This window comes from Sceloporus occidentalis, unplaced genomic scaffold, assembly GCF_023333645.1.
Source record: "Sceloporus occidentalis isolate IW3139 unplaced genomic scaffold, rSceOcc1.0.p SCAF_152, whole genome shotgun sequence".
In the NCBI taxonomy this organism is placed as follows: domain Eukaryota; kingdom Metazoa; phylum Chordata; class Lepidosauria; order Squamata; family Phrynosomatidae; genus Sceloporus; species Sceloporus occidentalis.
Genome location: NW_028317132.1, coordinates 2,226,528 through 2,350,206, shown reverse-complemented (window position 1 = coordinate 2,350,206; position 123,679 = coordinate 2,226,528). Strand labels below are relative to the sequence as shown.

At 42.7% G+C, this 123,679-nt stretch overlaps 1 protein-coding gene across 1 annotated transcript; it reads left to right on the top strand.

The window, feature by feature from the left end:
• The first annotated feature begins 22,341 nt into the window (after positions 1–22,341).
• LOC149280607 (anthrax toxin receptor 1-like) lies at positions 22,342–84,961 on the top strand. Its single transcript, XM_089500363.1, has 18 exons — positions 22,342–22,460; positions 28,310–28,381; positions 32,933–33,004; positions 35,358–35,439; positions 42,765–42,792; positions 43,593–43,672; positions 44,171–44,239; positions 45,047–45,127; positions 57,963–58,023; positions 59,884–59,982; positions 63,686–63,755; positions 65,053–65,131; positions 66,839–66,934; positions 68,518–68,556; positions 77,163–77,261; positions 79,109–79,276; positions 79,360–79,440; positions 84,770–84,961. Exons 1-18 carry the CDS (start codon positions 22,342–22,344, stop codon positions 84,959–84,961), a joined length of 1,587 nt encoding a protein of 528 aa, XP_089356489.1.
• The last annotated feature ends 38,718 nt before the right edge of the window (positions 84,962–123,679 follow it).

The following is a 123,679-nucleotide window of genomic DNA, read 5'->3' as shown; positions in this document are numbered from 1 at the left end:
AGGGGCATGTGTTTGAGATATCTGCAGTGTAACTGTATTGGTCCAATGGGGAAATTTTTTTTAACCCTCTGTAGAATGCTGAAAAATGCCAGTTGCTGTCTCCTGGGATGATATTTGGGGCGCTATAGCTTTAAATTTCCACAGTAAAAATGCACCATATTCTCAGAAATAATAGAGGGGGTTGTGTTTGAGATATCTGCAGTGTAACTGTATTGGTCCAATGGGGAATTTTTTTTAACCCTCTGTAGAATGCTGAAAAATGCCAGTTGCTGTCTACTGGGATGATATTTGGGGCGCTATAGCTTTAAATTTCCACAGTAAAAATGCACCATATTCTCAGAAATAATAGAGGGGCATGTGTTTGAGATATCTGCAGTGTAACTGTCATGGTCCAATGGGGGAATTTTTTTTAACCCTCTGTAGAATGCTGAAAAATGCCAGTTGCTGTCTACTGGGATGATATTTGGGGCGCTATAGCTTTAAATTTCCACAGTAAAAATGCACCATATTCTCAGAAATAATAGAGGGGCATGTGTTTGAGATATCTGCAGTGTTAACTGTATTGGTCCAATGGGGGAATTTTTTTTAACCCTCTGTAGAATCCTGAAAAATGCCAGTTGCTGTCTACTGGGATGATATTTGGGGCACTATAGCTTTAAATTTCCAGAGTAAAAATGCACCATATTCTCAGAAATAATAGAGGGGGTTGTGTTTGAGATATGTGCAGTGTAACTGTGTTGGTCCAATGGGGAATTTTTTTTTAACCCTCTGTAGAATGCTGAAAAATGCCAGTTGCTGTCTACTGGGATGATATTTGGGGCGCTATAGCTTTAAATTTCCACAGTAAAAATGCACCATACTCTCAGAAATAATAGAGGGGCATGTGTTTGAGATATCTGCAGTGTAACTGTATTGGTCCAATGGGGGAATTTTTTTTAACCCTCTGTAGAATGCTGAAAAATGCCAGTTGCTGTCTACTGGGATGATATTTAGGGCGCTATAGCTTTAAATTTCCACAGTAAAAATGCACCATATTCTCAGAAATAATAGAGGGGCATGTGTTTGAGATATCTGCAGTATAACTGTATTGGTACAATGGGGAATTTTTTTTAACCCTCTGTAGAATGCTGAAAAATGCCAGTTGCTGTCTACTGGGATGATATTTGGGGCGCTATAGCTTTAAATTTCCACAGTAAAAATGCACCATATTCTCAGAAATAATAGAGGGGCATGTGTTTGAGATATCTGCAGTGTAACTGTCTTGGTCCAATGGGGGAATTTTTTTTAACCCTCTGTAGAATGCTGAAAAATGCCAGTTGCTGTCTACTGGGATGATATTTGGGGCGCTATAGCTTTAAATTTCCACAGTAAAAATGCACCATATTCTCAGAAATAATAGAGGGGGTTGTGTTTGAGATATGTGCAGTTTAACTGTATTGGTCCAATGGGGAATTTTTTTTTAACCCTCTGTAGAATGCTGAAAAATGCCAGTAGCTGTCTACTGGGATGATATTTAGGGCGCTATAGCTTTAAATTTCCACAGTAAAAATGCACCATATTATCAGAAATAATAGAGGGGCATGTGTTTGAGATATCTGCAGTATAACTGTATTGGTCCAATGGGGGAATTTTTTTTAACCCTCTGTAGAATGCTGAAAAATGCCAGTTGCTGTCTACTGGGATGATATTTGGGGCGCTATAGCTTTACATTTCCACAGTAAAAATGCACCATATTCTCAGAAATAATAGAGGGGCATGTGTTTGAGATATCTGCAGTGTAACTGTATTGGTCCAATGGGGAATTTTTTTTAACCCTCTGTAGAATGCTGAAAAATGCCAGTTGCTGTCTACTGGGATGATATTTGGGGCGCTATAGCTTTAAATTTCCACAGTAAAAATGCACCATATTCTCAGAAATAATAGAGGGGGGTGTGTTTGAGATATCTGCAGTGTAACTGTTTTGGTCCAATGGGGGAATTTTTTTTAACCCTCTGTAGAATGTTGAAAAATGCCAGTTGCTGTCTACTGGGATGATATTTGGGGCGCTATAGCTTTACATTTCCACAGTAAAAATGCACCATATTCTCAGAAATAATAGAAGGGCATGTGTTTGAGATATCTGCAGTGTACCTGTATTGGTCCAATGGGGAAATTTTTTTTAACCCTCTAGAATGCTGAAAAATGCCAGTTGCTGTCTACTGGGATGATATTTGGGGTGCTATAGCTTTAAATTTCCACAGTAAAAATGCACCATATTCTCAGAAATAATAGAGGGGCATGTGTTTGATATATCTGCAGTGTAACTATATTGGTCCAATGGGGGAATTTTTTTTAACCCTCTGTAGAATGCTGAAAAATGCCAGTTGCTGTCTACTGGGATGATATTTGGGGCGCTATAGCTTTAAATTTCCACAGTAAAAATGCACCATATTCTCAGAAATAATAGAGGGGCATGTGTTTGAGATATGTGCAGTGTAACTGTATTGGTCCAATGGGGAATTTTTTTTTAACCCTCTGTAGAATGCTGAAAAATGCCAGTTGCTGTCTACTGGGATGATATTTGGGGCGCTATAGCTTTAAATTTCCACAGTAAAAATGCACCATTTTCTCAGAAATAATAGAGGGGGTTGTGTTTGAGATATCTGCAGTGTAACTGTATTGGTCCAATGGGGGAATTTTTTTTAACCCTCTGTAGAATGCTGAAAAATGCCAGTTGCTGTCTACTGGGATGATATTTGGGGCGCTATAGCTTTAAATTTCCACAGTAAAAATGCACCATATTCTCAGAAATAATAGAGGGGCATGTGTTTGAGATATCTGCAGTGTAACTGTATTGGTCCATTGGGGAATTTTTTTTTAACTCTCTGTAGAATGCTGAAAAATGCCAGTTGCTGTCTCCTGGGATGATCTTTGGGGCGCTATAGCTTTAAATTTCCACAGTAAAAATACACCATAATCTCAGAAATAATAGAGGGGGTTGTGTTTGAGATATCTGCAGTGTAACTGTATTGGTCCAATGGGGGAATTTTTTTTAACCCTCTGTAGAATGCTGAAAAATGTCAGTTGCTGTCTACTGGGATGATATTTGGGGCGCTATAGCTTTAAATTTCCACAGTAAAAATGCACCATATTCTCAGAAATAATAGAGGGTCATGTGTTTGAGATATGTGCAGTGTAACTGTATTGGTCCAATGGGGGAATTTTTTTTAACCCTCTGTAGAATGCTGAAAAATGCCAGTTGCTGTCTACTGGGATGATATTTGGGGCGCTATAGCTTTAAATTTCCACAGTAAAAATGCACCATATTCTCAGAAATAATAGAGGGGCATGTGTTTGAGATATCTGCAGTGTAACTATATTGGTCCAATGGGGAATTTTTTTTTAACTCTCTGTAGAATGCTGAAAAATGCCAGTTGCTGTCTCCTGGGATGATCTTTGGGGCGCTATAGCTTTAAATTTCCACAGTAAAAATACACCATAATCTCAGAAATAATAGAGGGGGTTGTGTTTGAGATATCTGCAGTGTAACTGTATTGGTCCAATGGGGGAATTTTTTTTAACCCTCTGTAGATTGCTGAAAAATGCCAGTTGCTGTCTACTGGGATGATATTTGGGGCGCTATAGCTTTAAATTTCCACAGTAAAAATGCACCATACTCTCAGAAATAATAGAGGGGGTTGTGTTTGAGATATCTGCAGTGTAACTGTATTGGTCCAATGGGGGAATTTTTTTTAACCCTCTGTAGAATGCTGAAAAATGCCAGTTGCTGTCTACTGGGATGATATTTGGGGCGCTATAGCTTTAAATTTCCACAGTAAAAATGCACCATACTCTCAGAAATAATAGAGGGGGTTGTGTTTAAGATATCTGCAGTGTAACTGTATTGGTCCAATGGGGGAATTTTTTTTAACCCTCTGTAGAATGCTGAAAAATGCCAGTTGCTGTCTACTGGCATGATATTTGGGGCGCTATAGCTTTAAATTTCCACAGTAAAAATGCACCATATTATCAGAAATAATAGAGGGGGTTGTGTTTGAGATATGTGCAGTGTAACTGTATTGGTCCAATTGGGAATTTTTTTTTAACTCTCTGTAGAATGTTGAAAAATGCCAGTTGCTGTCTACTGGGATGATATTTGGGGCGCTATAGCTTTACATTTCCACAGTAAAAATGCACCATATTCTCAGAAATAATAGAGGGGCATGTGTTTGAGATATCTGCAGTGTAACTGTATTGGTCCAATGGGGAATTTTTTTTTAACCCTCTGTAGAATGCTGAAAAATGCCAGTTGTTGTCTACTGGGATGATATTTGGGGCGCTATAGCTTTAAATTTCCACAGTAAAAATGCACCATATTCTCAGAAATAATAGAGGGGCATGTGTTTGAGATATCTGCAGTGTAACTGTATTGGGCCAATGGGGGCATTTTTTTTAACCCTCTGTAGAATGCTGAAAAATGCCAGTTGCTGTCTACTGGGATGATATTTGGGGCGCTATAGCTTTAAATTTCCACAGTAAAAATGCACCATATTCTCAGAAATAATAGAGGGGCATGTGTTTGAGATATCTGCAGTGTAACTGTATTGGTCCAATGGGGATTTTTTTTTTAACCCTCTGTAGAATGCTGAAAAATGCCAGTTGCTGTCTACTGGGATGATATTTGGGGCGCTATAGCTTTAAATTTCCACAGGAAAAATGCACCATATTCTCAGAAATAATAGAGGGGCATGTGTTTGAGATATCTGCAGTGTAACTGTATTGGTCCAATGGGGGAATTTTTTTTAACCCTCTGTAGAATGCTGAAAAATGCCAGTTGCTGTCTACTGGGATGATATTTGGGGTGCTATAGCTTTAAATTTCCACAGTAAAAATGCACCATATTCTCAGAAATAATAGAGGGGCATGTGTTTCAGATATCTGCAGTGTAACTGTATTGGTCCAATGGGGGAATTTTTTTTAACCCTCTGTAGAATGCTGAAAAATGCCAGTTGATGTCTACTGGGATGATATTTGGGGCGCTATAGCTTTAAATTTCCACAGTAAAAATGCACCATATTCTCAGAAATAATAGAGGGGGTTGTGTTTAAGATATCTGCAGTGTAACTGTATTGGTCCAATGGGGGAATTTTTTTTAACCCTCTGTAGATTGCTGAAAAATGCCAGTTGCTGTCTACTGGGATGATATTTGGGGCACTATAGCTTTAAATTTCCAAAGTAAAAATGCACCATATTCTCAGAAATAATAGAGGGGGTTGTGTTTGAGATATGTGCAGTGTAACTGTATTGGTCCAATGGGGAATTTTTTTTTAACCCTCTGTAGAATGCTGAAAAATGCCAGTTGCTGTCTACTGGGATGATATTTGGGGCGCTATAGCTTTAAATTTCCACAGTAAAAATGCACCATACTCTCAGAAATAATAGAGGGGCATGTGTTTGAGTTATCTGCAGTGTAACTGTATTGGTCCAATGGGGGAATTTTTTTTAACCCTCTGTAGAATGCTGAAAAATGCCAGTTGCTGTCTACTGGGATGATATTTGGGGCGCTATAGCTTTAAATTTCCGCAGTAAAAATGCACCATATTCTCAGAAATAGTAGAGGGGCATGTGTTTGAGATATCTGCAGTGTAACTGTATTGGTCCAATGGGGGAATTTATTTTAACCCTCTGTAGAATGCTGAAAAATCCCAGTTGCTGTCTACTGGCATGATATTTGGGGCGCTATAGCTTTAAATTTCCACAGTAAAAATGCACCATATTCTCAGAAATAATAGAGGGGCATGTGTTTGAGATATCTGCAGTGTAACTGTATTGGTCCAATGGGGGAATTTTTTTTAATTCCATGTAGAATGTTGAAATATGACATTTATCATGTACCGCACTGCTATTTGGGGTGCTATATCTTTAAATTTCCACAGTAAAAATGCACCATATTGTAAGATATTATATAGGGGTGTGTGTGTGAGATATGTGCAGTGTAAATGTGTTGGTCCAACGGTCGAATTTTGTAAAAGATGCAGAAATGTTATAAAAGGTAATTTGCAAGAAATGAGCGGATATTTACCTTTAATTTGTTTAATAAACGTATCTAATTTTGCAGGGAGAAATATTTGTGTGAGAACTCTGCAAAATCCACTAAAAATTGTAACATTATATGATTATTATCACATTTCCAGGTCTAAGGCACCTTTTGCTAATCTTAAGAAAAAGCGTCTGATGGCATGACCACTGATTTGAAACTGTCTGATAGCTTGACTCCAGTTCTCTCTCTCTGCGCTACTATTTTCCAGACTCCCTCCATGATCATTTCTGGGTATTGCAGTGTACAGGAACCGAACTCAAAGAAACAGCAAGATGAGAGAGTAAACACCCTCTATGTAATCCACTTGTAGTTCGATGTTACCAGCTTCACATAACGGAGGAGGACAGCTTCATCTGTTTAACCCCTTCGTGACAATTACTGATTTTATTTTTTGTACCTTTCTACATTTCTACAGTGCTCGTGTTTAGCTGGAATTTTCTTCTTTCCCGTTTACTGAACCCACACAAGTTATACCGTATTTGCTCGATTATAAGACGAGGTTTTTTCCAGAGCAAATGCTCTGAAAAATACCCCTCGTCTTATAATCGGGGTCGTCTTCTAATCAGACCCCAAAAAAATGGCTGGGGCCATGCTGCTTACCGGTCGCGAGCAGCGTCTCTTCCGTTAGAAGCAGGAGGACAGGAAGCTTGTAGCTTCCTCACAGAACTCTTTCTCCCCCTCCCTCCTCTGGGGGCGGGGCCAGAGAAGTTGCTGGTACAGCCGGTCCCCTGCAGAAGTCTTCGAGTGAGAGATCTGCAGTTCAGGTAAGGGGGTGGGGGAGGGTTTTGGGGTAAGTATGTGTGATTAATGTGTGAAGTATGTGTGATTAATGGAATGAATGAGTATTTAAATGTTTGTGAATGTGTGTTTGTGTGTGATAGCATGGATGTGTAAGGGGGGTGGGGGTTGTAGCATGGCATAGGGAGGCTGTAATCCCACTACTATCATCCCCAGGTTCCAGCATGTACTGGCTGCCTTGGCTTGATAGGAGTGTGATTGCTGTTAGCAGCAATCACACTCCTATCAAGCCAAGGCAGCCAGTACATGCTGGGTTAAAAGGCATATCATGGGGCTGAGTGGCATATAGGGGGTTAAAATGCATTTCTGGACCTCCAGAAATGCATTTTAACCCCCTATATGCCACTCAGCCCCATGATATGCATATATACCTCCAGAAATGCATTTTAACCCCCTATATGCCACTCAGCCCCATGATATGCCTTTTAACCCCCTATATGCCAGAGTGGCATATAGGGGTATAAGGCATATCATGGGGCAGAGTGGCAAATAGGGGGGGTATAAAGCATTTCTGGGGGCAGAGTGGCATAACTGGGGGGGGGCAGGTTGGCAAATAAAAGGAAATTTAAAAAATATATTTACATGAATTAATATTTACTGGTAAAACTTTTTTTCCTATAGGGTCGTCTTATATTCAGGCTTTTTGTTTTTTTCCTAAATTAATATTTTGATTTTGGGGGGTCGTCTTATAATCGGGGTCGTCTTATAATCGAGCAAATACGGTATATTGGGTTTTTTCAGGACAAGAAGGGCTTTCTGTCCCCATGTGCTCTTTTGGGTATCTTTGAAGCTGGCCAATGCAATTTACCCCATCAAATCATACATTTTTTAAAAGTAGACACCCCATGGGCATTTGACATGCCAATATTTTAACTCTTTCCATGCGAGAATGGTTTGAAGATATAGTGCTAATTAGCTAATATATAGGTTCCCCTGATGGTGACATCAGTGGAAAATTATTTTTACATGTTACCGTTTTTTAACCCCTTGATGACAATTGCCGGTCCGGGCACGTCACGGAAATTCAAGTCGATAACGACAAATGACGTGCCAGGACCGCAGCTGCCGGTGATCTTCGCCATCAGCAAGATGGCGGCGGCCCGGGAAAAAAAAAAATAAAGATGAAAAGGTTCACTAGACGGTCTCCTGACCCTCTAGAGAACTCTGGCTCCACTTGCAGGTTGAATATAGGTACTGCAGTCAACCATTCAAGTCAATGGAGCACAGCTTTCTAATCACAGTGTGATTAGAAAAAATAAATTAAAAATAAAATTAATAATAATTAGAAAAAAAATAGTAAAAAACCAGTAAAATGTAAAAATAATTTCCCACTGATGTCAGGGGAACCTTCAAGTTGAAAAAAAATGTTAAAAAAATAAAAAAAAGCAAAAAATATATATATATATATATAAAAAATATATTTTTGTGAGCAAGTCCTAAAATTAGCATATTAGCTTAAAACAATTCTCGCATGGAAAGAGTTAAAATACTGGCATATTAAATGCCCATGGGGTGTCTACTTTTAAAAAATGTATGATTTGATGGGGTAAATTGAATTGGCCGGGTTCAACAAGGTCCCAATTAACACGGGGGGAAGGATGGCCACACATCTAACTTCCAATTAGAAAAATGCACAGTTCCCCCTGTGCATTTTAGTTCCCCCCAAAAATGACAAACCCATGCATGTGGGGTATCACTGTACTCAGGAGATGTTGCTGAACACATATTGGGGTGTCGTGTGACAGCAGCATATACCAGGAGCTGTAAATTCATACATAAAGTAGGTGTGTGTGGGAAAAATACACACACAAAAATACTACTGCAAACTTTGAAAAAATGCTGGTGGTAAAATGTGTGCATGCAAAGAGTTAAAATACCAGCATTTAAAATACCCTGGGGTGTCTAGTTTTCAAAAATATATGGTTTTGTTGGGCACACTGAAATGGCCCGGCTCAAAGATGTACCAAATAGGGCATGGGCAGTGGATCCCCAAATGCCAAAGTTCAACATTGAAAAATGCGCATGTCCCAAATGTGGCCCTTTTGCCCCCAAACAGCCAGGCAAAATCATTCATGCGAGGTATCGCTGTACTCAGGAGATGTTGCTGAACACATATTGGGGTGTTTTGTGATAGTGACATATTTTTTAATTTTTTTTTATACTTTTTATTTCTTTTATAATTAACAAAAAAAACAAACAACAACAAACTAAAATACAAATAACATCAGTATGAATGCACTAAATCGGGCAAATAATGACCGATAAAACTAGTACAGTACATATTATTAGTTCACTGCAAAAACAACAAACTAAAAAAAAAAAAAAAAGAAAAAGAAAAATAATAATTTTATACAATCCAGGTTGGAGATGAGTACGAGGAAAAAGCTGATGTAGGTAAACTGACATTTTAATAAGAGGTAAGTCTATTTACTAATCGTCTGATGCCTGAATTCAGTAAAAAACATTCTATATGGAAAAAACTGATGTTAATAAACTGACATTTAATTAAGAGGTAAGTCTATTTGGTTATCAGCTGATCTCAACAATCTATGGAAACATTATTTGGAGACATTTATCCCAAATTATAGTTTTCTTAACGTTAGAAGAGTGGAGTCGAGAAACTTCTCTTTCCATCGTAAGTTGGTATTTCAGTTGGTTTTCCACCAGAACCCAGTTAAAATCTTTATCTTGTTTCCATTGTTTCGCTATTATTCTTTTGACTGCTAAGCATAGGTGCCTTGTTAAGTTTAACTGCACAGAAGACAGAGTCGGCCAACCTATGTGTAGCAGAAGTGATGCTGGGGAATTAGGTACCTCTATATTAGCCACTCTTTTAAGACAATCGAGGGTTTTTCCCCAAAGTTTGGAAACCTTTGAGCAGGACCACCAAATATGGAGGTAAGATCCCTCCAACAGTCCACATCTCCAACACAGTCTCGAAGTAGTGTGGTAAATATCCGCAACTCTAGTCGGGACCATATACAACCTATATACAACCTTAAACTGTGTCTCCAATAAGGATATATCATGCACCATAGGTGGCAATCTTCTAAACGCACTTAACCAGTCCTTTGTTGGGAGTGCGTGTCACGAACGCACTCTACTCCAAGCGTGCGCGTGACTTGGTTCTGGTGGTAAAAGGGTTAAAATTCACTATCTGTCTGCCCTAGACCGAAAATAGTGATAAAAATACAAATATCCACCCTTAATACCACCCGCAATTAACTATAATGATATAACAAATATCAAAATAACGCTGCCGCCACCAAGACAATTTAGAAATGGGGTGTCTTGGTACCCCAAGTGAATCAGACTATAAAAACCCACACAGTATATTTTAACACAAAAAATTATGTGATTTAAAATTACCAATAAAACAGTCTCTTCAGGTAACGCAAGTCTTTACCAGACAAAGGCAGAACTTAATAAAGGAATATTTATTATGAATAAAAAAATCACAGTGCATACAAAAAAGATGATAAACAGATTTACACGAACAGATAAAAATAAAAAGGAGAAAATTACAGAAAACCTAACTACTCACTGAATGGTCAAGTAACAGTTTTTCTGTCCGTAGGGCTCCGGCAAGGAAAGATGGCGACTTACTCAAAATTAGATCTTGGCCCCTAGTAAGCACACTGACCAATCTTCTTTCACTAACTTTATACTCTTTCCCAGTTCATCTCGAGTTTCCAAGCCGGCCCAGAGGTGGTATAAGCAGAGGGAAGGTGTACCATAATTGACCTCCCCCTTGAGTAGTGGAAACATATCCGTCAAAATAACTTATTTTCATTTTATCGTCCCTCCTGTGCTCGCCACAGCCATAATTCATGCATTTATGAATTTCCTGTAAATTGTGAAGTCCATAGATATGTCACACTTGTTACATATGACTGACCATCATAGACTTCACAATTCCTTCCAAACCGTTTACGTTGCGCTGTCATGTTTGTACTCTTTTTGTAGGCTGCGCTTTCCCCGTTCTAGGTATGCACACAAGGAGGTATGATAATGAATATATGAGTTATTATTGATATGTGTTGGATATGACCTGGATATGAGATGGTTTTCCTGACTGCTAGTGGTCACTTAGCATATCAAAGAATCCAGTATTATGAGGGGGAAACAGGCATATGGTCGTCTACATTTGAACCTAGACAAAACGGCAGCTCCACTGCAGGACCTAACACCCTGTAGAAGGCCCCGGTTGGAGTCCGAGCTTCAAAGGACACATTTATCTCACAAGACCTTTTGGCACCACATGACTGTACAATCAAATTAACCCCTCTCATACTGAAATTGGCCATACCATCTCTACCAAGTAGCAAGTCCATGTATGCACTACACAAGTTGGTGTGACAGTGCGCAATTTAGATCTTTTTCCCATCTGACTGTATATGATTTTATAGAATTATGTCCTTCTCTAGTTCTCATTAATTCCACACATTTAGAGTATAATTTTGGCGAGTGTTTAAGGTTAAATAATGATGCCAAAATAGTGACATATACGAGAACTTTTTAATTCATACCTGAAGTAAAATGTGTGTGACAAAACAAATGCAAAAAAATGACTACCACAAAGTTTGACAAAGACTGGTGGTAGATATGGTGCATGGAAAGAGTTAAAATACTAGCATTTGAAATACCCTGGGGTGTCTAGTTTTCAAAAATATATAGCTTTATTGGGCACACTGCAATAGCCCGGCTCAAAAATGTACCAAATAGGGCATGGGCAGTGGATCCCCAAATGCCAAAGTTCAACATTGAAAAATGTGCATGCCCCAAATGTGGCCCTTTTGCCCCCAAACAGCCAGGCAAAATCATTCATGTGAGGTATCGCTGTACTCAGGAGATGTTGCTAAACACAAATTGGGGTGTTTTATGATAGTGACATATACCAGAACCTGTTTATTCATACCTAAAGTAAAATGTGTGTGAAAAAACAAATGCAAAAAAATTACTACCATAAAGTTTGACAAAGGCTGATGGTAGAATAAGTGCTTGGAAAGGGTTAAAATACCAGCATTTGGAATACCCTGGGCTGTCTAGTTTTCAAAAATATATCATTTGATGGGGTAAATTGCATTGGCCGGCTTCAAAGATACCCGAAATGGCACATGGAGGGAAGAATTACCAGATTTGGAAAAAATGGCTTTGATAGCAAAACGCTACCTGTACTTATTGCTCCATAACATGCAGAAAAAAGCAAAAAAAACATAAAAACATTGGGTATTTCTAAACTCAGGACAAACAGTAGAATCTATTTAGCAGGTTTTTTTATTACCTTTTATAGATGAGTAAAAGATTTTTCAACTAAAAGTTGAAACATTTTTTTCTACATTTTTCACCATATTTTATACTTTTTTTAATAGTAAATAATATGATACAATCAAAACAATGTCATCTAAAGAAAGCCCTTCTTGTCCTGAAAAAAACAATATCTAATGTGTGTGGGTTCAGTAAACAGGAAAGAAGAAAATTACAGCTAAACACGAGCAGCGCAGAAATGTTAAAACGGCCATTGTCATGAAGGGTACAAAAAGTAAAATCAGCCTTTGTCACGAAGGGGTTAAAAACATTAATATTTTTATTTTTGTTTGTTATTTTTTTTAAAATTTATTTTACTAATCATATTGTGATAAGAAAGCTGGGCTCCATTGACTTGCATAGTTTTCAAGAGCGTCTGGAGAGACCTTTTTGGAAATTTTGGAAACTTCTTTATTTTTTTAAAGGACTCGCCGCCATCTTGCGAGCACTTCCTGGGGTGGGTGTTTGGTGTTACTGAATGCCTCGAGGCATTTCTGCTACACCATTGAAGTTTACGATCGCTTTCTAAACTCTTTTAAAAAGGGTGTCTGCCACCATACAGCGTATGGAGGACATTGATGCCCCGGAGAGGGGCCAGACATGGCCCCTGATGCTGATCTCAATGTTGCTTCATGCCCATGGCATCCGTAACACAGCTCTTTCCTCCACTTAAAAACTTTTTCACCTTCCGCTATCTGTTGGTGGTCAGTTCTTTGGCCTCTACAATTCTTCAACTATATCTCTTCAATTGGACAACTCATATCTTCCTTTGGCTTCAAATACCACCTATATGCAGATGACACTCTAATCTATATCTCCTCACACAACCTTTCACCATCTCTTCTAACCTGCCTTGCTGATGGACGGCATCACATTATCTGAATTAGCGCATTATCTGAAGTTCAGAAATTAACCTTTGGTTATCCCACCATCCCCTCTGTCCACAACTCCTGACATCTCTATCACTGTTGACATTGTCACTATCCAATCAGCTGTAAGAATTTGCTGCCTTGGTGTCACACTTGCCCTCTCTTTCATCCCTCACAAAATTGTGTTGCCTTCACCTGAAAAATATCTCCCGAATTTGCACATTCCTCACTACTCACTGTGCCAATCACTCCATTGGCTCCCCATACCCTTCAGAATCAAATTTAAAATCCTGACCCTGAACTACAGACCACTTAACAACTCTGCACCCTCTTATATCTCTAACCTACTATCCAAATACACCCCTATCTGCCCTCTTTGTTCCTGTCATGACCCACGTCTCTCTTCTACCGTCATTACCTCTTCCCACTCTGGTATTCAGTATTTCACCTGTGCTGTACCTCTTCAGCAAGGATTGCTACAAGGAAATTATAATTAAATGACGTAAGTCTTGCATAGATTAAAGCAGCACACTTGGACATGGAGGGGGGGCGCAGACATTAAAGAATGAGTGGGTTAAAGAATGAATATCTGCATGATTTAGATCGAACTCTAGAGGAGTGGAGTTCCTCTTTAATAACTCTCTCCAATACTCTATTAAGAAGTCAGTCCTTGATTCACAGGGCAGATATATACTTTTGCATTTAATAATAGACAACAATGAGTATTTGTGTGACTGGACGCCCTATACTCCGACATAGTACTCCAGTCAAACTACGCTTCCTCCTGCAGGGACACCAGAAGTTAACCCCTTCAGCACCAGACAGAACCAGCATTGTAGAGAGAAGAGGGATGTCGCTGCACTGGAGCTGCTTTGGTGGTGTGGCTAGCCATAGCTTAGCATATTCAGCGCGTGTTCTGTCATGAAAAGGCATGACCCAAAGCATCAGACAGCAGCAATGTCGAGGTGAAACCATAAAGAGTCAGAATGAGAGAGAGAATGAATGGATTAATGTGTAAATGCATTGTGTGAATGAGTGAGATAATAAATGAATTAATGTGTGGATGAATTGTGTGAATGATTGACAGAATTAATACATTTGTGAGAATGTATTAATGAATATGTGTAAAAAATTTGTGTGAAAGATTAAAAGAATAAATGGTTGTGTGAATGAATTGTGTGAATGAAAGTTGTGACAGACCGACCAGGGACCTCAGGTTGTCCCTTTTGACCTAGAGCGACTTCTCCCTTCAGGACGATAAGCTATCGCAATCCGTAGGTGATATCCCCAAGCAAAGTAATCCAAATAACCAGGCAAGACTAGTCTTTAGATACAAAAAAGGAATAAATGTTTATTAGGGGACAAGTGTCGCATTTTATAGGAAGGGACACCACAAGGGGGGAAGGAACAATACAACAGGACACTGGCATCTCAGAGATAAAGAGCACATATTATCTTGATTAGATTATCTCTCAGACCTTGTGTGCTGTGTGCAAACTTTTACAAAATAAGGCAATAATATAATTTTTTTTAGTAATAACGCAATAAAGCTTTTCCTGTCACTGGATAACATTAACTGAGGGGCACAATCCATGAAAATATGGACATCCTAGAGTCCAGCAAAGCTCCGGGACCCTAGGAACCGTCACAAAAGTGAATTAGTGAGTGACTGCAAAAGTGTTTGTGTGAATGATAGGTGTATAATTGATTTGTCAAAAAGACATCTGGTATAAGCAGGGTGTTTAAGCATTGGGGACCAAGATGGCACAGGCAGGGTGTTTATGGGACAAAGATGGCACAGGTAGGGTGTTAATGGGACAAAGATGGCACAGGTAACGTGTTTATGGGACAAAGATGGCGTACGCTCGGCTGTTTGGGGACAATGTTGACACATGCTGGGCTGTTTGGGGACAAAGATGGCATGTCCTATGTGTGTGTAATTTCGGTGCTGGTCAGGTTCTATGTGGGAAATGTGGACACCAGGGCTGGCTTTGGGGTTTGCGACCTGTGATCTATGCCTGTAATTTAGGGTGTTTTAATGCTGAGTTTTTATGTGAATTCCAATATATATAGTGTATATGTAGCATTTTATAAGTGCCCCCTACTTTGGTCCCTGTCCCCCCAAGTGCCCCCCCCTAAATATGAAAGCTGGAGATGCCACTGCTCCTGACTCAATGGAGAGTAAAACACAACACATAAACCCACTCCCAAAATGAAGGTGCCCAAAATCTGGGTCTGAGGAGCCCAAGGCAGAGCCTTCCGTAACAATTTGTTAATTCATTTATATGGTCCTTACTCACCAAATGATTCCTTCTATTGTGGTTTACTAGAATGTATCTCTGAATATTCAGTCCGCAGGATCATCATGGGAGGAGACTTCAATGCATCGCAAGATCGAGTGCTAGATAGACGTGGACTGCAGACCCAAACTGTTACCACAGGATGAAAGCATTGCACTCCTCACAGACAATTTACAATTAGTTTATCTACAGTGCTTCCTGAACCATACAGCCAAGGACTTTATATTTATGTCCATCTTACATAACACCTTAATGAGGATAACATTGTTTGGCCACTCCCCAGCGTCCGCCACACATGATCAAGGTTAAAATTAGGGCTGCAACAACTAATCGATAAAATCGATAATAATCGATAATGAAAATCGTTGCCAACGAATTTCATTATCGATTAGTTGAATCGATTTTTATCGATTATAAAATGAGGGTTTTTTCCGAGCAAACGCTCTGAAAAATACCCCTCATTATATAATCCGTTTAGTCTGACTCACAGCAGCAGCTCCTACTTACCAGTCCCTCCCTGTAATCACTGTGACAACTGGCCCCGCCCCCTTCCTTCTCCCAGAAGGCCAGAACCACATGGCTGTGACACTCATCTAACTGTAAGTATAACATTAATATTTGGGCTGCTGAAAGTTAGGGGAGGTGGGGGTTTATTTAGGGGCAGTTATGGTTAATGGGGTGTCTAGGGTTAATTTAGGGGAAGTTATGGTTAATGGGGTGTTTAGGGGCAGCTATGGTTAATGGGGTGTTTAGGGTTAATTTAGGGGCAGTTATGGTTAATGGGGTGTTTAGGGTTAATATAGGAGCAGCTGTGGTTAATGGGGTGTTTGGGGTTAATTTGAGGCAGTTGTGGTTAATGGGGTGTTTAGGGTTAATTTAGGGGCTGTTGTGGTTGATGGGGGTCTTTAGGGTTAATTTAGGGGATGCTGTGGTTAATGGGATGTTTAGGGTTAATTTAGGGTAGTTGTGTTTGATGGGGTATTTAGAGTTAATTTAGGGGTAGTTATGGTTAATGGGGTGTTTAGTGTTAATTTAATGATGAGGACTGAGGGTTAATTTAATAAAGTTAACTTAAGGCGCAGTTAGAGGTAAAGGGGGGCAGACTAAGGGGAATCTAAATCCTGGGGGCAGTGAAGATTAACCCAGTACTTATTTATAAAAGTATGGTGTCAGTGTGATGCGAACGGGTCTGTGACTCTGAGGGGACTATGAGATAACTGGGGGTATAAGGCATATCTGGGGAGGATGGAGAGACATATCTGGGGGTATAAGGCATATACGGTATATAAGGCATATGTGGGGAGGGCAGCGTGGCATGTCTGGGAGGCAGTGTGGCATGTCTGGGGAGGATGGAGTGGTGTATCAGGGGGTATAAGGCGTATCAGACACAGTGGCATATGTGGGGGTAGAGTGGAGTGGAATATGTGAGAGGCAGCGTGGAGTGGAATATGTGGGAGGCAGCATGGCATATGTGGGAGGCAGCGTGGAGTGGAATATGTGGGAGGCAGCGTGGAGTGGTATATGTGGGAGGCAGCGTGGAGTGGTATATGTGAGAGGCAGCGTGGAGTGGTATATGTGGGAGGCAGTGTGGAGTGGCATGTCTGTGAGGCAGCGTGGCAAGCCTGTGCTCAAATGTGCATAAATTGGGTGGGATGGTTGGGAAATAAAGACAAGAAATGCATTTTATCAGTTTTTTTTTTTATTCTGCGTTTGTATTTAACATCATTTGTTTATTAAATTATTTTAAATAAATGAAAAATGTACATTCATTTTTTTATCCGATTAATCGATTAATCGAAAAAATAATCGGCCAACTAATCGATTATGAAAATAATCGTTAGTTGCAGCCCTAGTTAAAATACACAATATACAGTATATCTCTCAGACCATGACCTGGTGGAAATGACTCTAAAATTACACGCCTCCGAGAGTAGAACAAAAAGATGGGTTTAGCACACCTATCTAAACAAGAACCCCAGACTACAAGGGGGAACTACTTAGACAATAACCTGATGCATGGAGATGACATCTCCTCTTTTGAGAAATGGCCAAAGTAGTAATCAGGTGACATATCATTTCCTACATGTCTAGGAAGCGAAAGAAGTGGCAGGAAAGGTTTATGGCTGTGACGGCCTCGGGTACCCCAGATGGGTACATCCGTCAGTTCTTTGTGGCTTCCTCCCGGAACCGCAAGGGTTAACCGCTCCTAGCGCTAGACGATACTGGCGAGGAAGAGAAGCGGGAACTGGTTCGGTCTCCTTGATGTAATAGCACCGTAGCCCGCCAAGGCGTAGCCGAATACAGTGCTGTAGTTGTCCTGAAAATGACAATGAGTGATCCAGTGGGCATTACTGGCCATAGAATTGATGAGATTATACTCCTAATCCTATTATGTTTTGTGTATAAATATCTGTGCTGTCCTCAATAAACCCAGTTCTGATTGTATCCTCGGATTCGGTTTTAGGTGCAGTTTAAAGTAAAGCATTCGGGGAGTATTCCTTTTTTTTCTTTTGGGTTTATGTGCGCAATCACTTTTGTGTATTTCGTTTATTGCTAACAATTATAGAAATTTTTATTTCTGATTATTAGCTGCACTTCACTCTATCACATTTATATTTGATTTGTGCTTCACTTATTCACTTATTTTTTAATTTAGATAAGAGAGCACAACCTTTATTAGTTCTGGTAAGAGTTATGTTACATTGTTTAATGTTTTATACTTTTTTTGGCTGTATGATATTTGATTGTATTTCAATCTTAAATACTAAAAAAAAATGGCGTACTCCATGCATGCATCCACAGCACCAAAACCTCCAAAATATATATATATATATCTTGTTATTATACAGATTGATCAAGGGAGGTTTGTGATCTTGGCATGTATTGATCATCAAGGGCTGTGTTATATGTAACATCAATGGAAAATAAACAACTCCCACATGTGGCTTTTTATGCGTGGATGTTATCACTTAACTCAATTAATGTTTCTGAACACTTATTGGGTGTTTGGCAGTGACATATATCAGAGGTCATGTGCATGCAATTATGTGGAACTGTATGGTGTTGACGTGGCTGTGTTTGTGTGTATGTATGTATGTACAGTGCCTTGCCAATGTGTTCACCCTCCTTGGCATTTTTCCTATTTTGGTGCATTACAACCTTGAATTAAAATGGATTTCTTGGGGATTTATATCACTTGATTTACACAACATGCCTACCACTTTGAAGATGAGCATGCATAACTATTCACCCCTCCCAAGTCAATACTTTGTAGAGCCACCTTTTGCAGCAATTACAGCTGCAAGTCTCTTGGGGTACATCTCTATAAGCTTGGCACATCTAGCCACTGGCATCTTTGCCCATTGTTCAAGGCAAAACTGTGCCAGCTCCTTCAAGTTGGATTGGTTCCGCTGATGTACAGAAATCTTTAAGTCAGACCACAGATTCTCAGTTGGATTGAGGTCTGGGCTTTGACTTGACCATTCTAAGACAATTAGACCACTTGAGTGTTGCTTTAGCAGTATGCTTAGCGTAATTTTCCTGGTGGAATGTTAACCTCTGTCACAGTCTCAAAACTCTGAAAGACTGAAATAGGTTTCCCTCGAGAATCTCCCTGATTTTAGTGCCATCCATCATTCCTCCATTCCTGACCAGTTTCCCAGTCCCTGCCGATGAAAAACACCCCACAGCATGATGCTGCCAACACCATAATCGTAATATTACACCCCATCATGATTTCTATCATTATCAATCCATATTGAACTAAAATCATCCCCCTCCATTGGCAACAGTTGATGCTTTAATAATTCTATTTAATTGCAGTTCTTAAAAATATTTCAAGGAACATTGATGCAAAACAATATTTTTAGCAGGTGGGTAGGGGAGTACAAGCAATAATGGAAATGAGATTACATTTTTCCAGCATAAACAGTCAGACAGAGGCGTATCTACTGAAAATAGCGCCTATGGCAAGCACTGAAATTGCGCCCCTGTCCAAATATCTAAAACCCATTTACTAGCCCCTGCTGCCCATATATATATAAATATTAGTCCCTGCTGCCGATAGCAGGTATAGATCAACACACAAACCCAGATCAATTGAAATTCACTTCTGATCTCAGCACTGAAGGTATATATCAAATAAACAGAATCAGACATACAAATCCTGTATTTGCAGGTATACAATAATAATATATGAAACGTAGCTTCGCAGGTATAGATCAACTGAATAAGACATATTAACCCTGTATTTGCAGGTACACATAAATAATGTATGGAAACATAGCATAGCAGATATGGATCTACAGAATAACACAAAAACCCAGCTTTGCAGGTACAGATCAATTGGAATTCACATAAAAACACGGCATTAAAGGTATATTTAAAACCCCCTAAATTACAGACATAGATCACAGGTTGCACACCCCAAAGCCAGCCCTGGCGTCCACACTGCCCACATAGAACCTGGCCAGCACCCAGATTACACACATAAGATTTGCAATCTTTGTCCCCAAATAGCCCAGCACAAGTCAACTTTGTCCCCAAACAGTCCGGCCAGTGCCATTTTTGTCCCATATACACCCTGCCTGTGCCATCTTGGTCCCCAAGGCTCAAACCTCCTGCTAGTGCCATCTTTGCCCTTCCACAATTATACATCTATGATACACAAACACTTTTACAGTCACTCACTAATTCACACTTTAATTCAGACAACTCATCCACACATTAACTCATGCACTCCCTCATTCACTCAATGCATCCACACATTAACTCATGCTCTCCCTCATTCAGACAATTCATCCACACATTAACTCATGCTCTCCCTCATTCACTCAATGCATCAACACATTAACTCATGCTCTCCCTCATTCAGACAATTCATCCACACATTAACTCATGCTCTCCCTCATTCAGACAACAGACAGAGTTGTCTGAATGAGGGAGAGCATGAGTTAATGTGTGGATGAATTGTCTGAATGAGGGAGAGCATGAGTTAATGTGTGGATGAGTTGAACTCATCCACATATTAACTCATGCTCTCCATCATTCAGACAATTCATCCACACATTAACTCATGCTCTCTCTCATTCACTCAATGCATCCACACATTAATGCACACTCTTTACTTATATCTACCCCCTCTCCCTCCCTCATCACTTTTTAACCCCCTCCCTCCCTCATCACTTTTTAACTCCCTCCCTCATCAATTTCTAACCCCCTCTCTCACCTTGAAGTCCAGCGACAGGAGCACTATGCTGCTGTCTCCCTGCACCGCTCGCTGGTGCCCGCTGCTTCACTGCTGAGCGCCGTAATATGACGTCATATTTCGGCGCCCACCAGTGAAGCAGCGGGCACCAGCGAGCGGCTTTTAAACGCTGTCTTCTTTTTTTTTGATGCGGGGGAGAACGAGGGGCGCCGAGCGGTTTCTAGGCGCCCCTCTCTCTCCTCCGCATCAGTGTTTAAAAGCCGCTCGCTGGTGCCGGCATTTCATGCAGAGCGCCGCAATATGCCGGCATATTGCGGCGCTCTGCATGAAATGCCGGCACCGGGACGGGGGTAGAGGGCTCTTGGAGGAGAATGAGGGGCGCCGAGCTAGGCGCCCCTCTCCTCCGCATAAAAAAATAAATAAAAAATGCCCGTGAGCGGCATTTAAAAGCCGCTCACTGGCGCCCCCCTAGATATGGCGCCCATGGCACGTGCCATGGCTGCCATACCCTATATACGCCTCTGCAGTCTGAGCAAATAATATGGAAAATGTATATACATACATACTATATATACCGTATTGGCCCAAATATAGGCCACACTTTTAGGTTTTTTAAAGACCTAAAGTGGGGGTGTGGCCTATATCCGGGGTTTAGCACAGGGATGTGCAGTTCGTGTCACCCCAAGGCCGGGACATGCTGTTCCAGCCGCTGGGCCAGTGTTTCCTCTCCGGCAGCCGTGGCGTCTGCGCAATGCACTTAGACAACCTCTGCTTCCGGCACTTCCGCCGGGGCTTCTATGGTGGAGCACCCGCGTGACATAACCTTTCTGGTGCTCCACCATAGAAGCCCCAGCGGAAGTGTCGGCAGTGGAGGTTGTCTACGCATATCGTGCAGACGTTCACCGGCTGCGGCGATGCACGTAGACAACCTCTGCTGCCGGCACCTCCAGCGGTGCTTCTCTGTCATAGAAGCCCCGGCGATAGAGACAACTCTAAAATAGCACCAAACTTTAAGGGCGCGGCCTATATTCGAGCCAATACGATAGGGATATATATATATATATATATATATATATATATATATATATATATATATATATATATATATATATATATATATATATAGTTTCACATGTAGGATTTTCTTTATTTAGCATTTTGTTACCAAGAAAATCTAAAAACAGAGACATTATATATATAATGTATATATGTCTCTATTCTTAGATTTTCTTGGTAACAAAACCAAGTTTGCATTTCTCTCTTTAGCCCAGAGGAACACAGAGAATTACATTTTGATCCATTTACACGTGTTACCAGCAGCAAGCAATAAATACAATCTTTTCCGGTATTCTAATACTGAAATGCTATTGATGGGCACACGGAAGTGTGTTTTTTTTTTTTTGCTTTGTGGACATGACAATGTTAAGTATTTTGTTATATTTCCAAACCCATAGTAGTCTTAGTGACGTGCTAGTTTTACTTTTAGGAAGGAGCCCTTCTAAAACCCCGTGGTTAATTAATGTTCGAGTTCCCTGAAAAAAAGTCAGCAGTATACTTAGGTAATGTGACCGCATTGCCAGCTCTGGAAGTGAAATGGTTAAATATCTCCTCTTTCCTCTTCCTAAACCCCATGGGGTTTGGGCAGTCGGATCATTCCATCCCCTCCTCCCTCACATCCCCTTCCTCTTGGATCATTTTCTCCCACCCCTGGCTGCAGTTTCTTCTCCTCCTCGTCCTTTCCTCAGTCCTGGCTGAGGAGGAAACAAGAGGAGACACCGGGCCATGAAGGAGATCAGCCTGCTAGTCCTGGTGGCCTTCTTGACCCTGCGGTGCCGGGCCCAGGGAACAGAGGAGCAGCGCTCCTGCCATGGGGCATTTGACCTATACTTCATCCTGGACAAGTGAGTGCCAGAAAAAGGGGTGCGAAATGCAACTGGACAGTATGCCAAAGGGCGACAGTGTGCATATAATGTGCAAATGTCTGAAAGATATGGGGAATTTGAGAGACGGCATGATGGTGAGGGACTCGGATATCGGGTAGAAATTGCGGGAGAATGTAATAAGCCAGACGAGACAACTTTTCAGTGAGATAAAGGAGGCAGGGAAAATTCACGGTGAAATCAGAAATATTGAGTAAACCAGCGACTATTGTACTAAGAAGAGGGTGGCGAACAAAGGGTTGTTGATTGCTACAGAATAAGACAAAAAAAAATATTCAAGTGAAAAGCTATTTTGGTTTAAAAAGAAATGCCTTTCAGACACGGCTGACTGAGACACGATCAGGAAAAATACTCGTATGTGATTTATCCTGTTGTGACCCCGGTAGTGTGCAAATAACAACTCACCCTTGCAGTCATAACCCTCTCATTGGTTTAAATCTGGCTCAGTTATACTGTATTCCTTGCGGGGTTAGTTTTTAAATGGGTATTCTAATTCCTTCTCACTGAGTCAACGGGCCTTACTGGATTCGTTTCTCCCTGTCAGTGACGGGATGAATAAAACTTTCTTTGTTAGATTCCTGGGTTGGTTACATGATGCTGCGTCAGCAGCTGTGCGGTGGATGTGTGTACTTTACATGCGACTCCAAAACCCCGAACTTACAACAAACAGGAAAGCAGCAACTCAACACCACACACACTACACAACTTTGTATTCATAAAAGGTTAGACTGTTCTAATGCCGATCACTGAAATATCGCAGAGCCTCTGTGCCTAGTTTTTGTAGGAGATTGTTACGTTTGTCCCGGAATGTGGCTAATTTGGGAAGGTGATGCAAGTAAATTCTCTTCTGCTGTGCCTTTCCGTGTTCCCTTTCTTTAACTCATTATGTTTGCTTAGATCCTCATTACAATGTCGATTTTCTGCATCCTATGGAATAGCAGAGTAGCCCCCCCAAAATCTGAATACGTTTTTGAGGGTCCCTTACAAAGGTTGAACATGACATAAAAAACAAAAAAAAAAAAAAATGAGAACAATTTAACCAATCAAATTTGCACATCTGTCCTGCTGTAAAAAAACAGAAACCTCGTGATCCTTGGTGCTTTCTTATATCCATGATAGTCTTGCGCCTGCCTGCCTGCCTGCCCCATCCATGTTTTCATTCACGCACTGTATGCACGTCTACCACTTCTCCTGGAAGGCTGTTCCGTTCATCTACATCTTGCCAATAACACAACTAACTCCACAAGGCACCTTTACATGTGTTAACCCCTTAATGACAAAGCTCGTACATGTACGGGCTCAAAATGCATTGTTTTCAATATCTGTATGTATTGTTTATGCTGTGGAAATTTTAACCCCTTAAGGACAATGGGCGGTCCTTAAACCCATTGGTTTAAGGACCGCCCATTGTCCTTAAGGGGTTAAAATTTCCACAGCATAAACAATACATACAGATATTACGAATGTCACAATTGTCTTTTAAATGTTAACAAATCTTTACAAACCTCACGTGTCAAAACTTCACAAGTCGTTTATTTGCACAGAGAACTCACAAGTACAGCTAAACTCACGTTTCTTATTCATGTGTAAGGACTTTCCAGATTAACAGTTCTCTTCATTCTTGTAAACACTGCAAGTCATTTCATGTGAAGAAACTTACATTTTTTACGTGTTTCTTCCTTTACACATTCAGAGTTTAACTCCCCAGGCAAGTCTTTGGCCGTGTCCAGCATTACATATACAAGCTCTCCGATCTTAATATCACATTTATAAACATTTTCATTTCTATTAACTCTTCAGTCACACAGTTTTTAATGCATCTCAGGTTATTTTCATGTTATTTGCGTTTACCTTAATCACAAGCGAAGGTTTTTAAAACATGTTAATTGGCGTTTGATAAATCCAAGTGATCTGAGAACTATTAAAAATGTTGCTTTTGGTTTACATAAATATCTCCTGGCTTTCCAAATATATATATTTGGCTGCTTCAATCTATTACTATTAAATGCCATTTTTGAAAACTGACTGTTCTAATATCTTCTTCATAGATGGTGTACTTGCTTTGCCATGCTATTTAGACTTTAAGTAAAAAACCAAAAGTATTTCCCATGTAAGTACACTCACAATACCACAAATTGAACACTTTTGTTCCATTTCCAGGGCCAAATCATGAAGCATAACTGCTTATTTCCCTGGACTTTACAAGATGATGGATTTTTTTCCAAACATTGCTTATGTTGTACAGGGCTTTGGAATTTGATGATAATAATAAAAATAATGTTCAAACATTATTTATGGCCCTTAGACACCTTTCTGCTAGTATTGTATTGACCAGTTTTTCCAAGATCATAGTCACCATAATGTAGATGTTTCACTTATTTTACGTCATACTTTGTTTAACCCTTCATTCACTATGTATTTATTTATGTTCAGCTGTGTTTGGTGATGCTCTATCTTTCTCCCACACCTGAAGCCATTACCACACCTGACCTGATGACCAGGCCTATATCTGGACACTCCCCTGTTTGTTAGGTGCCTTTGCATTGAAGTTGGTGGACCACTTTGCTCTGGCCCTGTGTACCTGATTCCTGACTTGCTATTTGGCTTCCTGAGTTACCTGATCCTGATCGTCTGAACCGATGGAACAATCTATGTAACAGGCACAGAGCTCTCCTAAAAGGGGAAGTAGCTTTATTCTACAGGATAGTAAACCCATGGAGTATCTACCAACCTCTGTGATTCCTAATGCTTCTCAAACACTGGTGGATGTCCAGCTGGAGCCTGATGACTCTTCTGTGATGGACTACAACTCCTATCATTCTTCAGTCTGTAATAATGTGTCAGGAAACTGGGTCCATACGGACGACTGTAATGACCCAGCGCACCCAAAGATGGAGTTCAGGAGTTCAGTATGCAGTAGCAGAGTCTCAGGACAGGGCCTGGTGCGGGACGACTGCACTCACACGGGTGATGAGCATCTAGGGTTGTGCAGCCACACACCAGCACCCAGATATAGCAGCGGATGTAGTCCAGAACGAAGTTAAATCCTGGAGGCTCCCTGGAACAGGCATGAGACATTACACAAGACTCATGTGCAGGATGCTGCAGGCTGGGAGTGTGGAAGCTAAGCAGAGGTTATAGAAGAAACATAACAAGCAAGGGATAGGGAGACCAGGCAAGAAACATAATAGACAAGATATATGATACAGGGCACAAGACATGAACAGGACAGGACATCCCTCTACCGAGGATAAGGGACAGACTGATACACAAAAATACAGAAACTAGCCTAGGACTGTTTGATAACTATTGGAGATTCCGTCACATCTTATGGCCATAGTATGCTTAGCCCACCACTACGCCAAAGTACTCCAATGACGGTGGGTCCTAACGCTAATCCCTGCAAACAAAGATACGAAACACCCCAAACACATAGCACTGAGAAATACCTGAGACTGAGACAAACAGAATACACGGGAGGGGCGCACCTTATAAAGGATACAAAGCAAAAGCAAAGAGCTGAAGCAGAAGCAAGGAATGGGAGATCAGAACAGCGCAAAAGGAAATCCAGGAATGGATTGAAGCAAAACAGGGAAACTGAAACAAGAGCGAGATATGCAGCTCTGCAGCCTGGGTAGGACGTGACATAATGTAAACTACTCCCATATGGATGAACTTCCTGAAGTTTTATGTTCAACCATGTTCAACCCCTATCACTCCTGTCTCAGCAAAGCGTGATACACCAGAGACTACCATAGCCCCTAATATCTCCAATGAACTGGTAACAAAGATTAATGACCCTATTCTATCTCTGGGTATGAAAGGGCCTTCCATCAGTGCTTCCCATACTGAGCTGCCCTCAGTGGTGCCTTGGGTACAGGGTAGCTACGTGACCCCTGGTACATGGAAAGAGAAAGCACTGAATCATACCATCTCGTCTATTTTTCCAGCATCCAGTTCTGATTTGACCCACAATTGCACCGCAGATGACCTTTCCTTTGATTGTGTCATTACCTCCAATGGCAACATTATAAGAAAGGAAGACCTGGAAATCTACAAACAAGCCTTACAAAAAAGAGCGAAGAAGAAGAAGAAAAAGGCACGTTCATTTTGCGTTTCTGCTCGGTTCTCAGTCGGTTTGTTTATTACTTGCATACAAATATAATTGTCAGGCTTCTCACGTCCAGTGGCCGCTCCTTAAATGGGGGGCTGTGTCGGGATTCTGTCCTGACTGCAGGATAGTTAAAGTTTAACCCTTCGTTCACTATGTATTTATTTATGTTCATCTGTGTTTGGTCTCCCCCACCTGAAGCCTAATGCCATTACCACACCTGACCTAATGACCAGGCCTATATCTGGACACTCCCCTGTTTGTTAGGTGCCTTTGCATTGAAGTTGGTGGACCGTTTTGCTCTGGCCCTGTGTACCTGATTCCTGACTTGCTGTTTGGCTTCCTGAATTACCTGATCCTGCCTTGTGCCCTGTCCAGTGGGCTTCCTGCCTTGTGCCCTGTCCAGTGGGCTTCCTGCCTTGTGCCCTGTCCAGTGGGCTTCCTGCCTTGTGCCCTGTCCAGTGGGCTTCCTGCCATACATCCGTTTTCTTGCCAAGAGACTGTTTAACCTGTATTTGCTTGTCCTGCCATAATATACAATACATAGCATTACCTGGAATTCTGCCTGTGTTGTATTCCTTTGTGCCTGTCTGTCTTATCCTTCTGTTAACATGCATGGCCGTGTGCAGACAGAAGCCCAAGTATCCCCTTCAATGAGGCTCCTACCCAACATGATTACCCGGGCCCTGACATCCATGCTCACACACACACCATTACACAATTAAACATCCATGCTCATACACACACAATTAAGCATCCATGATCACACGCACACACAATAACACATCCATGCTCACACACACAATTACACATCTAAGGTCACACACACACACAATTACGCATCCATGATCACAGGCACATACAATTACACATCCATGCTCACACACACAATTACACATCCATGCTTACATGCGCACACACACACACACACACACACAATTACACATCCATGCTCACACACACACAATACCAGGACCGGTAAATAAATACCTGATTTATAACGCGTGTCTGAAAAAAAGGGAAGGGTGTGGAAAGGGTTAAAATACCAGCATTTGAAATACCTCGGGGTGTCTAGTTTTCAAAAATATATGGTTTGATGGGGTAAATTGTATTGGCCGGCTTCAAATATGGCCAATACAATTTACCCATGGGGCAGAATGACCAGCTCTGGGGAAAAAATGGTTTTGAAATAGCAAAACGCTACTGGTACTTATTGCCCCATAAAGTACAGAAAAAAGCATAAAAATATTGGGTATTTATAAACTCAGGACAAATAGTAGAATCTATTTAGCAGGTTTTTACATTAGCTTTTGCAGATGAGTAACTTTTTAACAAGAAATCACCATATTTTATCATTTTCTTGTATAGTAAATTAGATGATATGATAAAAATAATGGTATATAAAAAAGCCCTGTTTGTCCTGAAAAAAACAATATATAATGTGTGTGGGTGCAACACTGAAAAATGTTAGAAGAGCCATTGTCCCAAAATGTACTACGAGTAAGAAACAGTCTTGTCACTAAGGGGTTAAATAGTAATTCTGAAATCATAGCACTTTTTTATTTCATTATGTTAAACGCTGTGGTCATGATACATGATACAATGGGGCTTTGCAATTAAGTCTGTGTGAGGTAAACATTTGGTTTATCCAGACCTGGATCGGTGGGTGATGGCATCTAACACTTTTATACCTTTACAGGTCTGGCAGTGTTAAAAACCATTGGATTGAAATCTACACATTTGTGGAAAGTCTTGCAGAAAAATTCATAAGGTATGTATTGCTTGCAAATTGTTTTTGTGGTTACAAATAAAAAAGAAATTATTTCAAAATAAATACCATTTTGAAACTCAAATTGTGTGATTTACCATGTTTTATAGTGGTTGTTGATTCAGTTTTCTGAGCATACCTGGAAATTCTCCGGGTTTGACCCGGCGATTGCCGGATGAGTACTGCTTCTCCGGTTCTCCGGGTCAAGACCCGAATCCTCACTTGGCCACGTTTTGTTTTTTTTTACAACTTAACTGCTTTTACTATATCTGAAGAAAGACAGGGCCTCTTCTATGTACATCTTCACAGGTTGCAAAGAATAACGCATAGCACAGTTGACCTGTTTAGTCAAGCAAATTATAGTTGCTTTGTTTGTTTTGGGGTTTTTTTTTGACTGTCAGGGCAATAGTCAAGGGGGGAAAAGCCTTTGGAGTCAGAAGAAGAATCCCCCCCCCACGTAGAATAAAAGGTTATAATCTAAAACTAGAGGATCAGAGGTTGGATATAAGGTAAGGAGGTTTTAAATTACCATATTTGCTCGGTTATAAGACGACCCCCCCAAAATCAAAATATTAATTTAGGAAAAAAACAAAAAGCCTGAATATAAGACTACCCTATAGGAAAAGTTTTACTAGTAAATATTAAGTCATGTAAACTATTTTTTCATATTTAATAAAAGCTATGATTGAGAAAAATATATATTTTTTTATTTCCTTTTGTTTGCCAACCTGCCCCCCCCAGTTATGCACATCTGCCCCCAAAATGCCTTATACCCCCCTATTTGCCACTCTGTCCCATGATGTGCCTTTTAACCCTCTATATGCCACTCTGCCTCCAGAAATGTCTTATACCCTCCTATATGCCACTGTGCCCCATGATATGCCTTTTAACCCCTATATGCCACTCTGCCTCCAGAAATGCCTTATACCCCATATGCCACTCTGGCATATAGGGGTTAAAAGGCATATCATGGGGCTGAGTGGCATATAGGGGGTTAAAATGCATTTCTGGAGATATATATAATATATATATATATATAACTGCTAACAGCAATCACACTCCTATCAAGCCAAGGCAGCCAGTACATGCTGCTGGAACCTGGGGATGATAGGAGTGTGAGTACAGCCTCCCTATGCCATGCTACCACCACCACCCCCCTTACACATCCATGCTATCACACACACACTCATTCACAAACATTTAAATACTCATTCATTCCATTAATCACACATACTTCACACATTAATCACAAAAACCCTCCCCCACCCCCTTACCTGAACTGCAGATCTCTCACTCAAAGACTTCTGCAGGGGCCCGGCTGTGCGAGCAACTTCTCTGGCCCCGCCCCCAGAGGAAGGAGGGGGGAGGTAGAGTTATGTGAGGACGCTGCTAGCTTCCTGTTCTCCTGCTGCTAGAAGCAGAGACGCTGCTCGCAATCAAAGCCCGGTAAGCAGCATGGCCCCAGCAGAAAGAGGTCTGATTAGAAGACGACCTCGATTATAAGACGAGTGGTATTTTTCAGAGCATTTGCTCTGGAAAAAACCTTGTCTTATAATCGAGCAAATACGGTAGTAAGGTCATTGTGAATAAGTTGAACATCCTCCCAGGAGAAGTGGTAGAGATAGAGACATACGTAAAGCGCTCACCTCATACTTGTAGGCCATTACCAGACAATACCATTACCCAACTGTCAGCCTCACTTGAACCTCTCTTACCTTCCATGTTAACCCTTTCTTGCCCAGACACAGCAGCCTCTTTTTATAACAACACACTTGCTTCATCCCTCGACACCATAGCTCCAATTACTACAAGTTACCCCCGACAATTTAAACGCCAACCATGGCATACCAAAACCACACGGTTTCTTCAGAAATGCTGCCGCACGGCTGAGCATTACTTCAGAAAATCCAAATCCAGCGAAGACTTTAATCACTATAAATTCATGCTCCACACCTACAACTCTGCCCTCTCTCTCACCAAACAGCTCTACTTCTCCACTCTCATATCCTCTTTCTTCCAACCCACGATGCCTTTTTTCTACTTTCAACTCCCTTCTCTGTCCCTCCACACCCACACCACAAACCTCTCTCACTGCCCAAGATCTTGCTACCCACTTCAAAGAGAAGATCGAGACTATTAGAAAAGACCTCTCTTCCTTACAACTCCCTCCTACACCACTCTCTCCACTCCTTCTATGCTAACTGCCTTTTCCCCTACAACCGAAGAAGAGAGAGCCACTCTTCTTTCTTCCTCTCACCCAACAACCTGTCCCCTCGACCCCATCCCTTCACACCTCACAAAGTCTCTATATCCATCCCTTGGTCCATCACTTACCCACCTATTTAATCTTTCTCTATCATCTGGAACTGTACCATCTGCCTTCAAGCATGCGCTAATCACACCAATTCTAAAGAATCCTTCCTCAGATCCCGTCTGTTTGACTAACTACCGCCCTATCTCTCTGCTTCCTTTTATCTCTAAGCTGCTTGAACGACCGCCTCATTAACTTCCTCTCCTCTAATTCCCTCCTTGACCCTCTACAGTCTGGTTTCAAACCCATTCACTCTACTGAAACAGCTCTAACAAAAGTCTCCAATGACTTGCTCTCTGCCAAAGCAAAAGGTCACTACTCTATTCTAATTCTACTGGATCTCTCTGCTGCTTTCGATACTGTTGATCACCACCTTCTTCTAGACTCACTTGCTTCTATAGGCATTCGAGATACAGCTCTCTCCTGGACTCCAGTATCACCGATAGGCAGATGATACCCAAATCTACCTGTCTTCTCCTGATCTCTCTCCATCTCTCCTGTCCTGTATTACCAATTGCTTGTCTGCTATTTCTTCATGGATGTCACAACACTACCTGAAACTTAATCTTTCTAAAACTGAACTCATTATCTTCCCTCCCTCCATCTCCACTCCACTACCTGAATTCTCTATCACCATTAACACGACTATCTCTCCTACTAACCAGGCCCGATGCCTTGGGGTCATCCTTGACTCAAACCTTTCCTTCATCCCTCACATTCAGTCCCTCGCCAAATCCTGCCGCTTGCACCTAAAAAACATCTCTCGTTTCCGCCCATTCCTCACCCAAGAATCCACAAAAACCCTGGTTCATTCCCTTATCATTTCCCGTCTTGACTACTGCAACACTCTTCTGGTTGGTACTCCACTGTCTCGACTCTCTCCTCTACAGTCTATCCTAAATGCCGCTGCTAGGCTCATCTTCCTTGCACGTCGCTCCTCTTCTGTTTCCCCCCTCTGTGAAACCCTCCACTGGCTCCCAATTACCTTTAGAATTAAATTTAAGATCCTGGTACTGACATATAAGGCCATCCATAATACTGCTCCTCCGTACATTTCTGACCTCATTAGCAAATACTCTCCTACTCGATCCCTACGTTCCTCCCATGGGCTAAGGCTCTCCTCCTCACTCATCACCTCTTCCTTTTCCCGTCTACAAGATTTCACTCGAGCTGCCCCATATCTCTGGAATCTACTCCCAAGGAACCTTCAGCATTCTCCCTCCCTCCCAACTTTCAAGAAACATCTAAAAACCCACTTCTTCAGAGAAGCATACCATCTTACCTGCTAGAACTTCCTTGTCATCGATACAACCCCCACAATACCTCTCACCCTTTCTCTATGCCTTATGTTTGTCACCCTATTTCCCTCTAGATTGTAAGCTTGCGAGCAGGGCTCTCTCCACCAAATGTATCGGTTTGTCTTAGTCTGTCAATTCTTGTCTTGTCATATCCCTTGAATTTATGTATTGTATTAAGCGCTGCGTAAACTGTTGGCGCTATATAAATAAAGGATAATAATAATAGTATGGGACATACGTATGTCTATCTTGAAGACAAGGCCAAGAACCGCTTTAAGGTTTGAGTCTTTACAGCAGAAGTAAAGGGCAGGCTAGGTGGTCTGAATGGTTCATATCTGCCACCAAGTTCAAAGTTTTTGTAAGCTGACAGGATCAACAAATGTTAGTACTTTTAACGTTTAACTTGGTGGACTTTGTAGCTATTTATGCAGTAGCGTACTTAAAGGGGTGCAAGGGGCAGTCTGTCCAGGGTGTCATTCATCAGGGGGTGCCCGCACACTGTGCGGTAAGAGTTTCCTTGCATAGTGTGCGAGCTCCACACTGGTAAGTTGCGGGTCCAAGTTAGGCGGCTGACGGGCCGCATAGACGTCTGTGCAGCCCCAGTGATGCCTGGTCCTACCTGCCTGTTGAGAAGAAAGATAATGTAATATTTGTGGAACATATCCTTTAATTTAAGGTCATCATTGAGCATAACAGAGTGTGTATTTCTAGTGCTGATACAAATGATCCATTGTTCTTTGTGTCGAAAAACGCTCTATGCAGAGTCAGAAATCATATCACTGAATCTATCTGCCTCCTTTCACTGCTATAGTGTAAAATGTTTTATACATGTAATTATCTGTATTATCAATCATCTTAAACAATGATGTTTTCACAATAATAACCTGTTTTTTTTGTATTCTGTTCTCTTCTGGGCTGCTCTGTCTCTTTTTGGGCTTTGTACAGTCCCATGCTGAGGATGTCTTTCATTGTCTTCTCATCTCGTGCAACAACCATCATGAAGTTGACTGAAGACAGGTAACAGCAACACATTATCACAATGCATGCATTGTCATTCTATCCATTCATCAAAAAGTAATGCAGAGTAGTTATTAATGTTTGTATGGAGGCAATTAAAACTAAAGGCAGTCTGTTTTCTGCATTTAAACAAATAACAATAACTATAATTAAAATGTGACACTAAAATGATGTGAACAAATACAACACCTCCTATAAGTGTCAATATATAAAAGCAATATGAATACAGTATTTGCTCGATTATAAGACAAGGGTTTTTTTCAGAGAAAATGCTCTGAAAAATACCCCTCTTCTTATAATCAGGGTTGTCTTCTAATCAGACCTCAAATGACGTCTGACTATGAGACTAAGATCCAGGGGACCTGGATCCTCCTGTCTCCCGTCTGGTAACCTCAGCTGCTGCCGGCACTTACACCGGGCGTCTATCACCGAGTACGGTGAAAGTGCCAGTAGCAGCGGGTGTTGTCTACACGCATCGCGTAGACCTTCCCCGGCTGCCAGAGAGTAGAATTCCCCACACCGCTGCGGTGAACTCTCCTCAGGTAGAAGCATTTGCTCTAAAAAAAAACAAAAAAAAAACCTTATCTTATAATCGAGCAAATACGGTTTATACCATATTTGCTCGAATATAGGCTGCACTCCCCCCCCCCCACTTTGAGTCTTTAAAGTGGGGGTGTGGCTTATAATCGGGGTTTAGCACAGGGATGCGCAATTAGAACCGCCCGACGCCCAGGATATGCAGTTTTTCTTTTTCATTTAACCCGGCTGTGAGGAAGCAACAGTGTTAAGATGCACGCATAGGACTTGCCATCTTTGTCCCATAAACACCCTGCCTGTGTCATCTTGGTGCCCAAGGCTCAAAAACTCTGCTTGTTCCATCTTTGCCTTTCCAGAAATCAATTATACATCTATGATACACACAAACACTTTTATCACTCACTAATTCACACTTTCACTCACGTAATTCATTTACACAATAATTTATTCTCTCACTCATTCACACAAATCATTTACACATTCATAAATTCATTTTTACAAATTCATTAATTCATACGCTGACTCATTTAGACAATTCATCCACATAGTCATTCATACTCTCACACAATTCATCCACACATTATTTCATTTTCTCACTCATTCTCACTCGTTTTAATATTAATTTAGGAAAAAAAGAAAGCCTGAATATAAGACTACCCTATGAGATTTATTTTTTCTTACTAGTAAATACTAATTCACATGTTTCGCAAAGGGGTGAAATACTTATTTCACTGAGTAAAATGGAATTCAACTTATAACTTTATAACAAAAAAATTTTTAATTATAGACTGATCATGTCTTTGGTAGTGGGAAAACAAATTCAGCAGGGGTAAAAAAGAGCTACATGGTGGGGCAAAGGGCGTCCGTAAAGACACTTCCAATTGTCGCAGGGCATCGACATGGTTCCTAGCTGCCACATAGATCCATGAATTTGCAGCTAGGTCCTGGTCAGCCACATTGAGCATTTCCTGGTTTGTAGAGCCCCCATAGCTGGCTAGTCCATGGGAGTCTGGTTCCGGCAGACCAGACGGGGTTTCTCGGTGGGCATTGGGGTGCACAGGGTTACTTAGACATAAGAAGGGCCAGCAGGTGGGTAAGGAGTCTCCCCAGGAATCCACCAGTCCCCCCCTCCCCAACTCAAATATGCCCCCATGAGTCCTCAGCCTTAAAGGGTTAACGTGACAGGGACCTGTACTTTTAATATTTTTATTAATAGTATTACATAAGGTCTTAAGGTTATGATATGTCCTTTTGCGGGGGGGGGGGCAAAAAGCATACCAGGGGCAGAGTGGCATATCTAGGGGAGCAGAGTGTCATATCTGGGTGGGCACAAAGCATACCAGGGGAGCAGAGTGGCATATCTGGGGTGGCAGGGTGGCACAATTTTATGTGCTTTTTATGGATGGACAGGGACAACCAAGGAAGTTGCAAATATATTTCATTATATTTTAAATTTAATAATGATAGACGTAAAATGCACAATAAATGTAATGCACTTGAATCAAACCCAAGACACCCTGCCCGCGGTCTGTGGAAAAATTGTCTTCCACAAAACCGGTCCCTGGTGCCAAAAAGGTTGGGGACGGCTGCTGTAGATATTAGTTACATCCACTCCAAACTTTGCTGCTTGATATAGTAGCTTATATGTGAATTTGTTGTAATCGTTATTTGAGTTACTTAGCTTCTCATAATGCAGTTAGCAATATAACATCTCTTCACAGCATGCTAAGACATTGTTTCACTGTTACATAGATGATGACAAACTTTTGATTGTATTTGTTGGTTTAAACATTTAGTCCATTTGCCGTTTCATCAGAGAGAAAATCCGTCGTGGCCTTCAGATCCTGAGTTCAGAGGTTCCTGGAGGTGATACATTTATGCATGAAGGGTTTAAAAAGGTTTGTATATAGAATGTGTCTTTATATTATAATTTCTAAGGTAACAAAATATATGCATGTTCATTTAAATTTAATATTAAACTTATGTTGCAAAGTTGGATGCATACAATTGTCTAAATTGTATTTCTATACTCTAGCATTAGCATTTTCCTTCATTGGAACTAAGTGTACTATTCCAAATCCCTGAAAAACAGCCTTTGACTATTTTCCATCCCACACTAAAATTGACAGTAGGCATTATGCATGCTCCTAGGTAGTATTGTCCTGATTTGACTCAGATTTGTCCATCAGGCTTCCAAGTGAAGAATAATTAATCAGTCTAGAGAACATGCTTCACTGCTTCAGAGTCCAGCGACAGTGTGCTTTACAACCACTTCACTTGACGCTTGGCATCACGCTTATAGCTTGTGTTCAGCTGCTTCACCCAATGGAAGTATATATTGTAAGCACAGTGCTTCCAATATATACTTGGGGTAATGTGTAATTTATCACTAGGTGCTCTTCACTTTTAATCATGGATTTATTATTATATATATGGATTTGTACCATTATATCATGTTTTGTTATACACAATTTGCCTTAACGTAGCAATTTGTAACTTGTCCTTAAAATATAGTCATGTGAAACAGAAAGCACACCCTCTTTGAATTATATAGTTTTACATATCATGACATAATACAACCTCAGATAAACAACACATGACATATTACATTGTGTCATGATTTATTCAACAAAAATAAAGACAAAATGGAAATGTGTGAAAAACAAAGTACTGCTTCCATAGGAATTAAAATGTTAAGTAACAGACACGTGCTGCTAAGCTAATGCCCTTGATTAATTGATCACCAGCAAGTGTGACTACCTCCTTGTTATAAACAAAAATGTGTGTCTGTATTTTATGAATCTTACTGTAATTATTGAATAACATTTACTGTATGAATATATATATATATATATATATATATATACTGTTATGCTATCAATAACCACTAACTATCGAGTGTAAAGTCAGAGTCCACACTCCTTGTTTTCTGCAATTAACAATATTTATTAAGAGAGGCTAAACAAATTAACAATACATATACAAATTACCATACGTTAGTATATGCTGTTACCAAACTATCTATTCATTGATTGAATGGAAATAACAAAGAAACAGCAGGATAAGCCTGTAAACACGTGATACAATTACCACTCCCTTGTGATCATCTCCATGCAGACTCAGAGAGAGAGCGAGAGAGAGAGAGAGTTGGCAGGACTTTATAAACACAATAAGTCCTCCTTCTGCTGGACACTCCCCTGGTAACCTATCTTCTCCAGTGACCCTTAGCAGGGCCGACCCAAGGCAAAATGCCGCCTGGGGCGAATTTTAAAATGCCGCCGCCCCCCCCTTATCTACCCTTTCTCTCCCTCCGTTCCTGCCGCCCCCCCCCCATTATCTACCCTTACCCCTCCCCCCATTATCTACCCTTACCCCCCCCATTATACTTACCTTTCAGCAGTCCTGCGGCGAGTCTCCCTGTTCGGTCTCGGTGCCGGCTTGTAATGCTCAGCATTACAAGTCGGCACCGAGACCGAACAGGGAGACTCGCCACAGAGGAGAGAGAGAGAGGGGCGCCGAGCGGGTACTGACAGCTTTGTAAGCGAAAACCACTCGGTGCCCCTTTCTCTCTCTTTCGCTTTAAAAACAAAAGGGCTTGGGGCGGCAAAGTGCCGCCCCTTCAAAAGTGCCGCCTGGAGCGGTTGCCCCACTTGGCTCCATTGTCGGGCCGGCCCTGACCTTTAGAGACCAAGGTGATAGAAAAGGGAAAGGACATTGCACTGGGGGAGGGAGTGGAAGGTGACCAAATGTCCTAACTGATTTGCCATGTGCTCTGCAGAGAAGAATCTCTATTAATGTTTGAGACCATTTTAAGATCTTGTATAGAGAGGCTTTGCCCATTGGATCGCTGCATCATAACACCATTACACTTCATTGGCATACAGTTGGTTGTCAATCATGCCTTCCTTTTTACACTCCTTAAAAGCCGAGTTTATAGTAGTTTGCTGGTCTGGAGTATTCAAGTGTCAGGCTCGTCATCTCAGCCCTTACTGGATGTTGGAGTCCAGAGCGCAGGAGAGTAAGAACGCACACACAGCGATAGAAACACACTTCAAAATGAGACACAAGCAGAATGTTTGGTTATAGGTATATTAAACAAGGCAAGGCAGACATCTCACCATAAGCAGCAGAGTACGAGGCATATCATGCATACAGACTGCTGGGGAGTATGAAGGTAGAAAAGTCCAGGTAAGTATTTGGTCTGGGTCTGGGACAGGTAGCAAGCAAAAAGGGGAAATCCAGTAGGCAGACCAGGTCAAACAGGTAACAGGCTGGCAAAAGGGTAAATCCAAAAGGTAGTCGGGGTCAAAAAGGTTACAGGTGGGCAGGTAAATCCATAACACAGATCCAGAGTCTGGCATGAACTGTGGATCCAAAGCACTTAATGAATTCACAACGTAGTTACTAGGAGGCAGGAATATAAAACCTGTTCATTAGGTCAGAAGTGAATGGTCTAGGCTTCAGGTGAGGGAGGCAGGGTAATAAAGCCTGCTGCCCAGGTCAGGTGTGGCAATAGCATAGGCTTCAGGTGACGAAGGCATAGATACAGCATAACCAAACACAGCTGAACATAAATACCAGAACATTGATTATATACATAGCCAGACATGCATATATGGTACAGGATGCCACAAAGGACAGGCAACAAGACAAGGAACAAAGGGGATGGTGTGAGGAGCTGAGATCCTCAGATGTATAAGGGAAAGAGGGCAAAGGTACATAAAATACAGACACAAATAAACAAGACAGCAGGCTGTGGAGAGGCGTTCAACTCCAGGCAGACCTCTTAAAGGGGCGGCCACACCTGGCAGTTTGCAGGGCTGGGGCTGAATCCTGACATCAAGTGTGTGTCAACACTATGCCAAAGTGGAAAGACATCAGCAGTCATCTAAGAAATGCAATTGTTGCTGCGCATCAATCTGGGAAAAAATATTCAAAAGTGTAAAACATTCAAGACAGTTGCCAAGCTTCATAGTAGTGGACATACCAGTAAATCCACCTCAAGGTCAGACTGTGCAGTGTATAGCAAAAAAGCCAAGAGTTACATCTCAAACGCTACAGGCCACAGTTAGCATGTTGGATGTTAAATTCATGACAGTAAAATTAGAAAAAAACTGAATAAGTCTGGTTTGTTTCGAAGGGTTGCTAAGAGAAAGCCTCTTCTCTCTAAAAAGAACATGGCTTAGGTTTGCAAAGTTGCATCTGAACAAACACAAGGCTTCTGGAACAATGTCCTTTGGATAGACGAGACCAAAGTGGAGATGTTTAACCATAAAGCACACTGCCTCGTTTTGCGAAACCAAACACAGCGTATCAGCACAAACACCTCATACCAACTGTCAAGCACGGTGGTGGATGGGTGATAATTTGGGCTTGTTTTGCAGCTACAGGACCTGGGAACCTTGCAGTCATTGAGTTGACCGTGAACTCCTCTGTATACCAAAGTATAAGTCAAGTGTGAGGCCATCTGTCCGACAGCTTGGCTGAAATTGGGTCATGCAACAGATAACAATAATCCCAAGCACACCAGCAAATCTACAATAGAATACATGAAAAATGAAAGAATCAAGGCTGCAATGGCCCAGTCAAAGTCCAGACCTCAACCCAATTGAAATGCTATGGCGTGCATAAACAAATGTCCGCAAATCTCAATGAACTGAAGCAACGTTGTAAAGAAGAGTGGGACAAAATTCCTCCAAAACTAGTGCTGCTAAAATTGGTTCTAATTAGTTTTTCACACATGACTTCTTCATTTTAGCTTTATTTTTATTGAATAAATCATGAGACAGTGTAAAATGTTATGTGTTGTTGTTCAAATGAGGTTGTATTTACCTAGTTTAGACCTGCTAAGAAACAGATGATTGTTTGTCAGGCTCACGGCCCCACAAGCACGCCACGCAGGGAGTCCTTACCTCCTGGAGCTGTCCCCCCTTCCTCAGGGACCCGACAGGGGTCGGCCCCACCACGTCCTAGGCCGCATCCCTGGCCTCGAGTGCCTTGCGGTACAGCTGGCAGGGTGTGTGTCTGGGCATCTGCTGCGGGGTCTTCATTGGAGGGTGCTGGGGAGTTCGTGCCCTAGCATAGCACTAGCCTAGCTAGTGCCATAGCAATCTAGTGGGGGAGGAGCCAGATGATGCAGAGGGGCGGGTCCGGGATCTGTATATAGCTGCTAAGGATTTCCCATTCCTTAGTGTATATCTCTCTTGTGTCCGGTTTTCAGTATTGCATGCTCTCCTGGTTTTTGAACTCGGCTTGTCTACTGGATTCTCCTACTCTCTCCTGACATGACCTTAACTTGATTTCTCGTATTATTATTATTATACTTTATTTATAAAGCGGTGACAGATTCCGCAGCACTGTACAAATACAGCAATTGAGATACAGATACAAGAGGAATGAAGGGCCCTGTTCCCGCAGGAACTTACAATCTAGGTATTGCTCCTCTGCTGCCTGACCCAACCTTCTGGATTGCCTTCGACTACACTTTTGCCTGAACACTTTTTGCTCAAGCACCCTGCCATTGGTCTCCAGCGCATCCCAGCTAAGAACCTACATTGTTATGTCCTGATATGTAAAACCATACACAGAGTGTACTGTGTTTGGTTGTATAAATGTAGGTTTCCCTTGGTAAGATGCAAGGTGTTTATTAGGGGTGCAACTAACGATTGTTTTTATAATCGATTAGTTGGCCAATTATTTTTAGGTTAATCGATTAATCGGATAAAAAAATAAATGTACATTTTTCGTTTATTTAAAATAAATGGATGTTAAAAACAAACCGTTTTATTGTTTTTATTTTCCAACCTGCCCCCCCAGTTATGCACATCCCTGCCCAGAGATATGCCACTCTGCCCCCCCAAATATGCTGTATATCCCCTATAAGCTTTACACCCCCCTGATATGCCTTATATCCCCAGATATGTCCCTGTGCCCCCCAGATATGCCTTATACTCCCTATATGCCATAGTGTCCTCTGCTATTCCTTATACCCCCTATATGCCACTGTGCCCCCCCCCCAGATATACCTTATACCCCAGAGTTCAGAGGCATTAAGAGGAAGCAAGTGCAGCCTAGCAAATGGTAAAACCATGCAGGTAGGCCAAAGCCCTGACACGGGTAAGCAGCTAATAGGAGAGGTGGAAACATTGACACATAAGCACTGGGTTTGGAGAGGGGTCAACAAGGCCGACTATGGACCCAGGCCTTGTAAAGACTTCCCCAATTAATGTACGGTAATTATTTATGTCTCATGTTATTCTGTCCTTCCCCGGATATTGTGTTGCAGGATTTCTGACATGGTAATTAGATCCTGTGATATTTGTCTTGCCCCTTTTCTTACTTGTATATATAGTTCTGTATTTGGTTTAAATAAAGGATTTCAATAGAGTTCCGTCTTGTTATTGGAGTAAGCCTCGTTGCTGCCCTTGTCAGGGCGGTAAAGCGCTGTATTTCTATGCTTCTGTATGCTACAGTGCCGCAGAGGTTCCTGAAGAGCTATGTTTCCTGCTGTCTTCGATGCTAGTCCTGCCTGACGGTTGAAGTTCCGGTTTCCCGGTGGCCATCGGGAGAAGGAAGGATCGTCTGGCGGGTGTACCCAGTCGGGGTATAGGTTGTTCCCGTCACACATCCCCATTGTGAAAAATGGTGGTGGCTCATTGATTATTTTGGAGATGCGTGAGCTCTAAAAGTACAGGGAACATTGTTGGCAAGATGAATGCAGCATGTTATCAGAAAATACTGGAAGACAATTTGCATTCTTCTACAAGAAAGCTGCGCATGGGACGCTCTTGGACTTTTCAGCATGACAACCCTAAGCACAAGGCCAAGTAGAAAAAGGTAAAGGCTCTGGAGTGGCCATCACGGCCTCCTAACCTTAATATCACCGAGCCGCTCTGGGGAGATCTCAAACGTGTGGTTTATGCAAGATGACCTGGAGTCATTTTTCCATGATGAATGGGCAGCAATACCACCTGCAAGAATTTGGGGCCTCATTACAAAAGACTGCATCCTGTTATTGATGCTAAAGGGGGCATTACACAGTATTAAATACCAAGGGTATGCAGATATTTGAACAGGGTTCGTTTCATTTTTTTTCTTTTTTGCCATGTTTTGTTTTATGATTGTGCCATTCTGTTATGGGATTCATATTCAACTGTATAAGAAATAAAAGAAATGTGTTTTCCTGTTTACTACTATTCCATTTTTACCAAACATTGATTAGACTCTCTTGTATGTTCAGTAAATAAACCTTAGTAGACTTGTAATTTTATACTTTCATTTGAAGCTTTAACTACATAAAAAACAAACTGAAATGTTTTTGTATCTATGTAAACCGCCTATCAGTGTAGAAAAGGTGTGATCCCCACCGACTCGTATATAAAAGTCTTCCCACAGTCTGCTGCTTCCCGAATTTCACTCTTCCTCAGAGTGCAATAGTGTAAATGTGTCCAAAATGGGAGCGCAATAACAAAGGAAAAATCAAAATAGCGTGATATTGTCAGATGTGTGACTATACGTGTAAAATGTGTAAGTTACACTCACACTTTGAAACATCAGGCCTATCTGGTGATTCTTTAAAAAGGTTCTTTTATTCTTCACAGAAATCTAAAATGGTGAAACAGACCCCAATGGTGAAAGTACCTCTGCAATAGGAGACACAATAAAGAAATGCACTTACAATTTGGGTTAAGCGCAAAGGCACAGACTTTTTCTCCTGAGGAAGCCAATTGGCGAAACGTGTAGAGAATAAGTTTATTCAAACGTTTTAATCTTTTTTTAAATCTTTGTACCGGACCAGCAGTGGACTCTGAGGACCAAAAGACATTCTACAGGGTTATTGCCTTTGCGCTTAACCCAAATTGTAAGTGCATTTCTTTATTGTGTCTCCTATTGCAGAGGTACTTTCACCATTGCGGTCTGTTTCACCATTTTAGATTTCTGTGAAGAATAAAATAACCTTTTTAAAGAATCGCCAGATGGGCCTGATATTTCTATTCAAAGTGTGAGTGTAACTTACACATTTTACACGTATAGTCACACATCTGACAATATCACACTATTTTGATTTTTCCTTTTTTCCTTTGTTATTGCGCTCCCATTTTGGACACATAACCGCCTATCAGTGCCTGATATTGACAACATGGCTATTTATCATGCTTCTCTGCTAGTGGTATTGCCTTAAAGTTTTTTTTAACCAAGTATGTATTTTACATCTTAAATGCAGGCAACTGAGCAGATCTCTCAAGAGAATAGTGGAGGTATGTCGTTGTTTCTGTTTCCATCTTTTTTTCCTTCTTTTGTTTAAATTTGTTTAATTACTGTTACTGGTAGCATTACTTTGATAAGCTTAAACAATATATTACCATATTGGCTCGGATATAGGCCGCACCCCAAAAGTTTGGTGCTTTTTTAAAGAAAAAGTTTTTTTCTTTAAAAAAGCACCAAAAAAACATGCTGCCACTCTGTCTCCCCCCCCCCCGAGATATGCTGCCACTGTCCCCCCCCGAGATATGCTGCCACTGCCCTCCTCCCCCCTCGAGATATGCTGCCACTGTCTTCCTCCTCCCCCCCCCCCCCCGAGCTTATGTGCCGGCACCGGAAGTTGTATACGCGTATTGCGTAGATGTCCCCCGCCGGCCCCGCAAGACACCCGGCAGCCGGTGACCATCCGCACGATGCGCTTAGACAACCTCTTGTGCCGGCACCCCCCCCCCCCCCCCGTGGGAAGTGCCGGCAGTGGAGGCTGTCTAAGAGTATCGGGGAGTAGGATGCAGGTCCCCTGCACCGCTGCGGGGGATCTGTATCCTAACCCCGCTGCCTGCCCGGCGCCCGGGACTGCATGTCCCGGGTGTCGGGCGCTAGACCCCGAATATAGGCCGCACCCCCACTTTAAAGACTTAAAGTGGGGGGAAAAGGTGCAGCCTATATTCGAGCCAATACGGTATATGTAGAGAAAGGCATTTGCATATTCCTTACGGATCAAAACAGCAAACCATCTTTATGTAGCTTACGTATGCTGTGTTTTTATTTGTCTTAATTGTCCCCTTTACAGGTGCTCGTGCAGCTAGTGTTATCATTGCACTGACTGATGGAGAACTTCAGCAAACTCAGTTTTACTACGCAGAACAGGAGGTCTGTCCGCTCACTGTATACATTCGTATGATTTGATTGTATTTATCCAAGCAAAATTATAATATGATAAATATATTTTACCAATGTTATACATTGAGAATAAAAATGTTTCACTAATGCCTAATGTGAGTACGTATTTAGCACAAAGAAAACATGTATTTCTTATATGCATGTTAGGTGAGAGGGTAGGCGCTAAGCTTATCTGACCAAGGTTTTTTTTATTGAACATGTAAAGTTATTATATGCATTAAAATTCATACAATGAATGCCATGTCCCTTCATGACAGAGATAATAGAGCATTATAGGCACTGATATAATTTATTTTATGTAATTAAAAATAAATTTGCAAAGAGAGTGGTCTTTTATGCATTTCTCTAGCCCTAACTTGAACCCAGGAATGAAATTGTATAGATTAAAATTTTTTTTTTATATATATATATATATATATATATATATATATATATATTTGCATCCTTAAATTTATCTTTTCACCATAGGCTGAGAGAGCGCGACATTTTGGTGCTGTTGTTTACTGTGTAGGAGTGAAGGATTTTAATGAGACACAGGTAAATGTACAATATATGTGTTTTAAATTACAGTAAATTATAGTATGATTTGTGTATCATGGTTTAATTGAAGACGCTGTCAGTTTAGCATACTTGAGAGTCTAGGAATTAATATGATAAAAAGGTTTTGTACAGTGTTAGCCGTTGAGAAAACAGGAGAAAAATATAGTTAAAATGATACCATTTATTGGCTAACAGAGTTTAATTGCGAGCTTTCAAGACCAAGTTGTTAGGTCCCTTCCTCAGGCATTAATTAAGCTAACACAGAATTAATATTAAGCTAACACAGAATTAATTAAGCTAACACAGAACTAATATTACACACATAAATAAATTTATTTATGTGTGTAATATTAATTCTGTGTTAGCTTAATTAATGCCTGAGGAAGGGACCTAACAACTTGGTCTCAAAAGCTCGCAATTAAACTCTCAGTTAGCCAATAAATGGTATCATTTTAACTATATTTTTCTCCTGTTTTCTCAACGGCTAACACTGTACAAAACCTTTTTATCATTAATTCCTAGACTCTCAAGTATGCTAAAAGACAAGATGACTTGGGCTTTGTAGAACTCCAATGGGACAAAATGGAAACAGGAAAACTTGCAAACAAAATAAGCATAAGCATATCAATGTTGCGAGATCAGAGGAAATACAAGAAATACAGAAAAGTTTTGTTACATTTCTACATAACTATATATGCACATACACATTACAGTTAAAATATCATGATATTGAAACACTATGTTATAGAAAAGCACTTTTAAACTGACAACCATGATAAATTGTTTTGTATTTGATTTCTACAGCTCTCCACAATTGCTGACAGTATTGACCATGTGTTCCCAGTGATGGGTGGATTTCAGGCCTTGCAGGGTGTCATTGACTCGGTGAGTCTTTCAAAAGACAATATGGAGATGAGGTGGTACTTTTTTTTTTTTTTTAACGGGAGTGTGTCTGCAACTTAATTTGTGGTTATGCATAGGCAATCGTAATTTAGTTGGAAGTTTATAGGAGCAATAAAATGATTTTTTACAAATGTGTATGTGCAACCCTTCTTGTGCAAGACCAATTGAAATTATGCTTTACAACATACTTCTCTCAGCCAGCAGTAAGAGGCTTCTGAGAGGTAATGATTCAATATCCATTTAATTTGAAATTTAATGGAAGTGTATGTTAAACAATAGATATTAGAAATATGGTTAACATAGAGTTTTTTTTTTAAAGGACATTTGTAGTGGGGGAGGAAATGTTTCTTTAAATCCTTTTTGTATCCTTTGGGACCAAGGCTGTTTTAACACTTTTGCGGTGCTCGTGTTAGATGTAAATTTTCTCCTCAACCATTTAGTGTACCCACGCAAGTTATATATTGGTTTTTTTTCAGGAAGGGCTTTCTTCAGATACCATTTTTTGATCATATCTAATTTCCTATAAAAAATAATAAAATATAATGAAAAATTATTGATTTTATCCGAAAAATATTTTACTCATCCAAAAAAGCTAATGAAAAAAACCTGCTTAATAGATTCTACTATTTGTCCTGAGTTTAGAAATACCCACTGTTTTTTTTGCTTTTTTTCTATAAATTATTGGCATACCTGGGAACTTCTGGGCTCCGGCTACCCGGGGGAGTTCCCGCTGACTTCGGGGGAGTTCTTGCTGATGGCAGCGGGAAACACCCCCATTTAAATGGAAAAAAATGGGGGAGGGGTGGGGCGTGTCGCGACCCGGAGGATTCGGGTCTTGACAGTTCCCAGGTATGCTTATTGGGCAATAAGTACAAGTAGCGTTTTGCTATTTCAAAACCATTTTTTTCCAAATCTGGCCAATGCAATTTACCCCATCAAACCATATATTTTTTTAAACTAGACACCCAAAGGTATTTCAAATGCTAGTATTTTAACCATTTCCATGCGTGATATTCTACAACCAGCCTTTGCCAAAGTTTGTGGTAGCAATTTTTTTGTATTTTTTTCACATAACCCCTTCGCGACCTTTGCCGTCACGCAAAAACGGTCACTTAACGACCTTTGACGGTCCTGAACCGTCACTAAATTAAATAAGCTTAGAAAGTGATCAACGATCACTTTCTTTGCTTAAACGGCATTGCTGTAATGCCTCGATGTCCAGGCATTCAGTAACGCTAAGTTCGGCATCGGGGGCCATGTCTGGCCCCTCCCCGGGGCGTCAACATCCGCCATACATTGTATGGCGGCGGACGCTCGTTTTAAAAGTGTTTAGGAGGCGATCAACGATCGCCCCCAAAAGTAGCCTTTTACCAGCCAAAAAATCTGGCAAACCCATGCATGTGGGGTATCGGTGTACTCAGGAGATGTTTCTGAACACACATTGGGGTGTTGTTTGACAGTGAGATATACCAGAACCTGTATATCTATAACTAAAGTACAATTTGCATGAAAAAAAAAAAATAAAAAAAATGACTATTACAAAGTTTGACAAAGTGTGGTTGTATAATTGTTTTGATTGGTTTGACGGGGTTAAATTGAGTTAACCGGCTTCAAAGATGTTCCAAAGAGGAGATGGAGGCAGACTGACCAGATTTGTTAAAAAAGGTTTGGAAATCATAAAATGCTGCTTGTACTTATTGCCCTATAACTTACAAAAAAAACAGCAAAAAAACATAAAAACATTGGGTATTTCTAAACTCAGGACAAGTAGTAGAATCTATTTAGCTAGTTTTTTTTACTTGCTTTTTTAGGTGAGTAAAAGATTTTTCAAATAAAAGTCATAAAATGTGTTTTTCTTCAATTTTTCACCATGTTTTTTTTTTTTTTTTTATAGTAAATATAAATTATATATACATTATATATAAATAATATTGGTATCTGAAGAAAGCCCATCTTGTCCTAAAAAACAATATATAACTTGTGTGGGTACACTAAATGGGCGAGGAGAAAATTACAGCTGAACACAAGGGTACAAAAAGAAAACATGAGCCCGGTCCTTAAGGGGTTAAATTGTACTTCAGGTATAAAATAGCTCCAGGTATACATCACTAACAAACAACACCCCAATATGTGTTTACCAATATCTCCCGAGTACAGTGATACTGTGTCTGGGGGTTAAAAGGCCACATTTGGGAAGTGCGCTTCCCCCCCCCCCCCCATTTTGGTCAGTTTGTGCCTATGCCCTATCTTTGAACCCAGCCACTCGTATTTATCCCATTAAACCATTAATTTTTTTAATAATTAGAAACCCCTTGGGTATTTGAAATGCTTTTATTTTAACTCTTTCCATGTCAAGATTTTGGGGAAGATACACCGCAAATGTTAGCACTTGCTCATAATAATAAACTTTTAAAAATGTTATTTATTTTATTCTTTTTGGACTTTTTTTTTTTTTTTTTTTACATTTTCCTGGAACTGGATGGTTCCTCTGATGGTGACATCACTACCTAATTATTATTTATTTATTTATTTAGTATTTTACTAATCACATTGTGATTAGAAAGCTGGGCTCAGTTGACTTGTATGGTTGAATGCAGTACCTGTTTGGTTACTGGCACTAGCATCACAATGAGTTGCGGTGGCCATTTTGGTTATTGAAAGCAGCCATTTTGCACATGGCTGTTAAATCTTCACACACAGAGCCTGAGCTCAAACTCATCTGCTCAATCATGTAACTAAGTAACTTTGAACATAATTACCATAAAGCAGCACTAACCAGGGAATATTTCTGTTTATATAACATATGTATAACAGAAAAATATTGCTGAACAAATTTATAAAATATAAAATTATTTAAAATAAGTCCTTTAGGTGCAGTTGCAATTTTTGGAAGCGCAAAGTGGATGCAATGACAAGTTTTTTTTTTAATTATGGGAGCAGGGAAAATTTATGTGGGGGCAAGGTGGGGGCAATGGGAAGTCATTTTTTTATTTACCGCTGCACCCACTTTGCACCCATATTAAAGGATATAAAGAAACACTTTTTTCAGTTACAGTTGTCCTTTAAAGAACACATTTGCAAACCCATAGAAAATCCTTCCTAGTAGAACTTTGTTTAAGCAGGGTCAAGAATTACTTAATAGTCAGTCTTGTGTCGCATACAACCCCACATATTGCACAGTGCATATTAAAATGCTGTACTGTAAATACAACTGTACTGTATAATTTTATTTACGCTTACACAGTTCATGCTGAGCTCAACAGCAAAGCAGAGTGCACCGCGGCAGAGCAGGGAGACAGAGACCTTGCGCTCCCACCGCAGGACTTCTACAATGTAAAAGGGGGGAGAGGGTAGATAGTGAGGAGGGGTTAGATAGGAAGAAGGGGGTAGATAAGGAGAAGGGAGGGAGAAGGGGTAGATAGGGAGAAGGGGGTAGATGGGGTAGATAGGGAGAAAGGGTAGATAGTGAGAAAGGAGGGTAGCAAGATGTGACAGAACCCTCCATCACTGGGCCCCTGGAGAGGCCTGACTGCCAGCCTCCTCCCTATTGACTATGGGCCCTGACTTTGTAAAGACTTCTGTGGCTACCCCCAGCAGTATATCATCTCATCACTGGTTGAGGGGATTATCTCCAGCAGACAGCCAGGATCTGCGAGCAGGGAGTGACCGCCATTGTTTTAATTTAATATCAGACCCCATGGTGCATTATTATGTTGTCCCCTCCCCCCCAGTTCCACTACTACAGACATTTACCCCGGCCATCCCAGGAACTGGTTTTGGCCAGCAATAGAGGTTGGGACCCTATTGTATTGTTAATCCTGTTACTGCCCTGTTGTCTCTGGGAGGCAGATTAAGGGGGCGGTTTGTGTCCCAATATCTTGTTTTTATGTAAATGTGTGCTTTGCTGGATATATCCAGCCCTGTGTGTGAGAAATAAATCAGTCTTTGTTTTGGTTTTACCCTACACCGAGTCTCGGCTAGTGACTGGGAAACCAGGGAAAGTGTGTTGTCCCAGGCTAAGAGAGCACAAGTCAGCGGAGGTGGTCGGTCGGACTAGCCAGCTCCGTGACACAAGAATATTGAAATAAACAGTCAGAATGAGAGAGAGAGTGAATGGATTAATGTGTGGATGCATTGTGTGAATGAGTGAGAGAATAAGTGAAATAATGTGTGGATGAATTGTGTGAATGAGTGAGAGTATGAATTAATATGTGGATGAATTGTGTGAATGAGTGAGAGAAGCAATGAATTTGTGAGAATGCAATAATGAATAAGTGTAAATAATTTGTGTGAAAGGGTGAAAGAATAAATGATTGTGTGAATGAAAGTGAATTAGTGAGTGATTTTAAGTGTTTATGTGAATCATAGGTGTATAATTGATTTGTCAAAAAGGCAAAGACAGTATAAGCAGGGTGTTTAAGCATTGGGGACCAAGATGGCACAGGCAGGGTGTTTATGGGACAAAGATGGCGTACGCTTGGCTGTTTGGGGACAATGTTGACTCAAAGATGACACGTCCTATGTGTGTGTAATTTGGGTGCTGGTCAGGTTCTATGTGGCCAATGTGGACATCAGGGCTGGCTTTCGGGTGTGCGACCTATGATCTATGCCTGTAATTTAGGGGGTTTTATCTATACCTTTAATGCTGAGTTTTTATGGGAATTCCAATTGATCTATACCTGCAAAGCTGGGTTTTTGTGTTATTCTGTTAATCTTTATCTGCTATGCTATGTTTCCATACATTATTTGTGTTTACCTGCAAATACAGGATTTGTATGTCTTATTCAGTTTATCAATACCTGGAGTGCTGTTGCCATGCGTTGTTTATTTGATCTATACTTTCAGTGCTGAGTTTACATGTGATTTCCAGTTGATCTATACCTGCAATGCTGGGTTTGTGTGTTCACTTGATCTATACCTGCAATACTATGTTTCCATACATTATTTATTTATACCTGCAAATAAAGGATTTGTATGTCTTATTCAATTGATCAATACCTGTAATGTTGTTTCCATGTGTTTTTTATTTGATCTATAACTGAACTACAGGGAGTAAATAAAAAAGAGGTATGGTTTAGTGAATGAGGGGACAAAGGGACTCTGGGGATGATTACGGGGGAGAGGACCTCTCAATGTAACGGTGCAGTCAGACGGAGGGGAGACTGTACTGACTCTCATAGTCATCCCCTAATCTGCAGTCAGCGTGGCAAATATTTATTTTTGGTGTGGTAGCAGAGGGAGTGAATGCACGCTAGGGAGCGTGGAGCGGAGCCCAAGGAAATGCTTGGGTAAGGTCCAATTTTTCACTATAAAATATATTGGCAACAGGGTCTAATATATATTTGCAGCAGGGGCAAATATTTATATATATTGTGCGAGGTCAGGGATCACCCCTCGCTGAGGTCAAGGGACAAGTGCCCGTCTTCATTCAAACCAGGCAAACAGCAGAAAGTTCGTGCAATCTGACACAGGGTCAGGTTTATTAGAAAGTTTGCAAAGACAAAAGAAATAACAATACAGCAACAAAAGAAATACCTTGCCTGTCCGGCACTTACTACTCAAGAGATGTCCCTCACTACCAGCTGGAGAGCTTCTCTCTGCCAACTTAACATAATATGTCCAGCAACCTTTACTCACATGTCTCTCCCACAAACAGGCTTTCTGTGTCCTCAGCCAGAGAGCTACCTGCCCTCCTGGCTTCCCTTTTATATCCACCCTCTCATTCACCTAAATTAATCACCTAGCAGGTGTTACTTCACATAGGAAAGGAATCTAGGAGAAACCTACCTCCCTTCCACCACCAATCCTACATGAATGTCACAATTGTCAGCAGGGACTAATATTACAGAGTAAAAAGGCAGGGTCTAAGATGTGTACAAATCGCTACAACACTGTGGGAATCCCGCTGTCCCACACAAAAATAATAAGGGCAATAATCCATAGAGCTAGTGTAACCCACCACAGTGAGTGGAGGAATAAGCAAGTAAGGAGATATAGCTTATCCCTTTGGGGTTAAAGACGATCAGAATCCAGGATGTACATAAAAGATAAAAGAAACAAACAATAGTGCAACCTGTGTGCAACACAAATTAATGCAGTAAAAGTAATGGGCTAGAACACTCACATGAGTGGAGCCAATGTGACTGGCTCCAATCAAAATAATTGGAGGATCATAGGGGGGACTATTTTTCACTTGAGTATTGCATTTGGATTATGTGTTTTTATTTGTTATATTGTGTTTAAAATAAATACTGCAGTTTGCATATTTTGCACATTTGGCATTACTGGCACATACTGCATCCTCAGTATTGCTCGGCTTTGCACAGTACCATTTAAAGACTCATTCCCCTACTGGATGCATTATTTTTTCCTGCTGCAATCTATGTTTACGCTGCCGTTAAAGGGGACGTGCTGTCCTCAGTCAGCACAGCGTAATCCACACCAGAGCCCGGGTGGGGGCTCTGGATCAGATCTTTACCAACAGATGGGTGTGTGTGATCCTAAATCACACATAGCGATTTCGATTGGAGCCAGTAACATTGGCTCCACTCATGTGAGTGTTCTAGCCCATTACTTTTATTGCATTAATTTGTGTTGCACACAGGTTGCACTATTATTTGTTTCTTTTATCTTTTATGTATATCCCGGATTCTGATCTTCTTTAACCCCAAAGGGGTAAGCTATATCTCCTTATTTGCTTATTCGCTCCACTTACTGTGGTGGGTTACACCACCTCTATTCTCTTTTGCAGGGACTAATATTAATATATATCAGCAGCAGGGTATAATATTAGTACCGTATTTGCTCGATTATAAGACAAGGTTTTTTCCAGAGCAAATGCTCTGAAAAATACCCCTCGTCTTATAATCGGGGTGGTCTTATAACCTCAAATAGGTCTGACTATGAGACTAAGATCCAGATCCCCCGCAGCGATGCTGTGTTATGTCCCCCCCCCAACTTACCGGCGCTTCTGAGTCCCCGGTGCTTAGTCTGGGCAGCGTGTAGAGCTCAAGCGGAAGTTGTCTACGCGAATCGCGTAGAGCTCTACACGATGCATCAGTAAGTTTGGAGGAGGGAGGGGGAGGGAGTGTTAAATGGGGGTGCATATGGCATTTCTAGAGGCAGAGTTCTCTGTGAAATGTCTTTTAACCCCCTTAATGCCACTCTGCCTCCTGAAATGCCTTATACCTCCCTATATGCCACTCTGCCCCATAATATGCCTTTTAACCCCCTAAATGCATATGTGGCATATAGGGGTACAAGGCAATTCTGGAGGCAGAGTGGCACATAGGGGATCAAAAGGCATATCATGGGGCACAGCGGCATATAGAGGGTTAAAAGGGTATCATGGGACACAGTGGCACATAGGGGGTATAAGGCATTTCTGGGGCAAGCCTGGGGGCAGATGTTCATAACTGGGGGGTAGGTTGAAAAAAAAAAGGAAATAAAAACAAAATATTTTTCTCAATCATAACTTTTATTAACAAACAATTTTTCACACAGTTTACATGAATTAACATTTAAAACTTTTTTCCTATAGGGTCGTCTTATATTCAGGCTTTTTCCTTTTTTTCATAAATTAATATTCAGATTTTGGGGGGTCGTCTTATAATTGAGCAAATACAAGTAAAATCAGTAGAAAAGAAGTCTTTACAAGGCAGGGGCCCCAATGCTGGTTCTCAGGCCTCTCCAGGAGCCCCAGTTATGGAGGATTCCATTGCAGACCCTAAATTCCCCTTGTGCTGGGTGGATTCCCCTTCCTCCCTACTAGGCGCTTGACTGGGACCTAGCTGTAAATTTGTGGAACTGTACTACGGGTTCAAATTGTGGTGATGCCCGCGGACATTTAGAACTGCGTTGCTACGGACATCCTTTGTCCCACCACATCAATCTTTTGGGGTTACACTATGCTCATTGGGGACCACACTTGGAGGTCGTTACGGAGATGGAGAATGTGACGGGACAAACCTGTACCTTGTCTGGGTACACCCGCTGAACGTTGCTTCCTCCGCCCCATGGCCACTGGGACACCAGCTCTTCACCACCAGACAGAATCAGCGTGCAGACAGAAGGGGCTGCTTTACCACTGTGGCTAGCCGAAGCTGAGCTACACAGTGGGGCTATTGTCCTGAAAAGGACAATAAGTGATCATAGCAGAGGACACAGCTCTTCAGGAACCTCGGCGGCACTGTAGTATACAGAAGTATAGCAATACAGCGCTCTACCGCCCTGATAAGGGCAGCGCCGAGGCTTACCTGAATAGCAAGACGAGACTCGTAGTGAGGTAAAACAGGCAGTCTTTACTTGGGAAACACACAGTCTTATGTACAGTCCAACACAGGAAAAAGGCCATAAATAATGTCTACATAATCTGCCCTGCCCAGACAGTCCAGCGCCATACTCTGGCCACCGAGCCCCGCAATGGGTGTACAACCTTAAACCATCGTTTTTGGGGTGATCCTGAAGGAGCGGTACCGATGGATAGCTCGGGGTCCTGAGGATATCCTCTCCAAAAAGCGACGTGATCGGTCGAAGGGACCCCGAGCGGCAGCAGTTCAAAGTTCCGCCCGGAGGAACCGCGAGGTAGCCGGGCGCAGGTTCTGTAACCGTGCCGGCTAACCCCCTGCTCTCCTGGAAGTCCCGTCGGACGAGAATCTACAGGCATCTCCCTCCCCGGACCACCCCTAGTTAAATGTCTGGGGGCAGGGCATGTGGCGCATTGATAGGATAGGACATGAGGGAGAACAAAAGACACACAAATGAATGCCACATATATGGGGAAAATACATAAATCACCAATAATGAATATATCCACACATTTTAGCCCCGGATGGTCACAACCATTACTACAGACGGCACCGATTGACCCAGGGCCATCACAGAGGTGGTTACGGAGAGGGAGCTCATTATTAGTTTTATTCGTTTTATTACCCATCTTTAGAATTGGGGTTTAGGCAGCCCGACTATGGAACTCTGGCAGTGCTATCACTCAGACTATTTCCAGGGATACTTCCAGCAATGTTGTATGATGGATCAATTTGATTTTTTTGAACATAACATCCTTGGACCCTGAGCTATCCATTGGTACCTCAGGATTGACACTGCTCTTTTGGGACCCCCCGATTCTTTGTCTGGTGGGCATTGCTGGCCATAGAACTGTATGAGGACGCCGGGCTGCCTGGTAATTGATGGGATTATACTCGATCTAATTTTGTTTGTGTGTGTAAATATCTGTGCTGTTCCCAATAAACTCTCGACTAGTGGTTGGGTGAACACAAAAGGTAAATCCCTTGAGCAATTGAGCTTTCAGTGGCAAGGAAGATCTCTACGGCGGAGCTACTCAGTCCCTACTCAGGAGTACAGGTATCCTTCACACTAACTACCTCTCTCTGTTTTTACCATCATTCCTCGTTATTTCACCCTTCTCTTTATCACTCTCCCTTTTTTCTATGCCTCACTAGCTCCCTATTTATCTCTCTATCATCTCTCTCATTCACTTAGCTTCTTTAGATCCGTGTGAGTGCAAGGTCCATTTATGCAGTCCCCTGTCTCTCTCCTCTGTTGCACTGCACACGGCTTCAGGGCCGAGCATCAGAATATGACATCATGTCCTGGCACACAGCATTAATAGTCAGTGATCTTCAAGAGGGAGCAGAAAGACAGACCTATAAACAGACCATTCACTCCCTTTATTTCAGGCCAGATAGTTGGAGATCTATGATCTCCCCAACTGGCCCTGCCCCTTCAGTGGGTCATCCTTTTGCCTTCAATTTAGGATCCCATTAATTCCTGTTAAGGGCCATCGGAATAGATATAATTCCCTTTGCTGCACTTTATTAATATTGCTAAACATTGGTATATTCAATATCAGTGTTATGGTCTTGCTGCTTTCCTGCTCACGGCCAGGGCTACACTGCTAAAGCTAATTACAGCCTGTCTGGGTTGCCAAGGGTACACTCCTATGACTCAGCCCATTGTCCAGCCCACAGCCAGCCCCTTCTGGCTACTTAAACAGCTAGGTTCACTTTAGAGCCCTGCGTGGGGCTGCTTTTTTAATCCCGCTCCCGCTGTTTTTAATCCCACTCCCGCCCGCTCCCGCAATGTGGGTGTTCCGCTCCTGCCACATTTGTGGCCAATCACGCCCGCCTCCTTACCTGATTTCCCGCGCAGTCCCGCAAATTGTTCCCTCACAGCGTCTCTGCTCTTGCTCCGCCCAGGAACAAGCCGGAGTCACAGGAAGTGACGTCACATCACGTGACTCCGCCTTGTTCCTGGGCAGAGCAAGATAGGAGACACTGTTATGGAGCAGCAAGAAGACAGCCTTGCGGGACTGCGCGGGATTACCGGGACACGCAGGTACAGTGCCTGACCGCCCGCAGCCCCAGCAAGACCGCCCGCAAGTTTTTTGCCCGCGGGACCCGCCTCCCAATGCAGTCTTCTAGTTCACTTCCTCTTGAGCCTTGTTTTGTTTCTGGCTTCAAGTGCAATCTCTGTGTTCCTGAGTATGACCTGGCTTCGCTGATCTTCGTATTCCTGGCCCCAGCTTGTCTGAGTAGCCGTCTTGGTTCCTGACCTGTCTGTTGGTATATGCTCTTGGATCACGCTTTGGCTTTGTTTGCTATTGTTATTGCAATAAAGGTGTTTTGCATTTTATGTGTCCGTCTGGTTCCTGGTCCCTAATATTACGCAAGGGCCATGAACCCAGAATGCGCAGGCAATCCACCAACAGTTTTTACCAGGTTGGACCAGGTAGACCAGCGCACGAACCCCTCAAGATTGTAAGCTTGCGAGCAGAGCTCTCTCCACGTAATGTATCGGTTTGTCTTAGTCTGTCAATTCTCGTCTAGTCATCTCGTCTTGAATATATGTATTGTATTAAGTGCTGCGTGTTGGCGCTATATAAATAAAAGATAACAATAATAATAAACCAGTTAGCTCTCCAGACCTTGTTGCTCCGTACTGCGCATCTGGCTCTACCATCTCGGCTACCCACGGGACAGGCAGCTCCTAAACCTGCTGCTGCTTCTGCTCCATGTGCCACTGGTGATTCCAATGCAGATAGAGGCATGACTGGGTCCGCCCGCTTCACCAACGTTATGGGGCGACCCTAATCTGTGCAGAGGTTTCCTGAACCAAGTCAGTATCTATCTGGAGATGGTACCTCAGGCCTTTTCGTCTGACAGGAGTAAGGTGGGCTTCGTGATTTCCTTACTCTCAGACAGGGCCTTGGCATGGGCTAATCCCCTTTGGGAGACACAGAAACCTGTAGTACACAATTACCTTGAGTTTGTTGCATCCTTAAAAAGGGTATTTGATGTACCGTCTCTTCTGGTGGCCAGGAATTATCAAAGATGCTGTTGCCTTCGTAGCAGCCTGTCCAGTCTGTGCGCAGACTAAATCACCCTGTCACTTTCCATTGGGCCTCCTCCAACCTATACCCAATGGTGAGAGGCCATGGACACACCTTGCCACTGTCAAACGGTAACACAGTTATCCTCATGGTTGTCAACAGATTTTCTAAGATGATACACTACATACCATTAAAAAGATTACATCCTCTAAGGAGTTTGCTACAGACTTTAGCAGTCTTTATCGGCTACACGGGGTTCCCAAAGTCATAATTTCTGACTGGGGTAGCCTGTTTGTCTCGAGATTTTGGAAGGCCTTCTGTGTGCAACTGGGTATCCAACTCTCCTTCTCCTTGGCCTACCACCCACAATCGAATGGTGTTGCGGAGTGGGCTAATCAGGCCTTGGAGCAATTTCTGTGATGCTACATCTCAGACCATGAGAGCAACTGATCAGATCTACTACCCTGGGCGGAACTTGCTCATAATAGTGCAGTCTCGGCCTCCACCCGGTTTTCCCCTTTCATGGTTAATTACGGGTATCAGCCCTTGATGATTCCCAATAATTTTACTTTCCAGGGGATTCCGACACTGTAGGATCATCTCCGGCAGATCGGTTACACATGGGTGCAGGTCCAAGAGGCACTACAACGCTCACAACAGTGTCAGGAGCTCAAGGCCAATCGTAAACGCTTACCGTACCTTCAGGTAGGGGAGAGGGTCTGGTTGTCCTCCAGAAATCTGGCTCCCCGTTATGTGGGGCCTTTCTGTATCCTCTGACGGGTGAACCCTGTGGCCTATGCCCTGGGCCTTCATTCCAATATGCGCATCCACAATGTGTTCCATGTCTTGCTGTTGAAACCTCTGGTCTGTAATCGTTTCACTACGGTCGCTCCTCGTCCCTGTTCGGTGTCCGTTGACATCCATGAGAAGCTCGAGCTCCAATCCATATTCGACTTTCGGTTCAGTGGGAAGCTGCAATAATTGGTCCATTGGAAGGGGTACGGTCCCGAGGAGAGATCTTGGGTTCCAGCCCCAGATCTCCCGCTCTCCTTTGTTCCTTTCACTCACATTTTCCCCTCAAACCTGGACCTGCCCGGAGGGGAGGGGGTACTATTACGGTCTGGCTGCTTTCCTGATCACGGCCAGGGCTACACTGCGAAAGCTATTTACAGCCTGTCTGGGTTTCCATGGCTTGTTCTTGACTTCGCTGATCTCCGTATTCCTGAGCCCGGCTTGTCTGTTGGTATACGCTCTTGGATCATGATTTGGCTTTGTTTTCCAATAAAGGTGTTTTGCATTTTACATTTTGTGTCCATCCGGTTCCTGGTCCTGAACAGTTAGCTTTGTTCGAGCAGGCAGGTTAATATATTTTATGTTATGCACTGGGAAAATCTGTGGTTGCCTGACTAGCACATCCTATCTTCAGGTGAAGTTTACACACTAACAAAGAAGTGTTTTTTCTTTCAGATCCTGAAGAAATCCTGCATTGAAATCCTAGCTGCTGAGCCTTCCAGTGTATGTGCAGGGGGTGAGTAAATGGTTTCCACACATGAGTGCCATGGCATAACAAGTGTTAGTTATAATGCACAGGGTATTTAATGATAATAAAGCAAATGTAATACAGTGGCCCAAAACACATTTTGCCTACTTCAGCCCTTATTTTCTGCACCTTTAAGAATTTTAAACATGCACCAATTCAAGTCACTTGGTGGCACCTGGAACAAACAGAAAAATAGTTCTAGTCTTTATGGACTTTTTCACATAAATACATTACAATATATATTAGTATTCTGTTCCTTTTCAGTTTCTTTCTTATTTCACTTCACTTTTCTTTCTGCTCCCCATTATTATAATTTTTTCCTTTTCTTCCTCTCTTGGAAGTCTTGCTCTGTCTTTCTCCCTTTTCAAAAGTTATGTAAGAAAAAAGAGGTTATGTACCTTAAGAAAGTTCTGGTTCCGCTTGCACTTTACCACATTTTGGCTGACTTGCACTGCGCTATTGACATGGGTTTAGAGTACAAATGTGAGAGTAATGAGGCTGCCTGTCCCTATTAAAGTGAACCGCTAAGTTATCTGCGCTGACCTTTGGTGTGCAGCAGCGAGGCAGGTGAGCTGAAGGCACCATGGAAGAACTTATGAAAATGCGCCCTCTCGACCACCCATAATGTGTTATTTATGTATGTTATAGTTGTTAATATATTGTTGTGGTTCTTATTGGGATAAAGTTACCCTATAAGACAGGGGGTGAACTGTTTTTCAAAATATATGATTTGATGGGGTAAATTGCATTGGCCGGGTTTAAAGATACCGAAAATAGCACATGGGGCAGAATGACCAGATTTGGAAAAAAAAATGGTTTTAAAACAGTAGAACGCTACTTGTACTTATTGCCCAATACCTTGCAGAAAAAAAACATAAAAACTGTGGGTATTTCTAAACTCAGGACAAATAGTAGAATCGATTTAGCAGGTCTTTTCATTCTTTTTTTGGAGTAAAAGATTTGGAGCATAAAAGTGAGTAAATGTGTTTGTTTGTTTTTTTAATTTTCATCATATTTTTTGTTAATATAGCGAATTAGATGATATGGTCAAACAAATGTGAAGAAAGCCCTTCTTGTCCTGAAAAAAACTGTATATAACTTGTGTGGGTACACTAAATTACAGCTAAACACGAGCACCGCAAAAGTGTTAAAAACAGCCTTGGTCCCAAAGGGTAAAAAAAAATTAAAAACAGCCTGTTAAGCAGCCAGTTCCACTTCCTTTTTGACCTTGTGTCTGTTCCGGCTTCCAAATGCATTATTTTGTATCCTATATTTCTGTGTATGACTTCTCTCCTGGCTCCTGATCCCTGACTATTGCATACGGACTTCGCTGATCTTGCGTATTCCTGAACCCAGCTCCTCTGACTACCCGTCCTGGCTACCGATTACATTTTGGACTATGATTCTGTACTTTGCATTTGCCTTATTAAAGTTGTGATTATATTTTACCTTTTATGTCTGTCCGGTTACTGATCCCTTGCAGGTATAAATAAGATTACAATAATAAACCACAGGACAGTTTCTTTTCATTATTCTAATAGGCATAATGACTAATGAGAAAAATGGTACATAATCCATTTATATGACTCACACAGCAATAATGGAGAGAGAGGTATATGCCTCCAATATGAAGTCATCCACAACAGACAATCATCTGATTATGATGTTGTTTTTTAACAACAGTTTGCATGAACAAACAGTAGAAAGGAAGATGTATGTTGCTCACAGTGCTCTTGGTCCGAGTGTTGCTAAGGCTGGGAGCTTTAGGTATAGCAGCAATATTGTGTTGCCCTCAGTCTCTGGTAGTATTTGGTAGTCAATTAACTCTCACCATTTTCCCTATTTCAGAGTCATTTCAAGTTGTGGTTCGTGGAAATGGATTTTATCATGCACGGAATATCGACCAGGTGCTTTGCAGTTTTAAGGTCAATGATAGCATTACAATAAGTAAGTTTCAACCTGATAATGTGTATTATTACATTGTTTGCTATCCTACTATAGTTAAATATACACTTCCTATACCTTCTCTGCAGATGTTTCATGATGCCTTGTTGTGTGAGGAATTATGGGGCATACCACTAAATTTTGTCAGGGGAGAGTGGTCATCTTCTAGCCTGGGCAACATTTAAATCTATGTGTCCCCCAACATTCACTGTAACTATCACAGGCACACACTTAATGCTAACAAACTCACTCATTGTAACACACACGCTCAATTTGAAAGTAATTATAGTATTTGATGTTAAAAATGAATTTGTCACTTAATAAAACTACAAAGTTTTAAACAAAGTAAAACAAGTAACATGTAAAAACGTTTTCTCCGTTTAAACATCTTAATATTTAAGTTTGTTATATATCAGACATTTGTGCACCACACATCTTGGCCCATCTAGCTCTTTTGGAGTATGCAACAACAGTCTCCTAAAACACTGGCTGCGTCACTGATCTCTAGTAAAAACAGCAATTGCTGCCCTTTAAGCTTTAATAACAGGTAGGGAGATACGAGTAGGAAAAGGCAGAAGCAATGACTCTCACTCTTCACAGATTTCAGTAAGGCTTTTGACACTGTCCTACATAGAAGACTTATCAATAAACTGCAGCAGGGGTCATGTCTGGCCTCTCCCCGGGCAACGCCCATTTTAAAAGAATTCAGTTTGTGTTGTTAAAATGCCTTGATAGCGAGGCATTCAGCAACACGAACACCCGCCCCAGGACGTGCTGTGAGAGCGGTCACAACCGCAACTGCGAGTGATTTTGCCACTCGCAAGATGGCGGCGCGCCCTTTAAAAAATAACCAAGTTGCGAAAGTATCCAAGAGGTTACTGCATTCAACCATGCAAGTCAATGGATCCCAGCTTTCTAATCACAATGTGATTAGTAAAATATTTTAAAAAAATATGGAAAAAATGAAAATAGCTAAAAAAATTATGCTGTGATGTTCCAGCAAAATGTAAAAAAAAAAGTCCAAAAAGAAAAAATAAGTAAAATTAAAAAATAAAGTTTATTATAATAAAATAAATAATAATATGAAATAAAAGCATTTCAAATACCCAAGGAGTGTCTACGTCTAATCTTTTAAAAATTAATGGTTATATGGGGTAAATTGGAGTGGCCAGGTTCAAAGATAAGGCATAGGCACAGACTGACCAAAATGGAGGCAAAAAAGCGCACTTCTCAAATGTGGGTTTTTTAGCCCCCCCCAAACACCAGACAAACCCATGCATGGGTGGTATTACTATAATCAAAAGATGTTGCTGAACACATTTTGGGGTGTTGTTTGACAGTGACTTATACCAGGAGCTGTAAATTCACACCTGAAGTACAATTTGCGTGAAAAAAAAATACTACCACAAACTTTGGCAAAGGCTGGTGGTAAAATTAGTACATGGAAAGCGTTAAAATACCGCCATTTGAATTACCCTGGGGTGTCTAGTTTTCAAAAATATATGGTTTCATGGGGTAAATTGAGCTATAAATTCACACCTGAAGTACAATTTATGTGAAAAAAATACAACAAAAATTACTACCACAAACTTTGGCAAATACTTTGGGGTGTTTACTTTTCAAAAATATATGGTTTGATGGGGTAAATTGCATTGGCCGGCCTCAAAGATGGCCCAATTAGGACATAGGGGCAGTAGGACCAAATGTGTCATTTTACCTCTCAAATAACCCAACAAATTGTACTCGGGAGATGTTGCTGAACACATATTGGGGTGTTATATACAGTAACATATACCAGGAGCTGTAAAATAAAAATCACAAAATAAATTACTACCGCAAAGTTTGGCAAAGGCCGGTGGTAGAATTTCATGCATGGAAAGGGTTAAAATACTAGTGTTACTCACCTGTCCTCGGGTCTGTCACGTACAAGTAGTAGGAGACACCGTGGTCAGGTAGGACTCCAGGACAGAACAGTTCAGACAAGCCGAGGTCAGGATTCCGGAGAGCAGGATAACCGATAAACGTAGCCAAGGTCAGGATTCAGGAGAGCAGGATAACCGATAAACGTAGCCAAGGTCAGGATTCAGGAGATCAGGATAAACAATAAACGAGCCGAGGTCAGGATACAGGATACAGTCAGGCAAGCCAAGGTCAAACACAGGAATCAGGAAGGTAAACGCTATCTGGGCACTAGCACAAGGTATAGACGACCATCAGAAGCCCAAATACCGAAGAAACAAATATGGCGGCAGCGGCAAAACGTACACAAAGATGAAGACACACAACACTTAGAATCCTCATGTTCGTCTTTGTATATCTTCTAACTAATTTCCCTGGTCCCTTCCCCTTCTAGCCTACCTTGTCTACGCAGCATCACAGGGGTTAACGGGAGCAGGAATCCGTAGGATCATGCAAGGAGTTACAGGTCCGCAGGGGCCTCCAATTGGTTGATTCTAGAGGAGGCCCATGCCAGCGACCAATAGAAACGCTCTTATGGACCTTTAACTGTTGGAGCAGGGAGACCTCCCTAGGCCAAGTTCCGCTGTCAGGAGTTAAAGGTCTGTACAAGCGACTCTATTGATTGCCGGCAGGGAGCTCCTTCACTGATTGATGCCAGAGGAGTTCCATGCTGGAGACCAATAGAGTCGCTTGCACCGACCTTTAACTCCGCATGCTGAAACTTGGCCTGTCAAGGGAACAGGAGTTAAAGGTCAGTATGAGCAACTCTATTGGTTGCCTGCAGGGGCCTCCTTTGCCAGAGGAGCTCCCTGCCAGCGACCAATAGAGGTACTCGTACGGACCTTTAACTCCTGGAGCAGGGAGACTAATGGTCTTCCCAGGCGGAGTTTCACAGTCAGGAGTTAAAGGTCCATACAGGCGAATCTGTTGGTTGCCGGCAGGTAGCTTCTCTGCCAATAGTCGCTGGTACGGACCTTTAACTCTTGGAGCAGGGAGACCAATGGTCTCCCCAGGCCTAGTTTTGCCATCAGGAGTTAAAGGTCCATACGAGCAGCTGCACTTCATTGGTCGATGACAGAGGAGGCCCCTGCCGGCGAGCAATAGAGACCTTTAAAATCCTGGCGCCAAAGCTGCTGCGTACAGTGTTAACCCCGTATTAAACCCCTCAGGAAAAACAAACAAAAAAAAAAATAAATACGAAGAATATTCGCCTGAACCGAACACAGGAATAGGCAAATATTTGTGGAATTCCAAAATTTTCTTCCACACAAAGACGAACACGAAGAAGAATACGAAGAGGCATGTCGGTAATACTGGCTGAGTGAAGGAAGCAATCGCTGGTCGCTTTCTAAGCTCATTTATGCCTTTAAGGTAGTTAATAGTTTTGTCATTTAACAAAATGCAAAGTGAGTGAACAAAAAAAAAATCTAAATCAAATCTATATTTCTTGTGACCAGTATTTTGCCTTCAAAACACCATCTTCCAGGTACACTAGTTGTTCAGTCTTGGAGAACTAACTGCAGTTATTCTGTGGATTTAGGCAGCTTCAGTTGCTTCTCGATGATGTTGAGTCGATGATGTTGAGATCAGAACACTGTGGAGACCATTATTAATAAATAACAGACAAGAATTACAGTTTGAAAATGCTCTTGGTGTAAACATGCCTTTGTCTTTGAAGGCTACAGAATCAGATTTTTTTGCATTCCTCCTATGAATGAATGACAATTGTTTTTATATACCTTTATAGATGAAAAACCTTCAGACATACAAGACACATATCTATTGTGCCCTGCTCCTGTCATAGAGGAAGTTGGACAGTAAGTGTAAATGATATAACAGTGCTGGTTCTAAGCTGAAATCTAAGGTGTTTTACTAAAAAGGCCTTTATAACCAACGTCCTGAGCTGTTTAACAAACTGATTTCGTGTCTTACTGTTGGCTCAATCTACGTGTTGAAAATTTTCCTTTTCCTTAGGTGTCCAAACCAGCATTCTAAATCAATTCTCTGTTTATTGAAAAGAGTAATGACACATATAATAACTATAAAGTCAATGTATAGTGGGGTTCAGATCTGGACAATCAGGTCTTTTTAAGTAAATACAGAGATTTAAGTACACATTAGTATATTATAGTATAGTAGGTTGAAAAAAGACTTCAGTCCATCAAGTTCAACCTTTCACACGTAACTAGTTCTAAAGTTGATTCAAAAGAAGGCAAAAAACCCCTACTTGGGGCAATTACCAATTATGCCACAACAGGGAAAATAATTCCTTCTTGATTCCATAGCGGCAATCAGATTACTCCCTGGATCAATCTGCTAATATTACTGTCCTTTTAGCAGTTGTAGCCCTTTATGTTATGCTTAACCAGAAAAGCATCCAGACCTTTCTTAAAAATATCCACAGAGTTAGATAATACAACATCCTTAGACAGAGAGTTCCATATTTTATTGTTCTTACTGTGAAGAAACCTTTCATATGCTGATGCTGAAATCTCCTATCCTCAAGTCTCAACTGATGACCCTGTGTCTTTTGTAGAGACCTCTTGGTGAATAGATCACTAGAGAGCTGTTTATACTGACCTTGTATGCATTTGTACAATGTGGTCATATCCCCTCTTAGATGTCTCTTTTCAAGTGAAATCAAGTTTTGTTTTTCTAGTCTTTCTTAATAACTACAATTCTCCATTCCTCTAATTAACTTTGTAGCCCACCTTTGCACTTTCTCCAGCTCTATAGCATCCTTCTTTAAAACTGGTGCCCAAATTGCACTGCATATTCAAGGTGAGGCCTCACCTTTATAAAAAGGTAAAATTATATTTTCATCCTGTGATTTAATACTCCTCTTTATGCATGCCAAAACCTTACTGGCTTTTGCAACCGCTCACTAGCACTGCACTTTGTTGCTAAGTCTATGGTCGACAATTATACCCAAGTCCTTCTCATTTTCTGCTTTTCCCAATGCAATGCCCTTAAGAGTGTACGTTGCATACTTATTTTGCTACCAAAGTGCATTACCTTACACTTATCTATAATCAAAATCAAGGTAAAGTGGTATAAATGTGTATTGTTCACTGATAACATACACTTAATTAGTGTTATTTTTCTGTTCACTAGGATGGTTTACCTGCAAGTCAGCATGAACATGGGTCTCACATTTATATCCAGCTCTGTGGGAATTACCAGTACCCATTGTGTGAGTATTAGAATATGAATATATATATATATATATATATATATATATATTATATACACACACGCACCGTATTGGCTCGATTATAGGCCGCAGCCTTAAAGTTTGGTGCTATTTTAAAGAAAATTTTATTTTTAAAGAAAAAATACACAAGTGAAATGGTAAAACAGTATTTTAGCTAATGAACAAGAATAAATAGTCAGAATATATTATATACAAACAGAAATTTGGAAAACCAATAGCCATTTTAAGGTCACTCCCTCTTAATTCATAATGCACCTTACTTATAGATATGCCACTCTGCCCCCCAGATATGCCGCTGTTCCCCCAGATATGCCACTTTGCTCTCCTGATATGCCTTACCCCCCATGCCCCCCAACTGTTCCGATTTAGGTGGGACAATCCCGATTTTGGGTCTCTGTCCCGCCTTGTCCCGCCTTGCAGGGGTAGAGGAAGGGTGAAGTCAGGGCCGGAAGAGGCTTTCAATCCCGTTCGCAGCCGCTCAGTTGACCAGCTGCGATTGAAAGCTTTTTCCGGCCGCCGGTGTCTAATGAAATTAAAGTGGCCGGTGTGCACGCACCAAGCCGCCCAATGGCCATGCCTCAGCTCTTCGTCCCACCCCTTTTAAGACGTGGGACGAAGTGCTGAGGCACGGCCATTGGGCGGCACGGTACGTGCACACCGGCCCCTTTAATTTCATGAACGGCCTCCACCCGCTGCCCCCACCAGACATCAGGAAGCAGTTGTAAGTCGGGGGGGCGGGGGGTTAGTGTTATATGGGGGGTATAAGGCTTTTCTGGAGGCAAATACCCTCTTTATGCCACTCTGCGTGTAGAAATGCCTTTTAACCCCCTATATGCCACTCTGCCTCCAGAAATGCCTTATATCCCCCCTCTATGCCACTCTGTCCCATGAGTGGCATATAGGGGTATAAAGCATTTCTGGAGGCAGAGTGGCATATAAGGGGTATAAGGCATATTTTAACCCCCTGTATGCCAGAGTGGCATATAGGGTTATAAGGCATTTCTGGAGGCAGAGTGCCATACAGGGGGCAATGATGACACAGACTAGCTGTTGAAGTTGGGGGGCCCGGGTAGGATGACCTCATGTCCCGGACAGCCTTAATCCGGGACAACGCATTGTCCTGGAATGAGAAGTCTAAGTGAAGGAGGTCTCAGCCAATCAGGAGAGACTTCTCTACTCTCTTGATTGGCTGAGTCCCTCCTTCACACCAAGCTCAATGTAAGTTGCAGGCAGCACCAGGTATGTGTGTTTGACTGTGTGTATGTATATGTATTTGTCTGTTTGTGTGACTGTTCATGCCTTGTAATTGAAGGGTTAACACTCTGAATCTACTCAGATCTGTTATGATTGTATGTATATTATAAGTATATTATTAAATCTGAAATCCACATGGTTTCCAAGGCTTCCTAATAATTAATATATAATAGTATATGTGAATTAATATGTATCTGAGATAAATATAATATTAAATATATTTATGTGTACGTGATGTTGTGTATATGTGAATCAGTGGGTATGTGATGTATATGCCTGTGTGTGTAATCTCATCCACTTCATAGTGTGTCCCTGAATGGCAGAAATAAAATGTGGTCACCCTAGGCCCAGGGGCTTTTTTTCGCACCAGGGCCCCGTGGTTTCTTGTTACGCCCCTGTGGGTAATAATAAACATTTTTTTCTATTACACAGCGCACTGGTATCATCCTGTTCATCTCTCTCCTGGTTCTATTCCTGCTTCTCCTCCTGGCTCTGCTCTGGTGGTTTTGGCCGCTGTGCTGCACTGTGGTAAGTGATTTACTACAGTTTTCATGATTTTACTGCCTGCTACTCACTCGATATTTTCCAACCCAAAAAATATCCGACATTAATCCAGAGTCTACCTTTCAGTGCCGTAATTACATACTTCCAGATACTAAGCTCTCTTTAACCTCTTCAATCTCCTATAGACGTACCGGGACGTCCAAAAAACGCCCACTAAGAAACCCCTATGGACGTACCGGTGTGTCTAGCCCTTCGTGCAGCGTCAGGGACTCCCCCCTGGCAGCAGAAGCCAGCGTCGCCCCAAATGAAACATAGGTCTACTAAAGCAAAATGTGAAAACTTCACGTTTGGAATCTATATAGCGCATGGTCCCGTTTGTGCCCTGTAATGTCCAGAAAACCACAAAAAACTAGGCATGGAAGGGCGGCTGAACACTTTAGGCCATAACATATACCATATGCAAAATATCCTCAGCAACACAGATGTGTTGGCGAAAAAAGCGCATGAAATTATTGTTACGGCTGACTTTGGCAGTGATTGGCGGCCACATGGTTGCATGGAAATTGTCCAAATGCTCTTGATGAGGTACTCTGGGTTGTCTGCTTTACGGAAATATATACTTTTATGGGGGTATTTATAATTAGGGGGGTGCTAAACAGCCCCAAATGAAACATAGGTCTACTAAAGCAAAATGTGAAAATTTCACGTTTGGAATCTATAACGCGCATGGTCCCGTTTGTGCCCTGTAATGTCCAGAAAACCACAAAAAAAACTAGGCATGTGGGGTATTTCCGTAATCAGGAGAGGCGGCTGAACAATGTAGGATAGATTTCTCTGCCGTAACACATACCTTGTACAAAAAGTCCTAAGAATACTACGAAATACTAAGACGCGTTGTTGAAAAAAGCACAGGAACTCATTTCTGTGGCCACCTTTGACAGTGATTGGTGGCCAAATACCTGCATGAACAATGCCCAAATACCCCTGATACGATAGCCTGGGTTGTCTGCTTTACAGAAATATATACCTTTGTGATTGTTTTTGTTTTATTTGTTTAAAATTAGAGTTACAGTCCCATCATACCTAATGTAAATATTTTACGGCTTTGTATAAAGTAATGTACACCTTATAGTATGTTGGCTTTATGTGCTGGAAAAGTATGAAAATTCTATATAAATTAGGTATTTCTGAAATCAGGACACCTGAATTGATAAATCTGGATGGAATTTTCTGTCTCTTTACCTAATTTTGTGAGGATTCAGAGGAAAAATGTAAAAAAACTTATGTTTTTTCAAAATTTTGCTAGTTTTTACTAAATTTCTACTTCTAAATGTTCAGCTAATCATCCAACTATGGTATCAAAAGAAAGCTCTATCTCTCCTTTAAAAAACAATATATAGTTTATATGGGTACACTATTCACAGGAAAAGTGAATAATCGCTGAACCGACAGCGCAAAAATGGCAAAATTGCTCTGGGCTTTGAGGTACCAAAAACCCCTGGGATTGAAGGGGTTAAATCAAATTCAAATAAACAAGGGCTCCAAAGAGATCCCTCCACTGACTATGTTTTGATATTTGTAAACTGTTTACTATTGTATTTCTACAGGTTATCAAAGAGCACCCACCTCCTCCTCCTCCAGAGTCTGTAAGTATTGTGTACTTATTTATGTTTAGAAATCAGATTAAAAAAAAACTCAAATAGAAAGACAAGTAATCAGACAGATCACTCCATTGTACTTCATGCTAATACTGTAAAAGGATTTAACTCTTTCATGGCAAAAGGTTTTATACAACCATAAAATACTGATTTGTGCACTCAGTAAAACCCACAAATTCAAAATATGTAAAATAATATGATAACCTTACAGTTTTATTTAGTCACAATTCCAAATTTTAAGTCTGTGCATAAGGAAAGAAAAATAGAAAATATATAGTGTAATATTGCCAAAAGTCAAAATTTTGATTCTGTTTGGTAGTGCGCAAATGATGATTTATGTTGTAGTTAGACTCCCAGCCATGGAATACCCATAGAAAGAGATAAAGGGTATACAGAGTGTTATTGCAAACAGCAAATACTAGTATTGTTTAGTAATGAACTCACATATGTCTGTGGAAATGAGAAAGCTCCTCAAGATCAAATATGTTGGTCTTCTTTTCTCCCAATTCTTAAAGGAGTGTAGAAGATACAGCAAATATTCTTCCAAAATTTATCCCACATGATATATATATTGTAACTGAACATCCTTTAAAGCACAAGGAATCAGTCAGAGATCTTTCAGAATCACTTGTCTTCTAGGGTAATATAAACGCCAGTTCCAGATCCAGATAAAATCGAAATGTTTATTTTCTTCCAACCAGCAGCTTAAACAAAAATACAATATAAACAAAAATAAACCCTTGCTCATCTGAGCACTAACTAGTTTGGGGTGGCTTCCCCACCTTCCAACAAAACACTCCAAACAAACAAAATAAATCCAGCAAGGCTTTTTGTCCAGCATCTCTCTTAGCTGGAAATAAGAAGAAAGACGGAATAGCACCAAGCTGGGCTTTTTAAACCCTCCTGATTAAACCAGGTGAGCTGTACTTGGTCACCTGTAAATCCTGGTCTGATTTTAAAACTGTTGGAGCACCAGCCCACCCTGTTCTTCTGGATACTCCACCCCAGGGACCCATTACACAATTTACAAATCACATTCCTATAGTGTTTTTTTTATTGTGCTTCTCTTTCCCTGGGGCTTTAATTTTACACGTAAGGGCACAAAAAATTAGCCCAAGTAGGGCGTATATACCGCCCATCCACTACTTCACCGTCCTTTCTGTCACAATATATACAGTATATGATATACCCGTGACGGGAACTACCTGTATCCCTACTCGGTACACCCGCCAGACGTTACTTCCTTCTGCCCATTGTCACCAGGAATACAAGACTTGGATCATAAGGTGAAAATAGCATCGAACACAGCAGCAAACACAGCCTCTCGGGAACCTCGGTGACACTGTAGCATAGCAATACAGTGCTTTACTGTCCTGACGAGGACAGCACCGTGGCTTACCCCAATAACAAGACAGAACTCATACTGAGGTAAAACAGGAACTGAATTTATTGTGAAGGGCACAGATATTAACACACAACATAATTGGATCAGGAGCATAATCCCATCAACTACCAGACAGCCCAGCGCCTCTATACAGTTCTATGGCCAGCAATGCCCACCCGACAAAAAATCACTATTTTCTGGGTGATTCAGAGGGAGCGGCTTCAATCCTCGGTTACCAATGGAGAGCTCAGGGTACGAGGATGCTATGGTCCAAAAAGTGACGTGATACTGAGCAACAGCGTCGGAAACTTCCCGACAGTAGCCGGGCCAGAGTTCAATAGCCCTGGCTGGGTAAAGCCCCGGTCCTTAAGATCAGTAAAAAAAAAAACAGGGTTCCCAAATTAGCTTCCTCTCCGCAACGACCACCTAGTGTTGCCCACCACGAGCATAGTGTAACCGTAAAAATGTGGGACAACAGGTGTAGCAACGCATTTCCATGGATTCGTGGCTAGGTCCCTGTCGGGCGTATGGAGCGTTTCCGGCCATGTAGAGCCCCCATAGCTGGCTGGTTCATGGGAGTCTGGTTAGGGCAGGCCTAATGGGGTTTTCCGGTCACCCTGTTTCCCCCCTAATGACTACAGGGTGACTTAGGCATAAGAGGGACTGGGCATGCAGGCAATGAGTCTCCTCAGGAATCAATCAGTGTCCCCCTCCCAAACTCAAATCTACCCCCATGTGTCCTCAGCCTCAGGGGGTTACCGTGACAATACCTTACCTGAATTTTTTGTCGTGAAAAAAGAGAACCGAAACGGCGTAGGGGAAGTAGAGGTTAATATGGCTAAGCACTACAGCACTTTTAAGATGACTCTTTAAGATGTCTTTTTTGATTGTCTGGACTGTTTATATATTTATTGAAACTATTAGTCCTTTACATGTCTACAGAATCAATAGGTGCACTCCATAGTGAGTAATTGGCAATAATATTTGAATGATTCAGCACTTTATGATTCACTTACTGTTTACATGCATCTGAGACACTTTGTGTATATATAGCCATATTTCCTCCATATGCTCTGATTAGTTTCCTAGAAACCTCTGTTGTCTTTATTATGAAATACTATTTATGTCTTGATTTTTTTATATTCTTTTGTACAATAAAATAATATATTTTTATAAGGGCTTGTGTAGAACTCTTTTTATGCAAGGTATATCCGTGAGATAATTGTAGTTATTACCGAACAGCTATCAAGGTATTTGTCAAAAATTATAGAATGCGTTTAAGTAACCTTACAAATTAGCAAGGGCAGTGACCAAACCAAAAAGAAAGAGGTTAACTTCCCTGCGGCACAGAGTGCTGTTCATAGCCCTTTCAACTGAATCCTCATTCATAGAATGTAGACTTTCTGCCCCCTTTCATCTGCCAGGATACATATGGATTCAACAGCCCACAGTACACTAATTTTTTCTCATTTCTGTTTAAATGTAACCCACTAGATGTCTTGGTGGTATAGTGAAAACATAGGCATTGGTTATTGTCTACCTAGGTCCATAATGTTCATGTCAGTGGCGTCGGCAGGGGGGGGCCAGAGGGGGCCATGGCCCCCCTACATCATGCTGTGCCCCCCGGTGTGCCCCCCCAATTGAAACGCCGGCTTTTTTTTTTTTTTTTTTTTAATAGACCCGGAGGAGAGAGTGAGAGGCGCCGAGCGGTTGCTGAGGAATAAGTTCTCAGCAACCGTTCGGCGCCTCTCACTCTTCTCCGCGACCGCGAGGCCTCTTCCTGGTTCGCAGTGCCGGCATTTCAAGCCGAGCGCCGGTATATGTCGTCATATCCGGCGCCCAGCAGTGAAGCCGGCAGAACCAGGGATACAGAGACCTCGCGATCTCACCGCTGGACAAGCCCAAGGTAAGTGAACTTCAAAGGGGGGGTTAGAAAGTTAGGAGGGGGTTAGAGAGTCAGAAGAGGTAGATAGGAAGTGAGAAGGGGTAGATAAGGATAGATTGGGAGGGAGAGGGGGTAGATAGGATAGATTGGGAGGGAGAGGGGGGTAGATGGGATAGATTGGGAGGGAGAGGGGGGTAGATGGGATAGATTGGGAGGGAGAGGGGGGTAGATGGGATAGATTGGGAGGGAGAGGGAGAGGGGGGTAGATGTGATAGATTGGGAGGGAGAGGGGATAGATTGGGAGGGAGAGGGGGTAGATTGGGAGGGAGATGGGGGTGGATGGGATACATTGGGAGGGAGAAGGGGATAGTTAGGATTGATTGGGAGGGAGAGGGGGTAGATAGGATAGATTGGGAGGGAGAGGGGGGTACATTGGATAGATTGGGAGGGAGAGGGGGGTACATAGGATAGATTGGGAGGGAGAGGGGGGTACATAGGATAGATTGGGAGGGAGAGGGGGGTACATAGGATAGATTGGGAGGGAGAGGGGGGTACATAGGATAGATTGGGAGGGAGAGGGGGGTAGATGGGATAGATTGGGAGGGAGAGGGAGAGGGGGGGTAGATGGGATAGATTGGGAGGGAGAGGGGATAGATTGGGAGGGAGAGGGGGTAGATTGGGAGGGAGATGGGGGTGGATGGGATACATTGGGAGGGAGAGGGGATAGTTAGGATTGATTGGGAGGGAGAGGGGGTAGATAGGATAGATTGGGAGGGAGAGGGGGTACATAGGATAGATTGGGAGGGACAGGGGGGTACATAGGATAGATTGGGAGGGAGAGGGGGGTACATAGGATAGATTGGGAGGGAGAGGGGGGTACATAGGATAGATTGGGAGGGAGAGGGGGGTACATAGGATAGATTGGGAGGCAGATGTGGTAGATAGAGAGGCAGTTGTGGTAGATAGGATAGATTGGGAGGGAGAGGGGGTAGATAGGATAGATTGGGAGGGAGAGGTCTTTATGGGACAAAAACGGCGTACGTTCCGCTGTTTGGGGACAAAGTTGACATAATGTGTAACTTAGGTGCTGGTCAGGTTCTATGTGGGCAGTGTGGACACCAGGGTTGGCTTTGGGGTGTGTGACCAGTGATCTATGCCTGTAATTTAGGGGGTTTTATCTATACCTTTAATGCAGAGTTTATATGTAATTTCCAATTGATTTATATCTGCAAAGCTGGGTTTTGTGTCATTCTGTTCATCTGTATCGGCTATATTTCCATACATTATTAATGTTTACCTGCAAATATAGGATTTGTATGTCTTATTCAGTTGATCAATACCTGGAGTGCTGTTTCCATGTGTTGATTATTTGATCTAAACCTTCAGTGCTGAGTGTACATGTGATTTCCAGTTGATATATACCTGCAATGCTGGGTTTGTGTGTTCTGTTGGTTTATACCTGCAATGCTATGTTTCCATACATTATTTATGTACACCTGCAAATACAAGTTTTTTTTTAATCTCATTCAGTTGCATGTGCTGTTTCCATGTGTTGTTTATTTGATCTATACCTGAACTACAGGGTGTAAGTAAAAGAGCGCTATGGTTTAGTGAATGAGGGGACAAAGGGACTCTGGGGATGATTACAGGGGAGAGGACCTCTCAATGTCACGGTGCAGTCAGAAGGAGGGAACACTGCACTGACTCTCACTGTCTTCCCCTGATCTGCAGTCAGTGTGGCAAATATATTGGCTGCAGGGGCTAATATTAATATATATCGGAAGCTGGGACTAATTTTTATATATATCAGCCGCAGGGGCTAATATTAATATATATTGGCTGCAGGGCCTATTATCAATAAATATTGGCTGCAGGGGCTAATATTTATATATGTTGGCAGCAGGGTATAATTTCTATGTATATCGGCAGCAGGGTATAATATAAGTATGTATCCGCAGCAGGGGCTAATATTAATATATATCCGCAGCAGGGGTTAATATTAATATATATCGGAAGCAGGGTGTAATATTTCTATATATCTGCAGCAGGGTCTAATATTTATATATATTGTCAGCAGGGGCTAATATTAAATAATGAAAAATAACTGTCACTTTAGCTGTTATTTTGAAATCATATTTTAATCACAGTCTTTACTTCAAAGAGATAAGTGCATATTATGTAGTTAAAAATGCACGTCTAACGTGTGTGTGTGTGTGTATATATATATATATATATATATATGTATATATATATATATATATATATATATATATTGTATCTGTACCGTTTTATAATTGACCCCCCTACTTTGGTCCCTGGCCCCCCATGTGCCCCCCCTAAATATGAAACCTGGAGACGCCACTGGTTCATGTTAGCTGAGGGTAAGTAACATATGTCGATTCTTGCAATGGTCTCCATGGCATAGTTAATAGGCTATGATTTTAAAAACAGTGCTACACCAAATGATAATATATATTTCTTACTTATAGTACTTTCCTTATAGCAATAGTTGGTTCTTTATTTTAGGATTGTTAGAGAGTAGCTGTTAGACATGTGTACAACATAAAATTAAGTTGTATGTAAAGTTAAGTCGTAAATTAATCATGACTTTTATAAATGGGAACACATTATACTTGCTACATAAAATTTTAAAGAGATGCATTAAACTACATGTGTGTTTCAGCCAGTTAATTTCATATCTGAAAGCTCGGAAAGCTATATGCCTTCCTCACTGGTCCCTGGAGAAATCAGTGATATAAATTGTTTCTGTTAATAGAAAAGACTTATTTAACCCTTGATGACTGGGGAAATGAGGGCCCAGGGAAACATTGTCACTTTCGAAGTTGTAACAGTAGCAAATTTCACTGCTGCCACACCTTATTTTGAGATTTTCCAAAGAGCTGAATGCAGACCTATGGTAAAAGTCAAGCAAAGCAGTCTGCGCTTTAATCCACTGGAGAAGCAGTTAATGTTGTGTGTCTCGGCAACAGATATTATTTACAAAGCTGGAGCTAGTTCATTCAGTGTCCAGACATTCCCTTAAACCTCATGAATTGGTGTCATTCATCATTTTTCCCCTGGAGTATGAAGGGGAGTCTTTATCAAAGATGCTCAGCTGGAAGACCGGAACATAACTCTGAAAAAAGCTGAATAAAAAGGAGAAAATGAAACGTTTGCCTGGTTTGAGTGATTAATTAGTTGTCACTGACTTAAGAATATCTGCATTATACTGATGAAGATCTGGAACATATTACTAAGAATTACCATTTGAATAGTACATCTGTTTTGCATTCGTGACTCTTGGTATTGTCACTTAGTATTATTTTCCTAATATTTCTAATCTATTGAACATATCCTACTGTTACTGTATGGCATGTTATATAACGTATTTTCTCACCATGCTACAATGCCACTGCTATTACTATTCAATTAAGCACACAAAATACCACTCCACCCTCAGCATAGCTATTGGGCAGAAACCTTCGTCTGTGGTCAATTTTAAGATTAACACCTAAATGTAACGTGATAAAAAATATGGGCCCAACAAGGGTCATGGATGAACTCTATTAAGAAAATAGAGTACAATGTAAACGAGAATAATTGTCCTTTAAACATAAAAAACTGTATAAGTGGGGTATTACTTTAAGCAGGGGATTTTACAGAGCATACATTGCATTAATGTTCTGTAGTGACACTCTTTGAAAGAAATTGCAATAACTGTGTTTTCTTCTGTTTCTGTATTTTATTTTAACATATCACTAATAATTATTGTGTTACATATATATTTCTATTGTTTCAAAGGCAGCCCTGTCACAGTAACCCCTTGAGGGTGAGGACATATGGGGATATCTTTGAGTTTAAGAGTGGGCACTGATGGATTCCTGGGGAGACTCCTTGCCTGCCTGCTCAGTCCCCCTTAAGTCACACTGTGCTCATTGGGGGACACAGGGTAAATGGAAAACCCAATCTGGTCTGCCCTAACCAGACTCCCATGAACTAGCTGGCTATGGGGACTCTGCATGGCCAAAAACACTCCATGCACCTGACTGGTACCTAGCCACAAATTCATGGAACTGTACGGCGATGCTTGCCGACAATTGGAACTGTGTCATTACAGACATCCGTTGTCCCACAACAAGCTCAGTATAACCCCAAAAAAGCGATATGGACAACGGATGTTCTTAGCTTTAGGGGGTGACCATGATATTTCTCCTCCTTTGCAAGGAGACTAATACAGGAGGAGACCCCAGGCGGGTTGACTCTAAAGTTAGTCAGTCCATCCAGTCTCAATTGGTCCCCTAATTGTCCCTTAAAGGTCAGCGTTCACCCAGCCAACCCCTGCCTCTTCCGATGAACATACCCTCCCCTGGAGAGAAGTGCCGACTGACCCTTTACCCTGGCATTCACTCAGCCACTGGGGAGTGAAGCCGCCTGAATCCCCTCTCTGGGGTTCCTGCTGGGGAGATTAGCCAGCTGCACCATCTCCCAGGCACTCACACCGCCGCTGGGGAGTGATGCTGCCTGTATCTCCTCCCTGTATCTCCTCCCTAGTTCTACGGCTGCTGCTGGGGAGATGGGCCAGCTGGGCCATCTCCCAGGCACTCACTCAGCCGCTGGGGAGTGATGCTGCCTGCATCCCCTCCCTGGAGCACCGACTGCTGCTGGGGAGATGGGTTGTCCGTTCTCCTGGATGATGAGGCCAGAGGCCAGCGATGAAGATGGTACTGCTGAAGTCTGACTCCTACTGGAGACTGTCCCATAACAATCCCAGGCTGCCAAAGTGAAAGCCCTCTGGAGAACATTCTGTTGCAGCCCCAAAGTATGCTTGCTCTGCATGCCACTGCAGAGCTCAATATCGTTTCTCCAGCTCTACCTTTTGTTGGACCAGCTTTTCCAATTCAGATATCCATTGCTCCTGGGGTCACTATCCCAGGAATGGCATCCATAGATTGGGCTATTTGATTATTGTTTATAGGGATGAAGAGGTATATCTGCATACCTGGGAACTCTCTGGATTTCACCCTCTCCAGGGCATGAGGAGCAACATTTAGCCATGCCTGCTCTCTGCCCTATTGCTTTCCATTACAATACAGTTTCCTGTCATCTGAGCTTAGCCCTGTCCTTATCAGCATCTAGGCATGCTCCTTTGTACGACAAACAGAGCCATTTCTCCCAGATGAGAGTGGGCTTTCACTAGCCTAACCTGATAAGTTCCTATATATGTATATCTGTACCAATAAAAACTTTAAGTGAGGATATATCATTTTAATAGCACAACAATTGCGTGTCTATTCATTTATGAGTTTGTTGTTTTTTTATTTGTAGGAATCAGATGATGAAGATGGTCTGCCCAAGAAAAAGTGGCCCACAGTGGATGCATCATATTACGGGGGAAGAGGAGTTGGAGGGATCAAAAGGATGGAGGTGATAAATACTGTGATGGTACCATACATGTAGCATTAAAGCATGAAGGCAAATGCTATGGTATTGGTGAATGGGAGTTGGAAGGATCCAAAATACGATTTTACTGAAGGAAGCATCAGCATTATGAATGTTTAACTCCAGCTATACAGATCCAATCCAATAATCACTACTAGATTTGTGCATGGCAAACAATTCAGATCCATTTTTCATTTTCCTTTAAAAGTGTTTATTTTCAAACAACAGATTTCATTTTCCGGCCTCTCGTTACGGCCTCTGGGGTACGTCTGGCTACTGTTTCTACCTCATGGGAGATGGACGGCTTTGCCAACAATTTGCTCTCCAAGTGACCAAAATCACTACCCAGTAAAACATACATATTAAGTCCAGGCATGACTCCCAATTCCATGTCCTGAATCCAAATGTACATGGGCCTTAGGTAGTTGGTAGATCTTTTTACCTGCCACATGAAGAGTGACCACCAGTCCTGTTTGTCGGTTCGGGTACCAATTGAGAGCCTAAGGTCTGAGGATGTTATGTTTTAAAAAGCGACTTGATCAGATGTTAGGACCCTGAGCGACAGCATCTGAAATGTCTCAGAGAATAGTCCGTGCAGTAGCTGCAGCTGGGTAAACCCCAGTCCTGAAGATGGGTAATACAATCAGGGTTCCCAAATGAGCTCTCTCTCCATAACCAACTCTGAGTGTTGCCCACCACAAGCAGAGTGTAATCCGAAAAGAGCGACGTGGTGGGATGATGGATGCCCATAGCAACACAGTTCTAATTGTCGGCGGTCATTGCAGCGGCTCCTAGCCGCCGTACAGTTTCATGAATTTGTGGCTAGGTCCCGATCAGGGAGCGTTTGGAAACCACATAGAGACCCGTAGCCAACTAGTTCATGGGAGTCTTTTTAGGGCAGTTTTCCGACACCCTGTGCCACCCAGTGAGAACAGGGTGACTCACTAGCAGGGAGATGGCTGTAGTTAGGAAGAGAATAATCCAGGTTAGGGCTGCTGGCTGAGAAAGTACGGTGGTGTGACAGAGACCCGTCAGAACTGACTTTATTAGATACGCATGCAGGTATTTATACACAGTAAACGCGATTTAAATACAATTGAACAGAAAAACACACAAAGTCCTCCTTCAGTTCCATCAAGGGGAATACACAAATAAATAATACATTGGGATAGTAGGATTATCCCCCTGGTCCATGACTCTGGGACTCCCTTGGAGACATAGTCAGAGGAACATGCTACTCCAGGTCCCCCCAAGGGGGCTCGCCCACAACAGGATGTCATTTGATAGTTCGGGGTCTCCACTATCGCTAGTCCAAATATGTCCCTAATTGGGTGTTGGGGGCCCCAAACACCTCGTTAAGATGGAACTCGTTAAGATGCTGTTAAGCCCCCAGCAAGGAGTTCCAGGGTGATTTAATCCATTTCCCCCAGGTAGAAAATTTTACAATTCCCGGGGTTCCCGGTAGAGCCTCCTCAAGCAAAGTGTCACCCAAAAGCTCCAGACCCCCCTGTGCTAACTGTCCTGGCTAACACTGTACCATCCTTTCAAACCAAGGCCATACCTTACAAACCATTGTTAAACAGAGGACTCATTTTAACTTGTGTAGTTAAACACCCTCGTAGCAGAATATATATAACCCTATACTGAAGGAATAGATATTTATTCTTCCGTTAACTTGCTTTGTATAAGAGCTGTGGCTTTGATTAAGAGTAATCATACTTCATTAAATCAGCTTGGTCCACGTGTTGTTCTATACAGATTGTTTTAAGTGTGGATATACTGTATATCAGGATTTATCTGTAGAAGCTTAATAATGCCTACCTTTTTCTTAGGTAAGATGGGGTGATAAGGGCTCTACCGAAGAAGGTGCAAAGCTGGAAAAACCTAAAAATGCCATAATAAAGCTACCAGACCAGGAATATGAGCCATGGGAGCCAAAATCCAAGAAAAGCCCATCTCATCGGAAACCACAAGAGAGAAAGTGGTATAGTCCAATAAAGGTAATAACAATTATCCTTTCTGGTTTTGCCCAGATTTTGTTTAATTGGTCCAACCATATCCTTCATATTCTGCTTTATTATAGGGCAAGCTTGATGCGCTGTGGGCTCTTCTGCGAAGAGGGTATGACCAGGTGTCACTGATGAGACCTCAGGCAGGAGATAAGGTAAGAGGATACTCCAAAAACAGAATGCACAATGTATGAAACATATCAGACCACATGTAATTGTGAGTACATATGTAGGACTCGAGGGAGCTTTGTATAAGCAACACTTCATGGTAATGAATAGATCATAAAAAAAGGTGGGGATTTTTTTTTATTTATTTTTTTTTAACTTTTACTCATATGTGCTCCTCCGTGACACCCATAATCCACAGCCATCTGCATAGCAATCAAGAGGACAATACCCTTACCTGAGCTGCTACAGTGGGGTATAAGGTGTTGGACAAGGTGTCTGCTCTATCAGTGCCAGCACCCTAGCAGATTACTTGAAGTCTGGCTCAAAGGAGCCACCCTCCGGGTGTACTTTGGGGAAAATTTGTTGCGGACTGCAGAACTTCGTGGAGACCCTAGATACCAGGGTGGAGTGCACAGCTCCCCACACAACACCACAGAGCTGAGAACAGGTGGGACTGCGTCCCTAAATCCCATCCAGAGGTGATTGGACCTACAGCAGAGCTACGAGCGGCAGCCATCCCAGTGGAGCCTGTGGAGGAATGCTACTGTGAGTAAGTTGTTTTTTTGTGTTTGCTCCAATAGCTCTACCTATGCTTTAATATCACTTGACAACTTCTCGTGCAGTGGCATACGAGGAGGGAGGTCTGACTGCTGGACTGCGAGTAATCACAATTGACATCATATCTTCATGTAACCACTTTCAGTAATAGTGTTTGAGGCTAAATTTAATGAGCTGAATTCATCAGTGGACAACACTCTCCAACATTAAACCACCAATGCTAACAAAATAACTAAACTGGATTAGCGCCACAGAGTCTTAGAGGATACAGTTCTTAAACTCCACGAGGACTTTGAAAAACTGATCTTTCAGGACTATTCAACAGAAGTGTCGGCAAGAGCCAGGGATTTGTTGTGCTCTTGTTTGAAAGGAAAACATGCTTCTTTATTCTGCTAAATCAAGATTCAATCACGAAGGCCAGGTGTACTTGATTCACCCCAGGAGGCCAACAGCAAGCTGTAAGAATTACAGCTGCTTTGAGTATCGACGGCCTCCCATGTTCGAGTCCTTGACTTATGTGTAAGAATGCAAAAAAACAGAATGTTGCAGAATCTTGTAATACCTTTTTTATTGGACTAACAGTATTTAAAATAATAGACGAGCTTTCGGGAGTCCTCCCTTTATCAAGTCAAAAGCATTTCTCAAACTACAGTGACTTACGTGTGGAACTTAAGGACTTGGGAAGTATCTGGTGCACTCCCATGCCTTTGCTGTTTACAAAATCTGTTGGGTTTTTGAGCCTATTACTGTACTTAGGTGTCAAAACCCTCAAGAACATATCTCCCACATTAAGTAAGATACACTCAGAATGGCATCCAGGGGAAAAACTAACCTTATTGTACTTCGGCAGGGTTTCTTTGATTAAGTCTGTGAGTTTCCTAAATTGTTATACCCGCTGTAGATTCCACCCATAGATGACAAAAGGCTGATGCAAATGTTCAAATTTTATTTGAAGAAATAAAAGCTCAAGGATTGGCGTGGTGTGTCTCCAACAGTCTTGCATGAAGATGAGGCTAAACCGGTCAGTCCCACTTACAGCATAGCAGCTTTGATGAGACACACCATCCACTGGCTGCTCCCTACTCCTTTTTTTTTTTGACAACGAACTGCTTTTACATACACCATTTGCTAATCTCCTTGAGCACATAGCTGATTACCCCTTGCTAGGCCCCACGATAAAAGCGTGGAAGATGAGCTTGGCCCTAGGACTCAATTGGCAGTGGACCCTTTTTCATTCCAGGTTGAGTAATCCCCATTTCCAAAAAGATGAGGCCCAATGCCCGTTGTGACAGCCCATGTGTTTATACCGTTATTTCGGCTCCATACCTGTTTTCCTGTGTTACACCCCATCCCTGTGGGTTTTCACAAGGATTAAAGGTTCACGGACCCAGTATACCCCTAATGTTGGTCGGATTCCACCTTCACCCCCTGCTTGGCGCCTGACCGGGACCTAGCCGCAAATTCATTCAACTGTGTTCATTCAAAAGGTTAATCCCTTGAGCAATTGGGCTTTCAGAGGCAAGGAAGATCTTTTCGGCGGAGATACTCAGTCCGAGTACGGGTCTCTGTCACATTGTTGGCAAGCGCTGGGACGCTTCCTTTCTACCGGGATTGACTGACAAGACGGCAGACTTCAGTCGCCTAGATGGGGATATGGATGTGACATCAGAATTCCAGGGGCTGCTGGGGGTCATCTTCTCCTGCTACACCACTGCTCTGCCTACAGAACAATATCAGGAACTGAGGCAACAGATTTCAGGGTCACTATGGGAGGTGGCCCTCCAGGAGGCTGTTATATGCCGGGTCAGTGTTTTAGGATTAGAGACCAGCGGGAACTATGGATGTCATTCCTGGGACAGCAAACCCAGGAGCAATGGGTATCCAAATTGGACAAGCTGGTACAACAGGAGGGAGAGCTGGACAACCGATATCGGGCTCTGCAGTAGCACGCAGAGCAAGGATATTTGGGGACTGTGACAGAATGGCTATGATTTTGATGGCCCTGAATTGTGGGAGAGCCTCACCGATTTCGTTGAATTCGGCAGTGAAGGGAACTCTGATCTGGAGGAAATACAGAGAGGCTATGCTTGGTCTCGAAAAAGTCCCAGAGCTGGGACCTGATCTGGACTTTCTGGTCATGAAAGAGTGGCAGCTAGAAAGGGCATACCGACAACTGCTAGACCGTATTTGGCGGACTGCCCCAGCAGAAGCGCTGGCATCAGGGCAGAGTGTCGCTGGTCTCTGCCCACTTCTCTCTGTGGCCCCACAGTGGTAATGGATGGGACTGCAGTCTCCACTAGCACAGTGCCACTTACATCGGAGTGGGAATTTAATTGATCTTTCATCTAAGGATGTTAACCCAGGAGGGGTAGATGGGACTGCGGTATCCACACCTGGGTCCCCGGAATGTTGGGCAGTTGGCCCAAGTAACCACTCCCCAGCAGAAGTGCTGGCATCAGGGCAGAGTGCCGCTGATCTCTGACCACCCCTCGCCCTTGTTCCCGAGTCTGACTGTGACGGTCCTGCAGTGCCCGCTAAGACCGCCCCAGCCGAAGTTTTGGCAACAGGAGAGAGGCATGACAATTAAAATGGGTATTCAAAGTTATGGCAGATCCTATTGGCGGTTGCCCGACAGACCATTCCACGCTAGTGGATACACCCCCATCAATTACTTTACTTTACACTAACCTGTTCTTTGTGGGGGGTTTTTATACATTTTCTCTCTGAATGCTCACAAAATTAGGTAAAGTGATGGAAAATCCTCTCCAAGTTTATCGATTCAGGTGTCCTGATTTCAGAAATACCTAATTTATATAGAATTTCCATACTTTTCCAGCACATATAGGCAACATACCATAAGGTGTACATTATTGGTAGAATTTTTACATTAGGTATGATGAGATTGCAAATAAACCAAAAATACCCACAAAAGTATATATTTCTGTAAAGCAGACAACCCAGACTATTGTATCAGGGGTATATGGGCACTCGTCATGCAGCTATTTGGCCACTAATCACTGTCAAAGGTGGCCGCAGAAATTATTTCCTGCACTTTTTTTCGCCATCACTTATGTGTTTTTGCACAGGGTATGTGTTACTGCGGAGAAACCCGGCCAAAATTGTTTAGCTGCATCTCCTGATTACAGAGATATCCCATATTCCATTCCCTACAAATAGTACCCCATAGTGTGGTATTTTTTATACCTATAGCTTAATGGGTTTAGGGGTTGTTAACGGGGGCTGGAGGGTTATACTTTTTAGATGTTGTGTTAGGACAAAGGTTTTTTTTATTATTATCTTTTTTATATTTTTTTTATTTCTTTTTTTTAAATGCAGTGCAGTTTGGTTAGAGGTCCTCTTAAACATGTTAATAATGCCAGTGATGTCACAATGACATCACTTAGCTCACGTTATTGTTTTTTTATTATTTATTGTATTATTTTAGTGATTTTTTTATTTTTAAAATCACTAACATTTTTTTTTTTTTTTGCTGATTTGTCTTTCAGCATGTGAGGAGAGTGAGAAACATGGCTTCTCACTCTCCTCCCTGTGATCCCCCTGCACATATCACACTGTGATCTGTGCCTCATTGGAGCGATCGGATATTCCGGCAGGGTCTGGACAGACCCTGCAGAGGATATCCTGTACTCCGATGACCTTCTGGGTGACGTCAGCAGTGACGATCGGGCATTTAAAAATGTAACAGTTTTCTGCCGTTTGCGCCGGAAGCTGTTACATGAGATCGGACAGCAGATGCTGACTTCTGCTGACAGTCTAGTTGATTTACATAGGGGAGCCATGCTGTAAAGCACTTTTAAGTCTTAGGCTCCTTATTTAACCCCTTCAGTCCCCTATAGATGTACCGGTGCGTCCATATGCGTTTCTTTAGATGCGTTTTATGCACGTACCGGTATTTCTAAAGGGGACTGAAGGGGTTAAATAAGGAGCCTAAGACTTAAAAGTGCTTTACAGCATGGCTCCTCTATGTAAATCAACTAGACTCTCACACAAAATCTTTACTTCTCAAAGCTTTTCATTATTCTAGTTGGTATAGTGAACAGGTCCGTAGTGACAGACGCCCTATACGACTGTAGTGTCTGTGGGACTGTGGGGGAAGGCCTTAGTGATAGCGTACAGGGTAGTTTATTTTACAAGTGATGGTGGACACCCTGGACACAGACAACTAGCTTAATAGTGTTTATATAGTAAAAAATTATAAAATGTAGAAAAATGGCATTAGTGTTCACAGCTTGATTGTTCGCTTTGGTGCCAAACACGGGTGGTTGGGTAAATCTTTTTGGTTCACCATTACAAGTGCGAAAGCAAGCGACAGAGAATGCAGTGATAGCATCCATCATGTCCTGTTACAATGAAATTCAAGACCCAACCGTCAGCAGGAAAGTTGATGTTGACCGTCTTCTGTGAAAAAGGTGGTATGACGTTGGGAAAACTGCATCATGATTTGTTTTGAAATAAAGTGAAAAAAAAGTGCTGAAACTTTTCGAACGTCCCTTGTAGTTACTTTAAATAGAAAACTAATGTATATGTTACTGAACAAGCTCTGGGTCTCTCCTATTCTGAGATTCACTTTACACACATGTCTTAAGAGCCATCTCGTCTTTTATCTATACAAGGACATATTAATAGGATGCTGATATTTACATATTTATTAGATCTACTTATTTCTTAGTAACAGAAACTTAGTAACACAACTCCAACAATTATATGTACTAAAGGGGATCTTATGTTGTTTTACAGGGACGATGCATTAACTTCACACGGCTTAAGGCAGATGGCACCTCAACCATCTATACTCCACCAGCAACGAGCATTCCAGTGAAGAACATTCCAAAGAAGCCCATGCAGCGGCAACCTCCACCAGGCCCTCCACCTGCACGGGTCCCACCAGGGCCTCCACCCTCTCGCCCTCCACCCCAGCCCATTAATTGAGTCCAACCTAGGGGATTCAATATACAATACTAACAGTGGCCCGCTAGAGCAGCTGTTTGGCCACTGATCACAAGTGTCTTTGGGATGATGAATGAGTAAAAAATGCTGACTGAATGTGGGTTCTCACAGCATAACCTCCAAAAGAGAAACTTGCATTGCACCTAATACATACGTTTATGTAGTACTTATCCATCAGAGTTTGGAATATTTGCTTTTGCACTTTGCTAAGAGCCAACTTTTCCACATAGGATAACGCTTTATGACATATACAAAAATAATGAAAATAGCAATAAAATCTAGGACTTGACAACCCAGACAACTGCAGTAAATGTGCTATGCAGCCTAGCTGTTAACTGTGACTATGCAGGTGCCATTAATGCATTTTCTCCCTACCAGAGAGTCCTGCATGGGTTATTCTATATATTTTGCTGAATAATACAAGCGGTTCTGGCTTTGAAGGGGTTAAATTAGCCCTGTCTATTTATTCTGTTATGGTTTTGGTATTTTAAACAAATAGAATTTGTTGCTGGACAGCAAAATCTACCCCATTTGTACTCAGGTTGCAACCTGTCCTCAATGCATGTCACTCACCAATATACTGTTTTACTATTTTAATCTATTGTCCTCTGTATTCTCAGGGGAAAAATCATTAACCTCTGGTAGTTTGCCCACAGGGTACTATTGTTTGGTGCTTATGGTTTATTATTGGTGCTTTTGGATGGCAACGCCTGCAGTATAGTTTTGCAGACAAGGCAGCATTATGTACGTGAAACAGCTCAAGCTCTGTACAAAGTATAAAAAGGTGCATGTGGTACTGCTGGGCAGTAAGTTTAATATATAATATGTGCTGAATTTCACACTTCAATAACATGAAACCTCAATAAGGGAAAATGCTATACTAAGAGTAAAGTTACCAGCGAAGCATGAAATGTTTTTATTACTAGGTACTCTTTAAAGCCAAGAAAGAAGGCCCTATTCTATCTAAACTGTCTAAATTGTAGTAACAGTGGTTTAAAATGTATGGTTTGCAATGCAGCTCCATGACTAAACCTTAAGCTGTGATTGTGGATTCTATACTATAATTCAATAGGGTGCTCAAAATAGCAAAATTGCTGTTCCAGATCATAAAACATGTCTAAAAGAAATAGAACGCACAACAGAAAACTCAGAATCAGTGACAATTTCACATTTTCAAAGACATTCCCAGTTCCTTACAAATTATCTTATAGAAAACTAAAAAGAATTGCCACATAACATAAACCATAAATACATATTTAACAAGAACTAAATTGCTCGACTAAAAATGCAGACTGTAGAGATCTTGCTTGCCTCTGAAAACTCAATTGCCCACAACGAGCTTAATGTAACCTCAGAAAAGAGATGTGGTGGGAGATCAGGTATCGGTACCAACGCAGATCCAATTGTCAGCGGGCATCGACGTGGTTCCTACTCGCCGTACAGTTCCATGAATCCGCGACTAGGTCCCGGTCAGGCGCCAAGCAGGGGGAAAGTGGAATCTGACCAACATTAGGGATATACAGGGTCCGTGAGCCTTAATCCTTGGGAAAAACACAAGGATGGGGTGTAACACATGAAAACATATATGGGGCCGAAATGGCATAGGGAATAAACAGGTGGGCTTTCAAAAATAGTAAGGCATCTGTAAAAATGGGCGTGATACAAGTAGGTCTAACAAGCATTAGGAGGTAGAAAAGTGCCAATAGTAGGTGTGCCTATGAGTGTGTGAGATAAGAATAACAAAATGCCCCAGCATAGTAGCTATGACATAAACTGGGGGCGGCTACCATTAAAAAAGATAACGAAAATACACGTTTATGTTAAAAGAAGATATATTGTAAGTGACTATATTGAGTACCTTGTACATTAGTAACAGTAAGCCTTCTGGCATGTCTGGTGTCTGTAGACAGGTGTTTTAATAATGCTTCTACCCTCTTAATTTTAAGTGGAAGGGTTTTCCATCACAACTTATGTAATTGGTATATATATATATATGTATATAATTATACTGGATCGCCCCAGCCCAATACCTTAACCATCCTGTTTTATGTGGGACAGTCCTGATTTTAAGGTACCATCCTGCCAAGCAGCCCCATTGTTCTAATTTCACAAGCAGTAGGAATCACAGGCAATTTGAGAAGATCAGTGTTTCTCACCCAACCAGTCCACCATGCAGCACAAACCACAAATTTAGCTCCCATGTGCCACCTTGTGACGCATGGAAGCTGAGTGCCACAATATGAGATCATATCCAATGTTCTGCTTCAATGCATTACAAGGTGGTATTTGGATTGTCCTTAACCCCCGCCCTTATCAAACCATACCCCCAGAAAGGTATCCTGCTTTGGGCACCTGAAATTTAGTTGAGGATGCAGCCCCCATCATGTTATACAGCCTTATGTTATTTTTTTGCTTGTAAAAATGCTTTTTTCTAGATCAGCATCTTTAGTTATTATACTTAACATGAAACCTCAGATTTTGGTGTCAACATTTATACCGCATGTTAGCGCAGTTTACTGCACAAGGTTAAACTAACAGTTAACACCTTCCTGATTTGTAATTAGGCTGTTAAGCAGCCCTTATATGACGTAAATATTTTACATTGTTTTTTTCTGATATTTAGAAATAAACAGATTTTGTACCAAGTTAGAACTCTGTCTCTTTTGATGCTATTTTTTTCAGCTATCCCCATGGCTACTTGTAAACATTTGGTGTATTTTTTTTTTTAAATAATTAGAACATTTTCAAATGTATCGGCATTATGTAAAGCTGTGTTAATGACCGTTGCTCGTGAAAGGTCAAATTATTCAGGCTCTGTATATATATTTTCAGACCAGGGTATTTGTGTTTAAAGACTGAAGATTGATACAAAATTCACTAAGAATATCCTATTAACTTAGAAGGTTTATTTTTTTACAGGCCACCTTCCAGACTGTTTCCTCAGTCTACTCCCCTATTTGGAATTATGAAATTATTTTTATACTTGACATAATTAAACGTTTTCTTTTGTTTCAAATGTGCTGCCTTTCAAAGGGTTACACACCTGGCACTTGAAATGGTGTGCAGTCCAACAGCTCATCTGTATTATGCATTTTTATGGCCCTCGCCAATCTTAAAGCTTAGCCAGCTTATACAAGGATTTCCTTGGAGAATTGCCGACTGCACCTTCTCTCTGGAGTCTTCTCAGCAGCTGGGGAGACAGGGTGGCGGGGACCCCTTCAATCCAGGGTTGGGGATCTGAGCCAGCTGCCCAGTATTTCTGGGGACCACAGGTGGCGACCACAGTCTCATCCACCTGTATGGGATACATGTCCCCCAGTGCTGGTTTTGTATCGTCCCTCCACCAGAGGCCAGTTGCGCTCTGACCTGTGGAAAGCTCTTTTATGGGGTTTGCAGGGCCCTCCAGTGCTGGTGGAGAGGGGCCATCCTGCCTCTCTCCTGTTGCCAGTATTTCAGCTGGGGTGGTCTGAGTGGGCACTGTGGGAGCGTCATGGTCAGACTTAGGAACAAGGGGTGGGCAGAGACCAGCAGCGCTGTCACAAACCAGGTAAACAGGTCGGGTAGGAGCCCAGACGCAGGGGGTTCTGTCGGTACCCCAGGATGCATTATGACAAGAGGGATGTTACAGACAGGTGCAAAGAAACAAACCACAGGCAGAATACTATGATATGGTCTGTATTGAAGAAGTTGGCAGGAAAAACAAGTACAGGTGGTAAGTCTCTTGGCAGGGAACCGGACACACAGCAGGAAGCCCACTGGCAGGGCACTCGGCCTGGGAGCCAGGAACAAGTCAGGATCAGGTACAGGGCCAGAGCAAAACAGTCCTAAAACTTCAATGCAAAGTCCCTGACTGAAGGGCAGAGCAGGTTCATATAGGCAGGGCTCAATCCAGGTAACAAGGTTCAGCGGAATACGATAATTAGGTCAGGTTGCACCAGAGTGAGAAGGGTGGCCACTAGTGGTTGTAAAACAACATGAGCATCAATAAGTAGTGAATACTCCAGGCTGAGTAGGGTGGAACCTGACAAGTACTCTGCCCTGATGCCAGCGCTTCTGCTGGGGATTGGGGATCTGGGCCAACTGGCCAGCTTACCGGGGACCCAGGTGTGGAGATGGCAGTCCCATCCACTACCTCTGTCTCTGGGGCTGCCTGACTGGACCCTACAAGGTTGCTGTTGTCAGGCTCAGGAAACAGGGAAGGGAGCAGGCAAAGGCCAGGGCCACTCTGCCCTGATGGCTGCTCTTCTGCTGGGTGGGTGATAGTGGAGACCAGAGTCCCATCCACTACACCCAGAAAACTTTCTTCCTTTCCCTGGGAAGGGAAGCCAATTGCATGCCCTCCCGGACCAACATCCTCAGTTGTAAAATCAATTAAATCCACAACCTCTGGATCCGGTTGTGGTGTAAAGTCACATAGCTCCAGTATCGGATCTGGGTTAGCTGCCCGGTATTCCTGTGACTCGGATGGAGACCGCAGTCCCTGGGTCAACATCCTCAGATAACCACTCCATAAAATCCATGAACTCCATGGTCACTGGGGCATACTGTTGAACATGGTCGAACAACTCTTGATATGCCTGTTCCAGTTCCCATTCTTGTGTGACCAAATAATCCAGGTCAGGCCACAGTTCGGGCACGTTTGGAATCTCCTTCGCTCCTGGAAGTCTTCCCGCCAGTGGCGACTCTAGAAACAATAAAATGGGGGGGTACATAAGATAGCACAGGCAAAACTGGGGGAGCAATAATAATTTCCACCATTTAATCGTATTACTGAAGAAACATATAAACATATACATCAGGGCTTGACAAATCCCAGGCGCCAGGTCGACTCAGAATTTTGTCCTGGCGCCTAGGAGTTTGTCAGCCTCTTAAATCCACAAAAAAATGCCCCCGCGTCACCACGCGGGGGCGCTGCTGCTGCCGTCTGCCCAGGAGTCTGGGAAGACAGCACAGCCACTCAGAGCCCACCCCCGAGCCTGAGATCACTCCCACAGAGTGATTCTGTAGGCTGAAACCGCGATTGCAGGAAAACCTGCAATAGCGTTTTCAGCTGCCACAGGCAGCTTCAGGGACAGGGGGAGAGGGTTCTTCGGTCTCCACATGAGTGTGGGGACCGAACACAACACCCCCCTGCTGCCTGATCGCTCCATGAGAGCGACAGTGCAGCGTTAACCCCTTCAATGCCGCGATCGCGGCATTTAGGGATTAATTCCCATTTTGTAAGGGGCTCTGCTGCTGCACCTGATACACACAAACACTTTTACAGTCCCTCCAGAGCTTCAGGCGGGTACAATTCCTCTGGATCAGCTCTGCGTAGCTTCCTTCCATTCTCTTTCCTGGAGCTAGATCCCGGTGAAAAGGAAGTGCCCCTCAGACTTGGAAGCAATCCCACCACTTGTCACAGAGCTGGATAGTCCAACCGACTACCTCCACTGACTTGTGCTCCCTTAGACTGAAACAACACAGTTTTCCCGGTTTCTAGCCAAGACTCAGTGTAGGGTATAACCAAAACAAAGATTTATTTTAGACACACAGGGCTTGATATAGCCAGCAAAACACATATTAACATAAAACAAGATATTGGAACACAAACCACCCCCTTAATCTGTGTCCCAGAGACAACAGAGGCAGTAACGGGATTAACAATACAAGAGGGGTCCCAACCTCCAGTATCTATCACTGGCCAAAATCAGTTCCAGGGATGGCTAGAGATAATCCCCTCAACCAGTGATGGGATGATATACTGCTGGGGGTGACACAGAAGTCTTTACAAAGTCAGGGCCCATAGTCAATCAGGAGGAGGCTGGCAGTCAGGCCTTTCCAGTGGCCCCAGTGATGGAGGGTTCCGTCACATACAATATTGTATTATCAAAGGTTTTAGGTGCAGTTCATCAGGTCCTTGGCTGAGGCTCCATGACTGAAGAAGACGGTAACTAAAAAATGGCCATCAGTCTCATGACATTTTATTGAAAGTGTCATGTGAAGGAAGGCATGCAAACTGTTTTTCCTGTCATAAGCAAAAAAGCAAATACGGGCTGACTTTTAACCATCCTTCGTACCCACAGGCCACCAGCATGTCACCCACAATTTGTCAACTTAACTAGCTTCCCTGTCTTTGTCATTGTGAAAGTTTCATAGTCTTACAAATATTTTAAAATGCAAGCCTACATTATAGAATGTTTTTGTTCTGTGTGACTAAAGTGCTTTGGTGTGTTTCTTCATCATGCTGGCAGTAAATATTTATAGGATGTTCTCATTCTGTATTAAAACAAAAACATATTTAAAAATAACAAGTGCTAATCTTGTGTAAATATAACAATTTTCCAATCCAGTTCTGCAAAAAATACATTCTAATTAATATATTCACTAATTGGATCAGAAATTTTTCTAACTCCATAGCAGCATATGCTTCTTTACATTTCAGGCAAATGTTAAAATGTTTATTAAAAGCGAAATATTTTGCATTTAAGCTGACGTGATTGTGTCCTCACATGCTTGTAGGAACAAGTATGCAGGGCCGGCCCGACAATGGAGCCAAGTGGGGCAACCGCTCCAGGCGGCACTTTTGAAGGGGCGGCACTTTGCCGCCCCAAGCCCTTTGCCGCCCCAAGCCCTTTTTTTTTTTTTTTTTTTTTTAAAGCGAAAGAGAGAAAGGGGCGCCGAGTGGTTTTCGCTTACCAAGCTGTCAGTACCTGCTCGGCGCCCCTCTCTCTCTCCTCTGCGGCGAGTCTCCCTGTTCGGTCTCGGTGCCGGCTTGTAATGCTGAGTGCCGGAAGATTTCCGGCGCTCAGCATTACAAGCCGGCACCGAGACCGAACAGGGAGACTCGCCGCAGGACTGCTGAAAGGTAAGTACAAGGGGGGGGGGGGACGGAGGGAGAGGAAGGGTAGATAATGGGGGGGGGCGGCAGGGATGGAGGGAGAGGAAGGGTAGATAAGGGGGGGGCGGCATTTTAAAATTCGCCCCAGGCGGCATTTTGCCTTGGGCCGGCCCTGCAAGTATGAATCAATATTGTGCTCCCATCAAGCACCAGCACTGAACGAGTACGAAAAAAATAATTTAAAATAAAATTATTAAAAAAATCTTCAATGGCTCAGACTTGGAAGCCAAAGGTACTTCTAGGACAGCTGCTGTCAGTCTCTGAAGCAATTCAAAATGCTGCAATGCCAACAAGACACTCCTGATCGATCTATAACAGCCATAGACGAGAGAAGGATTATCCAGATTTTTTAAACTTTTTACAATAATCATTTTATTTTTTTGGAACACATTTTATTAATTTCTATAACATAGGAAAAGCAGTTCATATCAGTATGATGGGATTTGAATTGTGAAATCACTCCCCTCTCTCCAATAATCCATATGACACTGAGTGTCTTAATTCTCAATAACACTCCAAATGAACAACAGCCACCCCATAACCTAATTATAACCTAATATAGCATCTGTGGAGAAGTTTATACAAAATATCGTGGAAATAGGCAAAAGGGACAGTTTGCCTTCGCCTACTGAAAGTTCTTTAGGCAATTTTTTGTGTGAAAGTAAGGCCAAATGTAGCCAAAGGCCAAATTAGGAAGGTGATAGAACTCCTGTAATGTTTGGAAGGATTTCACACCATCGGTAATCGGATGTACCAAGTGACCCACCAAGCGTACTCCTAATTCCGCCTACAAATGAAATCTAGGATCCACCTCTCCCTGCTAGAAATGGGGGTTGTTCCTAAAAAGGCAATGTGTGCTTTTGAAATTTGTGATATGCCCTCAGCTTCTGCCAAGCTTAAACAGTACTGTCTATCGGTGGATTTTGTCAATGATCTAGTATTTGCTTCTCTGTGGCATGTAAAAGGAAAGTAAAGTTATAATAGGACACACATTGCTGGTCCCTTACCCAATCTGTGTATATTGAGGTTTGGGCTATACAGTCTCCCAACACCCTTGCCAAGCTTGCTATGCTGTACCATTTCACATTAGGCAACTTGACACATCCCTTATACTTCAGAAGCATGAATTTGATTAAACTTATTCTAGGTTTTCCTCCCTTCTATATGAACCTGGACATCTCTTTAGTGAATTAATTAATAATGGTGGGAGGGATCAGAAGTGGCAGCATCTGTATCTTATAGAGGAGCTGTGGGAAGGCAATCATTTTAATTACATTTATCCCCCCTATGTAGGATAGAGTGAGATGAGTCCAAATTTGAAAATTATGTTTAATTATTTGAATTCTCTGGGTATATAATTAAGGGTAAATAGCATTGATAGGTCTTTTGTTAAGGGGATACCCAAGTGTGTAATTGTCATGGCTGACAAAATGGAGACATTCCCCAAATGCCAAAGAGGCAACACTTCTGACTTTTATAGTAATAAGTTTATCTTATGAGATTACTTGATATCGCTGTAAGAGATCAAGTAGAGGTGGTGGGGAGTTTTGTGGATCCCTAAGAAACAGAACCAGGTCATCCACAAAGATAACACATTTCATCTCTACATTTAACCCCTTAACAACTTATGATGGGCCACACACATCACTGTCAGGAACCAATTTTTCACTGCCTGAACCATGGCTTTTTTATACCTGTGGCATTTACATCTGCGACCACTAGTGGCCACCCTCTGGAGCACTCAGAACTCAGGTGTGCCTTGTTTTTTTTTTTTTTGTTTTTTTTTTGAGATTTAAAACTTTTATTCACCGGAATCATAACACAATACAGAAAAAGTAACATCCGTGCACATAGTAAAAAGAAAATATAAAGGCACCCGCCTCGCAGGGCGGTACAGTAGCATCACAGACACGGTTTGGAAACATGAGACAGAGATACATGGAGATAACAAAAGACAAGATACACCACGGAGGCCAGAGAGGCACGAGCGTATGAAGTAGATGGAGGGTCGAAATCAGCCTGAAGTGGAGAACTTGCCGATCTAGTCGTATCCGGTGATATCTTTCCATTTAAATACAATGAAAGCAAATGTCACAAAAACGGGATTGCAAATTACAAACATACAGAACCAATGGCTACCAGAGCCAAACAAAAAACAAAGTAATAAAATTTTTATTTTGAAAACACGTTACAGCGATGCACTAGAAACCACGTCTGCACAATTAGCAGTCCGAAAGGACCACGAGAGAGTGTACGACCTCCACAGACACAATAAAACCATCACACGCACAGATCAAGGCCGCCAAGAAAGGAACGCTGGTCAGGTGAAGTCAAGCCCACGCCAGCTCTATAGAGGAAAGACACGGGTCTCTAAGTCAACAGTATTCAGAAAGGAGCCGGCTCGTGAGCCAAGGGGTCCAAGTTTTCATGTATATGTGTGTGGTGCAGGAAGCGTCGTGGGACATTTGTTCAAGGATTCTATGTCGTTCAATAGTGGAAACAACATCGGTGGGGGAGGGGGGAGAAGGCGATTTCCACTGTCTGGCTATACACAATTTAGTAGCCAAGAGAACATGAATGAGCAGTTTACGAGATGGAGGTGGAATGGGGTCAGGAAACATATGGAGCAGCGCCAGTTCCGGAAGAAAATCAAAGGGGCAGCGAAAAAGTTGGCGCAACATATCAAACACTACCCTCCAGAGTGGCTGCAGCACCGGACAACCCCACCAAATATGAAGCATAGTGCCCATTTGACCACATCCTCTCCAGCAGAGCCTGGATTGGGTAGCCCACATGTGTGCGAGACGGACTGGGGTGAGGTACCAACGGCAGCTGAGTTTTTTCTGGAGCTCTATGTGGTTGGTGCAGTGGGTGACCCCCCGCATCGCCTCCTCCGCTTCCAGCCATGATTCTAGGGGAATCTCTGCTCGCAGATCCCTTTCCCAGGCGAGCATATGCGGTAACTTACGGGCGGAGAAACGGGCTATTAAAAGGGAGTACCACATAGAAATGGCCTTTGGGAACCTAGGGGCTGAGTCGCGCAAAGAGGACAACTGGAGGAGGAACGGGGAAGAGTGACACACAGGAGAGGGCAGCGAGCCGAGTAGGTGACGGATCTGGAGATATTTAAAAAAGTCACGATTGGGAATGTCGTACGTGGAATGAAAATATGAGAAGGGGGCGAGCCCACCGTTTACATATAGGTCACCCAATGTGCAAAAACCAGGGCGAACCCAATGGGAGAGCTGTAAATTCGGAATCAATAACTCCAGAGTTCGCAGGGGGGTGATGCGGGTAAGGCGATGTAAGGAGGGAAAACGCTTGGCCGCCCTGTCCCATGTGTCAAGGGTATGTCTAGTCGTTGGGGGCAAAGGAGGGAGCCGCGGTCGCTTGTGGCGATGTAGCCACAGGAGTTGATCAACCGTAAATGGGGAAATAACGTCATGTTCCTGGGTAGTCCAGGTAGGCGGATGAATGTTCGAGAGGAATGGGAATGTCTGGGATAGTATACAAGCCTCGTGGTAAGATTCTATATGAGGGACTCCCAGACCACCCTGTAGTCGAGATACGAAGCGGGTGCGGTTCGCTATTCTGGATCTGCTCTTAACACATGTAAAAGCGACAAAGAATTTTTGGATAGAATGCAGGAGACCCTGGGGGGGTTTAACAGGGATTGTCCGCAACACATATAGCAATTTAGGGAGGGCTGTCATTTTCAGGGCATTTACCCTACCCAGCCAGGACAGTTCAAAACCCCGCCACCTGATGATTTCGTGTTTTACTGAGTCCCAAATTTTCACAATGTTGAGATTATTGAGGTCGTGCAAAGATTTAGGCAATTTAATACCTAGGTAGGAGAGATGAGATGATCTCCATTCAAATTTATAAGTGGAAGAAAGGTGCGCTTTACGACCGGGGTCCAGATGGAGACACATTGGGCTGGGATGTGGCAGATGAGGTTCAACACAGATAAATGTAAGGTTATGCACATGGGGAAGAAAAATCCAGGCTGGGAATATGTATTAAACAGGAAAACACTGGGGACGACTGACATGGAAAAGGACTTAGGAGTTTTAGTTAACAGTAAATTTACCTGTAGCGACCAGTGTCAGGCAGCTGCTGCTAAGGCAAATAAAATCATGGGGTGCATCAAAAGGGGCATAGATGCCCACGACAAGGAAATAATTCTACCACTGTACAAGTCACTAGTCAGACCACACATGGAATACTGTGTACAGTACTGGGCACCAGTGTACAAGAAAGATATAGTGGAGCTGGAGAGGGTTCAAAGACAGGCAACCAGAGTAATAAGGGGAATGGGAGGATTACAGTACCCAGAAAGATTATCAGAATTGGGGTTATTTAGTTTGGAAAAAAGACGGCTTAGGGGGGACTTAATAACTATGTATAAATATATAAGGGGCAGTACAGAGATCACTCCCAGGACCTATTTATACCCAGGACTGTATCTATAACAAGGGGACATCCTCTACGGCTGGAGGAAAGAAGGTTTCTACACCAGCACAGACGGGGGTTCTTTACAGTAAGAGCGGTGAGATTATGGAACTCTCTGCCAGAGGAAGTGGTGATGGTAAACTCAATAAAAGAGTTCAAAAGGAGCCTGGACGTGTTTCTAGAAAGCAATAATATTACAAGTTATGGATATTAGATTAATAGGGACAGAACGTTGATCCAGGGATTTATTCTGATTGCCATATTTGGAGTCGGGAAGGAATTTTCCCCCTGGTATGGGGCAATTGGCATCTGCTTCATAAGGGTTTTTTGCCTTCCTCTGGATCAACACAGTAGGGACACAATATGTATATAGGTTGAACTTGATGGACTTTGGTCTTTTTTCAACCTTATGAACTATGTTACTATGTTACTATGTTACATTGCCTGCGTTTTAGAGATATTAATAGTGTGATAGGAGACCCTGGAATAAAGGGACAATTGAGAGAAAAGAGCGGGGAGAGAGCGCTCCGGGGAGGTGACAGAGGCCAAAATGTCATCCGCAAATAATCCCAATGTACTAGTGGTCCCGTCAGGCAAAGGGAAACCCGTTATCAGGGGGTCGGAACGGATATTGACCGCGAGCGGTTCCAATGCGAGCGTATACAGCAGAGGGGATAAGGGGCATCCTTGACGTGTGCCATTGGTGATGGGGAACGGAGAGGATAAGAAGCCCATCATCGAGATGCAGGCCGTGGGAGATGTATATAACGCCATGATTGCCTGTATGAGTAATGGGGGAAAGCCAAATTTGTGAAGAGTATGCTTCAAGAAATACCAATGAAGCCTATCGAACGCCTTTTCAGCGTCGAAGGAAATGAATAGGCTGGGGCGTTTATGTTTAGCGGCGTCCCAAAGGGAATTTATAAATTTACGGGTGTTGTCGGAGGGTTGTCGGCCCATAACAAATCCCACCTGGTCTGGATGGAGAAGGGAAGGGAGCAGAGGGGCTAACCTGTTGGCCAAGATCTTTGCGTAAATTTTGATGTCTGTGTTTAGAAGTGAAATGGGTCTAAAATTGGGGCACAAAGTGGCCGGTTTACCCGGCTTAGGCAAGGTGATGACATGGGCCCTTAAGTTTTCAGAGGGAATGACACCCGAAGACATGAAGGAACGGAAGAGCGACAAAAGATGGGGACCTAAAGTAGGCAAGAAGGCACGATAATACGCAGCAGTGAATCCATCCGGACCCGGGGCCGAGCCCCTCTTGAGTTGGCATACAGCCCTCTCAATCTCGCGGAGTTCTATGGGTAAGGCAAGGGATTCTGAGAGATCAGGTGCAAGAGAAGGCAAAGGAGTGGAGTCAAGATAAGTGTGGATATCCCCTTGCGAGGGTTGGGAGAGAGAGACATCATGTTTGAGATTGTACAGTTTGGAATAATAGGTAGCGAAGGTCTCCACCATTTGGGAAAGGTTGCGAATAGCCTGTCCATCGTGATCAATGATGTGAGAGGGACGGGATAACGAAACAGTGTGTCGTAGTTTCCTAGCCAGAAGGGAATCAGCCTTGTTGCCCTTTGCGTAAAATTTTTGTTTGAGCTTCAGCAGCATGTAAGCCGTGGAGCGGGCATTAATTTCCGATAATTGAAACTGAAGCTGCTGAATTTTACGTAGGAGAGAATCAGTCGGGTGGCGTTTGTGGAGAGAGGCACAGTCATGAAGTTGAAGAAGTAGGGAGGTTTTAGTAATGCATGATTGTTTTTTAAGATGCGAGGCTAAACTGATGAATCTTCCGCGCATGACCGCCTTATGAGCATTCCATAATGTGTCCACAGGAGAATCGGGGGCGAAATTATCCTGAAAGTAGTGTGTGAGGTGCGTCTGTATGTGTTCTTTATGTGTTTGGTTAAGCAACAGGCTGTCGTTAAGGCGCCAAGTGCCTTTCCCAGATATAGGATGAGAAAGCCTGAGGGACAGTAGGAGTGGGGCATGATCCGACCAGGAAATGGAACCTATGGAACAAGTCCTGGCTATTTGTAGAGCAAATTTATCTAGGAGAATATAATCTATGCGGGAATAAGATTTATGGGGGGCTGAAAAATACGTGTAATCCCGTTCTGAAGGATGTAAAACCCTCCAGGCATCGAATAATTGATGGGAGTGCAGCAGAGAAGACATAGCAGAACCGAGAGCATGGGTACGGGAGGCATAGGGGGTTTGAATGCGGGTGGAGCTGTCCAGTGAAGGTTGGAGGGCGGTGTTCAAGTCCCCACATAGGATGACCTGGCCCTGTTTCAGGGTCTCCAATTTCGTAAGAAATGAGCTAAAAAATTGCGATTGGGAGGTGTTGGGAGCATAAAAGGAGGCTATGGTGTAGCGCACCGAGTGAATTTCACACACCAAGATGAGGTAGCGCCCCTGCTGGTCTAGGCACTTGCGTAACAAAGAGAATGACAAAATGTTCGATAAGAGGATCGAGACACCCGCACGTTTAGTGGCGGCCATAGAATGGTATTGCCTCGTGAAGTGTTTGGAGTACAGAGGAATCCGACTAGTCTTTTTGAAATGCGTCTCTTGAACACATATAATGTTGGCCTTATTGGCCTTGGCCTCTGCCCACAGTGAGTGTCTCTTTTGGGGTGAATTAAGACCTTTAGCGTTGATAGAAAGTATATTTAAATCAGCCATAGGTCAGCGGTGAAGAGGACAACAAGGTAGATAGGACCCGCAGGGACACTGAGCCCAAAAATACGAACGGCGGAGGGAAGCCGCTTAACCGACCACACCCGACCAGGTAAGACGTGGTGACACAGTAAGAAACAGCGCAAGTCAGATACATCGCATGTTACAAACATAAATAAAAAATATACAAAACAATAAAAATGCAAAACCAGGACAAAATGTCCAAACATTGTAAAGAGAGAGTGTGCTAAAGCTATAGATAGCACCGGGGGGTGGAAGAATGTATGAGGAAGAGACCCGAACATCAGGGGTCCGCACAACCAGAAACGCGAGCGGCTGCATGTGGAGTGTGAGATATGAGTGTGGAGAGAGCTGGCCCTGTTAAAGAAAAAGTGAGGTTGACATGTGAGATGCAAATGTGCATAGCCCCGTAATGAGGACCGGTAAGTACCCAACCGATTGAGTATGGAAAGTCACAAGCTTGTGCAGGCCCCACTCGAATTAAGCACAAGGGCCCTTGGCACTTAACATAGGGGAGCCCAGATTTGAAAGCGACCAAGTGGGTCGACATTACGTAGTAAATGTGAATAAAATAAAAAAAATAAAAAAAGCACGTGTAAAAAACCAAACAGAAAAATTAAACATAACTATGCGCGCTACAGCTCCTGACCAGGGGCGCGACAGAAGGCCCACCACGGGAGTGAAACGCACGGGTTACCATCCCAAAGAGCAATGCCTCAGGCCTTCGTGGACCAGTCACGCTTCAATTTTTTCTGCGGGGTGATCTTCGCCGGCGACGGAGTTGGAGACTGTTGAGAGGGATCTGTGTCTGGGTCAATCCCCCACTTGCGCAGGAGAGCCATGCCGTCCTCCGGGGTGTGTAGAGTCGTCGAGCTGCCATCTTTGGTAATAATGAGGCGGATGGGATAACCCCATCTGTAGGAGATCTGCTTGGACCGCAAAAGGCTTGTCACTTGGGCAAAAGAACGGCGTCGCTGGAGGGTGAGCTGCGAGAGATCAGTGAGCAGCATGATATTCTGAAAGCGGGAAGGTAAGTCTGGTTTGCGTCTGGCCGCTTGCATTATCTTGTCCTTAGTGTCAAAAAAATGCACCCGGGTTAGAACATCCCTTGGAGATGCCTGTGAGAGTGTCTTGGGCCTGGAGGCACGGTGTAAACGGTCAAGGCGTATGTCGGCGTTATTACCTGTGCCCAGGAGGTGCTTAAAGAGATCCGTGACAAACTCACGTAAGGCCTCCTGGCCTATAGCCTCCGGAATGCCCCGCAGGCGTATGTTGTTGCGGCGGGAGCGGTCCTCCAGATCCATCACCTTCGTCTGAAGGGTAGCCATCTCCGTCTTGAGTGCTGTGTGATCGTCCGCAAGGGTGTTATGAGCGTCAGCAAATTCTTCCATACGCCTCTCCAGGTGATCCGTGCGGTCGCCCAAGCCATCAAGATCACGACGGATGGAGTTTGCAATGTCCTGAAAGTCCTGGCGAAGCTGTTCCCGCATTTCTCGTAAGAGCGTTTTCATAGTGTGAGAGGTGAGTGCGTGGGTGTCAGGAGGCAGATCATCGTGGTGGGTGTCCGATGGCGTCGGAGGCCTGGAGCGTGCGGATACGGCAGGGCCTGTGGAGGCGTCAGAGTCCTCCTCAGGATCACGAGGTAGGCCCGACGGACGGGACGAGTGCTTCTTTCGAAGTTTTGGCTCGAAAAAGTTGGGCATTTTCGCTGATTTTTTCGAGCAGTGACCCGACATATGCTGCGAGCAACCCGGGTGAACTTTCAGGGCAAAAACAGCCACGGATGGATGCGGATAGAATGCTGGTTATCTGGGTTAGTACGGAGCTCCTGCACCTAACGTCTGCTCAGATTGCCATCCAGACCACGCCCCCAGGTGTGCCTTGTTACCTGGGTTGAGCCCTAGTCTACATCCAGCTGGGGCTTGTTACCTGGATTACCCTGCCTTTATGAACCTGCCCTGCCCTTCAGTCAGGGCCTTTATATTGAAGTCTATGGCCATTCCTGCTGTGGCTCTGCACCTGTACTGTTCCTGGTTCCCTGCTTTGTGTCCTGATCAAGTGGACTCCCTGCTTTGTGTCCTTCCAAGTGGACTCCCTGCTTTGTGTCCTTCCACGTGGACTCCCTGCTATTGTGTCCTTCCAAGTGGACTCCCTGCTATTGTGTCCTTCCAAGTGGACTCCCTGCTATTGTGTCCTTCCAAGTGGACTCCCTGCTATTGTGTCCTTCCAAGTGGACTCCCTGCTATTGTGTCCTTCCAAGTGGACTCCCTGCTATTGTGTCCTTCCAAGTGGACTCCCTGCTATTGTGTCCTTCCAAGTGGACTCCCTGCTTTTGTGTCCTTCCAAGTGGACTCCCTGCTTTTGTACCCTTCCAAGGGGGCTGTGTGCCTTTTGTGCCCTTCCAAGCGGGCTCTCTGTCTGTCGTGCCCTTCCAAGCGGGCTCTCTGTCTGTCGCGCCCTTCCAAGCAGGCTCTCTGTCTGTCGCGCCCTTCCAAGCGGGCTCCCTGCCAAAAGACTTATTACCTGTATTTTATTTTGCCATATGTCCGGTTACTTGCTTAGACTATATTACCCTTATTTGCTGGTCCTGTTATATACATGAAATACAGTGCATTACCTGGATTTCTGTTTGTGGTGTCTTTGTTTGCATAATCATGCACCGTGGGTTACATACTGAACCCCAAGTATCCCCTGCGCATGGGCTCCTACCCGACCTGATCACCTGAGTCCTGACAATCACGCAAAAATGGTCAGTTAATGACCAATGACGTGCATGGCATGTCATGGTATTAAACAAGCTTAGAAAGTGGTCTACGGTCACTTTCTTCGCTTAAACAGTCTTGCTGTAATTCCTTGATGTCAAGCCATTTAGCAATATGGGGATCGGCATCAGGGGCCATGTCTGGCAGCCTAAGGCCTGGGGGGCAAGTCAAGTCAAGTGGCCGATTGCACCATCGAATCAGCCCACCATACATGCACATCTTTTCTAATGCATATTGATGTAATAAAGCAAGACAAATATGATTCAAATGTGGTTTAACATAATTAATTTAATAGCAACAAAGTATGGTTAAAAAAAGCAAAACCTATGGCTTTAACAAATGTATGTACAACATGCATTTAAAGGAAATGTGAAACATTCTATTTGTTTACATTTAGAGAGATGGATGAAGAATATTGGTTCTTATTTAACTCCTGTATAAAACTCCTGTATCAAACGGTCAGCAAAAACTTCATCAAGGGAAAACTTTCACGGACAATTTCCAGTACATCCTGAAACTGGACCTGTTCCAGAAGATCTCTCTCCACCGACATGAGCATTATGGCATCAAGCAGTTCTTGTCCGATGTGGCTCGCAGTCTGGTTTTGACGAGTTTAAGCTTTCTGAATGCTCTCTCACATGACACATTGTTGAAAGGGTCAACAGGCACTCATAGGCAGTAGAAAGATTTTCATATGCTGCGGAATAAAGATTGTATTATACCAACAACCTGTGACAATAAAGAAAGCACTGCTTACAAGAACTGCACTTTGATTCCTGTTGTACATCAATCAGTTTGTCAGTAGGTAAAATACAGTCCTCCTCCTCATCATCATCAAGAATTATTTCCACTTTCTTTGCCTCATCTTCAGAAAGACATTCTGTAAGATTTGGAAATAAGTTGGCAAAACGTATTAATTCGGTTTTGAGAGAGCATTCATTTACTTTTGCCAACTGAGAAATTCTCTCCAGTGTCCCTCCATCTAGCACTTTGGTATCTCTCCTAATTTTCTCAAAAGTGTGTGGATCCAAGAAGTGGGAATCCATGATCAATTGCTTATTTTCTGAAAATCTCTCTGTCACGCTTTGTATGATTTGGTCTAGAATTGTTCTGAACACAGTAGATCGAAAGCATTGCACATTTTTCGTGACACTTTTCAAGCTGGAAGGATAGTCCCGACTTCCAAGGAGCTGAGAACATCACTTTCCTCAACTCATTCGTTTTTGTTGCAAAGTGTTCAGCCTTTTGTTTTACACGGCTGAAATAATTTTTTAACTTTCAACCACTCTCCATGCTACTATGAAGTCAAGGCCACTGGGCCTACAACATCAAAAACATGCAAAAATATGTTTGCTGTTAAGATAGTCCTAAACTGACAAAGATTTTCAAAAAGGCCTCAGTTGCTCTGGGAAATTACACATAAAACTTCGAGGGTGTCAAAGTAAAGAGAAAGTTTTCACCAAAAACCCAGTTGAGGGCCTTTTTGCCCACCATCTTGTTTCTCCAAGTTTTTGAAACGTCGGAAGTTTTTCCTGTCCATGTCTTTTATCCAGTTGATCTTTCCAGATATTCATTATCTTGTGGAAGTATCCAATAAAAGTTGCCAAGCGATTTAAGAGACCAAAAACATTTTGGCCTCCAATACTTGACAGCACTCTGAGAATCACCAAGAACCATTCTTTAATGGCTTGATCTTTTACATATCTTACAACCACTGTTGCTTGATATAAAATTCCAACATCTTGTATGGAGTCAACCTGAATACAGAATAATTTCTCTCCATGCATTAAACTATTGCTGTAAATACTTTTCTTACTGTATTATTGGACAAAAATGTAACAAGAGATCCATGCCCTGTTGTCTGTTTTCCTGATGTTTTTCTATCTTTCAATCGCTGTTTTCTTTTTTCACCGTCCTTAACACATTTTTCCAGATGGTTTTTAAGAGGAACATCATACTGCGAAAGAAGTAGGACATTTTCCAGAAAGTTGCCATGGTTAATTTCACGGTCATTTAAATTGTACAGTGATTCATTAGCGCCATGGGTATGAAATGGCAAACCCTGTTTTCCAAGCAGTTTCACAATATTAAATATATGATTCTCCTTCTTTCTTTTGGAGGCATGAGTCTGATTTATTAATGTGTCAATGCTTCTATTCTTTTTTCATAGAATAATAAGCACTAACGGCATCACTATGGCATTTTGAAGACTCATGCTTATTTACAGCCTTGTAGCAATGGTGAAAATTAGAACAACCTGTAGTGAACGAGGAAAAGGCAATGCATATACTTCCGACTTTTGATCCTTCATTTTACAACTTTACAATGAATAATACTATCCCATTAGACTTTCGTTTCGCATTCAATGCTGTATGGCTGAAAAGGATGCTTTTCAGCAAAATACATTTGTTATGCTATGGAACACGCAGGACAGACTAAAAGGTACTCCTGATGGATCACTAATAACAGACTCCGACATGTCTTCTGGTATGATACATTCTGGTATGATACATTCCAATTCAGGAAGATCTTCAAAAACACCTGGGGAATCCACATGTGCTTGCTCTCTGCATTCGGATACCAACTCCTCCTCTGTTATGTGTATTTCTGCTTGTGCGCTCACCTCCTCTTCAATGAACATGCATGCTTGAAAGACCACTTGAGCCAGCAGAAACATCATCGGTAAAGTTGGCACCACCAGCCTCAAACAGAATCTTGAGTCAACCTACTTTCGCTTCAAAACACATGGAAACCAGGATATGCTCAACAGATGGCTGTGGGCTTTTGCAGAAGTATTTTTGCTGTTATCTTTGAGGCAAACTATTTTTACTAAAAGCCCATGCACATGATAGCTGAGTGTCATGTTAATGTAAAGTTTGTATGCATTCTAATGACTAGATTAATTCAGAAGAATCATTTCTATAAGGCTTCTGCATTTGGATTCGTACAAACTGCAAACTTAATAAAAAGATTATCAATTCATATGACTCTCCAAAAACAAGGCCACCCTCCCCCCAAACTGACAAAAAAAATTTCATGGGAAATTAGTGTAAACTATATAAATTTTAGCCCTATACCATGGAGCTTGAGGTCACATCCTCTCCTCCTGATTGGAGGATTGGTGGAGAGGACATTATCGGAAGCTCCGCCATTTTGCTCTAAGATATTCTTGTGTGAACGTCTGCCAAAATGGCATATCTTCTGGTGAGGTACCGTCTCATGACTAGAAGGTCCCAGGATACCCAGTCAGGTGGAGGCACTGCCAATGCTATGTACCCCAACTCCGTATAGCAGAGGCTCAGTATCCCCATGTAAAGCAGGAATATGTAACCGAGGAAGAGGGACAGGGAATCAGCCCTGTGACGGAACCCACCGGAGAGGCCTGACAGCCAGCCTCCTCCCTATTGACTATGGGCCCTGACTTTGTAAAGACTTCTGTGGTTACCCCCAGCAGGATATCATCTAATCACTTGCTGAGGTGATTATCCCTGGCACACAGCCAGGATCTGCAACCAGGTAGTGACCGCCATTGTTTTACAGACATTTACCCTGGCCAAACCTTGGAACTGATTTTGGCCGGTAATAGATAGTGGAGGTTGGGACCCCTATTGTATTGTTCATCCCTTTACTGACCCTGTTTTCTCTGGAAGGCACATTAAGGGGGCGGTTTTATGTTAATGTGTGCTTTGCTGGCTATATCCAGCCCTGTGTGTGAAAAATAAATCAGTCTCAGTTTCGGTTATACCCTACACTGAGTCTCGGCTATTGACTGGGAAACCGGGGAAGGAGTGTGTTGTTCTAGGCTAAGGGAGCACAAGTCGGCGGCGGTGACCAGTTTAAATTGGGTTTCAACTAAAGACAGACCATGAATTGCTTTATTTTCCCACACACACACATCAGGACAGGCTCTGCCACACTGACACACCAAACACACACACACCAGGACAGGCTCTGCCACACTGACACCCAAACACACACACACACACACACACACACACCAGGACAGGCTCTGCCACGCCGACACCCAAACACACACACCAGGACAGGCTCTGTCACACCAGCACCCATACACACACACACCAGGACATGCTCTGCCATACCAACACCCAAACACACACACCAGGACAGGCTCTGTCACACCAGCACCCATACACACACACACCAGGACATGCTCTGCCACACCGACACCCAAACACACACACACACACACATCAGGACAGGCTCTGCCACACTGATACCCAAACACACACACCAAGACAGACTCTGCCACTAGGGAAATCTCCCGGGGGCCATTCCAGACCTCAAAGTCCGGTGGGCCGCGTTTGGCCCGCGGGCCGCATGTTTGACGAACCTGAGATATACTATCCCTCCAAGAGGATGTTTAACTAAATCTGGGTCCCCTCTTATATATTGCTGGTCAGACATTGTGAGGTCTCTGAAGAGACCATCACAATCTATCCTCTATAATTGGGGAAGAAGTGTGATGATAGCAGCATGTGACTCGTGGGCATACAAGGGTTAATTTGTATATGTATTTTTAAAACTGACTGTCTTGCTGCCATTATGTTGATGTTATCCCTTGTGATCCCATTATGTTGGTCTGAACTATTGTATCTCAGGATGTTGACTGATTATCTACCTGCAGGATGTAACTAATTACGGAGTCAACCTGGGAGGCAGATTAAGGGGGCAGTTTGTATCCCAATATCTTGCTAATGTGTGCTTTGCTGGTTATACCCAGCCCTGTGTGTGAAAAATAAATCAGTCTTCGTTTTGGTTATACTCTATACTACGGTCTCGGCTAGTGCCTGGGAAACCGGAGAAAGAGTGTGTTGTCCCACGCTAAGGGTGCACAAGTCATTGGAGGTAGTCGGTCGGACTATCCAGCTCCGTGACATTGGTGGCAGTGGTGGGATTTCTTCCTAGTCTGAGGGACACTTCCTTTCTACCAGGATTGACCTACAGGAAGGCAGACTTCGGTCGCCTTGAGGACATGGATGTGGTATCAGAGTTCCAGGGGCTACTGCGGGTCATCCTCTCCTGCTACACCACTGCTCTGCCTACGGAACAATACCAGAAACTGAGGCAACAGATTGAGAGTCACTATGGCAGGTGGCCCTCCAGGAGGCTGTTAAATGCTGGGGTCGGTGTCCTCCAAGAGCTGAACAAAAGATTAGAGACCAGTGGAAACTAAGGATGTCATTCATGGTGCAGCAACCCCAGGAGCAATGTGTATCCGAATTGGACAAGCTGGTCCAACAGGGGGTAGAGCTGGAAAATCACTATAGGGCTCTGCAGTGTCATGCAGAACAAGCATATTGGAGGACTGCAAAATAATGTTCCCCAGAGGGCTATGACTTTGGTGGCCCGGGATTATTATGGGATAGTCTTCAGGAGGATCCAGACTTCGGCAGTACAGCGGGGTGGCCAATTGAGGACATCCGGGATTTTAGGGAGGTGGACCTCCCAGGTGCACTAGGACTGAGAGGTGATTTAGACTTTTTTTAATTACACAGGAGTAGGAACTGGAGAAGGCATATAAACAACTGTTCAACTGTGTTCAACAGTATGCCCCTGTGTCTATGGATTCTGTGGATTTATTTGATTTTTTATCTGACGGTGTTAACCCAGGAGAGGTTAATGAGACTGCTGTCTTCACACCTGGGTCCTCAGAATGCTGGGCAGTCCGCCTAGATCCCCAACCCCCAGCTGAAGAGCTGACAACAGGGCAGAGCGCCCCATACCTGCAACGGCTGCTGGGAACCAGGGAGATGCGGCAGCCGACCCAACGGCAGCTGGAGCACCAGGGAGGAGTTGCAGGCATCATCACTCTCCACCCTGTCCAGCGGCAGATCCCAATTCAGGGAGCTTAGGATATTGTCCTCCCTCCCCAGTAGCTACAGAGGGCCCGGGACTGACTGAAGTAGACACCCCAGGATATTTCAAATAGTGGTATTTTAACCCTTTCCATGCCTTAATTCTACTACGAGCCTTTGTTTGGGTAATAACTTAATTATAAAAAAAAATAATACCACGACAAATGTTGGTGGTGGTACTAGTTCATGGGAAGTGTTACAATACCACTATTTTGTTGGCCAGAAAATAAGTGACCGCAGAAAAAATATTATTCTATGTTACGTAAAATCTCCTAAGTAAGCTTAGCTGCCCCAATTCAAACTACCCCATATCCCCCCCCTAAAAAAGTAAAGTATATATTTTTTGTATATTTCTATTTTTTTATTGATTTATCTTAGGTAAAATTTTGTATATGGCTACATATAATGGGATATTTAAAAAAATAAATAAATATATATATATATATATATATATATATAGATGTGTATGTATATACACTCACTGCCCACATTATTAGGTACTACTTGCTAGTATTGAGTTGGACCCCCTTTTGCCTTCAGAACTTTGTGGCATACTTTCTACAAGGTCCGGGAAACATTCCTCAGAGATTTTGGTCCATATGGACATGATGGCATCATGCAGTTGCTGCAAATTTGTTAGCTGCATATCCATGATGCGAATCTCTCATTCCACCACATCCCAAAGGTGTTCTATTGAATTGAGATCTGGTGACTGTGGATGTCATTGGAGTACAGTTAATTCATTGTCATGTTCAAGAAACCAGGTTGAGATGATGTGAGCTTTGTGACATGGTACATTATCCTGTTGGAAGTAGCCATCAGTAGATGGGTACACTGTTTATCATAAAGGGATGGACATGGTCAGCAACAATACTCTGTCGTGTTTAAACGATGCTCAGTTGGTACTAAGGGGCCCAAACCATTGATACCAGGCAGGATGGATTCATACTTTCATGTTGTTTATGCCAAGGTCTGACCCGGCCATCTGAACATCTTATCTGGAATCGAGACTCAGAAGACCCGGCAATGTTCTTCCAGCCTTCCATTGTCCAATTGTGGTGAGCCTGTGGGAATTGTAGCCTCTTAGTTGACAGTGGCATCCGGTGTGGTCTTCTGCTGCTATAGCCCATCGAGGGTCCCGGAACTGGGACTTTTTTTTTTTTGGACGGAGAGAGAGGGGCACCGAACGGTCGCTCATGAATACGTTTTCAAAAAATGCTCTACAAAGGTACTACAAAGGGGGGGGGGTATATCGTGAGAAGGGGGGAGAGGGGTTGAGGGGGTAGATAGTGAGAAGGAGGGATAGGGAGTAGATAGTGAGAAGGGGAGGAGAGGGGGTAGATAGTGAGAAGGAGGGATAGGGAGTAGATAGTGAGAAGGGGAGGAGAGGGGGTAGATCGTGAGAAGGGGAGGGGGTAGATAATGAGAATGAGGAGAATATTGAAATAAAGTGTTACACCTACCGTGCCCACCCAGGTTCCGTGGACTGCATCCTCCAAGCACACCGTGCTGCTGCTCGCCCACAGCACTCGCGAGATGACGTTCACTTTGCATTACTTAGTGGTGCGGAGCGGTTTTCTCCGTTTCACCTCTAGAGAGTTCCTCCTAGGGGGTGACCCCCCTGTAAGGGCCCGGGTCCGTGGTCAGATGGCTACCACGACCCAGAGCGCCCAAAGATGGAGTTTAGGAGTTATTGCGCAGTAGCGGAGTTGGACAGGGCCTTATGCAGGGCGACCACACTCTCCAGGGTGCCGAGCACCTAGGGTTGTGCAGCCACAAACCAGCGCCCTGACATATCAGCGGATGTTATCCAGTTCAAAACAAAGTAATAACCTGCAAGCACCCTGGAGCAGGTATGAGACATAACAGAACATAGAAATGGGCAGGATGCTGCAGGCGGGGAGCATGGAAGCTAAGCAAAGGATATAGCAGAAACATAGCAGGCAAGGGGGACAGAGCAAGCAAGATACAGAGAAAGCAAGCAAGAAACATAACAGACAAGATATACATGATACAGGGCACAAGACAAGGAATAAACATAACCAGACAAGACATCCATAATACAGGGCACAACAGGGAACAAGACAGGACACCCCGCTGCCAGGGATACAAGACAGGACACCCCGCTGCTGGGGATACAAGACAGGACACCCCACTGCCGGGGATACAAGACAGGACACCCCGCTGCCGGGGATACCAGACAGGTTACATCAGACTGACACACATAAATACAGGAACTAGCCTAGGAATGTATGATAACTATTGGTAAGCTTAGCCCACCACTACACCAAAGTACTCCAATGACGGTGGGTGCTAACGCTAATCCCTGCTGACAGTGATACAAAACAAACTAAACATGAAACACAAACACATAGCAATGAGAGACCTACCTGTAGACTGCAGCCTGAGACAAACAGAACACACAGGTGGGGCGCACCTTATAAAGGAAACAGAGCTAAAGCAAAGACCAAGACTGGAAGCAAGGAATCAAAGGTACAAGACAGAGAATAGGGAAATCCAGGAATGGATTACTGCAAAGGGAGGGAAACCGTAGCAAGACTAGAGAAACTATAGCAAGGCAAGGTGAACTAAAGACATGCAGCTCCGCAGCCCGGATGGGGCCTGACACCCCCTTTTTTACACATATGTTGGTGTTTTGAGCCACAAGTTGGCATTTGTACTGATTTAAGTTAATAAATATATATATATATATCTATATATATTCAAATAAAATTATATACATATATTGTAATTTGACACAGCCTGTCTCCGCTGTGATGGGATTGTTTTAAGCATTTTTAGATGGGCCTTCAGTATGTCTTCTGTGGTGAGAGCGGGGTCTAGGGCTGGCCAATGTCTAGGCCCTGTACGGAGTGATTCAAAATCTATACTGTGTCTGATCATGGAGAAAAGATTAGATGTTGATGGGTGAAAGCAGGAAGTTGGAAGTGGAAGGCAGTCTAAGGGGTTCATGTCAGATCATGTCGCTATTTGGATCATAACATCTTCGGAACCCTGACCTCTCCATTGGTACCCCGGGAATGAAACGGCTCCCAAAATAGTGACTCTTTTCCGGGTGGGCATTGCTGGCCATAGAACTGTATGGAGGCGCTGGGCTATCTAGTGGTTGATGGGATTATACCTTTAATATTATCATGTTTGCTGTATTTATATTTGTGCTGTCCTCAATAAAGAGAGTTCTGTTTTACCCCTACACTAAGTCTTAGATAGTGCTTGGAGGTATATGAAGGGTTAATCCATTGAGAAATTAAGCTTTCAGCGGCAAGAAAGATCTCTATGGTGGAGCTAAGCAGTCCAAGTACGGGTCTCTATCACAGTCTATATGTTAATTGTATATGAAACAACACCACACAGATAAAGGAAAATCAGATAACAACCTTGATGAATCTTTAAAGAAATAGCAGGAATGGTCAAAACATACCTTTGGTGAGAGGGCAAACGATAGGAGACAGAAGGCCTGGAGGCAACAGATCAAAATATATGCATATCTGGGAAATCTCTAGGTTTGACCCTAACTCTCCCCTGCTGTTTTCCTGGTTCTCCGGGTCACGCTCCTCCTCCTTCTCCTGGGCAGGGTAGTGGTAAATGACCACACCCACTCCCAACCAGTTTAATGATAACTGGAGCTAGGCTGCCCTTGTCTATGAGTATCTCTACCTTCTCATAGTTAACCACACCCTTTGTATAGATAGCCGCACCTTCATCTGTGTGAAGCTCCTGCCCTCTTATGAAGTCACTCTCTCAGGAGAGGGAGAGCTGCATGTAGCCTGTCCTGGGAAGTTACAATGCTGTAACTGTGGGCACGGCTTTAACAGAAGAACATGTTGAATGCAATAATAATCACCAGGAAAGTGAGTTGGAAACCTTACCTTGTAACAAGACATGTTCATATTCCATTATTAAGCCCTATCTATTATGCCATTTGCTGTCCATTATTTTTTGCTTCAGAATAAACTTTTAAGATTCTGAATAACAAAAGATTTTTTTTACTAATTGCTGAAGAACTGTTCCTGGAGGTTATCTGGATTTGCAATATATATTTATTTAAGTCGTTCCATGCTGAGCTGCCAGCCTAGGGTGTGCGGGCTGCAGTGAACACAAGCTTTAGTGATGGTGGGTGAGACCGTGTATATGTATATATGTGTGTGTGAGTAGTATGTGTGTATGTGTGTATTAGTATATGCTTGTGTTTGTTAGTTAGCATATGATGTTAAAGTGTATGTGTGTTATGTATGTCATGTAAGGTGTTAATGTGGTGTTAGTGTCAGGGGAGAGCCTAGGGTTAGATGTGAAAGTTGGTATGTATGTACATGATTGATGCCTAAACAAGTTTGTGTGTTAGTTTATTCATGTGTTTAATTTATGGGGGGTGTACTGAAAAAATAGTGCACCCAGATGGGCCACAGCGGGGTCACATTAGGTTACCCCACAATAATAGTGCAGAAGATTGTACTACCCTTCTCTCCTTTTCTTTTCCTTCTTACTTTCTTACATCTCCTCTCATTCCTCCTTTCTCTCTTCTCCCTCTTGTCTCCCTCTTCTTTTTTCTCTTTTCTTCATTCTCTTTCATCTGTTCTCCTTTCTTAACTCTTGTCTCCTTTTCCTGCTACCACTTGTCTTTAATTTCTTTTAATTTCTGTCTCCTTTCTCACTAATGAACAAAATGCAAAAACATTTTTATTTTGAATACGTTCTGGCCATCCCCTGCAAGCAATCCTTTAAAGTTTGTCCAGGAAATGGCTCAGTAAAATGGGGCAATCCTAACCCCTGCAATGAATAGAATCAAACCTATGAAAGATAGCTGCATGTGCCCATACCCTGAAATAGTATCTCAATTCTTAATAAGCAAAAACTATTAAGGGTACTTATTTATCAAGAAAGCAAATATTTGATCTTATCCATTTTGTCAATCTTTGTATATTCAGAGGAAAATAATCTGTCTGGTACAGTAAAAAAATGTAAAAAAAACTTCTGTGTATGTATGTGTGTGTGTCTATATATATCTAGGTTCAACTTCTGTTGTAATCATAAAACTAAAATTGTCAACTTAATCTACATTTATTCAAACAATTACATTGTCCAGGCACCCTTAACTACTTTAGGCTCATGCTCTACATGGAAACATATTAACCATCTGCGCATTTCATGGCACATTTGTTAAGGCAAAACTTGGTTATTCTTCTAATTAGAAGCAGAGCTCATTAATGAAGATTAATTGATTGCTTTACTTTGTAACTCATTGTGCTCATAAGACAATTTTCAATCATTTATAACTTAATAATTTGATGTTTTAAGGTTTAATGATGTGTAATTGGCTCATATTGCCTGGAGAATCACAAACTCTTTAGCTTTTTGCTAAAACTGCCTTTCTATTGTATGAAGAGGTATTCAGTGACTGATTGGCATTTTTCCTTTTAATGTGAAAAAAATATGATTCATGTCTGAAAGCAGGGATCAGTGTATGGAAGCCTGTACCTTTGTCTAGCTTTTGGTATCCATAATAACAACTAGTATACTGATCTTGCCAGAAATTGAGGAACAAAGTTCAGATCTGAAAGATCCCACTGTGATGTGACAGGTCACCTGCCAAAGCCAACCTCCCCAATTATTATTATTATTATACTTTATTTATAAAGCGCCGAAAGATTCTGCAGCGCTGTACAAGATGAAAATTTTACAGATTACGACAAGTACAAAACAGAAAATGACATACAGATACAAGAGGAATGATGGGCCCTGTTCCCGCAGGAATTTACAATCTAGGTTGAAAAGGGGTGAGAAACAGGAGGTGAGGACTGCGTAGTAGTGAATTATGTTAATGTAGGCGAGATAAGGGTTGTAAGTGGGTGAGAGAGAAGTTTTGATGTTTATGTCAGTGGTAGGCTTCCCTGAAGAGAAAAGTTTTTAGAGTAAAAGAGTTGGTGAGAGTCGGACAACATGGGGAAGAGAGTTCCAGAGAGCAGGTCATTGTTGGATCTTAGAGGGCGGGCTGGAGTATATTTGCTGATGAGGGAGGATAGGTAGAGGGGAGGGGTATTAGTGAGAGCTTTGTAGGATAGAGTCAGTATTTTGAATTTAACTCTGCTATGGATAGGGAGCTAGTGGAGGGACTCGCAGAGAGGTGCGGCAGATGAAGAGCATCGGGTGAGATAGATTAGTCTAGAAGAGGCATTGAGGACAGGTGGTATTTGAAGCCAAAGCTGTTGATAAGTTTTCCAAGTGAGGCAGTATAGATGGAGAATAGTAGAGGACCCAGGACAGAACCCTGAGGTACTCCAACAGACACAGGCATTGAAGAGGAGGAGTCTCCAGCAAAAGACACAGAGAAGGATCTGTTGAAAAGTGTGTTACATCGGGACCTAGACAACACAGGAATGTACCCACTATGCAGACGTATTCACGGCACGGAGCGTACAGTCCGAGGAACAATAGAGGGCCAGAGGCAGTAAACCGTGGTCAGGAGATATTGAGGTCGGGTCAGGCAGCACGGGAGCGAGATCAATAAACAATCCAAGGTCGGGGCAGGCAGCGCGGGAGCGAGGTCAATAAACAATCGAAGGTCGGGGCAGGCAGCACGGGAGCGAGGTCAAGAAACAATCCAAGTTCTGGTACACAACAATGGCAAACGAGCAATATAGCATAGAGCACAAACACCCAGAGCAACATACAGTGACTCTTTGAACGGGCACTGTGTGAACAAAGGAGGGAGTTTAAATAGGGAAAACAGGCGGGAAAACGGACTGGGGACCAATGAGAGAGAACACAACGTCATTGCCACCGGCGCCAAAGAATGGCTAATACATGGTTAATTTGGCGATAATGAAAAAAGCAGTGGAAAAGTTTTTTTGATCAACTTTTATATGTCATTCTATCAATACTAAATTACTTAAACAGTAAAGTCAGTCCACAAACCATTTAAAACAAGTTTAGCCAAATAAAACTGCACAAGCTGGATTTAAACTGGGTGATGCACACTGGAGGCACGGCCAGATTAAGAGCATCACGGGCCTGGTGCTGAAGATTTTGGTGGCCATTTTATGGAAATAAAATAGACAGAATTTTAACTCATCTGCATCGATGTATACTGGATAAAGATGACATCAGTGCTCGGTAGATAATACAAGATAGAATCTTATGTGAGGGGATTGGGAGTAATCAGTACACTAAAAAAAGTCATCATACACGGGATGCCTGAGCCACAAATTAGTACAACTAATCCTTTTTAATAAAATATGCAGATTAAAAGAGAGTAAAAAACACAAAACATTTACTTTTCCTCTCTGGTTTCTGGTCCAAGAAAGTTTTGTCCTCTGAAGTGACTACAAATTCAGGAGGGCGTTTTATCTCTGGATAAGTAAAAATTAAATAGTTCTATTTATTCCTGCAGTAAGTAAAGTGCCAGGAAACAGACAACCAGATACACACCAGGACAGGTTCTGCCACACCGCCCCCAAACACACACACACCAGGGCAGGCTCTGCCACACCAACACCCAAACACACACACACACCAGGACAGGCTCTGCCATGCTGACATCCAAACATACACACACTCCAGGACAGGCTCTGCCACACCAACACCCAGACACACACACACACACACACACACACCAGGACAGGCTCTGTCACACCGACACCCAGACACACGCACCAAGACAGGCTCTGCCACACCGACACCCAGACACACACACCAAGACAAGCTCTGTCACACCGACACCCAAACACACACACACAAGGACAGGCTCTGCCACACCGACACCCAAACACACACACCAAGACAAGCTCTGTCACACCGACACCCAAACACACACACACAAGGACAGGCTCTGCCATAACGACACCCAGACACACACCAGGACAGGCTCTACCACACTGAAGCATAAACAATTTCTTTTCTACACTGCTTTATCATTAACTGCCCCTTTTATATTTTTGCCCCCTTGTGTATTGATGCCCCAGCCAGGCTCCCTTTACTATTGATTAATGCCCCCCCACAACCTTGTGTATTTCCCCCCTTTGTGCATTTATGACCCCACACCCTTGTATATTGATTCATGTGATGCCCCAGCCAATCCCCTCCCTTGTGTATTGATGCCCGCACCCATTTTGTATTGGTTAATGTAATGCCCAGCCACCCTATTGTCTATTGATACCCCCACTGCCATGTGTATTACCCCCAGCTACACACACCCTTTTGTATTATTTAATTTTTGTCCCAAGGGAATCCCCCCCCCTTGCATATGGGTCCACTTTCCTATAACCCCTAACAATTTTTTTGGTAGTACTTACATTTTTGTGGGGGTTTTTTCCCTGCTATCCTCCAACGTGACAATCCTCTCCCTGTCAGGAGGAACTCTTCTGTGGGCCTGCCCCTTGAACGTCACATCTTAAAAAGGGCGGGACAAAGAGCTGGGGAACTGCTGCCACTGGGCGGCACGTTGTGTGCGTTAGGCGGCCGATGGAGGCGGTCTTATAGCCCACGGACCGGCCTGCCCACTGGGGAAATATCCCGGACGCCCCTGGTCTAGAGACACCCTCTTGAGAACGTGTTTATTTTTTAATGGGTGGCGCCATCTTGCAGTGGTACTTGTGACTGCTCTCCGGAGCGGTAACAGTGAGTCTTGGGGTGGGTTTTTGGGTGTTCCTGAATACCTCGCTATCGAGGCATTTGAGCAACAGTGTTTAAGCCTCCAAAGCTCTTTTAAATCAGGCGTCCTATGCCACAATGCTGCAGTTTTCAGTCTTGCTGAATGCCTCAACACCGCTTTCTACACTTGTTTAAAATAATGATGTGCCAGGCACATTAAATGTTGCTCCTGGGATGCTTTTTCCCATGACATGACTGGCAGGTCATTTTGTCAAGGATTGTCTTTCAGATTGTAAACTTGTAGGCAGGACCCTGTTTACCTAATGTATCGGTTTGTGTTGGTCTGTCAGTTCTAGTTTAGTCATACCCCTTGAATATATGTATTGTATGAACTGCTGCATACATTTTGGAGCTAGATAAATAAGATATTAATGATAATAATTGTAGTATTCGTGTTCATCCTCGTGGGGAAAAAATCTTCGTATTCCACGAATATTCGCCCGTTCCTGCGCTCGGTTTGGGTGAATATTCGTGTACATTCTTCATGTTCGTTTTTTTAGCGATAGACCCCACCGATATATTGGAGTACTTTGGCACAGTGGTCGGCTAAGCATACTATGGCCATAATATGTGACCGAATCTCCAATCTAGTTATCCTAGAAAGGGGTTCTATTCATGTCCTTGTCTAGTCTGTCCTGTTCAGACCTGTTATATCTGTGTAGCCGTTTCAGTCATGTCATGTTTAACCTGGTCAGTCATGTCAACCCTGCACTCTGATGTCTTGTCTTGAGCCCCGGTAGAAGGGTGTCCTATCTTGAGCCCCAGTAGAAGGGTGTCCTGTCCTATTTCTGTCTGATCTTGTATTTAGCCTGTCTCTGTTACCTGTATTCTTGATTCTGTAACCTGCTTCTACTTCTCTGGCTCTGCCTCTCCTGGCTTTGCATGTAGGATATCTCTAGATCCTGTTACCTCTACTGGATACCTCCCACTGCTATTTCAGGGTCCTGGTATGTGGCCGCACAACCCTGATGGCCCAACTCCTTTCGTGACAGCATCCTTGTTCTTTCTCAGCGTTTTAACTACTGAGTACCCAGCCAGTTATATTTGGTTAATGAGTAGCTGCTGCAGCTCATTAATTTAACATGGTTATACCATGTGTTTAACTCCCATAAACATCAAACAGACTATCAGTATCTTTTGCAACAGTATCATTTGTACAAATCCTCCCTGCCACCTTCCAACAGTGTTTGCATTTTATGAATGCATAGCTTTGATAAAACAACATTGGCTTGTTTTTTCATTCCCTAAAACAGATCATTAATTCTATCTCCATTGTGAAGCATCTGCTGGGTGTAACCTTCTTACCTGCGACTGCTACGGGCGTAGCAGTCTCCCGCAGACGCCGCCAGACTGGAGCCTCACATCGCAGCGCCATCTCCAATTCAATTTACTCCATCAAACAATATATTTTTGAAAACTAGACACCCCAGGGTACTTCAAATGCTGGTGTTTCAACACATTTTACCACCAGCCTTTGTCAATGTTGCAGTAATATTTGTGTGTGTGTTTTTCACTGAAATTCTACTTTAGGTATGAATTTACAGTTCCTGGTATATGTCACTGTCAAACACCCCAATATGGGTTCAGCAACCTCTCTTGAGTACAATGATACCACCCATGCATGGGTTTGTTAGGTTAGGGGCAAAAAAGCCACATTTGGGGGGTGCACTTTTTTTATTTTGACATCTGGTCAGTCTGTGCCTATGTCAGGGTTCCGCGTCGTGTCCTCCGTTCCCTTCTCCTCAGCCACCGTCTACTAGAGGCGCACACATCTCCAGTAATTTTATGTGTTCCCCCACACCATGGGCGGGGAACACACTCGTGTAGCGTCACGCCCCTGGGCGTGGTGTCTACCAGCGGGCTTTTCAAAAACTGAGCACTGAGACTCAGTCAGTGCTCAGTTATTGTGCCGAGTATTTATGCTTTCCTTGCTTATCCTTGTTAACCCCTCGTGTACCAGAACCGGCTATCCTGACTACGTTAACCTCTCGTGTACCAGACCTGGCTATCCTGATTTTGTTAACCTCTCGTGTACAGACCCGGCTATCCTGACTACGTTAACCTCTCGTGTACCAGACCTGGCTATCCTGATTACGTTAACCTCTCATGTACCAGACCCGGCTATCCTAATAACGTTAACCTCTCGTGTACCAGACCCAGCTGCCCTGTTCACGGTGCTGACTCTTTACCCACGTATCGTACTCTACCAATTTCATGGAGTGTTGTTGTACTTGTATGACAGTCGCTGACAACGTATGCCGTATTTGGGACATCTTTGAACCTGGCCAATTAAATTTGCACCATCAAACCATACTTAAAAAAAAAAAACTGGACACCTCATGAATGTTTGAGATGTTAGTATTTTAATTATTTCCATTCCAGGGTTTTTGGAAGATACATCACCCATTTTAGCACTGCCTCTTTTTGTTTTTTATATTTTTTGGACTTTTATTTACATTTTGTTGGAACTGGGTGGTTCTCTTGATGGTGACATAACTGTATGATTTTTAAACGTTACCATTTTTTTTTACTAATCACAATCTGCTTAGAAAGCTGAGCTCCATTGACTTGCATGGTTGAATACAGTACCTGAGGTTCTGGAGAGACGATCTTGGAAACTCGATCGCTTCATAAGCTCTTTTAAATCGGGCATCTGCCTTCATACAGTATATGGCGGACATTGGCAGACATTGATGCCCTGGGCAGGGGCCACACGGGGGCCCTGCTGCCAATCTCAGTGTTGCTGAATGCCTCAACATTGAGGCATTACAACAACACAGTTTAAGCTTATTTAATGTCATTGGTCATTAAGGAGTGAAAGGAGCCAATGACCGAGCCACCTGAATCAGGACCCACCAACGACCAAGGACAAAATCTATGCCAGAACTTCTACTTGGAAATTCTGGAGCCTGAGATAAAGCATTAGCTGGCGAGATAAAGCATCAGCTATTCATTATCCCCACTTGATACAAGCACTGCCCTTACCCACATATTCAGCTGAAGGCACCAAGGCACCAAGTGCTGCAATAAACGAATCACAGATGAAGAGGAGAACTTCACTGCACCACTGAACTCCACTGATCATGGATAATGTCCAAAATTGAATCACATTTTGTAGATTAATCATGTTGCTACTAAATGATTTATGTAACATGAATATAACATTTACTTGTTAGTAACCATAAATATCTATTTGATAGTTTTAGTAGCACCTTAAAGTAAAACTACCTCCATTGTTTTGTACCCTTTACTAATTGCAAAGCAAAGTATACTGGGCTGCAACTACTGTTAGAAAGAAACAAGTAAACTTGTTCAGGCTTACCTTGTGGGCTCACTAAGAAGCTGAAGGTGGAGCACTCTAGAAAAATGTTATAATATTAATGAAAAAGGTGGATTGTAGAATTCATCTTTCCTTTCCTTATTGCCCTATAATGTATGTAATATTTATCACAAAAGTCTCATAAATAGTAATTTGATTATTCAGTATTATTTTTAACTTACTACCTATCTACCCATCTGCTGGTTACAGATGCCGACGGGAGGTACCCCCAGGCCACAAGGCACCAACTCTCCCCTGCTGAGCATTATTGAACTACTGTCTGTCAAATGCTTAAAACACTATCCTACAAGACCACTTTGTAGACTTGACCCTAGGACTGAATGGTGCCAGCCCACCCTTGGCAAAAAGTATCCTTTTTAGGATTTATCAATTGACAAAAAAACAATAACACTAGCGATACACCACTTATGCGTAATTTTGTCTGCTTATTTAAGTTAAGAAAACCATGCCTCTTGCTGTATACATTGCTATTTTTTCTGAAAATAGACACATTAATAGAAAGACAGCCTCCCTGCTCCAGTTTCCTAATTTACAATATCCAGGTGACATTCCGCTGCTGATAAACGATGATAGCATTGCACCTTTAAACTCATGCCAACTGAAAATCTGTTCAATCATTTACTAGAACTCTACAATTTCCCATTAGGACATGGTCATGTGAAAGCAAGGAAATAATATTTTACCACTTAACTCATTCTGCTCCAAGGATAGTTTTATTTGGCAAATGAGTTTTATTTGGCACTACTAATAACCAGCTACGCTTTAAGGTAAAGAGCTGTAAAAGATGATTTGTTGGGAATCAGTGCTGTCTGACATGGTAGTTAGGATTGTATTACAGTATTTATAGTTAGAGCTCTAAGTGAGAGCTAGGAGTTATCTTGCTTTATTTTCTTTTTTTTATTCATTTCTAATACAGATCTGCCAAAACCCGTTCTATTAAATAAGTTATACTTTTGGTTTTCGGCCTTTCTTTGGCCGTACTGTCTGCCTTAGACTGGAAATAGTGATAAAATCCCCCTTTATACCACTCACATAATGACTAATATCATAACGCTGCCACCACTACCATAGTTTAGAAAATGGATGCCTTTGTCCCCCAAGCATATCAGACTAACAACCCACAATATATGCCTTAGCGCAATATCTATGTGAATTACCAATAAATTGGTTTTATCAGGTAACGTGAGTCCAGGGGCGTAACTAGTAACCCTGGTCCCCTGTGTATGTATACATAAACAAATATACATACATCCCGCTCCCGCTGACGACTCCTGCAACTTGCTATCCGGCTGCTCACACACTCTGCGAGCAGCCTCAGTTTCACTGGGTGGTCAGGTGACCCCTGATACGCTCCTTTCTCCCCGTGTCCGTTTAAAATAGTTTAGAAAGGGCCATTCTGACCTGGATTGGTACGGTCCAGGTCGGAAGGGCCTTTTCTAAACTATTTTCAACGGACACAGGGAGACAGATTATTTACACCAAACAGATGAAAATAAAATGGAGAAATTAACAGTAAACCTAAATACTCACTTTGACAGTAAAGTAACAGTTTTTCTGTCCATAGGGCTCCGGCAAGGAGGAGATGCTGACCATGTCCATCCCTTTATGTCCATCTTCTGATGGCAGGATAATGACCATGCCACAAAGTTCACATAATCTCAAACCGGTTTCACCAATGGCCTCCACAGTCACTAGATCTTAATGCAATAGAGCAGGGGTCCTCAAATTTTTTAAACAGGGGGCCAGTTCACGGTCCCTCAGACCGTTGGAGGGCCGGACTATAGGGGCTGGCAGTATGTTCCCCCACAGGCATACAGCCTCCAGTCATACAGTATGGCTGGAGGCTGTATGCCTGTGTACTGCCCCATTTCAGTGTTCCGACCACCGCTCCGGCCATAGCAGGACCGGAGGATCGGTGGTCAGAACACCGAAGGGACGCGCCGCTGGTAAACACTTACCTCCAGCGCGCGTCCTTGCTTCTTCGCTTCTTCTCCGCTCCTCCGCGCTCGGTTGCCATGGGTGCACGCATGGGACGTCAGTGACGTCGCTGCGTGCGCCTGCTCCCGGCGGTCCCCGCGTTTTTAAAGTAAACGCGTGCCGCAGGGACTTCACAGAGGCATCCTTGTGTTGCGAAAGCATCTTTCGGAACACATGGATGTCCTGAGGCAAAAAAAAAGCGCTCCGTAGTTGGAGGACCTTTGGGATGTGGCGGAACAGGAGACGGCAGCCGACAAATCTGCCACAACTGCGTGATGCCATCATGTCCATATGGACCAGAATGTCTGGGGAATGTTTCCAGCACCTTGTAGAAAGTATGCCACGAAGAATTAATGCAGTTCTGAAGGCAAAAGGGGATCCAACCAGTGTTACCTCTAAGCTGTGCGCTTGTGCGCGCGCACATAGCTTTTTTAGAGAGCGCACATGTCCAAAAATTGTGCGCACAACAGTTTTTCCCAAAAAAAGAAAAAAATAATTTTTTTGAAACTTTATGCGGCGCGGATATTGTGAGCACAAAATTTTTGCTCTGTGAAACTTTTTACACAAGAGAAATTTTCTGCGCACGCCAACTAAGAAAAAATAGATGGACCCTTAGCCAGCCCTCCATGTAAATGAATGCCCCATTGCCCCCCCACACCCTTGTGTATTGTCCTCATCCATTTTCTTTGAGAGATCCAGGTGCTGTGGTTGCAGTAGGATGTGTCCAGGCCAGGGCTTATCTTTGTACAGTATTACCCCTGTCTCTTCTTTTTTGTTTTAGTTTTTTCCTGCCTCCACCTTTGCTATCCCAGTTTGGAGTTAACTGAAGTATGGAATTATGCACTATACAGGAGCAGCTCAGACCTTCTAGCAAGAGGAACCTGTAAGTATGGGCCCTATGGACTCTCCCGTCAACCCTCCTTCCAGGGAATACTCTCCAATTAAGGAAGTGACTGCTGGAGACTTTCTCCTGCCTGATGAGCCAAGACAGGCTTATCCTAGTCAAGCAGCAGCTGCCCCTCAGTCCTAGCTCCCTGATTGATGGGTAGTTTCACCTGACCAGGGCTGACCAATCAGAGAGAGGGGAAACTGGGCAGGCTGCTGATTGGTTGCTGGAGTCAGCTGACTAGGCTCAGCCAATCAGGGGCTGCCCCTCAGCCCTAGAATACTGATTGGTGGGTGATGTCACATGACCAGGGCTGACCAATCAGGGAGAGGGGAAACTGGGCAGGCTGCTGATTGGTTGCTGGAGTCAGCTGACTAGGCTCAGCCAATCAGGGGCAGCCCCTCAGCCCTAGCCACCTGATTGGTGGGTGATGTCACCTGAGCAGGGCTGACCAATCAGAGAGAGGGGAAACTGGGCAGGCTGCTGATTGGTTGCTGGAGTCAGCTGACTAGGCTCGGCCAATCAGGGGCTGCCCCTCAGCCCTAGCCTTCTGATTGGTGGGTGATGTCACATGACCAGGGCTGACCAATCAGAGAGAGGGGAAACTGGGCTGGCTGCTGCTTGGTTTGCTGGAGTCAGCTGACTAGGCTCAGCCAATCAGGGGCTGGCCCTCAGCCCTAGCCTCCTGATTGGTGCGTTATGTCACAGAGCGAGGTATCATATTGCATCATGTTTTTGTACACTTTATACACAATATATATAACATAATTAAATATTACAAAGATTCGATATTACACATTTAATTAAATACACTAGTACACTGTATATATTGCATACCATAGTGTTTGATATATACTTAAGTAGGTATGCACTTTTTTTTTTTATTGATTATACACGTTCTACACATATACTAATATACTAATATAAATCTATTATTATACACTTTATATATTTATATATATAATCTTTCCTTTTTTCCCCTAATTTTATAGTTTTCTCTTTCACAAGATTGAATTGACATACTTACACTTATATTTATCACATGAATATATATATAATTTGTGTGCGAGTATGAATGATGTCTTTGGGAGGTGTAAGGTAATCAGGACAATATATTGTGTTCATAATAGTGATGTCACTTAGACTTCTTACATTAA

What these genes read in the sequence shown, in the direction of transcription:
- LOC149280607 (XM_089500363.1), top strand. Translation starts at nt 22,342, where the DNA reads ATGAAGGAGATCAGCCTGCTAGTCCTGGTGGCCTTCTTGACCCTGCGG. An exon ending in CAATGATAGCATTACAATAA is followed by an intron (nt 59,983 to 63,685) that starts GTAAGTTTCAAC and finishes ATACCTTTATAG; the next exon opens with ATGAAAAACCTTCAGACATA. An exon ending in GACCTCAGGCAGGAGATAAG is followed by an intron (nt 79,441 to 84,769) that starts GTAAGAGGATAC and finishes GTTGTTTTACAG; the next exon opens with GGACGATGCATTAACTTCAC.